The following is a 119,599-nucleotide window of genomic DNA, read 5'->3' as shown; positions in this document are numbered from 1 at the left end:
GACCAGAACCATCATCATCCGTGATGTACCAATGTTTGATCAAGGCATTGGAAAAATTGGGATCTGAGGAGGTACACGGGGGTGAGAGGGCGAGGGAGTTGCCCCCCAAAATAGGTATTTTTTTGTTTGTTTGTTTGAAGCCTCATGATTACGTTAGTATGATTCGACATGCTTCCCTGTCTTCTAGCCAGCATTGAAATTGGTTTAAAATACCTTTAGTCAGGGCAGTATATTGTTTATTCGACCAGGTGAGCACCAGGGGTATTGCCTCAAACGAAATCATTTCTACATGACGTAGGTATATTTAACCAAAACGCATTTATTAGTTCCGAAGTGTTCAACTTGAAATGCCAATTTAAGCAATTCATGGTTGACATCTGAGATGGAGCTTGTTTTTATAATTCTACATGAATTAAACCACATTTCTGTGAAGTTTGATGATTTGTTATAAATTTGAACGATTCCTCGACATTTTGAAGCTTAACCGCTGGACTATACAAGATCGACTAACTTTATTTATTATTATTATTTTTTTGTATACAAGATCGAGGCTCGTGAAAGAGCTAACATTAATCACACAAAAAGTCAAACCGACACATAAAACATAAAAAATAAGGGGAGCGGGAGACAAGATGGGGAGAGAGGGGGAAGGACACAAACACAACATTTGAGAGCAGGGACGTCGGGAGAAATGTGGGAGGGGGAGGGCTTGGGGGGAGGTGGGTGAATTATAAAACATATGAACACTGCAAGGACTTCCAGGAAAGAAGTTGGAATTTCCAAAAAAAATAAAATGGTGTAGCTGGGGTGAATTCGCGGGGGTGGAAAAGATCAAGGTTTTGGATGGGGGAAGATGGTGGTAAACAGCTGTTTTAAAGACCTGGAGGGAGGAGTGGGATTGAAGGGAGTGTGGGAGTTTGTTCCAGAGGCGGGAGAAAAGAGGAATGAAGGAGTGAAGGTGAGCAGAGAGTCTTGATTTTGGCAGTTTGACCATAAGAGGGTTGCAGGCAGATCTTGTGCGACCTGAAGGAATATTGGGGGGACAGAGCACAGAGAGAGCTGGGGGAGCAAGGCCGGAGAGGAGTCGGTGGAAGACAGAAAGACCACCAACCTGCCTGTGGTGAGAGTGAAAGGCCCTCGGAGTTAATTTCATCGCAGGAGATTCCAATGATTCTGAAAGCTTTGGTTTCAACAGCGTGAAGCCGAGCTAGGTGTGAGGCAGGAGCACCGGCCCAGAGTGGGGAACAGTATTCCATTGAGCTGCGGATGAAAGCCTTGTATGTGGTGAGGAGTTCATGTGTGCCAAGGAAGGACTTCGCACGACGGAGGATGCCCAGTCGGCGACTGGCTTTGGAGGCCAGCTTGGAAATGTGGTTTTCCCAGGAAAGATCATGGCAGATAGTGAGACCCATAAGCTTGAGTGACAGAACTTCTTGGAGAGGATTGTTGAGAAAGTACAGTAGATGGGAGGGTTTTCCAGTCGGTCCTTTCAGAGAGACATCGTGAGAGTGTGAGATTTGTCAGGATTGAAAGACATGTTCCACTTGTTTGCCCAGTCTGTGATTATGTCCAGGTCTGCAGAGAGTGAGGAGGCTGCAGACTGCCGATCTGAGGCATGAGGAATGGGGCAGCAGAGAGTGGAGTCATCAGCAAAGAGATAGGGAGGATTTTCCAGAGAGTCGGAGAGATCATTGATGAAGACCAGAAATAGCACAGGGCCCAGAACACTACCTTGGGGAACTCCAGCCAGAACAGGAAGGGGAGATGAGAGAAATCCATTCAGGGCCACACGTTGCCTACGACCAGAGAGGAAGTCCGCAAGCCATGAGTGGAGATTTCCATGGATACCATAGGAGGAGAGTTTGGTGAGCAGAGCTGGGAGCAGAACTTGATTTATCCTTATGATGTATTTTGCACAAGTATTGAATTTTTGTACACCGCTCATTTCCTATTCCATCTCCAGCCACTGCATGACGTCATCGCCGGGCACCGAAGGGGGCTGAAAGGGAGTTCTCAGTTTTCACTCTGGTTGTTTGTTTTCTTTCTTTCTTTCTTGTTTTCTTGTTTGTTTCCTTGTTTGTCCGGGCGATATCTCAGCCATCCTTTGAGTTAGGAAGCTGAAATTTCGGCACAATAGTGAGCAAGTGCTTTGGCAAAAAAGTTATTTTTGGTTTTTTGATTAATCAATTAATTGATTAATTACTTAATTATTATCGATTAATTAAGTGGGCCCTGGTGTTGGTGTTGAAACCCTGGTGTTGGGCTAGCGGCTAGGGTGCTGGCTTAGGATCGCCTAGGATCCTGGGTTAGAATCCCGGTCGATCGCTGAATTAACGCCAGGGGGGTTGACTCAGCCTGTCATCCTTCCGAGGTCGGCAAATTGAGTACCAGCTTGCTGTGATGAATGATCATGGTTTGTACCACGGCTTAGAATAGGTACACCGTATCCCTGCGCATCGTAAGAGGCGACCAAGGGTTGGCGTCAGGAAGGGCATCCGGCCATAAAACATTGCTTCAAAAAGGGGACAAAAAAACAACAACAACCACGGTTCCCGAAAAAGGCCAACCCCCGCTTTGCGGGGAAAAATGGCCTCTAAAGGTGGTTTTATAATTAAGTATTTATTTATTTCCTTTCTCTTCTGGCCATTATCTCAGGCACCTTTTGAGCTAGGAAGCTGATATTTGGACATGCCAATGACCAAGTGATTTGGCTGTAAAGAGTATTTTCGATTTATTGATTAATCAATTAATCGATTAATTATTTAATTATTTGATTGATGACTTAATTAATTTTCTAAAAGTTACAGATTCGGATGAAACGGTGGTGGTTTTGGTATGCTATTAGCCAATTGATTAAGAAATTATTTTACGATCCTTATTTATTTATTTTAATTTAGCAATTAATCAATTATTGTACACCTCTCCCTGCCTATGCCGTCTCTATGTGCTGCACAGCGGTATCGCCGGTCACCAAAGGCGCTCCAGCAATGCCGCGCTGTCGGATGTTATTTATTTATTTGGTATGGGGGCGTTGTACTCTGAATGTATCTGCATTTGTTGAAGGTTTTTATGTTCCTGCTAATAACTAAATGTTCTGAACTTGTGTCCATCACCCCCAGGATGTTCCTTTTGTCTGTGGAGTTGACAACTTTCCTGGATGTCCAGCCTTATAAGACAATTTGGATTTCTCCTTCAATCTGCCCTTTTGTACATATATGACTGTGTACAAAATTGATACACATGGAGTATTCATTGGATTGATCCCAATTGATACTGATACGAGTTTGGATCACTTTAGGATCAGAAATAAATGTGGAATCAACTTGTACGCATAAGATCCACAGTGGTATAGTTGGTGTAGTGGAATTAATCTGGCTTTGGCCTGATTGTTTCTGCAGTCGTTTTGACGGATTACTGTCGTGTCCTCGTATATTATTCCACATGTCAGCATTTTGTGGGATAAATCTCGAGTTGTGTGGGAAGCCAGCGCAACTCAGAAGAAGAGCGCGACAGCAGCACGTACGGTACCATTTATCCACAAGATGGCGGCCTAGGCCACAATTTGGATTTGAAGCAAGAGCTCAACTTTTAGGGGTCTTATAGCATTTATAGTGGTGATCCATATTGACCTACCTTCCGATCACCTGCTCATCTACCTTTGTTCTTTTGTTTTGTATATGTTCTAATCAACTACTTGTGTGTATATATGTATATATATATATATATATATATATATATATATATATGTATATATATATATATATATATATATATATATATATATATATATATATATATATGTGTGTGTGTGTGTGTGTGTTGAAAATTAATTTTGTGTAGGCCTGCAATTTTATCATAAATTATTGTGAAACCTGCACTCATTCGCTCCTCATATTTCCCACCTGTGGAGCCAACTTCCTTAGTCTCTTCCTCATTCTTCCTTCCATCTCCTTCTTCCTTCCAAGGCTTCAAGACAGCTGTTCACCACCATCTCACTGCCAGGATGGCCTAGAGGTACGCACACTAGCATCGAAGCTGTCTTGCCTGGGTGATTGGGTGATTCATCAATGTGTGTACTGTTCCTCGGATGGACATTAACCTGAGCATCCCATCTGCCAGCATTCGTTGGTGGACGTTAACGATTTCATGGTGTCCTTTGCACCATGGCCAAATTCCAAATTCCTGCCCTACCAAACAGAAGGCATTGCAGTCAATATAGCTACCCCGCAGCTTTGTGCCGAATACGCAAGAAGAAGAACCGCCATCTCATATCATCCCCCATCCATATCCATGATCTTTTTTACCCCCATTAACCCTGCTCAAGCCCACCTCTTTCCAGTTGTTTTTCTTCCACTTTTCTGATTGATACTTTGTCCATCTTGTTGATACTTTGTCTTGTCCCCTGTGCCCTACCCATGCTCTCATTCTTCCCCATGTCCTTTAGTCCTCCAAATTTCCCTCAACCCTGCTGTTGTGTTAGTGTGCTCCCCTTTCTTTATATTGTTCTGTTATGTCCCGGTCCATTCTGTGATACAGCTCCTCCACGAGCCTGGGCTCTGAATACAAAATTAAATCAATTTAAACTTGTTAAAAGCACTGAAATAGACAACTGGCTTCCCTGGATGCAATGGCTGGTGAAACCACAAACTTACCGATACAGACAGAAAAACAAACACCAATAGCAGAAATAAAAGTTGAAACAAATAAGAAGTTGAAGGAACTGCGCTCCAACGCGAGTCGAAAGAATTGACGCGACCAAAGACGGAATTCGTCCGAGTTGCTTTATTGAAACAAAACAGCTCAGGTATTCTCACAAGCCCGTTTATCGGGCAGCAATATATATACACATTTATGTCGGGAAGTTTGCCCGGCAAAAGCTATACCGGGCATGCCCGGGTGTCAAGGGCGAGCCTTGGAAAGGCGAGTCTGGACCTGCCCGGGCGTGTTTGGCTGCGGCCTGGCAAGTCGAGGCTGGGCGTGCCCGGGCGCTCTGGACGAGCACTGGAAAGGCGATAGCGGGCATGCCCGGACGCTCTGGGCGAGCCCTGGAAAGGCGATAGCGGGCATGCCCGGACGCTCTGGGCGAGCCCTGGAAAGGCGATAGCGGGCATGCCCGGACGCTCTGGGCGAGCCCTGGAAAGGCGATAGCGGGCATGCCCGGACGCTCTGGGCGAGCCCTGGAAAGGCGATAGCGGGCATGCCCGGACGCTCTGGGCGAGCCCTGGAAAGGCGAGAGCGGGCATGCCCGGGAAAGACGAGACCGGGCGTGCCCGGGAGGTTCGGGCGTGCCCGGGAACAGTGAGTCCGGGCATGCCCGGGAGAGGCGCGTCTGGCCGTGTTCTGGCTGGTGCAAGGCGATTGTGTGCATCCAGCGGTAACCGCTACACACGCCCCTCCAGAATCGACCTGCACCGGCAGGGTCAATTTAAGGGGGGTCCGGATGACCCGGCCGAAGCGACCCCTGGAGGGTCGTGGGGAGGGGTCCGACGTGGTGGTGGGTGGTCGAGCGGGGGGAACTGTGGACGGGGGGCGGCCTCGCCGCGGAGGAAGGGCCAACCGTGGTGGTCGGTCGATGTCCATGTGCGCCAGTTTGAGGCGGTCCACAGAAATCCGGTCCGGCCAGCCGCCGAAGTCGACGATGAAAGACTTGTCGCCCCGTCGCAGGACCCGGAAGGGCCCGTCGTACGGCGGCCGGAGTGGCCCCCGGTGCGCGTCATGACGCACAAAGACGTACTCCGCTGTGCGAAGCGCCGGGGGGACGTAGGACTGGGGGCCACCGTGGCGGGACGTCGGCACGGGGGCAAATCGTTGGGCGGCCTCCTGGAGGTCTGAGCGCTGGCGAGCGGCGGACCAGGGACTGGTAGCGTCGGGCACGAATTCGCCCGGGACGCGGAGTGGCTGGCCGTAGACGAGCTCGGCGGCGTACGCCTGGAGGTCTTCCTTGGGGGCCGTGCGAAGGCCCAAAAGGACCCACGGCAGCCGGTCGGCCCAACCGTCGTCCTGAAGGCCGGCCATGAGTGCGGCCTTCATGGAGCGGTGAAACCGCTCACACAACCCGTTGGCTTGGGGGTGGTAGGCCGTGGTGCGGTGCAGCGTGACCCCCAACGAACGGGCGACCGCGCCCCAAAGCTCAGACGTGAACTGTGGGCCGCGGTCGGATGAGATGTCCGCTGGTGCGCCGAAGCGCGCGACCCAGGTGGCGATGAACGCCTGCGCCACGTCGGCGGTGGTGGTGGAGGTGAGGGGCACGGCCTCCGGCCACCTGGTGGTCCTGTCCACCATGGTGAGCAGGTGGGTGAACCCCCGCGAGGGGGGCAGGGGACCCACCAGGTCCACGTGGACGTGGTCGAAACGCCGTTCAGGCACGGCGAAAGGTGCCAGCGGGGCCTGGGTGTGGCGGTGGACCTTGACCCGCTGGCAGGCCGTGCAGGCGTTGGCCCAGTCGCGGATGTTTCGTCGAAGGCCGTGCCAGACGAAACGCGCCGACACCAGCTTCTGAGAAGCTTTCCGGCCCGGGTGAGAAAGGCCGTGGATGGAGGCGAAGATGCGGCGCTGCCAGGAAACGGGCACGATGGGGCGAGGCTGGCCCTGGGAGACGTCGCAGAGCAGGACGGTGCCCGCGAAGGGAATGTCGGCCAGGCGGAGGCCCGTGTCCGCCGCACGGAGTGCCTGCACCGAGGCGTCGGTGGTCTGGTCGGCCGCCATGAGCGCGAAGTCCACGCCGAGGTGGACCGCGTTCGCGCTGGCCCGAGAAAGACAGTCGGCCACGGCGTTGTCTTTGCCGGCGACGTGCCGGATGTCCGTGGTGAACTCCGACACGGCGGAGAGGTGGCGCTGCTGGCGGGCCGACCACGGCTCCGTGACCTTAGCCATTGCGTAGACCAACGGCTTGTGGTCGACGAAAGCCGTGAACGGGCGGCCCTCCAGGAGGTGTCGGAAATGGCGAACGGCCAGGAATAGCCCGAGCAGCTCGTGGTCGAACGTGCTGTAGTTTAACTCATTCGGCCGGAGTTGCCGGCTGAAAAAAGCGAGTGGCTGCCAAACCCCGTCCACCCATTGCTCATGGATGGCGCCCACCGCGTAGTTGGAGGCGTCCGTAGTGAGGGCGATGGGTGCGTTGAGCACCGGGTGAGCCAGCAGCGTTGCGTCGGCGAGGGCCCGTTTGGCGCTGGCGAAGGCCGCGTCCATGGCCGCGGACCAAACAATGTCATGCTTGGCCGGCTTGCCCCGGAGGGCCTCGTAAAGGGGCCGCATGAGCTGAGCAGCGCGGGGCACGAATCGGTGATAAAAATTCACCATGCCGAGGAACTCTTGGAGGGCCTTGATGGAACGGGGACGCGGGAACGTGGTGATGGCCTCGACCTTGGTTGGCAGCGGCACGGCCCCGGTCTTGGTGATGCGGTGGCCCAAAAAGTCAACGGTCGTCGCGCCGAAGTGGCATTTGACCGGGTTGACAATTAAGCCATGCTCGCTGAGGCGACCGAACAGTGTTCGGAGGTGGAGGAGGTGCTCGGTGCGGGACGTGCTGGCGACGAGGATATCGTCCAGATAGACGAAAAGAAACGGCAGGTCGCGCAGCACGCCGTCCATCAAGCGCTGGAATGCCTGGGCCGCGTTCTTGAGGCCAAACGGCATCCGCAAAAATTCGAACAGGCCGAACGGCGTGATGACGGCCGTCTTCGGGACGTCGGCCGCCCGGACAGGTACCTGGTGGTAGCCCCGTATCAGGTCAATTTTCGAAAAGATGACCCGTCCCGCCAAACGGGCAGAAAAGTCCTGAATATGCGGGATCGGGTACCTGTCGGGGGTGGTAGCATCGTTGAGACGGCGGTAGTCGCCACACGGGCGCCATCCACCCCCCGGCTTTGGCACGATGTGCAGTGGCGAGGCCCACGCGCTATCGGAGCGCCGCACGATGCCGAAGTGCTCCAACGCGTCGAACTCGGCCTTCGCCACGGCGAGCTTGGCCGGGTCGAGGCGGCGGGCCCTGGCGTAGACCGGCGGGCCAGTAGTGGGTATGTGGTGCTCGATCCCGTGCCGCACCGCGACAGCCGAAAACGTCGGCCGCGTGAGGGCCGGGAATTCTGCGAGCAGGCGAGCGAACTCGTTCGCTGCTGGGAGGGCGCACGCCAGTTCGGTCGGCGCGGAGCTGCTCATTGTGCACGCCAGGGAGCTGAAGGTCTCGGCGTGGACAAGGCGACGTCGTTTGACGTCGACCAGCAGCCCGTGCGCGCAGAGGAAGTCGGCGCCCAGCAAAGCCATGGGGACGCTGGCGGTAACAAAAGTCCATTGAAAATGCTGGCTGCCGAAGCAGAGGGTGACGACGCGTGGGCCGAAAGTGCGTATGGCCGAGCCATTAGCAGCGACCAAAGAGGGGCCGCAAACGGCGTCCCGCCTGTCCTGCTCGGAGGCGGGTATGACGCTCAGTTGGGCGCCGGTATCACACAGGAAACGCCGCCCAGACGCTTTGTCCCGAATAAACAGCAAGTTGCCCGAGTGGCCGGCGCTCATGGCTGGGAATGAACGCCGGCCCGGCCGTTTCCCGACCTGCCAAAAGTGCACGGGGGCCGGCACGTCCGAGCCTTGTGTCCGAACCTGGCGTGGTAATAACACCACGCCCGGTCAGGTGGAGGCCCCGGCCATCGTGTCGGAAGCGGGCGGTGCGGCGTGGCGGCCGCCAGTTGCACCGGCAGTTCGGCCTCCAACCGCGCAGGGCGCTCGGGCGTCGTGGGCGTCGCCTCGGACGGCGGCGGGCTCCAGGTAACCGCGCCGATGTGCTGGCCCGCCGAGGAGATCTTATCGGCTTCCCTGGCGAGGGCGCGGGAATCCGTGATCAACGTGCCAGCCAGGGCGAGGCGTACCGGGTGAGGCAGCTGGCGAAGGAACAGCTCGCGGAACAGAAAATCCGGAGAGTGCTCACCGAGCAACGAGAGCATATAGTCCATGCGCTCGGACGGGCGCGTGTCGCCGAGCTCGGGCAGAGCGAGCAGGCGCCGTGCGCGTGCTGCCGGTGAGAGGGCGAAAGCGTCGAGGAGGAGTGTCTTCAGCGCATCGTATTTGTCAGCAGCCGGCGGGTGCTCGAGGAGGCTCAAGGCGCGGGCCGCGGTGGCGGAACCGAGCGCCGCCACAACATGGTGGAAGCGGGTGTCGTCCGCGGTGATGCCTCGCAGGGCGAACTGGGAGTCCGCCTGGGCGAACCAAACAGCCGCGTGAGCCTCCCAGAAGGTAGGCAGTTTAAGCGTCACTGCCGTGTCCATGTCGGTAGGTCACCAATGAAGGAACTGCGCTCCAACGCGAGTCGAAAGAATTGACGCGACCAAAGACGGAATTCGTCCGAGTTGCTTTATTGAAACAAAACAGCTCAGGTATTCTCACAAGCCCGTTTATCGGGCAGCAATATATATACACATTTATGTCGGGAAGTTTGCCCGGCAAAAGCTATACCGGGCATGCCCGGGTGTCAAGGGCGAGCCTTGGAAAGGCGAGTCTGGACCTGCCCGGGCGTGTTTGGCTGCGGCCTGGCAAGTCGAGGCTGGGCGTGCCCGGGCGCTCTGGACGAGCACTGGAAAGGCGATAGCGGGCATGCCCGGACGCTCTGGGCGAGCCCTGGAAAGGCGATAGCGGGCATGCCCGGACGCTCTGGGCGAGCCCTGGAAAGGCGAGAGCGGGCATGCCCGGGAAAGACGAGACCGGGCGTGCCCGGGAGGTTCGGGCGTGCCCGGGAACAGTGAGTCCGGGCATGCCCGGGAGAGGCGCGTCTGGCCGTGTTCTGGCCGGTGCAAGGCGATTGTGTGCATCCAGCGGTAACCGCTACAAAGTTAGCAATGTGAAGGTAGAGGACAACCAGTGTAACAAGTTAACTAATTCCATCGTTAGTCCAACGAGTAGATAACTTTCGATCGACCATTTTACTATAATTCACCAAATGTCCGTCCGTCCGTTCGAAGGTACCGCAAAAACGGCTCAACCGATCGCAACGATATTTTGGGTGGGTATTCCTGGGACCCCTGGAAGTAAAATAGGCTGTATTGTTTTTCCAAGTTTTCCAATTTTCCCAAACACGATGGAATAATATTTACCGATATGAACAGTGATGTGGCTTTTATTGAAATTCTACAAATACTGTTTATTCTACGTACCAAGAGAGAGTAGATCGACTCCTGATGAACTCTTCCTATATAAACGTGTGGTTCCGAAGTAACATGGTAGCGTGTGCAAAGTGACTGAGAAACAGGTGTAGCGACTGCTTCCGTGTTACAGATTCAGCGCGCATTCTTCACACAAATGTGCGACTGAGAAACAGGTGTAGCGACCGCTTCCGTTTTGCAGAATTCAATCTTTTTTCAAAATGGGCGCCATGTACTGTTTAGATTTTGATGATTTACGTGTGATATGAGTTAACGGATGTTTATATGAATTGTTTAAAATTAAAAAAGCCTTCCATGTCTGATATTTTGCCTTTTCATTTGGGCCTCACAATTGAAGCCCCGCCCATAGGGTGGGTACCGTTGCTACTCAAGACAATTGAAGAATTCTCGCTCAACCCAAGCCCGCCAGGTGTGTTCACGCAAATGCCAATGATGCTCCTCCACAGCCTTGTGCTGTATGAAAACAAATACGTTTGCCATGGCAACGAATGAAATGTGCAATCAGATATTTGTACCTTTCTTTCTTTCTTTCTCTCTTTCTTTCTTTCTTTCCACAAGCATTAAAAGAGACATTTTCTGGTTTCTCAAACAGGTTGTTGCAATGGTTGCTGTAGCAAAGTGTTGCTGCCTAGTCATGGGTGCAGTGATGACCAATTGGTGAAAACACTGATTTAATGCAGCTGGAGGCAGTTTTAGTTTAAGTAGTTGGATTGTCAACTTGAGTAAATTAGGGTGTTCTTAGAAGGATTGCAATGTCACTGTTTGTATGAGTGATAAAGTTGGAAATTGATAATTGTGTTTTTTTCCCCCCAGCAACAACCTCTCCAGCCAATGAGAAGACAATCGTTATTTCTCATACTTTTTTTTACCTGCGATCCCTCACAGGTCTACAAGAGCTCCACATGGTTGTTAATTATTGCTCTTGTTGTTGGGGGTCAATTTTTGAAATGTGCACACATTGGTCGGACAGCTGCCAGACTCCACCCACATTTGTCGCTTGACTCCACCCAACATGGCACCAGACTAAGTAATATGTGTGCCATCTTGGTTTTCTGGTTGGCCTAAGACATCAGGCCTGCAGGCCTCTGCTAATTATGCATGGGCCTGGTTTGTTGCGTAAGATTTTCATTGCCTTTTTGTGGATCGAGTGTTGCTGACAATGTGGTATCCCGAAAAATCGAATCAATAGAAGAAGAAGAACCACCTTTAGGGGCCATTTTTCCCCACAGAGCAAGAGTTGGCCTTTTTCGGGCACCGTGGTCCCCTTTTTGAAGCAATGTTTTACGGCCGGATGCCCTTCCTGCCGCCAACCCTGCCAGTCACCTCTTGCCACACACAGGTAATTACCAGTGAACTGGTACTCAATTATGGCGACCTCGGAAGGATGACAGGCTGAGTCAACCCCCCCTTGTGTTAATTCAGCGCTCGACCAGGATTCGAACCCAGGATCCTTGGTATTCAGAACCCAGGATCCTTGGTATTCAGAACCCAGGATCCTCGGATCCCAAGCTGCTAACCTAACTGCTAAGCCAACACAATTCAACTCAGAATCAATGTCGAATAAAAATTATTAGTAAGGTTTAATCAAGCCCGTCAGCATGCACGGTGCGCGCCTCCCTAAAAAAATAGCGTTACGTAATTTTTGAACGGCCCCATATTGGGGTTAAACAATCAGTGACTGTGTGACGAATCAGCTCGTTCTGATATAACCATGGTGGAGGCTGACGTGGATGAGAGGTGTCAAGTTTATGTTTTAATAGCGCATTAAATGTGTGTTTCGCAATCGCGCTGTTCATCTTTTGAGAGTGTTTTGAATGCGTGTTTCTGAATCGGCTCGTTACCGGATTTTGGCGCAGGTTGTGACCACAGTGCTGTCATTTTTGTTCGGTTATGAGGTCATGTTTACACTCCTGTCTATTTGTATGTGAGCAGGATATCTCAAAACGTTGTGGATGGAATCGGACGAAACTCGGTGGATGGGCTGGGTGGTTGACACGAACAAGCCGGTTACATTTTGTTTCAGGTCCAGATGCAGATCCGGTTTATCAGTGGGATACAAAACATGAACTGTTCAACCTGGTGGAGGTATGCGCTCTACCAAGTGCCTGTGTTCTAGTTATTGCCTGGAATAGGTTTTTGACAAAGCCATACTTTTCTCCTACTTTCAAAAATACTTCTGAACTTCATATTCACATCAGCTAGGAAACTCTTTTTGAAATGATATTGAAACTTCAGGACAGTCTTGTATTGCCTATAACCTGGTGGGGCCTCCTGGGTGAGGATCTTTCAGGAGCATTTCAAGCTGCATGATGAGGGTGAGTGGTGAATAGAATATAATAATATCAAACATCAAGCAAATCTATTAAAATAATAAATCAAATTCAATTCATCAAATTAAAACAATAAACATCAAACCAAAATAAACGTTAATAAACGTTCCCCCATCCAAAACCTAAAACACCCCAAATCCGCCTGTTTCAATCCCCAACTTCTTTCCTGAAATTCCTAATCGTGTTCATTTGCTTTATACTGTACCCCTCCCACCTCCCCAGCCCTCCCCCTTCCACAGATCTACCGACGTCCTTGTTCTCTACTGTTGTTGTGCTTGTGTGTTTCCCCCTCTCTCCCCATCTTGTTTGTCTCCCGCTCCCTTCGTTGTATGTTTTATTTATCTGTGCATGTTTTCATGTTCAATGTGTTAGCTCTAACACGAGCCTCGATTCTGTATACAAAAAAAAAAAAAAAAAAAAAATACTGTAAAGAGAGCATAGAGGAAAAGGAAATGAGCACGGACAAACAAACAAAAGTCAGGCTGACAAATATAGGAACACAGATGATAAACATGCAGCACATCGAGGGAGCCAATGGGACATGGATGCTCGACAAGCAAAGACACAGGACATCCATGAAATAGGTTGTTTATGAAAGTTAAATGTGTATAGAGGGTGACGAAATCAGAGAGAAGGTAAAAGGAGCTCCCGGGTGGTTTAGAGTCCGCATAGTCCGAATCTTGAGATGTCTATTCGTGTTGGGATTCCGGACCAGACTATAAACGACCTGGTTTTTCACAGATAGGGTGTTTCATGGACACATTAACCGATAGAATAATAAGCTGGGGGTTCCAATGGTTGTATTTTCAATTTTCAATCTCAAACTCTTACGATGTCTCTCCGAAAAGACCGTCTGGACAACCCTCCCAGCTACTTTCTCAACAATCCTCTCCAAGAAGTTCTGTCGCTCAAGCTATTGGGTCTCACAATCTGCCATGATCTTTCCTGGGAAAACCACATTTCCAAGCTGGCCTCCAAAGCCTGGGCATCCTCAGGTGGATTTCCTTCTTAATAAAGGGTTTGACCTTTCAACGCAGAATCTCTCCAAACGGTGGGTCCACAACCCCGGCGGTGGTTTCACATCAGCAGATTTACGGCCTCAGCTGTGTCCGGACAGAATGTAAAATACCAAAGGTAGTATGTACAGTATAGGACATAAAAGATCAAGGGTAGTATCTATAGGAAATGGCATGTGCTTGGCAGAAGTTGGCCCGACTAACGGTCTGCAGTGAAAATGAAGATTCAACAGAATCAGGGAGGATATTTAGTAGCTCATGTTTATGTGGTTGACCTGGGAAGAGAGAAATGGGCTAAAAGGGCAGAGCAGGTGTGACTAGACCAAACCATGGTGTTATGTGATTGTCTGGGACTATACAACAACAACAACAACAATAATCTTGGTGAGAGGGATCGAAGATTCCCCAAAGGTTCACCAACTACTCCATTGTCAGAAATCGAGCTTTACCTGAAGGAGTTGTTGCTTTGAATTATATTTCACGCTACCTACTTCTACCTGATCGTTCTGAGGTAGGCCTTCCTCGTTGTTAATCATCCATTACTGTAAGCCTGGGGTTTGCATAACGGTTAAGGTGGCTAGCTTAAGATCTTAGGGTCTTGAGTCGGAGCCCCCGTAAAACCGTTAAATAACATCAGGTGGGTTGATTCAGCCCGTCATCCGTCCGATGCGGGCAAACTGAGTACCAGATTACCGGCAACAGGGGGCACTGCATCAGCGGCACAGCGGCGCTTCCAGCAATGATGCGACTAGTAACGGCAGGCTGCATACGAAACAACTATCATCCATTACTGTTGGATGAAGGTCTCTGGATCTCCTCGAGGGGTAGAACATGCGTGGAGTAAAGCACGCATGGATTAGAACATGCGTGGAGTAGAACACACATGGAGTAGAACGTGCGTGGAGTAGAACACGCGTGGAGTAGAACACGCATGGAGTAGAACGTGCGTGGAGTAGAACGCGCGTGGAGTAGAACACGCGTGGAGTAGAACGCACGTGGAGTAGAACACACGTGGAGTAGAACACACGTGGAGTAGAACGCGCGTGGAGTAGAACACGCGTGGAGTAGAACACACGTGGAGTAGAACGCGCGTGGAGTAGAACACGCGTGGAGTAGAACACACGTGGAGTAGAACGCGCGTGGAATTTAACACGCGTGGAGTAGAACATGCGTGGAGTGGAACACGCATGGAGTAGAACGCGTGTGGAGTAGAACACGCGTGGAGTAGAACACACGTGGAGTAGAACGCGCGTGGAATTTAACACGCGTGGAATAAAACACGCGTGGAGTAGAACATGCGTGGAGTAGAACACGCATGGAGTAGAACGCGCGTGGAGTAGAACGCGCGTGGAGTAGAACGCGCGTGGAGTAGAACACACGTGGAGTAGAACGCGCGTGGAATTTAACACGCGTGGAATAAAACACGCGTGGAGTAGAACACGTGTGAAGTGGAACGCGCATGGAGTAGAACACGCGTGTAACAACACTGAGTCATGAAATGAACAATTGGTGGTTTCATCTTGTCCTCTACTACACGCGTTCTACTTGTTCAGCAAAGTCCTATGAGGAGCACGGAGAACGGAAGACATTTCGAAACCAACAACGAGTTCAGCAAAGTGCTGATCGTTGCTGCAGTAACATTAGACTAGTGTTGATGCAAGTAGTGCAGGAATTTTTTCCAGCAGTGGGTCCATTTTATTTCAAAATAGCAGCTTCTCCCAGGATATTTTATTTATATACAGTATTGTGTTGTTGGAATATCCATGCAAAGACAAAGCTGTTAAATGAAACCTATTTATTATTGAGAGACTTTCAATAACTTGGCATGTAAAACTTTATACACATCATTGTCACGTGGTGCAGTACAGCAAATCTGATCTGTAAACATGATGGTAATGATATGTACCGTGCTGGTGTACCCCTATAGTATGTTGTATCACACTGACGAGCGTCGGTGCACTGAGTGGTTTGCAATTGCCTTCCCAGCAGTAGTTAGGGCAGGCATTTGGAATTTGTTCAGGGTGCCGGCGATAGCTTGCCTCCTCTACGCCAAGGACACCGTGGGACCTTAACGTTCAGCAACTAATGCCAGCAGATGTGACGCCAAGATTAGCGTCCATCCGAGGGAGGGAACACACAGTGATGGATCACCCTGCCTGTGAAACACCAGGGTGGTAGTTTATAGCTTGGTCGGGATTTGAACCCAGGCTAGACAGCTTGGAGGTGAGTGTAAGCCATCCTGTAAACTGCAAGTCTCATATATTGTCACGTGACTACCCTTGGTGAATACCTTAGGGTAGCACGGAAGGCCAAGCGAGCTTTAACTCTGAAGCGTTCAGTTCAAATGGCAGAGAATATGCGTGGGGAAGCAAGAGGGAAGGGGAGGACCAGAGCCTTAAGCCCCAGTCATACCGGATTTGAGTGGCCACGAATCGCTCCGATCACCCCCGATCAAAAATAAAAATAAAATAAAAATCTGGCGATTCCCCGCACCAACACGACTTTTCGGCAAGATCGGCTGTAAATTTTCCCACAGTCATACCAAAACACCCCTGCCACGACTCCCGTACGATCGCGCCGTGACCGCCGCGCCGACAAAGCCCGATCCGCCAAGTGCGTGGCAAGATCGCCACAAGTCCTAGCCCGTGCCCACACGTCTTCGCCCCGATCCGCCCCGATCCACCCCGATCCACCCCGATCCCACTACGACTGCACTACGACGGCACTACGACCTCACTACGACCGCAGTATGCACGCGTACGTGCCCACCCGTCCGAGCCCGACTGCGCGGCGGCCGTCCTTGCCCTATATAAGAACGGCCAAAAATCACACCGACCTAACTACGATCTTAAAATTCAGACGACGCTAATTCACGTTATTTTTGTATGGCGTCTATATAAATCATCAACTCCAAGCCTTCCAATGATGCCGCCAGCCAGGAAGAGGGGGAGGGGATCCAGGAAGACGTGCACAATCACGCGGCCGCCGTGACCAGCTTGGATGTGATCGATGTGACCAGCTTGGAATCAGGAGATGAAATGATTTCGCCGCCGGGGATCGCCTATATATACCCGGTCTTGTGACAGGTCGTACTGGCGCCTACTGGTGCTTACTGCATGCTTACGGCAGTCTTGGCGGAGTCTCGTTAATTCGGGAGAGATCGGCAATGATCGTGAGTCGTCGTACTGCTGCGCGAACGTGGTCGGGACGGATCGGGGCAATTCTTGGAAGATCGTGATGGCAGTCGTACGGCGTCCATGTGAGGACGTACGGCGGTCGTATCAGTGCTTGCTGGATGCCGAGCGAATCGTGGCAGCCAAGTTTCCCGACCACCGCAAGACACTCCACGACCATTTTCCCGATGCCCACACGCGCCCGTACGACACCCTCCAGACAGCAGCAAGAGTTTGAAAAACGCCACGATTCACCACGATAATTTTGAACAGTTCAAAATTGTCGGGGCGGCTTCCCGTGTCGACCCGAACTGCCAAGTACACCCCTGATCATCCAGGAATCGCCAGAACCCCAATACGATCTGGCCAAGAATGTTGCCCCGATCTTAGGTCGTGGCGATTCGTGGCCTGAAAATGGCCGGTATGACTGGGGCTTTACCTTGTCGATCCCACCGGCAGTCTTCAAACCTTGCAATAAATATCCCCCCCCCCCCCCCCCCCCACGTGTGTGTGTGTGTGTGTGTGTGTCCCACTCCCCAGTGTGTGTGTGTGTGTGTGTGTGTGTGTGTGTGTGTGTGTGTGTGTGTGTGTGACCAATTCCCCCGTGTGTCTGTGACCCACTCCCCAGTGTGTGTGTGTGTGTGTGTATGTGTGTGTGACCCACTCCCCCATGTGTGTGTGTAACCCACTCCCTCCCCACCCCCCCCCTCATCCCCCCCCCCCTCCTCCCTCCCCCCCCCCCCCCGTGTGTGTATGTGTGTGTGTGTGACCCACTCCCCCATGTGTCTGTGACCCACTCCCCAGTGTGTGTGTGTGTGTGTGACCCACTCCCCTGTGGATGATCCACTCCCCAGTGCAGTGTGCGTGATATGGGAGGGATGGGGGCTGGGAGGGAGAGGATTTGAGCTCTTGAAGTCACATTTTACCTGAGATGTAATCTCACATTTCAAGCTGTATTTCCCATGTGCACGCACATGCATTGACATGTTATCAGAAGTAAATACATTGTGTAGATTACATCATTTGTGGATCTGATAAATTTCCAGTAACCATTTTGTAAAACTGAATGTGCAGGTGCAGCAACCAAATGAAGATGTCGAAATGTCACACACGTCCATGTCCGTGGGATTCTCACGGGTGACCCCACTTGTCTCTTATTATAATAGAGCAAACGTATATGGTTATGTCGTTATGTATGTCGTTATGTGTATATGTGCCGAAAACGTCTTCTTTTTCTTCAAATATACGTAATTACCACCCTCTTAATTAACCCTCTTAATTACGTTTAGACTGCTGAGACCCCTCAGACCTTTGACGACTCTTTAATTACCCCAAGACCCTTACGACTACCAAGACACCTGAAGATCCAAAATACCCTTAAGAACACAAAACTCCTGAAGACTCCAAAGACGTTATGTCGAAGGGTCAAAATACCCCGAAGACCGAAAAGACCAAAACACTCTGAAGACCCCAAAGACCCTGAAGACCCAACATACCCTTAAAGGCCCTGAGGCTCAAAAAGACCCTGAAGACCCAAATGGCCCCAAAGACCCAAAAGACGCCAAAGACTCAAAAGACCCCGAAGACCCAAATGACCCTGAAGACCCAAAACACCCTGAAGACTCAAAATACCCCGAAGACCTAAAACACCCCAAAGACCTAAAACACCGTGAAGACCCAAAAGACCCCGAACACCCCCAAAGACCCAAAATACCCTTAAAGGCCTAGAGGATCCAAAAGACCATGAAGACCCAAATGGCACCAAAGACCCAAAAGACCATGAAGATCCAAAATACCCTGAAGACCCAAAAGACCCCGAATACACAAAAGACCCCGAATACACAAAAGACCCCGAAGACCCAAAAGACCCTGAAGATACAAAAAGACCCAAAGACCCTCAAAGATTCCGTGGAACCAAAATACCCTTAAGACTCAAAATCCCCTGAAGACACCGAAGACCCAAAAGACCCCAAAGACCCTGAAGACCCAAAAGACACCGAATACCCAAAATATCCCAAAAACCCAAAACACCCTGAAGACCCAAAACACCCTGAAGACCCAAAACACTCTGAATACCCAAAAACACCCTGAAGACCCAAAATACCCCAAAGACCCCAAAGGCCCCAAAGACCCAAAATACCCAAAATACCCTTAAAAGCCCAGAGGTTCCAAAAGATCCTGAAGACCCAAATGGCACTGAAGACCCAAAAAGACCCTGAAGCCCCAAAAGACCTGGAAGACCCAAAAGATCCTGAAGACCCAAAATACCCCGAAGACCCAAAGACCCTTAAAGACCAAGAGGAACCAAAAGACCCTTAAGACTCAAAATCCCCTGAAGACACCAAAGACCATAAAGACCCCAAATACCCTGAAGACTCAAAAGACACCAAAGACCAAAAGACCCTGAAGTCCCAAAAGACCCCAAAGACCCAAAATACCCCAAATATCCAAAACACTCCAAAGACCCAAAACACCCCAAAGACCCAAAACACCCCGAAGACCCAAAACACCCGGAAGACCCAAAACACATGGAAGACCCAAAACACCCCAAAGACCCAATATACCCTGAAGACCCAAAAGACCCCAAAGACTCAAAACACCTTGAAAACCCAAAAGACCCAAAATACCCAAAATACCCTCAAAGGCCCAGAGGATCCAAAAGATCCTGAAGACCCAAATGGTGCTGAAGACCCAAAAGACCTTGAAGACCCAAAAGAGCCCTGGAAGACCCAAAAGATCCCGAAGACCCAAAAGACCCCAAAGACCCAAAGATCCTTAAAGACCAAGAGTAACCAAAAGACCCTTAAGACTCAAAATGCCCTGAAGACACCAAAGACCCAAAACACCCCAAAGACCCAAAACACCTGGAAGACCCAAAACACCCGGAAGACCCAAAACACCCCAAAGACCCAATATACCCCGAAGACCCAAAAGACCCCAAAGACTCAAAACACCTTGAAGACCCAAAAGACCCAGAATACCCAAAATACCCTTAAAACCTAAAACACCCTGAAGAACCAAAATACCCCAAAGACTCTTAAAGACCCAGAGGAAACAAAAGACCTTTAAGACCCAAAAGCCCCTGAAGAACCAAAGACCCAAAAGACCCCAAAGACCCAAAACACCCTTAAAGGCCAGAGTATCCAAAAGACCCTGAAGATCCAAATGGCCCTGAAGACCCAAAACACCATGACGACCCAAAAGACCCGAAAGACATTCTAGTGGGATATATATATATTCTAGTGGGATATGCCTGCGCATTGTGTGTACTAACATGACTCGGCGCACTCCTCGCACCTCACCACACGTCGTTTCAGAGGGATAGGCATCTTTGACCATTTTGGTGTCTTTCGGGTCTTTTGGGTCGTCATGGTGTTTTGGGTCTTGTTGTATATATATATATATATATATATATATGTATATATATATATATATATATATATATATATATATATATATATATATATATATATATATATATATATATATATATATATATATATATATATATATATACGTATGGTCTTGTTGTCATGGTCTTGTTGTATATATGTATATATATATATATATATACATATATATATATATATATATATATATATATATATATATATGTATATATATATATATATATATATATATATATATATATATATATATATATATATATATATAATTTTATATATATATATATATATATATATATACGTACATATATACAGACTTGGCATTTAATATGGATTATTTTTTTTGTGGGGGTGAACTTACTTTTCAAGTTGTCTTGGAACCAAAAGTTCATTGGAATTATGTTGAAATTATTCTAGATTTTGTTAATGTGACCTTTAAAAGAAAAAAAAACCACATTTGACATTTCGAAACAAAAAAATTGATCCTTGAAAGTGATGTAAACTGATATCGAACTCAATTCATGGACAGTACTGTGTTAAACTTCTGTACGTTTTCCAGAAGTATCTCTTTATTTTGCACATTAGCCAAAAAATTTTTTAACAAAAACAAAAGTTATATTACGACTGGGATTACGGACAGAAAAATTACAGTTCAGTACTTCGTGTAACCCCCACGAGCATTCAGGAGAGCACGTACACGTTGAGGCATGCTGTTAACGAGATTTGCCAAGGTTTGGAGAGGAATCGCTTGCCATGCAGTGACAATAGCCTGCTGCAATTCACGCACAGAGGTCGGCTGCTGGTCCAAGTGGTCGATTTGACGCGTTAAATCTGCCCACAAGTTCTCTATCGGATTCATATCCGGGGACATGGCAGGCCACTCCATATGCTCTACACCACGGTCAGCCAGAAAGTGTTTGATCATGCGAGCACGATGAGGCCGTGCCTAATCATCTTGGAAGACAAAGTTTCCTCGAAAGGCTGCATGAGCAAATGGAAGCAATGTTTCTTCCAGAATGGCCCTGTACTTGAACTGGTTCAGGTTTCCATTCAGAACAACCATGTCAATTTTGCCCCCTGCATGAAAATCAGCCCAAACGGTCACCCCACCACCTCCAGCTTGGACTCTTGGCACTATACAATCTTTGTTGTCGGCTTCATGCACTTGTCTGCGCACTCGGACGCGGCCATCTTGACGATAGACCAGAAATATAGACTCGTCACTGAAGATCAGGTGATTCCAGTGTCCTGGCTGCCATTGACGGTGCTCTCTGGCCCACTGAAATCGGCGCTGGCGGTGTTGTCTGGTCAGGCTTGGCTTTCTCAGGGGACGCCTGGCACAATAGCCTGCTTGAACCAGTCGTTGGTTGACTAGCCTTCTGGATACAGGCACATTTGTCAGTTGTTGCCACTCAGCCCTAAGCTGATTAGCTGACTTGGTACGGCCATTGCGGACTAACCGGTGCAGCTGGCGATCATCCCTCCTTGTGGTTCTGCGGGGACGTCCTGGCCTCGGTATTGGAGTAGGGACACCTCTCTGAGCATTTCGTTTCAGGATCTTTGACACCTGACCTTGAGTGATGCCATACTGCCGAGCAATAGCACGCTGTTTCATGCCGTTATTTCGTAAAGCCACCACTCCATGACAAACAGCATTGTCGAGTTGACGGACCATCTCCAGAGGAAGCGGCAATAACTTTTGGAGATGTGCAGCAGTTGTTTTCCACTAATACAGAACGCAACAACCCTTGTATACCCGACTGTGAGGCCAATCATCAAATGCACCTGTCCGTACATTTTGCCACGCCACCTGTGATATAATCCTATTGTTGACTTCTTGCTGCGACAGACAATCAGTGACATGGTTCTTTTAACAAATAAATCACCAAAGTGTAAAAGAAACTCACCAGATTGATATACTGAGTGAGGAAAGTAAACCCAAGTCAAGAAAAAAAAAAATCCATATTAAATGCCAAGTCTGTATATATATATATATATATATACAGTACATATATATATATATATTCTTGCTATTGGACGGAGTGCTATTGTAATAGTCACAGAAACAGAGTATATATAAGTGCTATTGGACAGAAATTGTGCAGCACAAGGTTAGACCAGCAGTGTGCGGAGCACATTACAGAGGGGATGGCACAGTATGTATATGGACTATATCCAAACAGAGCACAGAATTCAATCCGCCATGACAAGGGGCACACAGCCCAGCCTCGATCAATTAAAGGTCTGTCCAATAAACATAACCGGCGTGACCAAGGGCACACAGAGCAAGAACAACCGGAGAAAGAATCACAACTTGTCGTCCCCCCCAGGCCGGGATCTCGACGCCCAGAGAGTGATGACAAAAGCAGGAAATTCGTCGCGAGCAAGTGGAGCGAGCCAGAGACGCAGAGACACCCCGGAGTTTTGTTCCATCTGACGCAGATCATGAAACCTAGTGCAGGTGTTCGACTCCAATCGCACTTTGCCTTGCTCCTCCTGCTTCTCTCCTTCCACTCTGCTGCCCTGCGTGCTCGTGCTCAGGTAGGCAACAAGGTAAGCCGTGCCGTGCCTCGCTGAAACCTCCTGCGTGCACCACGTACTGTGTGTTTCTGTGACTATTGCTGTGACTGTGTACACGCGGTAGCAACGTAAAACCAAGGGAAGAAGAATGCAAGGTGGCGGGAGGGATTCAATAGCATAGGACGGCCTACTTGTCCTACTCGAACCAGCACGGTTCACTTAGTACGAAGAGGAGAAAAGGAGGGAAAGCAAGACAATTCGGAGCAAGGGTTGGACACCATGTAACTCCATGATGTAACTCCATGATGTAACTCCATGATGTAACTCCACGATAACACTCCATGATGACACTCCACGATGTAACTCCATGATGTAACTCCATGATGTAACTCCACGATGTAATTCCACGATGTAACTCCACGATGTAACTCCACGATGTAACTCCATGATGTAACTCCGTGATGTAACTCCACGATGTAACTCCACGATGTAACTCCACGATGTAACTCCATGATGTAACTCCGTGATGACACTCCATGATGTAACTCCATGATGACACTCCATGATGACACTCCACGATGGCACTCCATGGTGACACTCCGTGATGTAACTCCATGATGTAACTCCATGATGACACTCCATGATGTAACTCCATGATGACACTCCATGATAACACTCCATGGTGACACTCCATGGTGACACTCCATGATGACACTCCATGGTGTAACTCCATGATGTAACTCCATGATGACACTCCGTGATGTAACTCCATGATGTAACTCCATGATGACACTCCATGATGACACTCCATGATGGCACTCCATGGTGACACTCCGTGATGTAACTCCATGATGTAACTCCATGATGACACTCCGTGATGTAACTCCATGATGACACTCCATGATGGCACTCCATGGTGTAACTCCATGATGTAACTCCATGATGACACTCCGTGATGTAACTCCATGATGTAACTCCATGATGACACTCCATGATGACACTCCATGATGACACTCCATGGTGACACTCCATGGTGACACTCCATGGTGACACTCCTCGATATTATGAGGTTCTGTTTTGAAATGAAGTCGACAGTCACAACCAATGTAGCTCAATATGTAACCTGCACTATGTAGCTAAATCAGGTTAGGAGGGATCACGTGACTGCATTAAGCATATTTATGGTAAGTAAAACTGAATGTTTGTAAACTTTATAGTCTGCAGTGTGTTTGTGTCTGAGGGATTGAAACTGAGGTCTGAGGGACAAATATGCTCAGATTATCTGAGGAAGTTCACCAATAATTGTTTTTATGACAAACTTTTTTCATTTCCAACTGAGTTTCTTTCTTTCTTTGTAATCAATACAAAGAGGAGAGCACGTATTGAAACCCTGATGGTGTTATAATTCCAGTAATCTCTGTGTGTATGTGTGTGTGTCTGTGTGTGTGTGTGTGTGTGTGTGTGTGTGTGTGTGTGTGTGTGTGTGTGTGCTTGTCTGTGACCGCTGTTTCTCGACAACCACGGGTCCGATATACTTGAAACTTGCCAGGTATATTGCTGGGGACCCGAGGATGTGCCTTTTCAAGGTTTGAAATTAATCGGACAAGTGGTTCCCAAGGTATGGTCACCGTACTCGCAAGCCGTTCGCTTTGGCTTTGCGAATGGACCAAACCATTTCATGTAAATAGAGGGGGGGGGTTCTACCGTACTCGCAAGCCGTTCGCTTTGGCTTTGCGAATGGACCAAACCATTTCATGTAAATAGAGGGGGGGTTCTGTGGTCGTTACTGCCACGTGGTTTCAAAGTTTTTTTTTGTTGTTGTTGTTTGCACGCATGTTTTTTTGCACCCACATACGGGCACGCCCTAGTAAACACTAATGCTCTATATGGTGACCCTCCATCATCAGACCATGAGGATCCTCTGCTACGAAAGTCCATGAGTCTCCTTAATGAAGCCTTTAGATTATAGGAAGTGATGTCACAATATTCTCTAATCAATTGATGTGAGTTGAATTTTTTTGGAAATTCCATTTTCTTGTTGTACACCTCTCCTTTCCTATGCCATCTCCAGGCGCTGCGTAACGTCATTGCCGGGCACCGCATGGGGCTCGGCAATGACGCGCGCTGAAAGGGAGTACTCGGTTTTCACTCTGGTTGTTTGTTTTCTTGTTGGTTTTCTTGCTTTCTTGTTTGTTTGTTTGTCCGGGCGATATCTCAGCCATCCTTTGAGCTAGGAAGCTGAAATTTCGGCACAGTAGTGAGCACGTCCTTTGTCAAAATGACAAAATGTCAAAATGACAAAATGTCAAAATGTCAAAATGACAAAATGTCAAAATGTCAAAATGACAAAATGTCAAAATGACAAAATGTCAAAATGTCAAAATGACAAAATGACAAAATGTCAAAATGACAAAATGTCAAAATGTCAAAATGACAAAATGTCAAAATGACAAAATGAATCAAAATTCTGTAATGAATTTTTTTGATTAATCGATTAATTGATGAGTTATTTAATTATTAGCGATTCATTAAGTACTTATACATTTCCTTTCTCTTCTGGCCATTATCTCAGGCACCTTTTGAGTTAGGAAGCTGATATTTGGACATGCCAATGACCAGGTGATTTGGCCGCAAAGGCTATTTTTTGATTTATTAATTAATCAATTAATCGATAAATTATTTAATTATTCGATTAATGACTAAAGGATTTTTTTTTTTAAGTTACAGATTCTGATGAAATGGTGGTGGTTTATCTGTTATATTCGCGAATTCATTAATTATTTCATTTTTTAATGATTATTATTTATTTATTTTACTTATTTATTATTTATTTATTTTCTTTCTCATCTGGGCAATATATCTCAGGCACCTTTTGAGCTAGGAAGCTAATATTTGGACATGAGTGGCCAAGTGATGTGGCTATAAAGGATATTTTTGATTTATTGATAAATTATTTAATCGATTAATTATTTATTGATTAATCAATTAATTATTTAATTTTTTATTGATGACTTATTTAAATACATTTCTAAAAGATACATCTTCGGATGAAGCACGAGGGGTTTAGTTATGCTATAAGCCAATTGATTAAGAAAATATTTTATGATAATCTTTTATTGATTTTAATGATGCTCGTAATCAATCAATTATTGCACACCTCTCCCTTCCAATGCAGCCTTTATGAGCCGCGCTGTAGGATATTTATTTATTTGGCATGGGGGCGGTGTACTTTGAATGTATCTGTACTTGTTTCTTTTTTGTTTATTCATAAATAAGTGACGTTTTTTAAAAGTAATTTTATGATGTCTTATTTTCACCAGACACCTGTACCCCAACCTTGACCCTTTGCCTGTGGATGGGGATTACACTGTTGTGCGCATGACGGATGTGGAAGTGGAACATGCGTGGATGTGAAATTGGGACAAGTTTGAGAACGAAAGTGGGACGTGTTTGGTGTGAACATGTGACGTGCTTGGTGTGAATTAGCGGAAGCCACTTTATTGTAAAAGCGTGACGTGTTTGTTAGGGTGTGAACATGTGACGTGTTTGGTGTATAAATGGGAGGTGTCCGAGTGCAAAATTGTGGGATGTGTGTCGGATGAGAAAATAGAACAGGGACTGGGTTGACGGAAAGTGGAACATGTTAGAGTGTGAAAGTGGGCCATGTTTTCTTTGACAGAGGAACATGTTTGGGCGTGCGAGAGGAACACGTTTTGGTCGTGTTAATATGACAATGGTGGCACCTACGTACCCGGCCCAGCACCGGGTGTGATGGGAGGGGAAAAGCACAAAGGGGCCGGAGAGGTGGAGTTGCAACACTGCGGGGCACCATGATGGGAACGTCAGACGGCAACGGTGGGCTCACTCGGTACACCTGCGCGTCCCGATGAGTTGACCTGACCCGACTCCGCGATGCATCCTGTCGCCCCGCTCTTTTTGCGCCTCCTTGGCTACCTGTCGTGCGTCCTGGTGCTCTGCGATCTCCCCGGGGTTCAGGGCAAGAAGTCGGAGGGTTCGACGGACAAACGCGCCTCCGCCAACAGCACTGCTCGTTGCACTGTGGGACCCCAGGCCGACCCTTTCTCACAAGTACCGTGCGCAGTACTTCACCCACTGGCTCTTTAAATTCTCCCTTGGTGATCATGAAACGCTGTCTGCAGGTTTTTTATGTCTTGTCTGTTAAATGCTTTTTTTGTCCTGGTAATATGTCCATTTTGGTTTGATGTTATAATACTTGCTGAAACTTGCTCTCCGAACCCACTCTACTCGTAACATCTTTGCTCGTTATCAATAACTTCATATCCACTAACACCTGAATTACAGGATCAATCCCTTCTGGGGTGATCAGTACATGAGGCCTTAAGGTGAAGATAATTAAGTATTTTATACTTGAAGAGCACTTTACCTAGACGTTTCCATATTGCACTTTAACACAAACTTTCACCTGTTTACTGATCAATTTTTTCCTTCTTATACTTCTGTACGAGGCCATGGAGTTACTGGATAACTAATGAATCATATACCTGGTTCCACGTACGTCCCTCCCGCTTTGTCCGGTTGATGTACTCCCATCTGAACCCCTTTCTCCCCCAGCTTCTCTTGGAGAAAGACCACGTGCGTTCACACACAGAGGGCGCCAATTGTCGGTGTAAATGCGTCGTACGGCCTCTGGCGAGGAAGTCGTGCGAGCAGCAGCACGGAAAGCCCCTGTACATAGTGGAGACCATTTCGTCCGGTGGTCGACACTGTCAGTGCTCTTGTTCGGCACCCTCGGCCGCCTTGAACCCGTGTGAGGCCGAGTGGAGAACAGAGCGTCTCCAACGAAATGCACCCGAGATGGCCAAGGTGATCACGGATGATGTTTTGCTTTTGGTACACGTTCATGACAGAAAGTGGTGCAGTATTGGTACAGAGATGACAGAAAGTGGTGCAGTATTAGTACAGGGTTGACAGAAAGTGGTGCAGTATTGGTACAGAGATGACAGAAAGTGGTGCAGTATTAGTACAGGGTTGACAGAAAGTGGTGCAGTATTAGTACAGGGTTGACAGAAAGTGGTGCAGTATTAATAAGTACATAGTTGACAGAAAGTGGTGCAGTATTGGTACAGGGTTGACAGAAAGTGATACAGTATTAGTACAGGGTTGACAGAAAGTGGTGCAGTATTAGTACAGGGTTGACAGAAAGTGGTGCAGTATTGGTACAGAGATGACAGAAAGTGGTGCAGTATTAGTACAGGGTTGACAGAAAGTGGTGCAGTATTAGTACAGGGTTGACAGAAAGTGGTGCAGTATTAGTACAGGGTTGACAAAGTGGTGCAGTATTGGTACAGGGTTGACAGAAAGTGATACAGTAGTAGTACAGGGTTGACAGAAAGTGGTACAGTATTGGTAAAGGGTTGACAGAAAGTGGTGCAGTATTAGTACAGGGTTGACAGAAAGTGGTGCAGTATTGGTAAAGGGTTGACAGAAAGTGGTGCAGTATTAGTACAGGGTTGACAGAAAGTGGTGCAGTATTAGTACAGGGTTGACAAAGTGGTGCAGTATTGGTACAGAGATGACAGAAAGTGGTGCAGTATTAGTACAGGGTTGACAGAAAGTGGTGCAGTATTGGTAAAGGGTTGACAGAAAGTGGTGCAGTATTAGTACAGGGTTGACAGAAAGTGGTGCAGTATTAGTACAGGGTTGACAGAAAGTGGTGCAGTATTAGTACATGGTTGACAGAAAGTGGTACAGTATTGGTAAAGGGTTGACAGAAAGTGGTGCAGTATTAGTACAGGGTTGACAGAAAGTGGTGCAGTATTAGTACAGGGTTGACAGAAAGTGGTGCAGTATTAGTACAGGGTTGACAGAAAGTGGTGCAGTATTAGTACAGGGTTGACAGAAAGTGATGCAGTATTAGTACAGGGTTGACAGAAAGTGGTGCAGTATTAGTACAGGGTTGACAGAAAGTGGTGCAGTATTAGTACAGGGTTGACAGAAAGTGGTGCAGTATTAGTACAGGGTTGACAGAAAGTGGTGCAGTATTAGTACAGGGTTGACAGAAAGTGGTGCAGTATTAGTACAGGGTTGACAGAAAGTGGTGCAGTATTAGTACAGGGTTGACAGAAAGTGGTGCAGTATTAGTACAGGGTTGACAGAAAGTGGTGCAGTATTGGTACAGGGTTGACAGAAAGTGGTACAGTATTAGTACAGGGTTGACAGAAAGTGGTGCAGTATTAGTACAGGGTTGACAGAAAGTGGTACAGTAGTAGTACAGGGTTGACAGAAAGTGGTGCAGTATTGGTACAGGGTTGACATAAAGTGGTACAGTATTAGTACAGGGTTGACATAAAGTGGTGCAGTATTAGTACAGGGTTGACATAAAGTGGTGCAGTATTGGTACAGGGTTGACACCTGAGTCTTTGTAGACCTTTGTGCTGGAGGGGTATTGTGACATTTATTGAATATCATATTTTCTGTTTGTTTGCATTGAATATAGCACTTTGTGTGCTCCTCAACAACGAATATACAGATGTGGAATACATAGATATTATTGATTAATTTTCAGAAGAACGACAATCTTGTGGGGTGTAGGTCTATCTATTTGAAGGTGGTCGACAATTAGGGTCCCTTTTATGGGATTACTGGGAAGGTTTAGGTTACCTGTTAAGCGATTGCTAAAGCAACTGCTTTTTGGTGTAAGAGTTTCCTGTTGCTGCAGTTTAAAATATGAGCAATTATTGTTATGAAAATTATGATGTTTATTATTATTATCCCCAATTATTTTTTGAATGCGGATGTATTTTTTTTTTAATGTAATCCGCTCCTTCCGCCCATCCATCCATCACGTTATCTCCTCAATGGTTTTGTCGAAATTCACCAAATTTGGGGGTTATGATCATCACATGGCAAGAAGGTGTGAGAGCAGTATCATTTTTGGCCCCACCCCCATGGTAACCTGGGATGGGGTCAAAAGGTCAGGTACCAAAAAAATGCAATTACGGGCACATTTTTAAACATTTCTTAATGAAACTTTGTACATCCAATCAGCGTTGGGGGATGCATTAGATATTTTTTGAAATATAAATTAAATAGGATGCATGAAATATTAAGATTTTTTGGATTTGACTCCCGGTCCGGACACCATAAAGCTTGGTGTTAGGTCAAAGGTTAAGTTGGCTGGCTTCAGATCTCAGGGTCCCGAGTTCAAGCCCCTGTTCATGCCGTTGAATTAACACCAGGTAGGTTGACTCAGCCTGTCATCCTTCAGAAGTCGGCAAAATGAGTACCAGTTACTGGGAAAGATGAGCGATTTGAGTATCTGCAGCTCAATGGAATACTGCTCTCCCCTCTGGGCCGGTGCTCCTGCCTCACACCTTGCTCGGCTTCACGCTGTTGAAACCAAATCTTTCAGAATCATTGGAATCTCTCGCGATGAAGCTATCTCTGAGGGCCTTTCACTCACTCACCGCAGGCAGGTTGGTGGTCTTTCCGTCTTCTACCGACTCCTCTCCGGCCTTGCTCCCCCAGCTCTGTCTGTGCTCTGTCCCCCAAATATTCCTACAGGTCGCACAAGATCTGCCTGCAACCCTCTTATGGTTAAACTGCCAAAATCAAGACTCTCTGCTCACCTTCACTCCTTCATTCCTCCCTTTCTCCCGCCTCTAGAACAAACTCTCTCACTCTCTTCAATCCCATTCCTCCCTTCAGGTCTTTAAAACAGCTGTTCACCACCATCTTTTACCTTCCCCCATCCAAAACCTTGATCTTTTCTACCCACATTAATTCACCCCAGATCCACTTTTCTGAAATACCGACTTCTTTCCTGGAAGTCCTAGCAGTGTCCATGTGTTTTATACCTATCCCACCCCTCCCCTTCCCATGCCCTCTCCCCCCAAGCCCTCTACCTCCCACAGATCTCCCGATGTCCCTTTTCTCTACTGCTGTACTTGTGTACTTTCCCCCTCTCTCCCCATCGTCTCCCACTCCCTTTATTTCGTAATATATGTGTCCGTTTTTTTTTTGAGTGATTAATTTTAGCTCTTACACGAGCCTCGATCTTGTACACAAAAAAACAAAAAAATCCTGTGTTGGAGTGGCGACCCGTCCACAATTGTGTCCAAAAGCCTAGAGACTGCTTCAGCAGGCCTCTTTACCCACAAGGCCTTGTCAGATATCTATCTAAACTCTGTAAGCTCATTTGTTCTTTGATTTGGAATGCTGTTCATCTCTTTCACTCATCTCAACTCATAAAATGATAAACTTTTAGTATTAGTATAGTATTAGCTTACACCTTGCGCTCTATTACTTACACCTTGCACTGTGAACCTTGCACTTTCAAACTTACACATTACATTGACCATACACGTAACTCTCATTGCACCTTACATCAGTGAACCTCACAACGTAACCCTTACACCTTGCACCTTACTCAAAACAACTTTGTCACTTGTTATCTTATAACCGAACACTTTACGACCTATACCTTACAAACATGCACCGAATTTCCTACACAAACACGTTCTTGCCTTTTGTAAAAAATTAAATAAACTCCAGGTCCACTCATTTAATACCTCATTTATCTTACACTTTGATTTTTAAAAGGTAAATATAATAATCCACTGTCCATGGCGATTGAACAAGCATCAGCAGGTGAGCTAGCCTGACAAATATAGTCCATAAACTTCCTAACACTAAACTTTATTCACATTTTATTATATTACAACCTGAAATTAAAATGGATTAAAATGAGATTTTTTTGTCGATGATCTACACATAATTCCCTATCATGTCAAAGTTAATTTAAAAAAAAAGTTGAACAGTTGTTGAAAATAACATAATAAAATAAAATAATAAGAAAATAAAAAGAAAATAATAACAAAAATAAAAATAAAATAATAAAATAATAAAAATTTTAAACAAAAGTTAATGTCAAAATTAATGTCATAATGTCAAAGTGGATTTATTTTCTTTAGAAATTTATACAAAATAATCAAAAATGAAACACAAATATTTAATTTACATAAGTATTCAACCCCCTGAGTCAATACTTTGGAGAAGCAACTTTGGCAGTGATTACAGCTTCGAGTCTTCTTGGGTTTGTCTGTATCAGCATTGCCCATCTGGATTTAGGAAGTTTCTCCCATTCTTCCTTGCAAATTTGCTTAAGCTCTGTCTTTTGTATGGGGAGTGTCGGTGAACAGCAATCTTCAAGTCTTTCTACAGATAATTATCAATGAGATTCAAGTCTGGGCTTTAGCTGGGCCACTCAAGGACTTTCATGTTGTTGTTTTGAAGTCATTCCAGTGTTGCTTTGGCTGTATGCTTGGTGTCATTGTCCTGTTGGAACATAAATCTTCACCGCAGTCTAAGATCTTTTGCACTCTGAAGCAGGTTCTCCTCAAGGATTTGGATGCATTTGGCTCCATTCGTTGTTCCCTCAATCCTTAAAAGTCTTCCAGGCCCTTCTGCTGAAAAGCATCCCCATAGCATGATGCTGCCACCACCATGCTTCATGGTAGGGATGGTGTTAGATGGGTGATGAGCTGTGCTCGGTTTCCGCCAGACGTAGCACTTTGCATTCAGGCCAAAGAGTTCAATTTTCATCTCATCAGTCCACAGAATATTTTGAGTCATGCTCTCTGAGTCTTTCACGTGACTTTATGCAAATTCCAGATGTGCTGGCACGTGCCTTTTTCTCAGGAGTGGCTTCTGTTTGGCCACTCTCCCATAAAGCATACATTTTTAAAATGCTGCAGAGACTGTTGTCCTTCCAGCAGGTTCTCCCATCTCAGCCAAAGAACTCTGTGGTTCATTCAGAGTGATCATTGGGTTCTTGGTCACCTCCCTGACAAAGGTCCTTCTTGCTTGGTTTCTCAGTTTGGTCGGACGTCCAGCTCCGGGAAGAGTCTAGGTAGTTCCATATTTTTTCCCATTTCCTAATGATGGAGATCACTGTGCTCTTGGGAACTTTCAACACTCTAGAAATTGTTTTATACCCTTCCGCAGATCTTCGCCTCCTCACAATTCTATCTTGGAGTTATACGGACAGTTCCTTGGACTTCATGGTGGAGTTAGTTTCTGCTCTGACATGTACTGTCAAATGTGGGACCTTATATAGAAAGGCGTGCTTCTTTCAAAATCATGTCCAATCAATTGCATTGGCCTCAGGTGGACTCCAATCAGGTTGTCGAGACATCTCAGGATGATGAATGGAAATTGGATGCACCTGAGCTCAATTTGGAGTGCCATAACAAAGGGGTTGAATACACATTGACTCAAGACATTTCAGCTTTTTGTTTTTAGTTCTTTTGTAAAAATTTCTAAAAAAAAAAAAATCCAATTTGACATTATGGGGTATTATGTGTATATCAGTGACAAACATCTCAATCTAATGCATTTTAAATTCAGGCTGTAACAAAACAAAATGTGCAAAAAGTCAAGGGGTGCCTTTTTGCACATTTTGTGCAAAATACTTTATGAAGGCACTGTGTATAATTTTCCCTGACCAATGAATCAATTGATTGAATTCAGTTGTAGGTAGTTAATTATCATGACTGTCTACCCACAGCTGTCGTCTTTGTCGAACCTTCTGCAGAGCACACTTCACGGGATGGATCTTCTCAAACTGCATTCGTTCATTGCTGTCCTCGTGCAGCAAGTCGTTAAGCTGGAAGAGGTATGGCATTCATATTCTTATGTCATAGTTCAAGAAACCAAAATCAGGCATTGAATGTATTGATAGTCTTCACATTTAATTGCATATATATATATATATATATATATATATATATATATATATATATATATATATGTATGTATATATATATATATATATATATATGTATGTATGTATGTATATATATATATATATATATATATATATATATATATATATATATATATATATATATATATACGTATATATATGTCTCCTCCAACAACGAAAGCATCAGCAGTTCCAATAATGTGAGCAAATAAGTAAGATCGGAGTTGATCACTTTTCCTTAGTTTATGGACTTTGTATGTTGAAGTTACATTTCTTGGTTATTTCCATTATTATTCAAAATTGATATTATGGTGAAGCGTATAAAATTATACTCTAAAGCAGGAATTTTCAAGCTTTGTATGGCCACGGTCCTTTAAAGGGGCTGAATATCTCACGACCCCCAATATTTTTCAGCTATCCAAAAAAGATAAATTGAAATGCAGATGATGTCATCCAGTAGTTGTGTATTTTTGATCCAACAACAGATTTTAAGTGTGGGGATGGGGACGGGGGAAGAGGTATTAAGGAAGAAATGGTGATGAATATGGACGTTCTCTGTAATTAATTCAGTGGAACTAAAATGTGCGGTAAAACTAGTAAGTACATGGAATATATATTTATGAATAAGCAAAGACTCATACAGTCACGTGAAAAAGTAAGTACACCCCATGAAATGTTTTGACTTTTTCAACATATTTCAACATACAGCTATTTGATGTTCATTTCAACAATATTGATAGATAAAGGTGATATAATATAACAAATATCATGAAACATTTACATTTTGTGGTCCATTGTATAATTTAAATAAACATACATGCAAATTTCGCATGTGGAAAAAGTAAGTACACCCCATGAAATGTTTTTTTTAATCTTTTTAACATATGTGGACATATCAACATTTGATCTTCATTTAAACAGTATCCATCGATAAAGGTGATATAATTGAACAAAAAACAATGACTAATTGACTTTGCAATAATTTATTCAACAAAAAATTGTTGCACAGCTCGTTTCAAATCCCCCCACAACATCTCGATGGGATTCAGATCCGGGCTTTGACTTGGCCATTCCAGAACCCTCCATTTCTTTCTTTTCAGCCATTCCTTAGTGGATTTATTGGTATGTTTAGGGTCATTGTCATGTTGCAAGGTCCACCTTCGGTTGAGCTTCAACTCTCCGACAGATGGCCTCACATCATTCTCAAACACCCTCTGGTACAATGAAGAATTCATAGTGGATTCTATGATGGTGAGCTGCCCAGGCCCTGATGCAGCAAAGCTGCCCCAAACAATAGTATTTCCACCACCATGCTTTACAGTTGGTATCAGGTTCTTGTGGTCAAATGCTGTCTTTGGTTTTCGCCAAACATGTCTTCTGGTACTGTGGACAAACAGCTCTACCTTTGACTCATCTGTCCAGAGCACATTGTTCCAGAAGTGCTGGTCTTTGCCTAGGTGTTCATTGGCAAACTTTAGTCTTGCCCTGATGTTCTTTCTGGACAGCAAAGGTTTCCTCCTGGCACACCTCCCATGTAGACCAAATTTGTGCAGCCTCTTTCTAATGGTAGACTCGTGCACTTTGACACCAACAGTGGCAAGAGCTACCTGTAGGTCCCGTGATGACATTCTGGGGTTCTTAGAGACTTCTTTCAGCATCTTGCCGTCTGCTCCCGGGCTGAACTTGCTGGGGTGGCCTCGCCTGAACAAGTTGGCAGTTGTTTGGAATCTTCTCCACTTGTAGATGATCTTCTGGACAGTCGAATGATTGATTTCAAATTGTTGGGAGGTCTTTTTAAATCCCTCGCAGACTCGTAGGCATCTATAATGTTCTTTCTGAAGGCCTCAGAGAGCTCTTCCGATCTCGGCATGGTGACGCCGCACACTTCAACAACAAAGAGCAAACCAAACGAAATGTCTGAGGTTTAAATAAGATAGGTTCCTCCAAGATCCTCTCTAACGATGTTCTAATCATTTGCACCTGAGCTGGTGCACCTGATTCTAATTTTAGGTATTTGAAGTAGTGATAAATGTCGGGGTGTACTTACTTTTTCCACATGCGAAATTTGCATTTACGTTTATTTAAATTATACAATGAACGACAAAATGTAAATGTTTCATGATATTTGTTATATTATATCACCTTTATCTATCAATATTGTTGAAATGAAGATCAAATAGCTGTATGTTGAAATATGTTGAAAAAGTCAAAACTTTACATGGGGTGTACTTACTTTTTCACATGACTGTATATGCCATAAATCTATTTTTAACCCTTTGTTCTGTGTTAATTGGCCAGCATTTATAAACTATTTGTTTCATCTTCCCAACACATTCACCTCAATCCTTACAAATCTCCCAGGCATTACCGCTGAAAAGCATCCCCTTAGCATGATGCTGCCACCACTAGGGGTTGAGAAACCCTGCTCTAAAATATTCCTAAAGTTTAAAATACTACTTTCAAAAATGGTAACTGTGGTTATTTAAATTTCTTCTTAAGAAATGCAATTCCAGCTAATTTGTATGAGGAAGAAACAAATGATGGAATGAGGCCACCGTAAAGCTTTGGGGAGAATGACTAGTAATACAGAGGGCTCTGTGTTGTTGGATCTCAAAAGAGACGCTTTGTGTTGAGAATAGCTTATGACCACAATACTGTGACCTTTGGGACAAACAAAAACAGCTGTGAAGTCAGCAAACAAAAAGCTTCAGAAAAGACGAAAGGTTGGAAAATTCATTAATAATTCTCCTAAGCATTGGTTACCAGGTACATGAGTGCACATTTTACGATTACCTTCACCATTAATGTCCCACTCGATCTCTATCACACTCTTGGTGACTCTGAAATCACTTGTGATCTCCCACTGACTCTTCCTGCGCACATGAAAGGTTTGGGAAATGGACCGCACAGCACCAGCAAGGAAATTGCTCGTCCATTGTTCGGCCTCTCTCAAGAGCTATCCTATTGGCTTTTTATCAGTGAGGGACGTGACCGGCCAGCATTTTGTCCTTTTGTTGTGCGGCTTCTAAAAGAGGCAATGTAGGTCAGGCGATGGTGCGAGCAGGAGATGAAAAGCTATCAAGCAAGCATCTGAGAGCCTTTCTATCTGTACTTTCACATTCTCTCATAGCATAGACATGACGAGTTCATCAAAAATATCTTGGCACCTGGTATAAATTTTATCGAAAACATTTGTGTCATTTGTGAATGTCTTCAGGTTACTCTTTCAGTTTGCTCGGATACCCCGGCCCTTACCCCCTCCACCCCTCACAACCATAGGGCCTTCAGAAATACAGAGGAGGTCATATGTTGAGTTATCATTCTCCAGTGAGTGTTTTCTTTCCCATAGGGATATACTGTATAGTATGAGAAATGTTATCATCATGCTCAGCTCAGTACTATTGTTATACAGTATATATATATGTATATGTATATGTATGTATATGTATGTATGTGTATATGTATATGTATATGTATTTGTATTTGTATATATATATATATATATGCATATATATAATTCAGGGTTCGAAATAAGCACTGGTCTGCGTGCCAATGGCCACCAAAGACAGTTTGGCCACCATAAATTGGCCCAAGGTGGTCCGGTTGGCTACTTATCAAAATCGTCGATGTATTCGGTCGTTACTTATACCAGGACTTACTTACTTATACCAGTTGAGGGATCTCGCGAGATCACGGCGAGGTCACGTCTTTTCGAAGCTGCTCCATGCGCTCACGCTTTCGAAGCTAAGTGATCCTTCTCGATTGTGTTTTTGTCGAGACTGTATCTATCTTTCGGTGTATGTACCTATAGCGTGTCTTTTGGAAAATTTTCGGTGCTAATTTTTCGTACATGTATACACAATCGTCGGTTAATGGTATCGAGTATTCTGCGGCCTAGTACTCGTAGGCTTGGCTACCGTACCGTCTCCGACCTTGTGGTTTTGTTTTTCTCTCAGCGATTCGTCGAATGCGCTGCATTTATTTTCGTTCTCTGGTTCGTACCAGTCATTCACCCAGTACCTCCTTGTTTAATATCTCTACTCAAAAAAAAAAAACCCAAAAAAATATTTCCTTCTTAGGTGTTATTCGTTTATTGTTGTTCTTTTTTGTTCGTTCGTTCGCGATCACGCGATCACGTGATTAGAAATGTATAATCTCTCCTGTGAACAACTATTTTCTCTCATATATTATAACACAGTTTTCTTCTTTTCCTACAAAAGGATGCTTTCGTCTTGCTCACCAAATCTATTCATTCCAAAAAATATATATAATACCATCTCTTACAGTTCCTCCTTTCTACATTCCCTAAACTATCCAGAACTCCACCCCTCCTTCAGTGTCCTCAAACGTATTTTTGACTCGAAGGTCTCAAACTCATTTTGCAAAAAATGTTCGTTTCCCATGAATCGTACACTTTTCAAAATCCAATCTCACCCCTCCCCTCCAAATCCTCCCCATCACCCATCCCTTTCAAATCTCCCCTCTTGCCCCTTCCCTCCCCTCCCTCCTAAACTCCCCCCACACCCCTCCCCTCCGAGACTCTCCCTCGCTCCTCCCCTCCTAGACTCCCCTCTCACCCCTCCTCCTCAAAGCATCCTCCCTGCTTCTTCCCCCTTCCAACTTTCATCTTCATCTCCCCCAACCTTCTGCCTCGCTCTTCCTCCTCCTCAAATAACACCTCACTGTGCCTCACCCAATCTCCATCAAACCTTTTGTCCACCCCATTCTTCCCTTTCTCCAAGCTATTCTGAAATCTCTGAAATCTCTGACACACCTTCAACAGCTCTCCCTACCTCTTCCTCCTCTTCCACATCTTACCCTACCCCTCCCCCCCCCCCCCCCCTGTTCTGGACCCGATGCTCCCCCTTCCTCTTCATTAACGGTATGGACCTCAAACATCCGGGGCCTTCGCTCAAACTTGACTGATCTCTCCATACAGGTTGCTTCTGACAAACCAGATGTGATCTGCTTAACAGAAACTTTCCTCCTTCATGATGTCTCTGATGCCTTGGTATCTCTCCCAGGTTACTCCCTCTTCCGGTATGATAGACCTGAGCCTCGTCCTGGAGGTGGGGTTGCTATCTTTATAAAAAACTCTCTTCCTCACTCGCCCTCCACTGCCCTCTCTCCACCTCACCCCCAGGAATACCTTTGGCTACGGCTTCCCCTTCGCTCCCACCTTTTGTTCATATGTGTGTTGTACCGTCCACCAAACAGCGATGACTCCATCTACATCTCGCTGTCTGATGATATGGACCAACTTCTATCTACCCATCCCAACTCTCTCTTCCTCATATGTGGTGATTTCAATTGTCACCATGCCAGTTGGCTGGGTGTGGGTACCTCTCTCACCAGCCATGGCTCTTCAGCAAAGGACTTCTGCGACTCACTGGGACTGACACAATCTGTCAATTTCCCGACCCGGATCTCAGTCAACGGAGCATCTTCTCTTCTGGATTTGGTTATGACAAACTTCCCTGAAAATGTCTGCTGCTCTTCTTCTGCTCCAATCGGCTCATCTGATCATGTGCTTGTCAAAGTGGACATCTCTCTGACCATTCTCAGAGAGCCTCCTCAGCGTCGACGAGTCTGGCATTTCACTCAGGCCAACTGGCACGGTCTTCAAGCAGCCATCAATCATCTGGACTGGTCTCCCATCTCTACCGCCTCTGACATCAACTCATCCTGGGAATTCTTTCAAAGTAAATTGCTCTCTCTCATGCACAGATTTATCCCATCTCGTCTTCAGTTGTCATACCCTTTCTCCCGTCCATGGTACACGGAATCTTGTGGTGAGGCTGTTGCCCTGAAACAACTTGCTTTCGTCTCCTGGAAAGCAAATCCAATGGAAGGAAATCTCATTTCCTTTCACAAAGCCCGAAACAAGTGTGTGTCCACCCTCAGGAGAGCCAGGAAACAATATCTCACCGTTCTCAAGACCGAACTCTCTTATCTGTCTCCCTCTTCCAAATCCTGGTGGCGTCTGGTCAAATCTGTTTCTGGTGTTTGTTCCCCCTCCATCCCCTCCCTCACCTCAAACGGCTTAACGGCTGACTCCGCACGTGAAAAAGCTGAATGCCTCAACTCTGTGTTTGCCTCTAAATCTTGTGTCCCAAACCCATCCCTCTCTGTACCCACCGTACCCAGTCGTACCCAGCTGCTCCTGGACTCTGTGTCCTTTCCTCCTGACAAGGTGGAAAAGTTTCTGTCAACCCTCGACTCTGATTCTGCAACTGGTCCTGACGGCATCAGCCCACGGGTCCTAAAATCATGTGCTTCCGCTCTTTCACTCCCTCTTTCTGTTCTCTTCACCCTCTTCTTTGCTCAAGATCATCTGCCATCTGCTTGGAAATCAGCCAACATCACCGCTTTGCACAAAAAAGGTGCAAAAACAGATCCCAGCAACTACAGACCAATCAGCCTTCTCCCAATTATCAGCAAAGTCATGGATTTCCATCATTGCTTCAGATATGAAATCTTTCCTCTTCTCCAATGGCTTGATCTCTGATCATCAATTTGGTTTCAGACCTGGTCACTCTACTCTGGACATGCTGCTTCTGCTTTCTCAACAATGGATGGAGGTCCTCAACGCCAAACAGGAAATTAGAGCCGTCTCCCTTGACATTTCACGTGCCTTCGATACGGTCTGGCACCCTGCTCTGCTCACCAAACTCTCCTCCTTTGGTATCCATGGAAATCTCCACGCATGGCTGGCGGACTTCCTCTCTGGTTGTAGTCAACGTGTGGCCCTGAATGGGTTTCTCTCATCTCCTCTTCCTGTTCAGGCTGGAGTTCCCCAAGGTAGTGTTCTGGGCCCTGTGCTTTTTCTGGTCTTCATCAATGATCTCTTCGACTCTCTTGAAAATCCTCTCTATCTCTTTGCTGACGACTCTACTCTCTGTCGCTCCATTCCTCATCCCTCAGATCGGCAGTCTGCAGCCTCCTCACTCTCTACAGACCTGGACAAAATCACAGACTGGGCAAACAAATGGAACATGTCTTTCAATCCTGATAAATCTCACACTCTTACGATGTCTCTCCGAAAAGACCGACTGGAAAACCCTTCCATCCACTTTCTGAATAATCCTCTCCAAGAAGTTCTGTCACTCAAGCTTTTGGGTCTCACTATTTGCCATGATCTTTCCTGGGAAAACCACATTTCAAATCTTGGCCTCCAAAGCCAGTCGCCGACTGGGCATCCTCCGTCGTGCGAAGTCCTTCCTTGGCACACCTGAGCTCCTCACCACATACAAGGCTTTCATCCGCAGCTCTATGGAATACTGCTCTCCCCTCTGGTCTGGTGCTCCTGCCTCATACCTAGCCCGTCTTCACGCTGTTGAAACCAAAGCGTTCAGAATCATTGGAATCTCGCGCGATGAAGCTAACTCCAAGGGCCTTTCACTCACTCACCACAGGCAGGTTGGTGGTCTTTCCGTCTTCTACCGACTCCTCTCTGGCCTTGCCCCCCCAGCCCTCTCTGGGCTCTATCCCCCAAATATTCCTACAGGTCGCACAAGATCTGTCTGCAACCCTCTTATGGTTAAACTGCCAAAATCAAGACTTTCTGCTCACCTTCACTCCTTCATTGCTCTTTTCTCCCGCCTCTGGAACAAACTCCCTCACTCTCTTCAATCCCACTCCACCCTCCAGGTCTTTAAAACAGCTGTTCACCACCATCTCTTATCCTCCCCCATCCAAAACCTTGATCTTTTCTACCCCTGCTAATTTCGGTCCCCTTGTGTTTTATACTTCTCCCACCCCCCCCCCCCCCTTCCCACGCCTCCTGCCCCCAAGCCCTCTCCCTCCCACACTTCTCCCTGCTCTCAAATGTTGTGGTTGTGTGCTTCCCCTTCTCTACCCATCTTGTCTTCCGCTCCCTCTTTTTGTATATTTTGTTTGTCTGGTTGATTTGTTTGTGAAATAAATGTTAGCTCTTTCACGAGCCTCGATTCAGTATACAAAAAAATAAAAAAGGAGTTCCCACGGTCGGGCGATGTAAATTATCTTCGTGAACATTTACCGTTTATCGATCGCTGCTTCTTGCGGTGATGGTAGACGAGGGTATTACGAGTAACGCTTCAGTACCTTCAATTGTATGACGAGTAAGAGGACTCGGTGTTATTCTCACAACAGTCAATAATTCACAAATACACAAGACAGCATGTGCTTCCCTCTGCCCATCTTGTCTCCTGATCCCTTTATTATACGTTTTATGTGTCCGTTTGTTTATTTTGTGATTAATGTTAGCTCTTACACGAGCCTCGATCTTTATATATATATATATATATATATAAAGCTGTAAGAGCAGTATCATTCTTGGCCCCACCCCCTAGGGTGAGGTCAAAAGGTCAAATACCAAAAAATGAAATTACGAGCACATTTTTAGAATGAATCTTTGTACATGCAATCAGCATTGGGAGACGCATGAAACAAGTAACAATTTTAATAGATTTTTTGGGATATTTTTATGGAAGGAGTAAATCTAGTCTCAGTGAATGCTTCATTCACTCCGTGCAGCATTCCTCATGCTGAAATTTTTTTCTTTACAATTCGACCAAGCTATTTTATCGCTTTGCAGTTACGATCATCCTGTGGTCACAGCTTTATGCTCAGCAACAAACGTTCTTTTACTCCTATACAGAATATGCCCTTTATACTCTGCCAAGGAGACAGTTTGACAACCCCATCCCTTCCTCCTTCCTCCCTCCTCCCCCCACCTCCCGCCCCTCTCCCCGGTTCTACCTCCACCCATTCCTTATGTTCATCTCCCCCTCCCCTCCCCCCTCCCCTCCCCCCTCCCCTCCCCTCCCCCCCCCCCCCCGTTCCCCTCCGCTCCCCTCCCCCCTCCCGCCCTCCTCCACCTCCCATCCTCCCTCCCCCCTTCCCCCTCCCATCCCTCCTCCTCCCCCTCCCCATCCCCCCTCTTCTCCCCTCTCCCCCTCCCCCTCCCCATCCCCCCCTCTTTTCCCCTCTCCCCCTCCCTCTCCCTCTCTTCTCCCCTCCCCCTCCCCCTCTTCTCCCCTCCCCCCCCGTTCCCCTCCCCTCTCCTCCCCCGCCCGCCCGGCAATGCCGGGTACTTCTGCTAGTGCTTTATAAAGCATAAAAAGTTACTTTATCCACAAGGCAGTACAGAATGACAAGATAGCATATTTTTCGATATGCAAAGTCTGTATATATTTTGTTGAAAATTGCTTCCTGGTGCATTCTATTTTGCCATTTTGAAATGTGTTCCCTCTTTATACTCCGACCACACCTTTGCAACCACTGCCTCCTGGATGCTATCATTTTTTTTATCCACCCGAGAGGCAGAGAAAGACGTCGCCATTATTGACTCTACCTCGGCATTTGGCCGAGATGATATATCGATGCCCATGTTCTCAAATCCTGCTAGGTTTCTCTTGCTTATCCTCTGTTTGCTATCTTCAGCCCGCGGAGCAAGGGCAAGTCACCCATTGGTATTGCAAGACGGCCAATGTCACTGTATACACAAGAAGGGTGCAAAAGCCAATGCTCTCAACTGCATGCCAGTTAGAATGAACAACTCGTCTTGCTTGCGAACGCAGCTTGTGTCCATTTTCGTCACTGGACGGGAAGAAGAATGGATGGAATCAACAGGACATTTTTCTTACACCCCCTAGAAGTACTAAACCACCATATAGGGTTTTTTTTGCTTTTTCTTCCTGCACTTCCACTTTCCAAAATTTCCGAGCTGTATCTCGAAGCCGGCTGGAACTTTCAGAATGACATTTTGCATCAATAATGTGAATACAAAGTATGCGTGGTTCACATAATTTTGACCTTCACCTTTTTTTTTGGAGCTTTTTAAAATGTTTTTGATGTTTTGATATTTTTTAGATGTTTTTGAGTTTTATGGATAGATTGTAGATGGGGGACACATTTTCTAAATTTTTAAGGTCACGACCTAATTTTCGACATTTTAACATTTTTCACCATAACCCGACTAAGGTTTGTCTGATCGGAACAAAATTGCCTGTATAGATTGCCTAGAGCAAGATGCATTTACGCTTAATTCACATCATACCCCTCCGAGTTAAAGGTCAAGGTCAAATGGCAGTCTGGAAAAAAAAAAGCGTTTTTTTTTTTTTGGCCATGACTTAATTTTGCCAATGCGGAATCTTAAAGACTGATTGGCCTTCCAAGATGCTCATGCATCATAATAGTGTAACTGCACTGAAGTTGTGCATCACATATTTGCTTTGTATCCTTGACCTACTTTTGCGCATTGTGACCTAATTAACAAAAAGCATCATTACTTGAATAATTTTCGATTGATTTTTATGTTTTTGAGTTTTATGGATAGGTTGTAGATGGGGACACATTTTCTAAATTTACACTCTCTCCTTAAAAATGTTGAAGATCAAGGTCATATGGTGGTCTAAAAAAAATTATGACCATCATTGGATCGCGGGGCAAGGGCAAGTCACGGGCGATCGCCAAGGGTAAGCCTACCATGGGCAGGAGAGGTCTACCCTTGGTGATTGCTTTCTGCTCACATATATCTGGTTGTTTTTTTAAATACCAATTTTTTTTGTTTGTTTATTTACCATATGTCACATTTTCCTTCCTATTTGTTTCTCTATTATTTTTCCTTTTCTCCCAATCCCAATCCTCTTGGCAGTTAACCTCTGAACCCTGACCCTTCCTGTCGAAATGAACCGATCTCACTCTCACAGGTCCCTGACCCCCTGATAACTCTCACAACTCTGACACACGCACCTCAGCCTCGCCTGCGCTTTATATCAAACCTCGCCCATATCCCGTATCCCTATTTTGCTCTAATGAAGGGGTAACTCCCGAAACGTCAGCTTCTCTTTGCTTCCCATGGTGGCTAGCAGCCCAGCATATCTCGATCAACATTATGTTGAGTCGATGCATGTTCTCTGGTCGCATCTCTGGCTTTTAACACTGTTTACCACCCTAATCTCCTTGTCAACCTGTGAAATCCAAGGCCATCTTCTTTCCTGGAATTGTGTATTTCTAAATGAAATCCTTTCTTCTCCTCTTCTAGTACAGGCTCGAGTCATCCAATGAGTCATAGACCTAATCCTATTCCTCGTTTACGTTAATAACCTCTCCGATGCTATGGAAAACCTTTTCCTCTTTGAAGTGATTCTACATGATTCTGTACAAGTCTACATTCCACACGACAGGCAGGCAGCAATGGCTTCCGGCCCTATCTGGTGACCTAGAAAGAGTCAGATACGAGTCTAAAATAGGAATATACCTTTCAATCTAGGCAAATCTCACATTTTCTTTTGAAAGATTGTCAAACAAACCCATGAATCTATTTCCTTAATCAACTAGTGCAGTAAATAGAGTCTCTAAAACTTCTGCTACTTACCACCAGCTATATAGCTTCTCTTTGGCAGACCATATATCAAAGCTGGCCTCCCAAGCCACCCACAGATTGGGCATTCTCTGTTGTGCCCAAGTCCTTTCTTTAGTAAATACTAGGGCGTGCCCGTACGTGGGTGCAAAAAAACATGCGTGCAAACAACAACAAAAAAAAACTTTGAAACCACGTGGCAGTAACGACCACAGAACCCCCCCCCCCTCTATTTACATGAAATGGTTTGGTCCATTCGCAAAGCCAAAGCGAACGGCTTGCGAGTACGGTAGAACACCCCCTCTATTTACATGAAATGGTTTGGTCCATTCGCAAAGCCAAAGCGAACGGCTTGCGAGTACGGTGACCATACCTTGGGAACCACTTGTCCGATTAATTTCAAACCTTGAAAAGGCACATCCTCGGGTCCCCAGCAATATACCTGGCAAGTTTCAAGTATATCGGACCCGTGGTTGTCGAGAAACAGCGGTCACAGACAAACACACAGACAAACACACAGACACACACACATACACACACACATACACACAGAGATTACTGGAATTATAGAGAGATGAACATCTCACAGCCAATAAGGCCTTTCTCTACAATCTCAAAAGGAGTGCTCTCCTCAATGGGCTCGTTTACCAAATTTATACCATTCTCCAGGACTGGATTCTGTGCAAATCCAAAGTTTTCAACACCATTTGCATCTCCCACAAAGAAGCCGAAGCATCGGACCTGCGTCTCCCTCGTCTCAGGCAGGTTGGTGTCCTCTCCATTTTCCACAACCTTCCTTCAGGTCTTGCTCCCTCTGCTATCCATTCCTCTTCCGTCGCTGCACTTTGCATTTGTTCTTCCAGAAATCACCCCCTTATGAAACTCCAAAACTTCCCACTGCTCTTTTCCACTAGTGGAACCTCCGTCCTCATTCGGTCCATGCCCAGTCTTCCCTCCAGGTCTTGTAGTTGGCAGCACACCAGCACCTCAGGTTATGTGCAGGCTGTCTTGATTCCTTCCCTCTTATTTCTCCTCTTCCTGTTTTTTCATCCCCTTGTTGCATCCACATGTTGTCTCACTTCCCACAGTGAACTCTCACTCCCCTTGCTCCTCCATAAGCCTCGACCTTGTTTTTAATCAAAGCAGAACCTTTTTTCGATTCCCACATTCTCAGCAAGCACTCAAATCAGATTCCTTGGGCTAACCGTAATATCAAACTTCAGGGAGATGACAACAAAGTCTAAATTACAACTTAGATGTGGATTTAATAAGGTGAACACACCTAGACTAGAGTATTGCCATTTACAGGACTTGCGTGATGTTGAACAAGAGTTTGTCAAATGAAAATGCGTGTCGTGATGACTGCACATCTCACCACATGTGTGAGCGTGAACTGAGTGTTCAATCGCAAATCGTTCCATTTTCTTAGCATAAAGGGCAACTGGGAAAACAAAGATCCTCGGAGTACTCCCTCGCTCACTTTTGAGGTTGTCCGTTTACGGAATATGACATGATAATGAAGAGTTTTTATTCCCCTACAAACTTGCAGTGGGTTCAGCTTTTTGGACTCAGGCTTGCTTTGTGTCAAAACAAAAGGATGTAATAAAGATTTCTTTCTCAGAAGAACACTTGCTCTCCATAAATCTGCGGGTTTGTCACTTGGGCATTATATCGCCATCAAAGCACCCGAAACACCAGTAAGTTTCACAAAGGCACAAAAAAGTCCCACTCAAACCCTCCACCCCAACTATGAAGTTGACTACTAACTTTTGCCATAGTTCAGTCCACTTCTTGAGGCAGAAATCGTTTCTTCAAATGTCTGCAAAATCTATTTGGTCAACTAGCGGAGTAGCAAGATAGCCGAGAGGTATGCACATTAGCTTATGAGCTATCTCGCCTGGGTTTGAATTCCGACCCAGCTATAAACTGTCAACCTGATGTTCCACGGGCAGAGCCATTCATCAATGTGTGTGCTGTCCCGCGGATGGATGTTGTCGTCCTGTCGGACAGCATTATTTAGCGGACGTTAAAGATTCCACTCTGTCCTCCACGAAGAGTACGCTGGCTATCACTGGCACCCTGGCCAAATTCCAAAATCCCTACTTTAGCCTTCAAAAGGAAACAGCATTGATGGTACAGCCACCCACCCCCAGCAAATGGTGCAACCAGCAGCCATGTGGTGCATACAAAAGGAAGGAGGAGTGCGGTCGGTACGTTCTACATGGAACTAGGCTATGGCGCCTTAGGGAGGGTGACCACCATCTTGCGTTGCACTCTATAAGCGAGGTGCTTGTCAAATACATGATGTCAGAGCACAACGCGGTACCTGAGCGAGGCATCATGCCAGTACAAATGCAAGAGGGCTTCAGCTGTGCCATCACGAACCATTTCGACCATTTAGTGGATTATGAGCCAGATCCGCAGATTGCAAAAGTAGCGCATGCGTTTCTTCTTGTCCTTAACACTTCCTGTTTCAGAATCCCATTTTCCCTACCTTAACAACATCTGCTTTGGTGGAGAAGGTTTTCCAAAGTGTTTCGCGAAAGCTGTCCGTACTTGAGCAATTGTTTGGCCTGTATTTGGTGCATCCAAACGCAAGCAACCAACTGCTCTTCGACACTAGCAACTTATGTCCGCCATGCCGTCTAGCTTCCGACTGACTTCCGACTTACTTTTTCTGCTGCTTTGACATCATACTTTGTTCATTCGTGTTCAACATACTTGCCAACATAATAATGAAAATGTTCATCATGATTGTATTGCTGTCGGTTAAATGACGCAGCAAATCTTGCATTGATATAATGGATGTGGATTTGATTACCAATTCTACTTCCTGGTTACTTCAATACTGAGGTTACTGCACCTCTGAATGCAAGAGGGCTTCTGCACCTCTGATGTACCTGGTTCCTATGCTGCTGATATAATGTTCCCTCACCTTTTGTCAGGAATTTGAATTATGTTCAGGGTGTCGATGATAATTTCCCTACTCTTCACCAAAAAGACAAATTGTGAGATATTGAATATCTACTAGGTATTACTAGAGGACAAGTCCACTCATTACAATCACTGGTGCAAAGCTCAGTCTGCAATAGTTAGTTGGGTCAGGAATCAAATTCGGGCTAGTCAGCTCAAAGGAAAGTGGCTTCCTCTGCACCATCCAATCGGGTTGTTACCCTGCGCTCGCGAAGCGAAAAGCGGGGTAAAGCATTCAGGTACGTACGTGCGTGTGCCTTGTACCATGTGCCGTATGTGTCTGCATTTTAAAAAATCATTTTCTCGGCAACCGTTGGTCCGATTGACACGAAAATTTACCATAGAATCGCCTCCGCCTGAAGAATAATTTTATTCATAATTATGACGTCATAGATCACGTGGTACGAACGCTATCTTGGAAAAACGTTACACCTCTATATCTCCCAAACCACTCAATGGAAAAAATTGAAACATCGCTCATTGTCAAGTACTAACCATGGGGAATAAGATATGTTGATGGTGGTGTCATCGGTGCCTTAATTATGACGGCATAATTCGACAAGTACAACGTTTGATATGATCAGTATGGATAAAACAAAAATTCCTCTGCAACTGTTAGTCCGATGGACACTAAATTTTCAGAATATGTGCGGCTCCTCCTGTATACATTTTTAATGATAATTATAACGTCATAGGTCACGTGGTACAGACGCCATCTTGGAAAAAATCAGAAAAAGTTGCACCTCTATATCTCCGAAACCGCTCCATGGAAAAAATTGAAACATGGCTCATTGTCAAGTGCTCCCTCCCCTTGGGGAATAAGATATGTTAATGATGATGTCATCGGTGCCTTTGTTATGACGTCATAATTCGACAAGTATAACACTTATCTGATCATTGTGATTTTTTTTTTCAGCAACTGTTGGTCTGATGGGTACGACATTTTCACCATAGGAGCGCCTCCTCATGTAGAATAGTTTAATAATAATCATGACGTCATATGTCATGTGGTACAGGCGCCATCTTGGAAAAACCGCAAAATGTTGCACCTCTATATCTCCAAAACCGCTGCTTGGAAATAATTGAAACATGGCTCATTGTAAAGAACTCCATATGGGTAATAGGTGTTGTTAATGATGATGTCATTGGTGCTATAATTATGACGTCATAATTCGACAGGGACAACGTCTAGTCTGATCAGTTTGAAATGTATTGAGCCTGATCTATGCAACAATTATATTAGATAATATAAAGTTATGATGTCATCGCTCACGTGGTCTGGCAGCCATATTGGATCAAAGAAAAAAAAATGTTCAAAAACAGAAGAGTTAGCTCGCAACAAGTTGACTGCGCAGGGTAAGTATTCTATGAATACCATCTAGTTGTTGTAGTTATCGTATTATGTGAGACTGCAGCCCAATTAACACGAGGCGGGCAGCGTCTACTACTCTGAATGGTGAATGGGTTGAGAATCTCTGCTCTAAATGTTGCCTGACCTTTAACCTCCGATCCACAACCCTTACAGGCAATGAGTGCAAACTTTTCAAGAGAGAGTGAGTACATGAGGAGCGGCCTAGCTCGCATGGCCGACCACATGGAGCAGCACGCCAATGACAGTGAGCTCATTGCTGCCATCAGAAAGGATCTTGCCAATCTTTCACTTACTCTGCAGCAAAGGACCTTCCACGCAGAGGAGAAGGTCTGAATCAGTTATTACGGGCAAAATCGAAGATTTGTCAAGAATTGTATATTGGTTGGTCTTGTGCATTACTCTGTCTGTTTGTATGACAATCACCTACAGGTCACAATTTTAAACCAATCTTTATGAAACTTCACCAAATTATAGAGTTGATCATTAGGAAGAAACCTATTGATTTTGAGGTCAAAAGGTCAGCATAGTCCAAAGGTCAACAACTTTTCCAAATTTCTAAAATCCTCAATTTTCATCTGATTGACTTAAAATTTTAAGAGGATTTGCATATCAGGTCACTGAATTTAACTACCAATTGTTTTTGAGTTCAATTTGGCCAAAAGGTCAACATATGCCAAAGATCAACAACTTCGGTGAAGTTTATAAAATCCTCAATTTTCATCCCATTGACTTGAAATTTGAACAGGATTTGCATATTCGGTCACTGAATTCAACCACCAATTATTTTTGAGGTCTAAAGGTGAAAAGGTCAACATAGGCCAAATTTCCACTAAAATCATCAGTTTTTATCTGATTGACTTGAAATTTGAAAAGGATTTGCACACTTCATCATTGAATTCAACCACCAATTATTTTTGAGGTCAACATAGGTCAAAAGATCAATATAGGCCAAAGGTCAACAACTTATTTTATGGATTTCACAAGTATCATGCTATGCTCGACATACTGTATTTCTTGTTTATTTATTGTTAGGGCTGTTAAGCTCTTTACTGCTTTGTTTTAAAAACCAAAAGCCCCCCACGTGGTCTCGGTAATGTACACATTTTTTGTAGTTCAATTCAGTCTGGGTATATGATGTATTTTATAAAACTCATACATTGTATTCCTTAAAAGTAACTCCACATGACTTCACCAGTTCACCAATGACTCACTCGTGGCATCCACTAAAGACCGCACCTCTTGATGAACCAAAACGCTTTGTGAGGAATAAAAATTGTTTAACCACCCACCATGACAGGTGATACTTTTAGTGTGAGGCTACACTGGAAAAGCAATCTATGAATTTTACATTCTCTATTCCTCCCGTCATTTCTCTCCTCATTTGTCTGTATTGACACTTTCCACTTACTGATGCCTGATTTTTTGCTTATTTATTATTCTACAATTAATTTTTCACCTCGTCAGTTATGCCTCAATCTGCTGTTATCCTCTCTTGGGTGTAGACCTGGCTGAGGGCTTGCATTTTTGGTGTGGTCAGTCTCTGCGTCCATCCAGAGCCTCAACTCAAAGTACTAACACATTTTGTTCATATTTGGTACATGTATGTTACAATAACTGGGCATGAGGCACGTCAAATTATTTTGGGGTGGGAGCCAAATGTGATGCGACAATTTTATTTCCGAATTTGGGGGATTTAAACATTATTTTGTTATGGGAGGGAATGTATAGCACCATATTTTTCGGCGCAAGTCGATAATTTTGTTCAAAAATCCCCTCCCGCCCCCTCCCGGGAGTCCCCGTGGTCTGAAATCTAAAAATCGAAGCCCGGGCTATTGTGCGGGCTATTGTCTTGTATTGATGCGTCAAGTTTCAGATCGATCAGCCGGGTGATAAGGGAGGAGTAGCAAAAAATAGCACAAAGTTAAGGGATAAATAATAATAATGATAATGATGGATAATAATAATAATAATGATAATGATAATGATAATGATGGATAATAATAATTAGATAATGGTGGATGGATGGACGGATACAATGACAGGAAAACATGCATGACCAAGTTATATTTCACAAACAGGATATTCTACATTCCTTGTTCGACAAATACAACCTCCACCACCCGATGTTGCACCGCCATTTTGCGGTGGGCGGTTAAGAAGCTTATTAAAGCTTTGTCTGAGTGAAACCAAGAGTGCAACACAATTAACCTTTTTAAAGTCCTTGAAAATTTTTTAAATTCATACATTAACTTGAACTTTTCCCATCACTGGGAACGGATGCTTTTCCTAGTTGTATAATACATTACAAAAGCTTAAATATGCACCCAGCACCCCAGGTTTCAGATTTCCCATTATAGCTCCACAAAGATAAATCTGATGATCTTCAACTTTACAGTGAAGACCTTTATATTAAAGACTGAAAAAATGTGACTATACTATAAGAGAGATAGATGTTTGTCTGTCTGTCAGTACGTCACCATTTTTCTCAGAAATGGCCTAATAGATCTTCGTCAAACTTTCAGAGATTCATCAGTGAGTGCCGAGAAGTGTTTCAGGCAAAAATAATAATAATAATAATAATAATAATAATAATAATAATTATAACTGAAAATTTTGAAGATAAAGAAGTTTGATTTTTCTGGATTTTTCTTCGATTTCTCTTGCGCCTTACTTAGCCTTCGTAGCGATGTGTAAAGTAATATTAAGTTATCCCCGACCCTACTCCTTAGTGGGTGTAGCCTGTGGGGAAGTATTTTAGGCTCCTACAACAAATAGGAAAAAAACTAAATTTGATTTCTTCAAAATTGGATTGGAACAGCACCGGGCATCACCGGGTACCCCTGCGAGTACTAGGTAAACGTCATTGAAGAAGTGACATACCAACTTGTTTTGTGCCCTATATCTCAGGAATATAAAGTCCTGTTGGAATATCGCTCCATCTATGTCAGGAATATAAATATGCACAAAATTGACTTTGCAAAAAACACATAAATAAACGATGTTATTTCCCATCTATTTAGTACCTATGCAAATACTGTACGATGAAAATGTTGGCCTTCCATCTGCAGTCGGTGCGCACTCTGCACTCTCTGATCCAAACCTATCCACCACACCTCCCTCCCCTCCACAACCCCATTCCACCCATTCCCTGTGCAAAGTGCAGGTTGGAACTTTATCTCTGCAATTTTAAACCATACAGCAGGTGTACCTAATGCAATTATTAAAGCTTGGGACAGACAGAAAGCATTTGTTTTCAACGACAGAGGAAAGTACAATATAGATTGGGAATTCTCTGTATATTGTAAATTATGAAAGAAGCTACAAATTTTTAAATACATCACAAAGCAGTGCATGGTTACCATGATTTTGGAATATTTTGTAGGCCTGTTTTGTAGGCCTCTGCCCCTTCAGAAAAGGATTTGATATATCTGAACATGCAGGGCCTGCATAGTCCTTGGATTGGGGCATTCTGTGGCCGAAACTTTGGACTTTTTGAGCCTTTATTACCCTCGCCAGAGGAGGGCGGGGCTATTGCGTGTGGGTCCGTTTGTTAGTGTGTCTGTCTGTCTGTTTGTCCACACAGAACGTGAGTATGCTTTTCAATTGCAACCCTTGGTCCGATTGTCAAGAAATTTTCACAATAGGAGCGCCTCCTCCTGCAGAATTTTTAATGAGAAACATGACGTCGTAGGTCACGTGGTACAGGCGCCATCTTGGAAAAACCGAAAAACTTTGCACCTCTATATCTCGGAAACTGCTCGAAGGTAAAAAAAAAAAAATTGCAACATGGCTCATTGTCAAGCACTCCCCAAGATGAACAACATATATTTATGATGATGTCATCAGTGCCTTCATTATGACATCATAATTAGACAAGTAGAACGCTTCATCCGATCAGTTTGCAATTTCTTGAGCATGATCTACACAAAAAGTGTATGGGAGAATTAAATTGATGACGTCATCTGTCTGGTGGTTCGGCAGCCATATTGCATTGAACATAAATCTACGTCATGAATAAACCACACAAATCCAGCAGCTAATAAACACCACACAAAATACACCACACAAACACATACAGGTGAGGCTCTTTCTTGTTTATATTGTTGACAAAACGTTAAGTTTATTGTGCTTGGGCCTTTTTGACAATGTGGGTCTCACTTTTCTGGATACGCTTATGTACAACTACAAGCTGTTCATCGATGTTTACTCATACGATTTTTAATGCATTCATTTATATTACTCTCCCCCAATGCCACACTGCATCTGCAATATATAGATTGTATAAACTCAAACTGTCTGCACCTGTCCGATATACATCAGTTAGACACAGCCGCTATCTGACACAAAATCATTTGATTCAGCATTCCTTTTAAAAAAAAAGTTATGTTTAATAACAGTTCCACCAAACCTGTTCAACTACCTTGCATGACCCAAGTATACTAACCGTGGAAATGAAGGAGAAGATGACGTTTAGGACGTTAACCCTTTCATTGTTTGCTCCGCCGAAGGGTTAACGCCCGAAACATCAGCTTCTCCATCCTTACGTTGGCGATTATCACACATGGATCAATGTTTACAAAATCCAAGTTTTGGATCAACTTTAGAAGAGCGTGAACCTGACTCTCCGTTAAGTAAACACTTTTTGTATTTCATTCAGCGTTACACCCGGACACGATTGTTTCAAATCCCCATAGAGATTACTGAATGATGACCTAATGTTGGAACAAAGGTCAATTTGCACAATGTGATGTGTTCCCTTTTCCTTCTCAGGAAAATCGTGGAGCAGACGTCAAACCTGTGAAAAAAGGGAAAAGTGAAAAAAAGATGAAGAAATTCAACATTTCTCAACAAAGGCCGCAGGCAAAATCCAGCAATCATTCCTGGCATTCACCGGTTGGCCACAACAGGGCAAGGCCCATTCTACTTCGTGAGGTCACGTACTACACTGGCAAGAAGAAAGATGGTCAGCTCGTACATCATAAAAAAAGTAAGTCTTGGCTGACACTTATTACCATGACATACCATGATCTTCATACTGCACCACGTTAGCGCAATGCTGCCACTGTTTTCATTCTCACCTTAACTTCACTTTCTCTCGTAGTCATGTCGTGCAGACATTATGTTGTGCAGACATTATGTTTCCCAGACATTATGTTGTGCAGACATTATGTTTCCCAGACATTATGTTGTGCAGACATTCTGTTTCCCAGACATTATGTTGTGCAGACATTATGTTGTGCACACATTATGTTGTGCAGACATTATGTTGTGCAGATATTATGTTGTGCAGACATTATGTTGTGCAGACATTATGTTGTCCAGACATTATGTTGTGCACACATTATGTTGTCCAGACATTATGTTGTCCAGACATTATGTTGTGCACACATTATGTTGTGCAGATATGTTGTGCACACATTATGTTGTGCACACATTATGTTGTGCACACATTATGTTGTGCAGACATTATGTTGTACAGATATTATGTTGTGCAGACATTATGTTGTGCAGACATTATGTTGTGCAGACATTATGTTGTGCAGACATTATGTTGTGCAGACATTATGTTGTGCAGACATTATGTTGTGCAGACATTATGTTGTGCAGACATTATGTTGTGCACACATTATGTTGTGCAGACATTATGTTGTGCAGATATTATGTTGTGCAGACATTATGTTGTCCAGACATTATGTTGTGCAGACATTATGTTGTCCAGACATTATGTTGTGCAGGCATTATGTTGTACAGATATTATGTTGTGCAGACATTATGTTGTGCAGACATTATGTTGTGCAGACATTATGCTGTGCAGACATCATGTTGTGCAGACATTATGTTGTGCAGATGTTTTATTTTCTCTCCTTTAGTATTTCTTGCGGTTGTCAGTCAAAATGCAAAGCTTGAATTTTTTTTTTTTTTTTTTTTTTTTTTTTGTGTACTGAATCGAGGCTCGTGAAAGAGCGAACATTTACTTCACAAACAAATCAACCAGACAAACAAAATATATAAAAAGAAGGAGTGGAAAAACAAGATGGGGAGAGAAGGGGAAGCACACAAACACAACATTTGAGAGCAGGGAGATGTGTGGAAGGGAGAGGGCTTGGGGGGAGGAGGCGTGGGAAGGGGTGGGGGGAGAAGTATACAACACAAGGACACCAAGGACTTCCAGGACAGAAGTTGGTATTTCAAAAAAGTGGATTTGGGGTGAAATTAGCGAGGGTAGAAAAGATCAAGGTTTTGGATTGGGGAAGATAAGAGATGGTGGTGAACAGCTGTTTTAAAGACCTGGAGGGTGGAGTGGGATTGAGGAGAGTGAGGGAGTTTGTTCCAGAGGCGGGAGAAAAGAGGAATGAAGGAGTGAAGGTGAGCAGAGAGTCTTGATTTTGGCAGTTTGACCATAAGAGGGTTGCAGGCAGATCTTGTGCGACCTGTAGGAATATTTGCGGGACAGAGCCCAGAGAGAGCTGGGGGAGCTAGCCTGGAGAGGAGTCGGTAGAAGACAGAAAGACCACCAACCTGCCTGCAGTAAGTGAAAGGCCCTCGGAGGTAGCTTCATCGCGGGAGATTCCAATGATTCTGAATGCTTTGGTTTCAACAACGTGAAGACGAGCTAGGTGTGAGGCAGGAGCACCAGCCCAGAGGGGAGAGCAGTATTCCATTGAGCTGCGGATCAAAGCCTTGTATGTGGTGAGGAGCTCAGGTGGCCAAGGAAGGACTTCGCATGACGGAGGATGCCCAGGCGGCGACTGGCTTTGGAGGCCAGATTTGAAATGTGGTTTTCCCAGGAAAGATCATGGCAGATAGTGAGACCCAAAGGCTTGAGTGACAGAACTTCTTGGAGAGGATTGTTCAGAAAGTGGATGGGAGGGTTGTCCAGTCGGTCTTTTCGGAGAGACATCGTGAGAGTGTGAGATTTGTCAGGATTGAAAGACATAAACAGAATCCCAAACAGTTGAATGTTAAAGTACAATCACATTAAGGAAAAGGATCACCGTGAAACAGAATCCCACCTCCCCTTCCTTACCCCCACTACATATCCTTACAGGTAGCACGTCTAGACTCACGCCTTTGCACTCGAGGACATTTTGAGGTAATTTGAGTTGAATGGTTGTTTCTGTTATATGTTCACTTGTTTCTCGTTATTAGTAGAAGATATTCATTTCATTTCATGCTGATTTGTATCATCGCTGGACTGTGCCGCTGATGCAGTGCAAAAAAAAAGGTTAGGACAAGAATTTGTGATATATTCAGGGTGCCGGTGATAGTTCACCAACTCTTCGTGAAGGACACTGTGGGATCGGTCCAACGACTAATGCTGGCAGATGGGTTGCCCAGTTTGGGTCATCACATCCATCATGGGTCACATCCATCCAAAGGGACAGGACACACATTGATGCCTCACCCTGGCTGCAAAACACCAGGGTGACAGTTTATGTCTGGGTCGAAATTCAAACCCAGGTTAGACAGCTTATCGGCGAGTGTGCATGCATCAAGAAGGCCATCCTGCCAGCCCACAGTAAGATAGAATTAAATCATTCAAATGTACCATTACATTGACCGGGTTTGGTGCTGCCGAAGCAGTTCCTGGGCAAGACCTATGGTGGGTAGTTTGCCATTGCCTTCACAGCAGTCAGGGCAGAGTTTTTTAATTTGGCCAGGGTGCCAGTGATAATTCACCTGCTCTTTGCGAAAAGCACAATTACTGTCCTGCCAATGGATGGCACACACATTGATGCATTGCCCTGCATGCAAAACACCAGAGTGACAGTTTGTAGCTGGGCTGTGATTTGAATCCATGATAGACAGTTCAGAGGCAAATATGCATGCCTCCAAGTCATGCAGCTCGTCCAATAAATATGACTTGTGAAAAAAAATTCTATTTCATACTGATCACATTAACATAACCGTGTATACTGTGTATACTGTATATATGCAAAAAGGCACCTCCTGGCTTTAACGGTGAGCACCAGCCATGGATTACATCTCACAGCAGAAACCGCATAATCCGCAAACTACGAACAACTAGTCAGGTTCCCTGTTAACAAAGATAATTTCATTCAAAATTTTGGGAGATTAGCAAACCTGTACATTTTTGGAATCTTCAGAGCATGAAGAATCCGAAAATCCATGTTGGCATTTGCACAGACACCTGCATGGCCGCCATTTTGGATTTTGAAAATGGCCGCCATAAAATACATATTTTGTGCGATCTCGGCTTCTAGTCAACCTAGAAACTTAATTAAATATGCTAATCCTATGTTTTCTGGGTCAAGGAATCCAATAAAGGCCTCAAAATAGAGCTCAGGATTATAGAAAAGCAACAAACAAAGGTAATTGAAAACCATTGTCTTTATATTTGTGATATAACTGTATTACATAATACATGATATTGCAAGTCCTTTGAAGTTATAGGTATGGGTTTATAAAGCAAGAAAGCAGCCTTGTTAGTATCAGATTGAACTATAAGTCCTATACACATGATCTACTAGGTCTATACCGTTCAGGAATATGCTTTTACAGATCTTCATCACTGTCCTGAGTGTCATTTTCGCAAAGGTGTCTACGCAAATGTAAACATTAATTTTTGGATTCCTCGTGCTCTGAATATTCCAAAAATGTATAGTTTTGCTAATCTTCAAAATTTTTGAACGAAAAAACATGGTGAACCTGACTAAACCTGTTTTCCACCCAGACCATCGTTCCCGCCATTGCAAACCAAACCAGCGGGTCGCTGCGATAACAGTCAATGCCATACAGTCAATGTCAAAGTCAAAGTCAATGCCCTTGATCTTTTCTACCCCTGCTAATTTCACCCCAAATCCTCTTTTTTGAAATACCAACTTCTTTCCTGGAAGTCTTTGGTGTCCTTGTGTTTATACTTCTCCCACCCACCCCCCCCCCCCCCCACCCCCTTCCCACACCGCCTCCCCCCAAGCCCTCTCCCTCCCACACATTCCTGATGTCCCTGCTCTCAAATGTTGTGTTTGTGTCCTTCCCACTCTCTCCCCATCTTGTCTATCGCTCCCCTTTTTATATACTTTGTTTGTTTGTCTGTTTGATTTGTTTGTGTGATAAATGTTAGCTCTTTCACGAGCCTCGATTATGTATACAAAAAAAGAAAGAAAAAAAAAGTGTGACAAGCGCTGTCGCGATCTCGTATGGACTGAAGTCCTAGTGACCTAGACTAAACCATCACCTCTATCTTTAAGGCTTCAGCCCGGCCACTCTGTCAACAGATAGAGATTTGATTATTTGGTTTTAGGAGTCGCGGAAGCACAACCAAAAGCCCCACAGGCCCGTGCACGTGGATTATGACCAAACATAAGGTAACCGCGACATGTGAATAAGTTAACCGCAACATGTGAATAAGGTAACCGCTACATGCGCCCGCCCAGAATGCACTCCCACGGGCATGTACGTAGTTCGCAGGCACGCTCGGCAGTGCCGAGAAGGCTCGAGCAGTGCTCGGCCTCGGTACGCGCGAAAAAAACGCTGCCGTGGGGTTGAGCCGACCGAGGGGCTGGTCAAGGCCTCGGGGGAGGCTGCCGAGGTTCCTCGCGGGCCTCCCGAGGATGCAGAGTAGGAGTAGTAGTTGCGCGAGTTGCAGCTTTCGACACGCGAGCAGTAGCTGTAGAGTTTTCGCGAGTTGCGAGCAGCAGTGCGCGCGAAGGTAACGAAGCAGCCGTGCCGCCAACGTCAGTGCGCGTGCAAGAGATGAGCAGCAGTGCCACCCACATCTCGTAACTGCGTTCCTTCGGAGGGTCCTGGAGCAGGCTCGCCCCTCTGGTCATAGAGGAGGAGCCGAGCGCGGTGCGCGAACCACATGGCCGCTCGTCGTTTCCAAAACTCCGGCAGTTCGACTGAAACTGCGTTCGAAACCGCGCCCGCATCCGTTCGGGAGAAGCCGGGGTCACCAGTTTAGGTGGCTTCCCTGGCCAGGGCGCGCTTGCCGTGTTCGTTTGCAGCCCCCGAATCCGTTCGGGGGCAGCCGGGGTCACCAGTTTAGGAGTCGCGGTAGGCGAGAGAACGAGGCCATTTCGTAGGGTTCGAAGCTCGTTTATTCGTACAGAAATCTCCAGCACACTAAAAGCGAACGGAAGTGGTACAGCTTTTATAAAGCCAAAACCCTCTTTGGAGGGCGTGGCTCCACAACCGCGCGTGCGTCACTTCCACACAACCAAAAGCCCCACAGGCCCGTGCACGTGGATTATGACCAAACATAAGGTAACCGTCACATGCGAATAAGTTAACCGCGACATGCGAATAAGTTAACCGCGACATGCGAATAAGGTAACCGCTACATGGTCATCATTGGTTAAACATAAAACAGAGCAGCCGATCTGGATTTCGGGCTTATTTCCCCTCCGCAAATAAGCCTGAAATGAGCATGAAATCCGGATCAGCGGCTTTGTGTCAAAAAAATTCAGTGACAAAAACATCTAAATTCAATCCATTTTACATTGAGGCTGTAACGCAACAAAATGTGAAAAAAGTCAAGGGGTGTGAATACTTTCTGAAGACTGTATATGCGTAAACTTTATGAATGTCATTTGAGTCTGGGAAACTGCCAAACCTGAAAGCTAAGCCGCTGAGTCATGTCTGCGGGCCACAAGGCCCAATGTGTGCAGATAACGGGATAATTGGCCTTTTTATTATCATTATCAATTATATATGTTTTATACACCTGGCTATGGTGAAGCATGGCAAAGGGGGAATCTTACAAAAATGCAAACTGCCCTCGGGGCACAAGACAAACGAAGCCACAATGGGCCACCGATCAATAATGGACCTGAGAGCACTAATTATATATCATTCCTCCCTGGTGGTCGATTCTGGGTACAGTCCCGCACAGGTCTGTCATTTATTATAAGAAATTAAGAAAGTTATTGCCTATGCTTTTGAAATTGATCAACGACCCTTTGAAAAAAAATATGTGAGTAAACACTGAGGTGCTAAAGAAAATGTGGGTAAATTCCGTTTATGTGCATCTATGGAGGACTTCAGCAAAGGAAGAGATGGAAGATGAATAATAAAAGCGTTGAATCACCTTATTAGTTCAATCCACCATTGATTAACACTTAGTTACTTCGGAAAACGACAAATGCCACAGGTGTGACTCTCTGATTGGTGATTTATTTATTTATTTATTTATTTTGTATACAAGATCGAGGCTCGTGAAAGAGCTAACATTAATCACACAAGAATCAAACAGACACATAAAACATATAATAAGGGGAGCGGGAGACAAGATGGGGAGAGAGGGGGAAGGACACAAACACAACATTTGAGAGCAGGTACATCGGGAGATCTGTGGGAGTGAGAGGGCTTGGGGGGAGGAGGCGTGGGAAGGGGGGGGGGGGAGGTGGGAGAAGTATAAAACACATGGACACTGCTAGGACTTCCAGGAAAGAAGTCGGTATTTCACAAAAGTGGCTCTGGGGTGAATTAACAGGGGTAGAAAAGATCAAGGTTTTGGATGGGGGAAGATAAGAGATGGTGGTGAACACCAGTTTTAAAGACCTGGAGGGAGGAGTGGGATTGAAGAGAGTGAGGGAGTTTGTTCCAGAGGTGGGAGAAAAGAGGAATGAAGGAGTGAAGGTGAGCAGAGAGCCTTGATTTTGGCAGTTTCACCAGAAGAGGGTTTCAGGCAGATCTTGTGCGACCTGTAGGAATATTTTGGGGACAGAGCACAGAGAGAGCTGGGGGAGCTAGGCCGGATATGAGTCGGTAGAAGACAGAAAGACCACCAACCTGCTTGCGGTGAGTAAGTGAAAGGCCCTCGGAGTTAGCTTCATCGCGGGAGATTCCAATGATTCTAAAAGCTTTGGTTTTTAACAGCGTGAAGCCAAGCTAGGTGTGAGGCAGGAGCACCAGCCCAGAGTGGAGAGCATTATTCCATTGAGCTACGGATGAAAGCGTTGAGCTGTGGATGAAAGATTACAATCTGGAATGAAACACTGCACCGTCTTTAAACCTATCGCAGCTATATTATACAGGTGTAAAACCAGGACATGCGTTGTCATGCCAACGTCACGTCATCAACTGGTCGGTGTACTTTTGTAGGGTATTAATTTTTATATCTGATAAAAACAAGACCGATAGCTTCACATTGGGTAGCCGGTCTTTGATCTACTGAGTGGAGGATCTGCTGTCTCCCTGTCATGTGACCAGATCGTCAACTCTGATTGGTGGACGTTTGTGAGGGAGATACAACATACACCAGACGGACAGACAAACGTTGTTCCAGATGGCATTGCCCTACGGGCTATGCCATATTAATGTTATGGTATGGGTGCAATACCCAAGAGGGAATGACGCTTTCTTCAGTTGGAATCATTGTAATTGCTTCAGCCGTTATTGTGCTCTGCACGATGACATTTATCAACATTTTGACGATGAACAAAACCGCCATTTTGCGATCTATCGATCTGGTACTTTAGCAATGTACTTTGGTGTATTTTTCATTCTTGTTAGTTATGAATACGTTCGACAATAAAATGTGTGCCTATGCAATGCTTACAATTTCACTCTATAGTTGTTTTTAAGCATATCGTTTCGTACACATTTGAATGGGCAGCCACTTTTTCCCCCGTGCCATGCCTACACACAGTCGTGGCTAAAAATATTGGCACCCTTGCACTTTTAAAAAAGAATTCATCATTTATTCCAGAAAAATGTTGAAATTTAAAAATATTTTGGTATCAACATTTGTATTTCTTTGGTTTGCAGTGGAACAAAATAAAAAAGCTGAAAAAAGTACTAAATCTTAGGTTATTCCACACAGAAATCCTAAAATGGCTCGGACAATACTATTGACACCTTTTTGAAGTTGTTAGAAATAATTAGATTTCAATCAGGAGATTCTCCTTTACTTTGGAATTGAACTCCCCAAGGTGAGTTGCAGGTGCGTGTGATATAAAAATCACTCATTCAACCAGTTAAAATAGAGAAAAGGAGTCATTCTGCTGTTTTGTGTCACTGTGTGTACAACAATGAGTATGGAGAAAAGAAAGAAAACCAGAGAATTGTCTGAGGAGGTCAGACATAAGATTGTAGCCAAGCATGGACAACTCAAGGTGGCAAGTCCATCTCCAGAGACCTTGATGTTCATGTGTCCACTGTACGCAATGTTATCTGGAAGTTTAAGGCCCATGGCACTGCAGTCAACCTCCCTGGATGTGGCCGCAAGAGAAAACTTGATCAAAGATTGCAGCGAAGGATTGTTTGAATGGTGGAGAAAGCATCTCCATCAACTGCCAAACAGATTCAAGCTGACCTTCAGTCACAAGGTGCAACAGTTTCAACTCGCACCATCCATCGCCAACACAATGAAAGGGGGTTCTATGCTAGAAGACCCAGGAGGACCCCACTGCTGAGAAAGCCCGACTGAAGTTTGCCAAAACACACCTAAACAAGCCAAAATCCTTCTGGGAGAATGTCCTGTGGACAGATGAGACCAAATTAGAGCTTTAGGTAAAGCACATCATCTATGTTTACAGAAAACAAAATGAAGCCTTCAAACAAAAGAACAGCTTCCCTACAGTCAAACATGGAGGAGGTTCAGTAATGTTTTGGGGTTGCTGTGCTGCCTCTGGCACTGGGTACCTTGAATGTGTGCATGGCATCATGAAATCAGGAGATTACCAAGGCATTTTGGAGCGCAATGTTCAACCCAGTGTCAGAAAGCTGGGTCTCCGTCGAAGGTCATGGGTCTTGCAGCAGGACAATGACCCCAAACACACTTCAAAAAGCACCCAGGAATGGTGCAAGACAAAACGCTGGACTGTTCTGAAGTGGCCAGCAATGAGTCCAGATCTAAATCCCATTGAACATCTGTGGGGAGATCTGAAAGCAGCAGTCGGGAGAAGGCACCCTTCAACTCTGGGAGAACTGGAGCAGGTTGCACAAGAAGAGTGGATCAAACTGCCAGTAGAGAGGTGAAGGAAGCTCATTCATGACTATAGGAAGCGCTTGGGTACAAAATTATTTATTGGCTTAGTTAATTTGTAGTTATTGTTATTTGCTGCAGTAACTGCAGTTATTTTGTCCAAAGTCTGTGATACCAAATATTAAGTCCGGGGTGTCAATAATTTTGTCAAGGCCATTTCTTTTTAATTTCTGATTTAAAAGAATATATTAAGTTCTGAATCAAAAACAAAGGTTCTGTAATATTAACAGTGAAATAAAGAATTGTGGAGACCAAATACTTTTGTCAATTTCAACTTATTTTTAGAGAAAATTGTGAGTTATTTGGAAAAAGCGCAAAGGTGCCAATATTTTTGGCCACGACCGTATGGAGTTCGACCATACTCCATGATACATGTGGAGTTCGACCATACTCCACGATACATGTGGAGTACGACCATACTCCATGATACATGTGGAGTACGACCATACTCCATGATACATGTGGAGTTCGACCATACTCCATGATACATGTGGAGTTCGACCATACTCCATGATACATGTGGAGTACGACCATACTCCATGATACATGTGGAGTTCGACCATACTCCATGATACATGTGGAGTACGACCATACTCCATGATACATGTGGAGTACGACCATACTCCACGATACATGTGGAGTACGACCATACTTCATGATACATGTGGAGTACGACCATACTCCATGATACATGTGGAGTACGACCATACTCCATGATACATGTGGAGTGCGACCATACTCCACGATACATGTGGAGTACGACCATACTTCATGATACATGTGGAGTACGACCATACTCCATGATACATGTGGAGTACGACCATACTCCATGATACATGTGGAGTACGACCATACTCCACGATACATGTGGAGTACGACCATACTCCATGATACATGTGGAGTACGACCATACTCCATGATACATGTGGAGTACGACCATACTCCATGATACATGTGGAGTACGACCATACTCCATGATAACAGAAAACATTGGAGTGCCTCGGACTATTGTGAGCATCTCATTTGTAAAACTGTTCGAACACCCCAAGCATATTACGTCATAAAGCGCAGCATTTGCCGATTGTGTACTTTATATTTGCCTCTTGTTTGCTTGTATATGTTTGCTGAATGTGTGTGTAATATAGTTTATTTAAATGCCATTAGTCAGGTGGAATGTTCTCACCACATGTCCTCACTGCTCGGGCAATCATTCTCTAAAAGCAAGTGGCTGAAGAATCGAAAGAATAAATAAGAGCAGAACCCTCCCGGCCTGTATCCTCCAAACAATTATCTTGTGCAACCCACTGTAAATGCAGACAAGAACGTGCTCGTGGAGAAAAGGCCTTAATGATGAAACTTCAAACTCAAAAACTTCAGGGTGTCGGTTACAGATCCAAAGCAGACGTATGGACAACATGATCATGATGACGTCACACAGCACACAGCATCATCATGCCTTGTGGATTTTCCAGCCAGCTTCGGACATCCACTTGTGTATTCCTCGCGAATAGGATTGAAAATGCTTTTGCAGAAGCATAGTTTTGGTTTTGCATCGTTATGTGATAATCCCTTGTCGTGGCACGACTTGCACGCGATTATATCGTCGGATATGTCTTAAATATGACTGAGTGTTGCTGATTTGTCATCTTCGTAATGAGAGGGGTATTAGTCAAGAGAGGTGGACATGCAGCAACACGGTTTGCAATGGTTGTTGTTGTTGTTGTTGTTGTTGTTGTTGTTGTGCAGCCCCGGACAGTTCCCTCGAGCAAGCCAGTTGATGGATCTCGTAGGAGCGACCCAGAGATTCCCCACATACAGGATTGTGTACCCCCGACTTCACAAAGTCAGGGCCACGACAGAGTTAGAGAGAGAGAGAGAGACAAGATGGAGAGGACCAATCGGCACCCTGACCGTGACCACGCTGCTACCTTGACGAATCCAGGCAGCAGGGATGAATAGCGAAGATTTGGCCCCCGACTTGCATTGGGGGGGTCCAACCACCGTGAAGAGGCGTCCTCGATAGTTGTGGTTTTGCAATGGTTGAAATATCCGGTGGCACGACGTTTCAGGTTCTCTCAGGTGGCCTCTTCAATGAAAGATGTTGAGAGCATCCATTCAGACAAGTTCTGGCAGAAAAATATGCAAACCTGTGTTTACCTTGTGAATCTGGATAATCTTCTAATCTGTGGTTACCTGCTTTTCATCGATGCTGCTCCAAGCATAACCAGTCTTTGTTCTGCTTCTGGCAGCATTGTTGCTTGGATTACAATATCCCCATCGCTGCTCTTCCTAACTTACCCTTATTTACAAGTGATATTGTCTGTAGTCGCAGCTACACTTACTTACCTTCACTATTGATTGGCCATGATGGATCCTTCTGTTTGTGAAAAAAATCTAATTGGAATTGGTTCCCCCACATTTTTTATTTATTATCATCAATTATATAATATGTTTAATATATCCAGGCCTCCGGGTAATTAAAATAGATATTTTTCTTGTATACAAGGACGAGGCTCGTGGAAGAGCTAACATTGATCACAACAAAGACAAACTGACACATAAAATATATGATAAAGGGAGTGGGAGAACAAGATGGAGAGCAGGGACATCGGGAGATCTGTGGGAGGGAGAGGGCTTGGGAGGAGGGTGGGAGAGGTAAAAAAAAAAAAACACATGGACACTGCTCGGACTTCCAGGAAAGAAGTCGGTATTTCAGAAAAGTGGATCTGGGGTGAATTAACGGGGGTAGAAAGGATGAAGGTTTTGGATTGGGGAAGATAAGAGATGGTGGTGAACAGGTGTTTTAAAGACCTGGAGGGTGGAGTGGGATTGAAGAGAGTGAGGGAGTTTGTTCCAGAGGCGGGAGAAAAGAGGAGTGAAGGTGAGCAGAGAGTCTTGATTTTGGCAGTTTCACCATAAGAGGGTTGCCGGCAGATCTTGTGCGACATGTAGGAATATTTGGAATATTTTTAAAATTCCTGTAGGAATATTTTTAAACATTTTCAAATATTTAAAATATTTGAAAATGGAATTCTGTACGTCTTGATAAGTAGGTACTTTTAGTGTTGCAAATGAAGCTCGCAGACTGCGGATGGATCATTCCTACACCCTATCCATGGTGTCGGGGACTGCCCAAGCAGTTTCCTAGGCAAGGGAACACACCGACTGGTTTGTGATTGCCTTCCCAGCGGTAGACGTTGGGATAGGAATTTGGCATTTGGCCAGGGTACTGGCAACATTCGCTTCCTCGTTGTAAAAGACACTGCAGGATCTTTAATTCCACCAGGAGCAAACAATACTGGGAAATGGGTCTCCAGCATTCAACAGGTGGCACGCTCGCTGATGCGACGACGCCCTGCCTGTGAAATTCCAGGGTGGCATTTTATGGTCAGGATGGGATTTGTAGTCGGACTATAGAGAGATGTAAAGTGAGTGCACTCTATCTATCGAGCTAATCCTGCAGGTTGCCAATTTATACTCTAAATATTACTCATTAATATTACATTTTGTAACGAGATCATTGTTCATCTAGATTCTAGAACAACAGATTTTTTTATTGCTTATCTAGAACAGGCTTTTTTATTGCTTATCTAGAACAACAGATCTTTTTGTTGTTTATCTAGAACAACATGTTTTTTTATTGCTTATCTAGAACAACAGGCTTTTAAAAATTGTTTATCTAGAACAACAGGCTTTTTTTTTTGGCTTGTCTAGAACAACAGATTTTTTTTATTGTTTATCGAGAACAACCAGTTTTTTTTTGTTTATCTAGAACAACATGTTTTTTTTGTTGTTCATCTAGAACAGGTTTTTTAAATTGTTTATCTAGAACAACAGGTTTTTTTTATTGTTTATCTAGAACAACAGATTTTTTTAAAATCTAGAACAACAGATTTTTTTTGTTTGTTTATCTAGAACGACAAATTTTTTCCTTGTTTATCTAGAACAACAGGCTTTTTTGTTGCTTATCTAGAACAACAGATTTTTTTGGTTTATCTAGAACAACAGATTTTTTTTTGTTTATCTAGAACAACAGATTTTTTTTGTTTATCTAGAACAACAGATTTTTTTTTTGTTTATCTAGAACAACAGATTTTTTTTTGTTTATCTAGAGCAACAGATTTTTTTTTGGTTTATCTAGAACAACATTTTTTTTTTTAATCTAGAACAACAGATTTTTTTTGTTTGTTTATCTAGAACGACAAATTTTTTCCTTGTTTATCTAGAACAACAGGCTTTTTTTGTTTATCTAGAACAACAGATTTTTTTTGTTTATCTAGAACAACAGATTTTTTTTTTGTTTATCTAGAACAACAGATTTTTTTTTTTTGTCTAGAACAACATATTTTTTATTGTTTATCTAGAACAACATGTTTTTTATTGGCTTATCTAGAACACCAGGCTTTTTAAAATTGTTTATCTAGAACAACAGGCTTTTTTTTGGGGGCTTGTCTAGAACAACAGATTTTTTTTATTGTTTATCTAGAACACCCAGTTGTTTTTTTTGTTTATCTAGAACAGCATGTTTTTTTTATTGTTTATCTAGAACAACAGGTTTTTAAAATTGTTTATCTAGAACAACAGGTTTTTAAAATTGTTTATCTAGAACAACAGATATTTTTTTATTGTTTATCTAGAACAACAGATTTTTTTTTGCTGCAGTTTTATCTACTTCTGTACAGTATGATAAACAAAGCAATAAAATTAGACTTTAGCTTTATTACATGGAAGGCCATTCATTGCAATAATGTAATAGATAAAGAAGAAAGTTTGTTTGTTACCCTCGCCAGAGGACAGGGTATTGCATTTGAGTCCGTTTGTTTGTTTGTCTGTCTGTTTGTCCGCACAGAATAAATATGATTTTCTCTGATTGAGAGTGGGAGTTTATATAAAGTGTGTCCATTCGGTGCGCGATCGGGTGGCATACTATAACCTAGCACCGTAGACTACTGAGATTAACAGGTGCGTAATTGCTTGCTTGCAAGGAACGAGAAAGATATGTATGCTTTGATTGCCTTTTATGAAACTAACAATCTGTATTGTTGTGTTGTACGAATGGTTTGAGAAATAGTTCAATAAAGCCTCATTTCTTGCGAGAGATCTGAGTTTGATTCCACAACACCCTGCCTGGGATTTTCCTGGGAGTGATCGAGTAATATGTTTTGTGATTGTCATGCAAGAAATATTTAAATACATACTTCAGCTAGTGACAAATATAATTGCACCATCGGTCTATAGGAGTGGTGCTTCAGATATAAACTCGAGTGGCCCAGCCAGATGGTCATGATCTGCATGGTGTGTGGCTACCCCACTAACTTGCCATTATTGGCCCATTATCCGCTATGAAGCCACTTTTAAGGCACCATTGTCAGCCCTCAGGACAATGGGAACCTAGTCTTTATAAACACTGGAGCCAGTCTGCGTTGGGGCTGGCAGAATGACCTAGAGGTATGCGCACACGCCTTTAACCTGCCTTGCTGGGTTTGAATGTGGACCCAGTTATAAACAGGCACGCTGGTGTTTTACACGCAGTGCGAGGCATCAATGTGTGTGTGTCGTCCATCGGAGAGATGTTCAGATGGAGGACCCATCTGCTATCACTGGTCACGAATTTTGCGCCAGCACATCAGTGATTTCGACAATGGGGTTAAGCATGTAATGGACCACGGCATGTTGTTAACCAATGTTAACTACAACACTTAAGACTAATTCAAATAAATAAATAAACAAACTTCCATTACAGACACACAAGTGACTTGTTTATTTTAACAAACTTTGCCAGGATGTTCTTGATGTGTCATAAATTATCTGTACATGTTTCCATGGCGATTTATGTTTATTTACGAGTTATAACCAACTACCAACTACAATATGATTACGGCACCACATATAAATGTACACGTATGGGACTACAACTTACCTGGCACAGAAACTACTCAAGTTTGTTTTCCATCTCAGACGAATAACTTTACTTTCCCAAATATTTTTCCTTCTGGCATCTGCAGGGAATCTGTACATTTTGAAACCCTTTTCTGCTTGATTTGTGCATCCAATGGCAGAGCATCCTGTCATTTAAAAAATGATAAGTTATCGTGTTCTCATTCAATGAGCAAATTGCTAATTAGGTAGAGCTAGAAATGAGATGGATACGAAATGGTGCAAATGACCCGAGTGACCAGAAATTTCCGGGGCACACCATGTAGCTGCTGCTAGTATATAGGGACTGCAACAACTAGGCACGGGCACAAAATAAATCCCCCCCCCCCCCCACCCCCTTCCTGCCTTCTGCCCCGCCTTCCAAGATGCTCCTGGAGGGAGCAGGTGTGTCTCTTGTCCTTAAACTCTTAAAGTTCGCTTTATTGTTCACGGCGTTCAAGGAATGAAAGACAGGTGCGTGCATGTGTTTGGGTACAGGACATTGCATTGCTTTCCATGTTAACAATGCACAAATATCTTGTTTTCATAGTTGGCAGGTCAAGGCAATGCCTAATGGATTCCGGTTATTTTGGAAAGGAACTCCTCAATACCAGGAGGAACATTTGCTTCCACAAATACCCTTCTACAAAATATTATTCCTCAATCTATAGATTAAATTCTTACACTTATCCATCAAGGCAAGCACAGAGAATTTCTAATTCTAACTTTGCTGACCTTGTTAGATTTTCTCCATTGCTTCTGCAATCCCTTTAACTCCACACACACACACACACACACACACACACACACACACACACACACACACACACACACACACACACACACACACACACACACACACACACACACACACATATTATATATATATATATATATATATATATATATATATATATATATATATATATATAGTTACGTTTGTGACAGGGTAGGCAATGAAATACCTTTGGGCCAGGTAGGATTGTATAAGGTAGTGTGCTCCGTTTGTCGTGTAGCCACCTTGATGTACATAAGCCACGCCGGATGTCACGTAAAGTTGTATATTTGGCTTCATGGTGAGGGGTTTTAGCTATGTTAATTAGTTAGGGGTTACAGGTAAATCCACCGTGTGTAAAATGCCTCTGTGATTTTTCCTTTGTTCCTTATGACACACACCACACCAGCCATGCAATCTGCACCTATACTAATAACCCCACATAAAGTAACCGGAACCAGGACATTCAACTACCGCTGATGCCACCAGCCGAGTCATCACTGCAGACAGCGGGAGGGGCAATGGGGCCCCGCCCTGAGGGGTGGTGATTGGTCCGGCCGATGGAGCGATGAAATGGACTCTGATTGGAGCACGCGCGGACGTCATTGGATGACGTCGGAGACCGGGGAACAAAAAGACTGTGTCCCGGCAATTTATTTCTCTTGGTGTCCCGAGCTGATGAAAAGCGGTCACAGTTCATGCTCTTGGCTCTCTGGCTTCGTGGATGTGATCGTGAGCAGACGCATTCTTTCTTTTGGTCCGGATGATTGTTGTGAGTGGACGGATCCTTTCCCTGGCTCGTTGGTGCTGACTTTGTGGCGGCTGTGTGCGCCTGAGAGACCTTCGTGCCTTGTGGGGCGTGGGCCGAGGTCGGAACGAGGCCCTGCTCGCTTCACGTTCGGTGGTTGGCGGGTGAACGAACTTCGCGCCAAGGTATGTCTTTTCTCACGCACGGACCAGGGACCCATTCGAGGACCGACGGGGTTCAAGAGCCGCTTAAAGCTGAGTACTGGGCAAACGCACCACACAAACACATTTTTAGTTTAGTTCTTTTTTATCCCCTTGTGTTGTTTTACGAGTCCGTGTGGGGGCGCTCCATTTAGGATTTTAGTTTTACCATGCATTTCTTGTTACCTGGCATTATTTTTATTCAACCCTTTTATTGTTGCATTTTAATTCCATGTCCGTTTGATTTGATTATCCGGTTTGAGGAGATTCCAGTAGAATCCATGCAGGTAAGAGCTTCGCTACCCTCCACTACTCCTCGCGCATATAAAGAGGATCCGCCATAGTTGACTGAACGCCTCGGAGGTAAGCTCGATCGGCTACTCGTCCCCAGGGGATATTAATCATGGAGATCAGTATTTAGGTTGTTTTTTTTTATGATACAGGAACAGGTATCTACACCACAAAGCTCCTCAAAGAAGGCGGACAGGATAGCACGTTTCTTTGGCCTTTCTAATCTGACTATAAACTGTCATCCTGGTGCTTCACCAGCAGTCGTTACATCATTTTGTGTTCCACCATCGGAAAAACCCTCAATCCATATGTCCATCTGCTCCTATTTGCTGATAGACATTAGATATCCCACGGTGCCTTTCAAAATGTGTAACATTATATCATTGTGTAACAAATTCCAAAATGGACCTGAGACTTATTCATCTTTATCATCTTCATTCTCAAACAACCCTCATTCCTGACTTTGCACCTGGGATACAACCATTCTCTCCAGGATTCTGTGTAGTCCTTCTCCTCCTTTTCATTTCCTATCCGTACACTGACTCTTTACATCGCTGGACTTGTTGAATCCTGAAAGCCATTTTATTTGAGGGCGCCATTTTTACACTGCAATCGTGCGTTATTCTCCCCGCAGGTTCGGTCTCTTCCAACACGCGACACGTCGCCAGAAACTCGCATCGGCTACGGCCCACAGTCGTAAGCACCACTACAGGTCCATACCCGACCCCCAGCAGGAGAATCTACAGCTTCAAGGTGTACACCACCCTCACAACGACCACATCAGCAACCGTAACGAAGCCGTACAGCATCAGCAGAACCTTAAGCAAAGAAGTGAAAGAGGCACCAACAGGTAGGTCTCACAATTGTTAAGGACTGTGAGTGAGTGAGTTTTTTTTGTTTTTTTTTGTATACAAGATCGAGGCTCGTGTAAGAGCTAACATTAATGACAAAAAAAACAAAAAAAAACGGACATATAAGACGAAATAAAGGGAGCGGGAGACAATATGGGGAGAGAGGGTACAACATTTGAGAGCAGGGACATCGGGAGATCTGTGGGAGATAGAGGGCTTGGGGGGAGAGGGCATGGGAATGGGGGGAGGGAGTGGGAGAGGTAAAAAAAACAAAAAAAACACGTGGACACTGCTAGGACTTCCAGGAAAGAAGTCGGTATTTCAGAAAAGTCGATCTGAGGTGAATTAACAGGGGTAGAAAAGATCAAGATTTTGGATGGGGGAAGATAAGAGATGGTGGGGAACAGCTGTTTTAAAGACCTGGAGGGAGGAGTGGGATTGAAGAGAGTAAGGGAGATTGTTCCAGAGGCGGGAGAAAATGGGAGTGAAGGTGAGCAGAGAGTCTTGATTTTGGCAATTTCACCATAAGAGGGTTGCAGGCAGATCTTGTGCGACCTGTAGGAATATTTGGGGTTGTAGACGCTTGGGGTTGTATACTGTAGGAGTACTAGTTGTGATGAATTTGTAAAAATCAAAACTGAATCACTGCTTTTCTTTTTCTTTTTCTTTTTGTATACAGAATCGCAAAAAGACAAACTGACACATAAAACATGTGATAAAGGGAGCGGGGGACAAGATGGGGAGAGAGAGGGAAGCACACAAGTACAACATTTGAGAGCAGGGACATCGGGAGATCTGTGGGAGGGAGAAGGCTTGGGGGGAGGAGGCATGGGAAGGGGGGGGGGGGAGAGGTATAAAACACAAGGACAATGCGAGGATTTTCAGGAAAGAAGTCGGTATTTCAACATCTTCATGGACCCCGTTATTGTACTGTGACCTATTTTCATCCTTGAGATATATTTTCTGCTGAATGACAAATCGGAACATTACCATTCTTTGCCATTCGTGATGAATTACCTAAGCAGGAAATTATGTCGCACTGATTTGAAGGTTCCCCAAAGTTGTCATTTGACCTTTGGGTTGCCAATGAATATATTTTGGCAGCTCTTGACAACGCATGCAACTTCCTTCGTAATAATTGTGTTTATGCGACTCATCTATATAATAATAGCGTAAGGACTCGACTTTGTTATCCCTTTTACGCCGCACCCAGTGACCCGATGCCCACGGCACTAATGGATTTCCGATCTACGAACCGCGCACTTTGTTTATCACGTACAACCATACTCGAAAAATCTGAATTAGCCGACGTTGGGGCCCAAAAGCATCCGATTAACTGCCGATACGACGCCATCTTATGACGCCATCGTATTGGCGTCTGCTGGGCGAAGGCGAAGCAAGCCGTCCGCTGATTGGACTGGCGAAGGCGAAAGCAAGCCGTCCACTGAGTGGACAATCCAGAGCATGCATTTGTGCCGGTGTCGGCGATCGTTGTTCATATACGCACTCTTCATTCTCATCTTTCTTCCTAACTCTTACTCGGACAAGCAAATCCCCTATGCCATCCATAATGGTACACTCTATCCATACACCACATCCTCCCTCCCGTGGATGTTCCACGGGTTTCGGCTAGTAATTATTATCACAGTACAACAATCTCCTAAATAAGAGAGATGTTGGTCTGTGTGTCGCCATTTTTCTCAGAGTTGGCTGAACGGATCTTCGTCAAACTTTCAGAGGTTCATCAGTGAGTGCCTGGGAGTGTTTTAGGCAGAAAAAAACAACCCCCCCAAATTTGTTTTTTTAAGATCGTTTTTTTGGAGTTAAAAAAAAAAAGAAATCGCTCGATTGTGTCTAAGCATTTTTAAATTAATGACAGTTATATACAAGTACACATTCACATAAATAAATATAAAACAATCACCAGACATTTGAATACAAATAAATCAAAAAATTCCGTAAGTGTACGAAGTTGTTAGTACAGCTTCTTCTTCTTCCTGATCGGCATCACAGTTAACTCAGAAACGTGGTGAACACCACATTCATTCACCAGCATATATATGAACCGCCTTCCTCTCATGCCTCCCCTCCCCCTCCCCTCCCCTTCCCCCCTCCACCCCCTCCTTCGCCTCCCCTTCCCTCCCCCCTCCCGCCTTTCCCCCCTTTTCCCCTCTCCCACCCCCTCCCTGGACAAACTGGAAAATTGGAAAAATTGGAAAATTGGAAAAACAATATAGCCTATTTTACTCCAGGGGATCCCAGGATTACCCACACAAAATTTTGTTGTGATCAGTTCAGCCGTTTTTGCAGTACCTGGGAACAGACAGACAGATGGACATTTGGTGAATTATAGTAAGATGATAATAGCAATGAGTCACATTAGTGTCCTGCTCCCCACAACCCACCCCAGGTATTTATCTGGTCTGTGTTTATTTTCCCCCACTACCCCTCATCTAAATACTGATGGATGCAGAAAAGGGCCCGACATGCGTGCGGACACTGTTGTCCATCCACATGCCTGTGAGCTTTAACAAATACGGGCGCAACGAGGGTGCCTGGATGAAGGACCCAATGGCCTCTGATGGCAGAATCTTCATCACCAACTACTATTATGGAAACAATCTTGTGGAGTTCAAAAACTTGGAGAATTTTAAACAAGGTAAGCACATCACATTGCATTGCGATGATGGATAAGTAACGCTACGTCTGTAATTTGACCTTCGCTCGGCCAAACAATATTGTTGAAGTGAATTAGGTTTACCATACCCTGAAATTTTCTATAAAATCCTTGCATGATGAACTTCTCCAAATATGTTGTTTCCCTCGCCTGAGGAGAGGGTATTACATTTGAGTCCGTTTGTCTGTTTGTCCGCACAGAATAAATATGATTTTCTCTGCAACCGTTGGTCTGATTGACAGGAAATTTTCACCATAGGTGCATCTCAACGTGTAGAAAATTTTAATGATAATTATGACGTCATAGGTCACGTGTTTCGGCCGCCATCTTGGAAAAACCGAAAAACTTTGCACCTCTATATCTCCGAAAGTGCTGAATAGAAAAAATTGAGACATATAGCTCATTGTAAAGAACTCTCCATGGGGAATAAAATATGTTAATGATGTCATAGGTCCCTCCATTATGATGTCATAATTCGACAAGTACAAAACTTCATTCTATCAAGATGAAATTTATTGAGCGTCATGTCGGCATAAATTGGTGGAGACAGAAAATAATGATTATGTCATTGGTCACGTGGTTCGGCCGCCATCTTGGAAAAACCGAAAAAATTTGCACCCCTATATCTCCGAAAGCGCTGAATAGAAAAAAAAATTGAGACATGGCTCATTGTAAAGAACTCTCCATGTGGAATAACATCTGTGAATGATGATGTCATAGGAGCCTCCAATATGACATCATAATTAGACAAGTAGAACGCTTCATCCGATCAGTTTGAAATTTCTGGAGCATAATCTAGGAATAAATTAGTGGAGAAAAAATAATAATGCTGACGTCATCGATCACTTGGTTCGGCCGCCATATTTGTTTTAACAAAAAAGCTGTAAAAAACACTGAAAATACATCCTGGCGAGGGTTTGCAATCTGGTTGCTCTTTTTCTTGTTTTATATTGTTAATAGTGTTAAAGGCTAAAAAGAATGACAACAGGAAATAATTTACCAAACAGGTCGCTGGAGCAGCATTCACAAACTACCATACAATTGGATCGGGACGGGTCACGTGGTGTACAATGGTTCTTTCTATTACAATCGGGCCTTCTCTCGACACATCATCAAGTACAACATGGCAGGAAGACACATGGTCGCATGGGCACTCCTCCCAGATGCTGTGTATGAGGAAACGACTCCATGGCGCTGGAGGGGTCACTCAGACATCGACTTCGCTGTGGACGAAAATGGACTCTGGGTGATATATCCTTCCCTGAAAGAGGGAACCTCAAGGGTATGTTGTTGCTATTCAATGATTGGCTTATAATTTTTAACGTAAAAAAACAAATATTTCATCAAATTAGGTGAGCTGTCCATTTCATTTTTAAGTCTTTCTGTCTTCTACCGACTCCGCTCCGGCCTTGCTCCCCCAGCTATCTCTGTGCTCTGTCCCCCAAATATTCCTACAGGTCGCACAAGATCTGCCTGCAACCCTCTTATGGTTAAACTGCCAAAATCAAGACTCTCTGCTCACCTTCACTCTTTCATTCCTCTTTTCACCACCTCTGGAACAAACTCCCTCACTCTCTTCAATCCCACTCCTCCCTCCAGGTCTTTAAAACAGCTGTTCACCACCATCTCTTATCTTCCCCAATCCAAAACCTTGATCTTTTCTACCCCCGCTAATTTCACCCCAAATCCACTTTTTTGAAATACCAACTTCTTTCCTGGAAGTCCTCGCAGTGTCCATGTGTTTTATACCTCTCCCACTCCCCTTCACCTTCCCACGCCTCCTCCCCCCAAGCCCTGTCCCTCCCACATATCTCCTGATGTCCCTGTTCTCTTCTGTTGTACTTGTGTGCTTCCCTCTCTCTCCCCATCTTGTCTCCCGCTCCCTTTATTTATATGTTTTATGTCCGTTTTTTTTGTTTTTTTTTGTGATTAATGTGTAAAAAAAAGTGGAGAGATTGCGACAAGTTTGTGACGAGGTCAAAATGTCTCGGTTTCATGAAAGTTTCTTCTCTTGTGTCACTCAGGGTGAAATGATCACGTTGAGCCGATTAGACCCGAAGGACCTCTCCATCCACGATGATGCAACATGGAGAACTACTCTGCGTAAGGGTGCATACGGAAACTGCTTTGTGGTTTGCGGAGTGCTGTATGCGCTGGACACGTACACTCTCCGCAACAGCACCGTGTTCTACGCCTACGACACGTACACGAGCACGCAGGCCTCTCTTCGTGTCCCGCTGATCAACATACATGGCTACGTGACCCAGATCGACTATAACCCACGCGAGCAAGCGCTGTACGCATGGGATCGTGGCCACCAAGTTGTCTACAACCTGACCATGCTCAGCTGATGGTGGTTTGTAACTTTAAAACTCCATCAAACACATCGGCAAAGTGCAAATCCCCTTTCAATGAGTGACTCGTCAAGAAAGCAAAATGGCGAATTCTTCGCCAAAATGGCATCAATTAATGAGTCGGTTGAATTACAGTTGTGGGTTACAACATAACTCTGCAACACCAAATAAACGTGCAGATAAACGTCATGCAGACCCTTTTGCGTCTTTGAGTCGCTGCGGTAAACGATAAACCCAAACTGAAGCTTAAACGTAAACTAACAAGTGAATACACACAAGACCACTTTTTGAAATCTCTGAAAGTAGTTTCCTAATCCACAGACTTAAATAACACCGTTTAGTCTTCATTTACCTGTGCTGTTCATGTCGTTTTGCAATCCTTTGGCCTGGTGCTGGAATGAGACGCAACACTTGGACTATACTTATTTGACACTTTTCTTTGTTTTATTCGCGTTTTGCTTTAATAAAGATTTTAAACTGAGAAAAGAGAATGACAACGTTTTGAAAGTGTGATTGTTGCAGTTGTGATTTGAAGAAGAAAAAAAGGTGTTTAGTCTGGGCTTTAAACTTTGAAACACCCACTTGAAACTTTGAAACACCCACTTGAAACTTTGAAACACCCACTTGAAACTTTGAAACCCCACTTTAAACTTTGAAACCCCACTTTAAACTTTGAAACGCCCACTTTAAACTTTGAAACACCCACTTTAAACTTTGAAACACCCACTTTAAACTTTGAAACACCCACTTTAAACTTTAAAACCCCACTTTAAACTTTGAAACACCCACTTTAAACTTTGAAACGCCCACTTTAAACTTTGAAACACCCACTTTAAACTTTGAAACACCCACTTTAAACTTTGAAACACCCACTTTAAACTTTGAAACACCCACTTTAAACTTTGAAACATCCACTTTAAACTCTGAAACACCCACTTTAAACTTTGAAACAACCACTTTAAACTTTGAAACACTCACTTTCAACTTTGAAAGAACCACTTTAAACTTTGAAACACCTACTTTAAACTTTCAAACACCCACTTTCAACTTTGAAACACCCACTTTAAACTTTGAAACACCCACTTTAAACTTTAAAACCCCACTTTAAACTTTGAAGCACCCACTTTAAACTTTGAAACGCCCACTTTAAACTTTGAAACACCCACTTTAAACTTTGAAACACCCACTTTAAACTTTGAAACACCCACTTTAAACTTTGAAACACCCACTTGAAACTTTGAAACACCCACTTGAAACTTTGAAACACCCACTTTAAACTTTAAAACCCCACTTTAAACTTTGAAGCACCCACTTTAAACTTTGAAACGCCCACTTTAAACTTTGAAACACCCACTTTAAACTTTGAAACACCCACTTTAAACTTTGAAACACCCACTTTAAACTTTGAAACACCCACTTTAAACTTTGAAACACCCACTTTAAACTTTGAAACACCCACTTTAAACTTTGAAACATCCACTTTAAACTCTGAAACACCCACTTTAAACTTTTAAACAACCACTTTAAACTTTGAAACACCCACTTTCAACTTTGAAAGAACCACTTTAAACTTTGAAACACCCACTTTAAACTTTGAAACACCCACTTTAAACTTTGAAACACCCACTTTAAACTCTGAAACACCCACTTTAAACTTTTAAACAACCACTTTAAACTTTGAAACACCCACTTTAAACTTTGAAACACCCACTTTCAACTTTGAAAGAACCACTTTAAACTTTGAAACACCTACTTTAAACTTTCAAACACCCACTTTCAACTTTGAAACATCCACTTTAAACTTTGAAACACCCACTTTAAACTTTGAAACACCCACTTTAAACTTTGAAACACCCACTTTAAACTTTGAAACACCCACTTTAAACTTTGTAAACCCCACTTTAAACTTTGAAACACCCACTTTAAACTTTGAAACACCTACTTTAAACTTTGAAACACCCACATTAAACTTTGAAAAACCCACTTTAAACTTTGAAACACCCACTTTAAACTTTGAAACACCCACTTTAAACGTTGAAACACCCACTTTAAACTTTGAAACACCCACTTTAAACTTTGAAACAGCCACTTAAAATTTGAAACACCCACTTTAAACTTTGAAACACTCTTTAAACTTTGAAACACCCACTTTAAACTTTGAAACACTCTTTAAACTTTGAAACACCCACTTTAAACTTTGAAACACCCACTTTAAACTTTGAAACATCCACTTTAAACTTTGAAACACCCACTTTAAACTTTGAAACACCCACTTTAAACTTTGAAACACCCACTTTAAACTTTGAAACACCCACTTTAAACTTTGAAACACCCACTTTAAACTTTGAAACGCCCATATGTATTCAAAACGTGTTAGACATCGTTTTTGGTCCCATCTTTCAATAGTGAAGAATCACTTAAATTATAGGATGCGATTTTCACCAAAATCGAATCAATTCGTCCTTCTCACACACCCAACATGTCCACCAAGTTTTGTCCAAATCGTCCAAAACTTTTTGAGATATCCTGCTCACAAATTCAGAAAAGTGGGTGAATGCATAATGTGGCAGAGGTCATTCAAGGTCACCTGAGAGCAAAAAGACAGATACATAGAACTGAGACAACATTCGTTTCTTCGAACTCGAATTATGGGTCTGGAAAACGATTTCCAATAGGCACTTGACCTTTGACTTGTTGAATCTAAAATTGAATCAGTTTATCTTTGTATTACAGTCCATACTTTTGCCAAGCTGGTTGAAGTCCCTTCAGTAGTTCACAGGCAATTGCGGTAACTAAAATTTGCTACTTACAGTTCAAGGTTACATGACCTTATACCTGTGACCATTTGACCCCAAAATGAAATCAGTTCTTCTTCGCATCAAAGAACATACTTCTACCAAGTTTGGTCACAATCCCTTTGGTGGTTCACAAATTCTCGCTGTAATGAAAATCTGCGACGCATGCACAGCCAGACAACACGAAAACACAATGCCTCTGACTGGGGAGGCATAAAAAACAAGTGTAAATTCCTCCGACCGGGGAGGCATAAAAACAAGTGTAAATTCCTCCGGCTGGGGAGGCATAAAAAACAAGTGTAAATTCTTCTGACTGGGGAGGCATAAAAAACAAGTGTAAATTCCTCCGACTGGGGAGGCATAAAAAACAAGTGTAAATCCCTCCGACTGCGGAGGGATAAAAAGCAAGTGTAAATTCCTCCGAATGGGGAGGCATAAAAAACAAGTGTAAATTCCTCTGACTGGGGAGGCATAAAAAACAAGTGTAAATTCCTCCGACTGGGGAGGCACAAAAAACAAGTGTAAATGCCTCCGACTGGGGAGGCATAAAAAACACATGTAAATTCCTCTGACTGAGGAGGCATAAAAAACAAGTGTAAATTCCTCCAACTTGGGAGGCAGAAAAAACAAGTGTAAATTCCTCCAACTGGGGAGGCATAAAAAGCAAGTGTAAATACCTCGACCATGGAGGCATAAAGAACAAGTGTAAATACCTCGACTGTGGAGGCATAAAAAACAAGTGTAAATTCCTCTGACTGAGGAGGCATAAAAAACAAGTGTAAATTCCTCCAACTTGGGAGGCAGAAAAAACAAGTGTAAATTCCTCCAACTGGGGAGGCATAAAAAGTAAGTGTAAATACCTCGACCATGGAGGAATAAAGAACAAGTGTAAATACCTCGACTGTGGAGGCATAAAAAACAAGTGTAAATTCCTCCAACTGGGGAGGCATAAAACAAGTGTAAATTCCTCCGACTCAGGAGGCATGAAAAACAAGTGTAAATCCCTCAAAGTTTCATCAAAAACGGCAAAAGGTGAGAAAGTTACGGCCACAAAGTTACCTTCTTCAGGGATTGTGCAGGCCAGGCCTAGTGTGCTCTCCCGGAAAGCGACACAAGAGTACAGTAGACCTTTAGACTTGAACAAATTTTCCTATTATTGCTTTTATTGTTTATGGGATGAGAAGAGAGAAAGGATAGGTTCATTTGGTGCAGGAGAGGGAGAACGGAGGAAAATAAATGACCAAATGAGGAGCTGAGGTTGAAGGGTGTGGTGAGATTGCAACTACATCATGTTCAGGCAGTCCGTGAGGCCTCTGCCAGATTTTCACAATGAAAATATAAGAGTGGACAGAAAACAACACAAACTCATTTTGGTGGCCACTTCCAAAATTATCAGGAGTGCTCCTCACACTGCAGCCACGAAACTTCTTGCAACTTACCATTGAGAAGAAGAAGCATCTAGAAGTAATTTTATTCTAGAAGCATCTAGAAGTAATTTTATTCTAGAAACATCTAGAAGTAATTTTATTCTAGAAGCATGTAGAAGTAATTTTATTCTAGAAGCATGTAGAAGTAATTTTGTTCTAGAAGCATCTAGAAGTAATCTTATTCTAGAAGCATCCAGAAATAATTTTTCCCTAGAAGTAATTTTATTCTAGAAGCATCTAGAAGTAATTTATTCTAGAAGCATCTATAGTAAGGGCATTTTATGAGATATTTCACAAATCTGTTAACTAAATTGTTACCAAAAAATTTCTTCACCAATATGTTTGTAAAGGTGTGTAATAACATGTGTTAAAATGTTGAAGTTCAACTCCCGTGGGAAACCCAGAAAAAAAGCTGTTGAATTCGGGTACCAAAAAATTATTTTCGAGAATTTTTATTTTTTTTAATCGGCCCTTAAGTAACTTATGAGGGGTCAAATAAGGGTTTTTCATGATTCTGAGTTGATTGTTAACATTTATATTTTCACTTTTACATTTACACACAAAGTAGCTTTTATTTCACATACATATATAATACTCAAGAGTTATTTCTCATTCATAATGTCAGAAGTTGCAACAGTCATTGTCTATGTCTTCTTCAGACTCAACAACATCATGACTGCAGTTTCTGCATGTAATGCCATTACAGACTCCACAGGCCGAGATGCACGTGACCCCATTCTTCTTGCAGCTGCATCGCCGGTTGCTGCAATCTCCATGACAATTACAGCTCGTGAACTGCAATAGCTCCTCAGGAGCCGTGGGGTCCAGTGTTGGAACTGGCTCATACCCATGCACACCTATTGTCCATCCATAGTCACTGGGGTTCAGAGACATGCTCTGTAGAAGGATCCAGTCCCGGGTCTGCAGGTAGGCACGGAGTGAATGTTGTGCAGCTGCACCCTCTGTTGGAGGTAGAGTCTCTGGTTTGATCACTCCTGCCGCTGCCTTCCTTGAGAACATGTTGTACCGAATTTCACCCAATGTAGTATCTCGTCCATGGTAAATGTACTTGAAAATCGCAGTACCAGCCTGAATCACTGTTTCCTTGGTGGCTTCTGTGTCAAGGAAGATGTCGATGTACTCAGCCGCGTCCACTTTCAGAGTGGTGAAGATGGTGTTGAGGTCATTAGGGTCTCCTTCAATAACTGGGAGGAACTCGATCTGTGTGCTCTGCTTTGCATCATTAGCATGGATTCTCTTCATCCAGCCATTCCAGTTGGAGTGTGGGAACTCAGGATCGTTGGCTTTGATCACCCACCCCGCTGCCCAGAGTGTGTCACCTGGAGTGAGGAGTGGCTGATCATGAGCCAGGGAGGAGGAAAGCTCAGCGAGGGGGAGAAACATGATCGCGTTCGTTCCTATCTGTTTCCTGTTCGTAAATGGAATAATCTTTACTTCAGTTCCTCTCAGGATCCTAGCTTTGTCGAGTGCCTTCAACTTCACCCGGGGGAAAGCTGCTGTTGTCTGTGGATCTGGCAAAGGTGGTGCCGGAGAGGTGACTTCGATCCAACCCATTGAGTGAAAGGGAGTGTTTCCGTGAATAGAGACAATGTTTAAATCTATATTGTCTCCAACAAACTGAGTGACTGCATTGTTTGTTTCCCCAACCTCCATAAAGACCACCTGATCATTACTTGACAATTCACTTTCACTGGCTGGCACTTTGGCTGTCATCACTGATTGATCCTCAAGCGCAGCATCCACCGCAACCTCATCATTGATCTGTTCATCGGTTTCCTCCACAATGGTGTCAAGAGTGCCAGAAGTATCTGGAACATCATCTCCACTCCTACTATTAAGGAAGCAGTATTTGTAGTTTTGTGTCTCCGTGTAAGACTCAGTGTATCCCAGCCGGTGGAACTTGTTGAGCATCCATTTTGACCCAAATCTATGATCAAGTTGTATGGCAACCATTTGGTGTGGCAATACTCCAGACCGAGGTCGACAGGCCTTAATAAAATTCTGCCCCCAAACGGCAACTCTTTCGTCTGTCTTGACAATCGGTCTCAAGAACATCTGAAGGCTTGCAGGAACAAGTGTCAGCTGACTATCGATGTCAGTCATACTGTGTGTGGTGGGGTATGACTTTGGACCTAAATCAATCAAGGCAATATCATTGGATATGAACTTGAGTGCGTCTTTATGATCTGAGTCTTCTCATCTCCATGGTCAAGATTAGCATGATGCTCTCGCAGAATATTGTCGGTGCCATCTTTGAGACAGAGTACATCTGCCCTTCTTTCCTGTGTTGTGAAATACAAGGTGTCTTCGTATTTCTCTAGAAGTTTTATCTTTAGCCAATGCTTTGAATAAGAAAGGCTCTTCTCTGGTGACTGATCAAACCCCTGCAGCTTTTCATGGACTTGGTCCATGTTCATTACCCCATGCTCTAATTCTGAGTCTAACCATTCGCAGAATTCAATAAAAACTGCCTCTCGCTCCTCATCAATACTCCTCTGTCCTCTCTTCCTTTTTCCTTCCTCATCAGTCTTGGACAAACTGTCACCTCTCGCAAACATAAGTTTGCATCGCAAATGGTACAGTGTTTCTTCTGCTACCAAGTCGTTGATCCCTTCCAGGCGTCCAGTGACTTCAGTGCCCCAGTCATCCCCGCGACTCCGTGCTGTCTTCAGCAAGCTTGCCTTCAGTGTATCTGCAGTCAAATTATCTGGCACTGTATTTCTTTCTAGCTTGTGCTGGATTATTTTTGTAGAGCTGGGCTGGTTGGTTGCAAAGAATGCATACATCCTTATACAGGAGGTCAACTGACTGTGATCTTCTAGAACTGCAGCCAGTTGATGAACTGAACTCACAAGTAGTGCGTCTTCTCTTCAACTTTGATGACTCTTTCTCTGCCTTTGATGCTTGAGCTGACTTCTTGGTGGTTGCAGCAAAGTTGTTGTACAGATCATTTTTACACTTCTGGTGGTACCTCGGTTTTCCTACCTTTTGAGCCTCCTTCATACGTTCCACAACAGTAACATTTTCGACAGTTTCTGCTTGTTTCAATAAAGTTGAGTATCCCTTTGGAGTTGCCTGTATGAGCCTTTCAGCTGGTGTATCCGAGCGTGCACAGATGAAGCAATTGAGCACAGGTGGAGTAGCGTCTTCATCCATATTGCTAGACTCCATGTCCTGCAAAGTAGAAAATGAGATATATTTAGAAATTATTTTTCCACAAAGGAGTGTCTGTGGTGAAATATAAATGTTAACAATCAACTCAGAATCATGAAAAACCCTTATTTGACCCCTCATAAGTTACTTAAGGGCCGATTTAAAAAAATAAAAATTCTCGAAAGTAATTTTTCGGTACCCGAATTCAACAGCTTTTTTCTGGGTTTCCCACGGGAGTTGACCTTCAACATTTTAACACATCTTATTACACACCTTTACAAACATATTGGTGAAGAAATTTTTTGGTAACAATTTAGTTAACAGATTTTCATATGTTTCCCTTACTACTAGAAGTAATTTTATTCTAGAATCATCTCGAAGGAATTTTATTCTAGAAGCATCTAGAAGTAATTTTATTCTAGAAGCATCGAGAAGTAATTTTATTCTAGAAGCATGTAGAAGTAATTTTATTCTAGAAGCATCTGGAAGTAATTTTATTCCAGAAGCATCGAGAAGTAATTTTATTCCAGAAACATCGAGAAGTAATTTTATTCCAGAAACATCGAGAAGTAATTTTATTCTAGAAGCATCCAGAAGTCTTACTAGCAGGATCTTGCGACCTATTACAGGGCTCACCTCTTGCTTCGCTTCTTTCTATACAGGTATAGTTTATCAATAATTCATATCTGAGTACACCTGGCCTCCGTACTCCTTAGCGAAGGCCACTCAGTGGCCGAAATGTTGGGTTTTCTGAATTTTTGGGTTTTTGTACAAAAGTTTGAGTTCGTTTTGCTTTTGTGTGTTTTTCTGCACTGCGGTTCTCCCAAGAAATGCGGAGGACTTAGCAATTGTCCTGTTCACTTTTCTGTGTAGGCCGAGATGTACCAGGCAAACAAAAACTCATTCCTGGGAATACCAACTCACTCCGGATTTTGCTGGAGCACAGCTGTTCCTAAATGCCAACAGGCTTGTTTGGAGTTCTGCCCGGAGTTAAGGTTTCTCATTTAAACTTCACAAAGTGAAACGTAGTCTCCATCTTCCCTAAAGCCTCGAGTGCAGCTGTGCGGGATAGACGCACAAACCATCATATTCCGTCACGAGCAAGGAATGCCTAAAATACTTAAAGGCCATCCGTTTGGATATCATTCTCAGTGTGTTGTCTACAAATCCAGTAAATCTGTGTGACAGCATCATTTTTTGTCCGTAGTATTGTTTATTTATTTATTGTTTTTGTTTCAATGTATGCTTTTTATTTTGGTCTCATCCATGAATTCTACTATTGGGTGTCCCAAAGGTTTCTCCTGAGGAACAGTATCCCATGACTAAGTCTCTGAGTGTAACGGATGGCATCGGCGGAACATTCATCGAAGTACTCTAACCGCCGTGGGAAGCAAGGAGAAGTTTGGTTACCTTCCGAGGAAGGGTTAACACCTGAAACGTCAACTTCTTGCTTCCTACAGCAGTTAGCATACCTAACCTACCTACCTATTATACCTAGACCTAGGTTAGCATGCCTAACCTACCTACCTATTATACCTAGACCGAGGTTAGCATACCTAACCTACTTACCTATTATACCTAGACCTACACCTGGAACATACATAGACCTAGACCGAGGTTAGCATACCTAACCTTCCTACCTATCATACCTAGATCTAGACCTAAGTTAGCATACCTAACCTACCTACCTATTATACCTAGACCTAGGTTAGCATGCCTAACCTACCTACCTATTATACCTAGACCGAGGTTAGCATACCTAACCTACTTACCTATTATACCTAGACCTACACCTGGAACATACATAGACCTAGACCGAGGTTAGCATACCTAACCTTCCTACCTATCATACCTAGATCTAGACCTAAGTTAGCATACCTAACCTACCTACCTATTATACCTAGACCTAGACCTAGAGCATACATAGACCTAGACCTAGGTTAGCATACCCAGACATCAAATTTCTATTGATTCAATCTATAATTCAACCTGTCTACCTGCAGATCGCCACGTAGCCTCTACGATCAAGACTACTTTCCCAATCTTCTCCAATCATAATCCAAGGTACTTGGATTCCGTGATGTCCGCCTTTGATTCCATAGTGAGGTTACCCTCAAAATCGCCTTGTGTCGGAAACCAGATTGCAAATTCCCCGACTTGGCTTCTATCGAACCATTTCCACAGGGATTTCCATTTCATGAGATATTCCTCAGCCAATTGAGGTAGATGAAAAGTTCTATAAAATAAATACTGAATTGCAAAACATGACGTGGATTTAGAGCCACGTCCAAGAATTTCTCCACAATCTCTGGAGAACGTCAGAAAAAGAAAATCACCTTCCATGGCCGACTCAGTGATACAACTATTGAACGAACACCTCTGCCCTATCTTGATCTTAATAGTACCAACTGTATTTTTACAGATTCCAGAAACCGCCATTCACCAACTGAACTGGAGATGAACTGTGGGGTGTGGATCTGTGGGATCATGCCCCCAATGTTTACTCCAATATGAACACCATTGTGGAAGTGAAAACGTTCACCACCACTGGTTACCTGTTGCAATTTCTCTGAATCATCTGAGGTTCTGTCAGTATTGTGACCTGTTCCTTCGCCCCAGGTAGAATATGGCTGCTGTTCAACTGTTACGGCTTGCCAGTGCTGGAGCACGTTATTACGTCAGCCTCGATCAGCCCAACACCATGATAGCTTCACTGTGTGTGCTCCTCATATCAGTTACACCTTTCGCAAATAAATATTCCCAGATTTTTTTAACTTTCTGTGAATTTCTGTGATTTTTAAACTTAAATGAATCTAAGATCAGGACAAAATATCACATACAAAAAAATAGGGGCAATACCCCTGTTGCCCACCTGGTAGAATAAACAGTATATTACACTGACTAAAGGTATTTAAAACCAATTTAAATGGTTTCTAGAAGACAGGGCAGCATGTACAATCATACTAACATAATCATGACCTTAAACAAACAAACAAACAAAAAAAAACGATTTTGGGGTCCCCTCTCCCCCACCCCATAGACCTCCTTAGACCCCGATTTTCTTAGTGCAGTGAACAATTTTTTGTACATCATGGGTGATGAAGGTTGCGGTCGAGTTTCATCGAAATAGTGTGTGTAGTTTGAGGAAAAAATCAAATTCCTATTTTGGGGGGTCAAACCTGGATCCACTTTGACCCCCGGTAGACCCCCTTAAACCATAATTTTCTTAATGCCGTGAACAAACTTCAGTTGTAACATACCAAATATAATTGGTGCCAAATTTGGTCCCAATACCAACGGCGGTTTCGGAGAAGACGTTGCAATACAGACTTACGATGCGCCACCGCCTAAGCTCCCCGGAACTACTTTCCAGGTGAGCTAACAAGAGGGGGAATTGCTTTGCAATACATGTCCCCTACCAAGTTTCAGTTCAACGTTAAAGGGTAAGGAGGAAAATTCTGGAAAACTGACCCATGTATAATATGTGATCTTTTCTAAGTTAAATAAATAGCACCGCAAGCGGGCGTAACCCCTCAGCCCATGCATTGTGGAAACCAATTTAAAGATGGCTGCCGTGGCGGCGATATTGAAACTCGCAGCGCGCCCATTTTCAAAAGGAACCTTCCTCTACTCAACCCCAACACACATTGCAAAAATGGATTTAATCGGACAAGCCGTTCTGCTTGAAATTGACGGAAACCAATTTCAAGATGGCTGCCGTGGCGGCCATATTGAAAATCGCAGCGCACCCATGAACCTTCCTCTACTCAACCCCAACACACACTGCAAAAATGAATTTAATCGGACAAGCCGTTCTCCTTGAAATTGACGGAAACCAATTCCAGACGGCTGCCGTAGCGGCCATATTGAAAATCGCAGCGCACCCATGAACCTTCCTCTAGTCAACCCCAACACACACTGCAAAAATGGATTTAATCGGACAAGCCGTTCTCCTTGAAATTGACAGAAACCAAAAATTGACGGGCGCCCGGACGGCCGGACGGCCGGACGCCCAGACGCCCGGACGACGCCCGTGACGACAATACCCCTTAGCCCAATTTGGGCTGAGGGGTGAAAAGGCCATAAATCCATGAAAAATTGATGGAACGCCCTGAAACTCAAACGTGTTCTGGAACTTATCATAATAAAGCCATGTACCAAATTTCAGTTGAATATTTTAAAGGGTGAGGGGAGAAGGTGCAGAAAACCACAGGTGGGATGGACGGATGGACAGACGGATGGTGCACAAACCTGTACTCCCTCCCCTCCAGGTAGGGGGCTCATAAAATACACAACAGCATCTTCAAAAACTTTTCTTGCATTGTTACTACTATGAATGGCTCAATCGTCATCATCCAGATCATCATCATCATCCAGATCATCATCATCACAATCCAGATCATCATCATCATCAGATCATCATCATCATCCAGATAATCATCATCATCCAGATCCTCAGCATCATCAGCATCATCATCCAGATCATCGTCCAGATCATCATCATCATCCAGATCATCATCATCATCCAGATAATCACCATCAGCATCATCCAGATCATCATCATCATCATCATCCAGTTCATCATCATCATCATCCAGATCATCATCATCATCATCATTATACAGATCATCATCGTCATCCAGATCATCATCCAGATAATCACCATCATCATCATCCAGATCATCATCATCATCATCATCATCCAGATCATCGTCATCTAGAATTCTAGATCATCATCATCATCATACCGATCATCATCATCATCTACAACTACAATTACTACTACTACTACTAATACTAGTAGTACTATTACTACTACTACTACTACTACTACTACTACTACTACTACTACTACTACTACTACGCCTACCACTACTGTTAATCCGCATGCCCAGTTGTGAAGGGGTGGACATACCCCCTTGGGAGCTTGACCCTTTTGCACTTCATTCTGAGGTTATGGCAAGAATATGGAATTTTTTGTTCAGGATGCCAGGGATAGTTCACCTACTCTGCGTAAAGGACACAGTGGGATCTTTAACATCCACCAACCCCGATAGTTGTCTTTTCCTGTTCGTTTATTCCCTTGCTGGTTTTACCCAGTTGTATCCCTGTGACCCCCACCGTCAATGTACCCTTGCTCTTCCATATGCCTCGCTCTTGTATAGACAATAACTAGTCTCATTATAGAAAGTAATTACATAACTCATAACGTTGCAAAGTTTTTTGTGCAATGTCGGGTCATTTGCAGCAACATACTAATTGATGTTCAACTTCATTAAATACCATGAAAAATGTTCAATCTGTCAATATTCTGTTAGACAAGAGCAGACAGTAACAATTAGTCCACTCTCACTTGTACGACACCAGTATCGGAACAAAGTTGGTGTTGTTGCTCTGACGACTCGTCCACGGCGGAACCCAAACAGGGGCATCTGAGACAACAGGATGTGGATCGCACAGGTCGGGGTGAGGAAGCTTTTTCACTGCGTCCATCACGCACTGTTTTCACAAATAACAACACCATTGCTAGCCCAAGAGGTCCTCTTTAGAGAGGACATGTACCCACAATCATGTGTGGGAACACTTTGGCTAAAGCAGAAAATGTTTTCATTTGCTGATTGGCAAGGCAGGGGGTGAGGGGGACCATGGTGGGGGGCAGTGGTGGTGGCTGGTGTCTCATCCACCTCACCTTTTTAATCCACAAGATTTCATCGATTTCTAAATTTGGATTCCAAAACCTCATCTTCCTTCTCTTACACAGAAAAAAAAACTCCATGGTATGTTATAAGTATATGAAATCGGTATTTATTTAACTGTAGTTACTTCAAAGTAAAGGCAATTACTCTGTCTACCTCTTCTGAACTGGATCACATCATCAACACAGGACATTCGAATCAGTGAGCAGCACCATGAGCACACTCGGAGCACGAATGTCCCTTTCCATACAAAAAGGAAAGGGTTGGAACTTCCAAGGGATGACGACGATCAGGAATGTATACACATGTAGACATATACACACACACCCACACATACCCACACTCCGACCTACCGACTCACTCAACCCCCTGTTTCCATCTATTCTCACGACCTTGACGTGTTTATTACCTCCGTCACTAAAGGTGCACGGACAAGGTACACGTTTTCACCCAGTCTGTTTTTCTGTCTGTGAGCAGTTTCCCGTATCACAAAACGTCATGGACGGATTCAAACGAAACGAAGGTTAGGTGTGCGACAAGGAAGAATTGATTCGATTTTGGTGAAGATCTGGATCCACATCTGACCTATCAGTAGGTACAAAATGTAAACTGTTCAACCTGGTGGAGGTATGCTCTCTACCGAGTGCCACATTCTAGTCGATTTTATTTTCAACGGATTGATCGCGACCATGTGAGTCCCACTCTTAATCCTGACAGGGAGGCAGGTGCGGCCTTGATTAAAGCTTACTCATAATTCAACACTCGACCCAAACAAAGCCAATGGAAATCTGATGCAACAAAGCCGGGCCTTGTATAATTCACCGGAGGCCTACGGGCCTCGTGTGTTAGGCCCACCAGAAAAACAAGATGGCAGCCATATCATTTCATATCGTACCTATAGTGGGTGGAGTCAAGCGACTGATGTGGGACCAGAGGCCTACAGGCCTCATGTGTCAGGCCCACTAGAAAAACAAGATGGCAGCCATATCATTTCATCTCGTACCTATAGTGGGTGGAGTCAAGCGACTGATGTGGGACCAGAGGCCTACAGGCCTCATGTGTCAGGCCCACTAGAAAACAAGATGGCAGCCATATAATTTCATCTCGTACCTATAGTGGGTGGAGTCAAGCGACTGATGTGGGACCGGAGGCCTACAGGCCTCGTGTGTCAGGCCCACTAGAAAAACAAGATGGCAGCCATATCATTTCATCTCGTACCTATAGTGGGTGGAGTCAAGCGACTGATGTGGGACCAGAGGCCTACAGGCCTCGTGCGTCAGGCCCACTAGAAAAACAAGATGGTAGCCATATCATTTCATCTCGTACCTATAGTGGGTGGAGTCAAGCGACTGATGTGGGTGTGGTCTATCAGCTGTCTGACCAATGGGTGCACATTTCAAAAATCGACCCTCAACAAGACCCCCAACAACAACAGTAACGCAAAGCTCTTGGAAACCTGCGACAGTGGTGTGTTCCGTTAGCAAGCCGCTTGCTATCGTTTTGTAAGCCAGTCGTTCCGTATTAACCACTTTGCAAGCCGCTCACCTAGCTGCTCGGCAGTCTTGACCCAGATATAAACTGTCATCCGGATGATTACCAATTTTTGCCATTTTCGGTGGAGTATCCCAGGATGGTCGACTTGTGAATGCCCCAAAGCTCTGTTGCAGGTGTCGGCTTAATACCTTTTGAAAATATTTTAATCAGTTACAGATTAATCCCACCCATTCTCTGAATGACACTGCGAGTTCAAAGGTCAAGGTCACTGCACCATCCATGTATTTTCTGTTTATTATCCCATTCGCCTTTTTAGCCGGAGATGGGGTTTGGGTCTCTGTCTGTCTGTCCAGGCCACAACCTTTGTACCATTTGAACTTTTGTCATCAAAATTATCAACAAACATTACAATGAAAATATGAAAAAGACTAAATCATAATTGGGTCAAAAGTCACATAAATCGGTTAATTTACATTCAATCGACTTGAAATTTGAATATAATTTGCATAGTGGGTCACTGACTTGGTTCATCAATCAATAGCAGAAGCCTATTGTTTTTGAGGTTCATAGGTCAACATCACCGCGACTGATTTCAATCAACAAGTACCAAACCAACAAAAAGCAACAACAAGTACCAATCAATGACCGCATGTTTGTCTGTCTGTCTGTCTGTCTGTCCAGGCCATAACCTTTTTTGAGCTTGTCTTTTTTGACCACCCACGTCTTTTTTTGCACCTCCACCACCCAAGGTAGATGAAGGTGATGTTTACACCCCAATCTGTTTGTTACTTGGCTAAAAAAAAAATTGGTCAAAGGTCAACAAAGGCCGAAGGTCAACCACATTTTTTTCAAATTTCTTATATCCTCAATTTTAATCCGATTGACTTGAAATTTGAAAAGGATTTACATATCGGTTAACTGAATTCAACCACTAACTATTTTGGAGACCAGCGTAGGCCAAAAAGTCAACATAGGCCAAAGGTCAACCACTTTTTTTTCAAATTTCTAAAATCCTCAATTTTAATCCGATTGACTTGAAATATGAAAAGGATTTACATATCGGCTAACTGAATTCAACCACTAACTATTTTGGAGATCAGCGTAGGCCAAAAGGTCAACATAGGCCAAAGGTCAACCACTTTTGTTCACATTTCTAAAATCCTCAATTTTCATCCGATTGACTTGAAATTTGAATAGGATTTACATATCGGCGAACTGAATTCAACCACCAACTATTTTTGAGGTCAACATAGGCCAAAAGGTCAACATAGGCCAAAGGTCAACCACTTTTTTCGAATTTCTAAAATCCTCAATTTTCATCCGATTAACTTGAAATCTGAATAGGATTTTCATATCAGCTTACTGAAACCAACCGCCAACCATTTTTGAGGTCAACATAGGCCAAAAGGTCAACATAGGCCAAATTTCTAAAATCGTCAATTTTCTCAGATTAACTTAAACTTTGAAGACGATTTTCATGTCAGGTCACTGAATTCTACCACAAATTATTTGTGAGGTCAAAAGGATGCTCCACTGAGTGCCATGCTACTTTGTTCTGTTTTGGCAAGTGTCGCTCTATGAGTGATTTTTCATTTGTTTGTTTGTGCCTGTTCGTTTGTCTGTAAACATGATATCTCAAAAAGTTGTGAATGGATTCGAACGAAATTTGGTGGAGAGGTTGGGTTTATGACAAGGAGGAAATGATTCGAGTTTGGTGAAAATCCGGATCTGAATCTGAGAATTTTTTATGTGATTCTTTACCATTGAGAGATAGGTTGAAAAACGATATGTTGCACGATATCTCAAAAAGTTATGAACGGATTCGGACAAAACTAGGTGGACGAGTTGGTTAGGCGACAAGAACAGGCCCATTCGATTTTGGTTTAGGTACGAATCCAGATCCGACCCGTCAGTGAATAGAAAACGTAAACTGGCGAAGGTACACCTGTCGTACCTTCGAAATCACCTGTCCAAGGTACGCTCTCTACCGAGTGACGTTCTATAGTTTTTACCTGTTGTTTCCGTCAAGTTTACTTTGAGTACAAAGAGGATGCGGACGGAGTTTTGCATTTTCGGATTTTTTCTAGCTTCCATTTGGGACAATCGTCTCCTTTATTGAATATGTGTATGAGGACATTGTATGTGTATTAATCAATAAAAAGTTTCCTTGCGTTCGTTTTCTCCTTTTTTTTCCCCCTTCCTCGTGGCCCAAGCTGTAATGGCACTTGAATGAAGGCAGCTGCACTCATTGAGAAAGGCAGGTGCGTGGAGAGGCCGTCATTTTGGAATACTCAGAGAAGCTAAATAGGATGAGAGGGAATGCCGGGTTTGGGGGTTGGGGGTCTGGGATGATAAAATCCCACCAAATGAGGAGCAAACATACCAAAGTGCACATGACAACCCACGTCTCTCTGTTGGCCTTTCGGTTAACGCATCTCATCATTTTTGCTCTCCTCCGATACGTCACTCCTAAGGTGCAGTAACTTGGCTCTCAAAAAGATCAGGAATCTTCCATCATGTTATAAGCGTGTCACGTGATCCATAACATCCTCCACTCATCCTCCAACCTCAATTTTCATCACAAGGCCTCGCAAAGCTTTCCTTGCAGCTGTTTCACTAAATGGTGCTCGACTTGCCAGCTGTGAGGCCTGTTCGGCATAGAGCGCATCAAGTGCTTAGAGACCGGTGTGCCGACAGAAGGAAGTAAAAAAAGAAACAGTAAGGAGTGCGGGGGCTGAGCGTGAGAATTTTAAAGACCTATCCAAGTGTGGGAACGTCACAGGATTCACAAGCAAACAAACCGTGCCACTTTATGTTTTCCACTAGTACTTCCTGAGCTAGGCCCAGTCGTTGCTACTTGTTATATGACATCAACACGTGTCTTGGACAACGCTGTACTGAATCAGTGTTGATATATGGGGCAACGCTGTACCAAATCAGTGCTGATATATGGGGACAACGCTGTACTGAATCAATGTTGATATATGGGGCAATGCTGTACCGAATCAGTGTTGATATATGGGACAACGCTGTACCGAATCAGTGTTGATATATGGGGCAACGGTGTATCGAATCAGTGTTCATATATGGGACAACGCTGTACAAAATCAGTGTTGATATATGGGACAATGATGTACTGAATCAGTGTTGATATATGGGGCAACGCTGTACCAAATCAGTGTTGATAACTGGGAAAACGCTGTACCAAATCAGTGTTGATATCTGGGACAACGCTGTACCGAATCAGCGTTGATATATGGGGCAACGCTGTACCAAATCAGTGTTGATAACTGGGAAAACGCTGTACCAAATCAGTGTTGATATCTGGGACAACGCTGTACCGAATCAGTGTTGATATATGGGACAATTCTGTACTGAATCAGTGTTGATATATGGGGCAACGCTGTACCAAATCAGTGTTGATAACTGGGAAAACGCTGTACCAAATCAGTGTTGATATCTGGGACAACGCTGTACCGAATCAGCGTTGATTATATGGGGCAACGCTGTACCAAATCAGTGTTGATATCTGGGCCAATGCTGTACCGAATCAGCGTTGATATATGGGACAATGCTGTCACCGAATCAGTGTTGATATATGGGGCAACGCTGTACCAAATCAGTGTTGATATCTGGGACAACGCTGTACCAAATCAGTGTTGATATCTGGGGCAACGCTGTACCAAATCAGTGTTGATAACTGGGACAATGCTGTACCAAATCAGTGTTGATACATGGGCCAATGCTGTACCGAATCAGTGTTGATATAAACGTAAAAAGGAAATCCATTTGGCCATCACACTCCGTCCATTTTGGGTGGTGGTCCTTGGCAACACCCCTATGAAGATCCCTCCCTGAATTGACAGTTCATTGTGCTTGGGATTAATCAGTCATTCTGCGAATGATGTGCACGATTTGAGAACCACACCTTTTCTCCTTTTTTATTTCTCCTTGATATATTAGTCCATCCACCCATATGACCGGTGTGTGTGTGTGTGTGTGTGTGTGTGTGTGTGTGTGTGTGTGTGTGTGTGTGTGTGTGTGTGTGTGTGTGTGTGTGTGTGTGTGTGTGTGTGTGTGTGTGTGTGTGTGTGTGTGTGTGTGTCATTGGTTGTTATCTCCATTTGCGGGTTTCCGGAGGTAGAACAGAGTCCTCACAGGACCCAAAGTATCCACATCCTCTTCAGTAAGGGATCACGTTTCATGGATCAAACTGTTCAAGTTTTTCAGAGTTTTGTTCCAAGTTCTCTTTTCAGGATCGTCACCGAACCCCGGATTGCCTCCAGTTGTAGTTCATTTGTGGTAATATTCCCGGGGATGGTTTACCGAAACAGTGCTGATAAATCTCAGTGAGGTTCTTCTTCATCATTCCTGTTGTTCCAATTATCACTGGTACAATTTCGATGCTCTTCAGCTTCCATTATCTCTAGACCTTTTTTGAGGGCCTTTTCTTAAATTTTGCATTGTTTAGGCCAAAATTGCTGGGTACCAATTCTCATTCATCTCTGCCGTCTTGAATGGGTGCAATGTCCGAATGCAATGCTTTGTTTTCCATGTTCATGCTCGATGGAATCATTAGGTCGTACGTGAGCATGACATCCTCAATTTCAAGGATTGACCTTGGTTCGTGTTTCCATGAGTTTTCTGGAACTGGGATGTTTAAATTTTTGCAGATTTGCCAATGAATCACTTTGCATTCTTTGTTGTGCCGTTGTGTGTAAAGTTGTTCTGATAATAGTTTTTTGCATCCCAAGAGCAGGTGACTCGTACTTTCTGTTTCTGGCTTGCAGAATCTACACTTGTCCGTCTGGCTCAGTCCCGCCATCTTTTTTAATTTATTGTAGTGTCCTTGATCTTGGACATTCATTGTGATTCGTTCGTCATCTCAGTTGTTCTACTTAGCCATTCCATTGAGCCTTATTTGTCTATCCCCACTCTGTCCAATTCTTTTTTTGTATTTCCCTGCTCTTTTGTCATTACCCCAGTTGTTGGTGTACATTTCTTGAAAATTATGTTTTATACATTCCTTTTGTATTTTTTGCAATTGTTGGGGCTGTATTTGTTGCCGTTTCATTTTCCTGGGTGGCATCTTATATTCACACCTGTTTTTGGAAATTCTTTGCAAGGTGGGTTTGGTAAACCTTTTCAGGTTTGTTGTGTTCATGTTTGTTTATACATTGCATCCGGTAGTCTATTGAGCATTTCACATACTCAGCTAGTCCGACATTCGTCACTATGTGCACCTGGTTGAGTTCCAACAGGCCGCCCCCTTCCTCTCGTCTCGACAGGTACATTCTCTGGATGCACTGGTTTTTGTAAAACATTTTGTGGTTGGTAAGGAGTTTTCTTGTTTTGATGTCTAACTTGTTGATTTATGATTGGGGCGAGTTTAGTATTCTGCAGCTATATTGGAACACTCATACTGCGAGCTGGCTTATGGCTTTGATTTTGTTTCTTGGGGAGAGATATGTTTTCAGGTGTCTGTGTATATGTGAATGAATGTGTGTTCTATAATTTTGTGTGAATGTGTGAGTGTGTGTGTGAGAATGTCTGTGTATGTGTGAATGTGTGTATGTGCATATGAGTGTTTGAGTGTATGTGGGTCTGTGTGTTTGTGCCAATGTGTGCGTAAATGTGTGTGTGAAGAGCAGGGCCCTTGCTTGAGACGGACGAAGTGACGGGCAAGACACAAACTCGGCCGAGAAGATGTTTATTGCAAAAACCAACTCGGGAACTCTAAAAAGCCCGTTTATCGGGCTGCATATATATCACAACCAGAAAGCACAACCGAAACCGAAAGCCCCGCCTCTCAGGCGAGGCGCGCTTTGGTGGTCACGTGACCGACAGGTGCAAAGGATTATAACCGCACGCGCGGCACGCTTTGGTGGTCACGTGACCGGCCACCCCGGCGCCGTGGTTTGCCCGCCGGTTACGTCACCGGCTGGAGCAAGGAGATTCTGTTGCTGGTCTCGCTTGGGGGACCCATGGGTCACTACACACGCCCCCCCAGAATGGACTTGATCCAGGAAGGTCAACCTGAGGGGGGTCCGGATGACCCGACCGAAACGACCCCTGGCCAGTCGCGGGGGGGGGGGGGTCCGGTGTGGTGGCGGGTGGTCGGACGGGGGGTGCAGTGGACGGGGGGCGGCCGCGCCGTGGTGGGAGAGCCAGCCGTGGCGGCTGGCCGACGTCCATGTGGGCCAGCTTGAGGCGGTCCAGCGAAATCCGGTCCACCCGGCCGCCGATGTTGACGATGAATGACTTGTTGTCCCGTCGTAGGACCCGGAAGGGTCCGTCATATGGTGGCCGGAGTGGCCCCCGGTGCGCGTCGTGGCGCACGAAGACGTACTCTGCCATGCGGAGTGCTGGGGGGATGTAGGATTGGGGGTCGCCGTGGCGGGACGTGGGCACCGGGGCGAAACGTCGGGCGGCCTCCTGGAAGTCCGTGCGCTGGTACGCGGCGGACCAGGGGCTGGTGGCGTCGGGAATGAACTCGCCCGGTACGCGGAGGGCCTGGCCATACACCAGCTCGGCGGTGGACGCCTGGAGGTCCTCTTTGGGAGCCGTGCGGAGGCCCAAAAGGACCCACGGGAGCCGGTCGGCCCAGCCGTCGTCCTGGAGGCCGGCCATGAGTGCGGCCTTCATGGAGCGGTGGAACCGCTCGCACAACCCGTTGGCTTGGGGGTGGTAGGCCGTGGTGCGGTGCAGGGTAACGCCCAACGTGCGGGCGACCGCGCCCCATAGTTCGGACGTGAACTGTGGGCCGCGGTCCGACGAGATGTCCGCTGGTGCGCCGAAACGCGCGACCCAGGTGGCGATGAATGCCTGGGCCACGTCGGCGGTGGTGGTGGAGGCGAGGGGCACGGCCTCCGGCCACCTGGTGGTCCTGTCCACCATGGTAAGCAGGTGGGTGAACCCCTGCGATTGGGGAAGGGGCCCCACCAGGTCCACGTGGACGTGGTCGAACCGTCGCTCGGGCACGGTGAAGGGAGCCAGCGGAGCCTGGGTATGACGGTGGACCTTGGCCAGCTGGCAGGGTGTGCAGGCGTTGGCCCAGTCGCGGACGTCCCGTCGCAGCCCATGCCAGATGAAACGTGCCGCCACCAGCCTCTGGGACGCCTTCCGGCCTGGGTGAGAGAGGCCGTGGAGCGAAGCAAATATGCGACGCCGCCAGGTGACCGGCACAACGGGGCGAGGTCGGCCTTGGGAGATGTCGCACAGCAGGACCGTGTCCGCGAAGGGGACGTCAGCCAAGCGGAGGCCCGTGTCCACCACCCGGAGCGCCTGCACCGTGCCGTCGGTGGCCTGGTCCGTTGCCATCAGGGCGAAATCGACGCCGAGGTGGACGGCGTTGGCGCCGGCTCGAGAAAGGCAGTCGGCCACGGCGTTGTCCTTCCCAGTGACGTGCCGGATGTCCGTGGTGTACTCCGACACGGTGGAGAGGTGGCGCTGCTGGCGGGCCGACCACGGCTCCATGACCTTAGCCATGGCCAACGGCTTGTGGTCGACAAAAGCCGTGAACGGGTGGCCCTTCAGGAGGTGGCAAAAATGGCGGACGGCCAGGTACAGCCCGAGGAGCTTGCGGTCGAAGGTGCTGTACTTCAACTCGTTGGGCAGGAGTTGCCGGCTGAAGAACGCGAGTGGCTGCCAGGCCCCGTTTACCCATTGTTCATGGACCGCGCCCATGGCGTAGTCGGAGGCGTCCGTGGTGAGGGCGATGGGAGCCTGGGGTACCGGGTGGGCCAGCAGCGTGGCGTTGGCGAGGGCCCGTTTTGCACCGGTAAAAGTAGCGTCCATGTCCGTGGACCAGACAACGTCGCGTTTCGCCGGCTGGCCGCAGAGGGCGGCGTACAAGGGCCGCATGAGTTGCGCAGCTCGGGGCACGAAGCGGTGATAAAAGTTCACCATCCCGAGGAACTCCTGCAGCGCCTTGACAGAGCGGGGGCGCAGGAAAGCGGCGATGGCCTCGACTTTGGCCGGTAGCGGCACGGCGCCGGTCCGGGTGATGCGGTGGCCCAAAACGTCGATCGTCGCCGCACCAAAGTGACATTTGGCCGGGTTGACGATCAATCCGTGCTCGCTGAGGCGGCCGAACAGCGTCCGGAGGTGGAGGAGGTGCTCGGCTCTGGACGTGCTGGCGACGAGGATGTCGTCCAGGTAGGTGTAGAGGAACGGCAAGTCGCGCAGCACGCCGTCCATCAGGCGCTGGAACGCCTGTGCCGCGTTTTTGAGGCCGAAGGGCATCCGGAGGAATTCAAAGAGCCCGAAAGGTGTAATAACGGCCGTCTTCGGGATGTCGGCCGGGCGGACGGGCACCTGGTGGTATCCCCGAATCAGGTCCACTTTTGAAAAAATGGTCCGCCCCGCCAACCGGGCGGAAAAATCCTGGATGTGCGGGACGGGGTACCTGTCGGGGGTAGTGGCGTCGTTAAGGCGGCGGTAGTCGCCGCATGGCCGCCATCCGCCCCCCGGCTTCAGGACGATGTGCAGCGGCGAGGCCCAGGCGCTGTTGGAGCGCCGCACGATGCCGAGACGCTCCAGCGCGGCGAACTCGGCCTTGGCGATGGCGAGTTTGGCGGGATCGAGACGGCGAGCCCGGGTGTACACCGGCGGGCCCGTAGTGGGGATGTGATGCTCGATGCCGTGACGCACCGCGATGGCCGAAAACGTCGGTCGCGTGAGGGCCGGGAACTCCGCGAGGAGACGTGCGAAGTCGTCTGCCAATGGGAGGACGCAGGAAAACTCGGTGGGCGCGGAACGGCTCAAGGCGCATGCCAGGGAGCTGAAAGTTTCGGCGTTGACGAGACGCCGGCGTTTCACGTCGACCAGCAGCCCGTGGGCGCACAGAAAATCGGCCCCGAGCAAAGCCATGGGGACGTCCGCCGTCACGAACTCCCAGTGAAAGAGCTGGCTGCCGAAGCGGAGGGCGACGGTGCGTGGGCCGAAGGTGCGGATGGCGGAGCCGTTGGCCGCGATTAAGGAGGGGCCGCAAACGGCGGCCCGCCTGTCCTCCACCGAAGCGGGAATGACGCTCAGCTGGGCGCCGGTGTCGCAGAGAAAGCGCCGCCCCGACGCTTGGTCCGCGATGAATAGCAGGTTTCCGGAACGGCCGGCGTTCATTGCTGGTAGGGAACGCCGGCCCGCCCGTTTCCCGACTTGCCGAACGTGCACGGGGGTCGACATGATCAGGCCTGCCGCCCAAACCTGGCGTGGAAATAACACCAGGCCGGGTCCGGCGGGGGCTCCGGTCGACGCGTCGGGACCGGGCGACGCGGCGTCGCCGCTGCCAGTCGCGCCGGCCCGGCGGCCTCCGGGAAGGAAACTGCGTCGCGGGCGCCGGGCGGGTGGGCGGGAAGGCTCCCGGCCGCCACCCCGACGAGCTGGCTCGCCGCTCCGGCGAGCTGGCTTGCCAAATCGATCTTGTCGGCCTCCTTGGCGAGGTCACGGGGGTTCACGATGGTCGTGCCTGCCAGGGCGACCCGTACCTGGGCCGGGAGCTGGCGAAGAAAAAGCTCCCGAAACAGGAAATCCGAGGGGTGCTCGCCAAGCAACGCGAGCATGTAGTCCATGCATTCGGATGGGCGCGTATCGCCGAGCTCAGGGAAGGTCGAGCAGGCGTCGTGCGCGCTCAGCCGGGGAGAGGGCGAAAGTGCCCAGAAGAAGTGCCTTGATGGCGTCGTACTTGCCGTCAGCGGGCGGGTTCTGGAGGAAGCTCAGGCAGCGGGTCGGCGGTCGCGGAGCCAAGCGCGGCGACCACGTAATGGTATCGCATGGCGACCTCCGTTATGCTACGCAGGGCGAACTGGGAGTCCGCCTGCGCGAACCAGACGGCGGCATGTGCTTCCCAGAGGGTGGGCAATTTGAGGGACACTGCGGTGTCCATCGCGTGTCGTAAATTCGGGGTCACCAGTGAAGAGCAGGGCCCTTGCTTGAGACGGAGGAAGTGACGGGCAAGACACAAACTCGTCCGAGAAGATGTTTATTGTAAAAACCAACTCGGGAACTCTAAAAAGCCTGTTTATCGGGCTGCATATATATGACAACCAGAAAGCACAACCGAAACCGAAAGCCCCGCCTCTCAGGCGAGGCGCGCTTTGGTGGTCACGTGACCGACAGGTGCAAAGGATTATAACCGCACGCGCAGCACGCTTTGGTGGTCACGTGACCGGCCACCCCGGCGCCGTGGTTTGCCCGCCGGTTACGTCACCGGCTGGAGCAAGGAGATTCTGTTGCTGGTCTCGCTTGGGGGACCCATGGGTCGCTACATGTGCATGTTTGTGTATGTATGTGTGTGCGTCTGTATGTGTGTGTGTGTGTGTGTGTGTGTGTGTGTGTGTGTGTGTGTGTGTGTGTGTGTGTGTGTCTGTGTGTATGTGTCAATGTGTGTGTGAATGTGTATATGTGTGTGTATGTATGTGTGGGTGTGCATGTGTTTGTCTCTGTGTGTCGATGTGTGTGCTTATTTTTTAAATGTCTGTCTGTGTATGTGTGGGTGTGTATGTGTGTGTCTATGTGTGTCTATGTGTGTGTTTGTTTGTTTATGTCTGTCTGTGTATGTGTGTGCGTGTGTGTTGTCTCAATAATCGGATTTCACAAGGTGATTAATCAGAGTGGAGGGAGAACCCAAATTTTCTCTATGTGAATGTATATCATACTGTGCCGCTCAAGGTGGGAGGAGGGACTACAAGTCATACTAAAATGTGCCAATTCTTGGAGAATTAACCCATCCCTAATAGTGGTGGTATCATAAATTGCAAGTGGTGTAAATTAATTAACCAATCTTTCGTATGAACAAGGTTCCGATGGAAATCATTCAATGCAGTTGGAACAACATTGCATATTGGACTGACCATATGATATTGTTACATAGCTGGAGGGGGGTGGGGAAATACCAAAACATTACATCATCAAATAATGTATTACATCATAGCAAACATTACATCATCAAATAATGTATTACATCATAGCAAACATTACATCATCAAATAATGTATTACATCATAGCAAACATTACATCATCAAATAATATATTACATCATAGCAAACATTACAACATCAAATAATATATTACATCATAGCAAACATTACATCATCAAATAATGTATTACATCATAGCAAACATTACATCAAATAATATATTACAGCATAGCAAACATTACATCATCAAATAATATATTACATCATAGCAAACATTACATCATCAAATAATGTATTACATCATAGCAAATTATGACCTAATTATGGGACGCCCTTTGACCTTTATACATAACTGGAGTAAGGAGGGTCCAGAATAAAGCACTAATAATAAAAAAACACAATAAAAAAAACACAATCCTCATATCCATAACAATATATTACATTATAGCAAACATTACATCATCAAATAATGTATTACATCATAGCAAACATTACATCATCAAATAATGTATTACATCATAGCAAACATTACATCAAATAATATATTACAGCATAGCAAACATTACATCATCAAATAATATATTACATCATAGCAAACATTACATCATCAAATAATGTATTACATCATAGCAAATTATGACCTAATTATGGGACGCCCTTTGACCTTTATACATAACTGGAGTAAGGAGGGTCCAGAATAAAGCACTAATAATAAAAAAACACAATAAAAAAAACACAATCCTCATATCCATAACACTGCACCCTCCTCCTCTTAGGCACAGCCCGGGCCTATAACTTTAACTTAGTGTGACACGTAGGTGTAGTTCCCTCTACTTTTAACCTGACCCTGAGTGCAACAGTTTTAAAACATAAATAAATATGTCCCGCTGCTCCATTGCACCCTACATAACAGACTCACGCCCACAGCTAACCGAATTGCGGAATTGAATGGTCTTTTTTTTCTTCTTTTTTTCTTTTTTTTCTATACTGAATCGAGGCTCGTGAAAGAGCTGACAACCGCGAGGGAAAGACAGCACATGGGGACCACGAGGGAAAGACAAAGACAGCACAGGGGGACCACGAGGGAAAGACAAAGACAGTACAGTGGAACCACGAGGGAAAGACAAAGACAGCACATGGGGACCACGAGGGAAAGACAAAGACAGCACATGGGGACCACGAGGGAAAGACAAAGACAGCACATGGGGGCCGTGAGGGAAAGACAAAGACAGTACAGGGGGACCGCGAGGGAAAGACAAAGACAGTACATGGGGACCGCGAGGGAAAGACAAAATCAGCACATGGGGACCGCGAGGGAAAGACAAAGACAGTACAGGGGGACCGCGAGGGAAAGACAAAAACAGCACATGGGGACCACGAGGGAAAGACAAAGACAGTACATGGGGACCGCGAGGGAAAGACAAAAACAGCACATGGGGACCGCGAGGGAAAGACAAAGACAGCACATGGGGACCGCGAGGGAAAGACAAAAACAGCACATGGGGACCGCAAGGGAAAGACAAAAACATAACACGGGGACCACGAGGGAAAGACAAAGACAGCACATGGGGACCACGAGGGAAAGACAAAGACAGTACAGGGGGACCACGAGGGAAAGACAAAGACAGTACAGGGGGACCACGAGGGAAAGACAAAGACAGTACAGGGGGACCACGAGGGAAAGACAAAGACAGCACATGGGGACCGCGAGGGAAAGACAAAAACAGCACATGGGGACCGTGAGGGAAAGACAAAGACAGCACATGGGGACCACGAGGGAAAGACAAAGACAGCACATGGGGACCGCGAGGGAAAGACAGCACATGGGGACCGCGAGGGAAAGACAAAAACAGCACATGGGGACCACGAGGGAAAGACAAAAACAGCACATGGGGACCGCGAGGGAAAGACAAAAACAGCACATGGGGACCGCGAGGGAAAGACCAAAGACCAGACAAAGACCAAAGAAAGTCTTCAAACTATACACTGATGGTGGGGAGCATTATTTACAATGACGTTACTTTATTTACAAAAACTAACCCAGGACCTGTGATCGTTCTTTTGGGGGGGAGAGACAGTCTGCCCTGCATCGATGCACCATGAAAGCACCCAAAAACGCACCAAAGCACCCTCAAGCACCAATCGGTGCACAGTCACTGCAGTTCAATAATAAAAATAACCAAACAACCCCTAACCCTGCGGTGGTCTCTTGCTCTTCGGCTCCCTCTGCTGGCTATTACTATTTTCCTGATGTTGTCATCTTCTTTGCTGGCGGCCTATTTGCACTATTAAAATGCACCCAACGTGTCCATTTTTATTTTCTTTATTTATGGCCCACAGGGCCGACTACGTGTGGTTCACCTGTGGTGCATCGGTGCCCTGTGGCCAAGGTCCGCCAGCAAGATCTCGGGCCTTCATGGCCGGTGCCAGCAGAGGGGCCATGCCCCAACCCATGGGGTCCATCAGTGGTGCTCAGCCACAGACATGTGGTCCATAATGTGGTGCATCGATGCAGACAGCTGGTTCTGGGAGTTCCGGGCGCACAATGGCGGACACACGCACGCTCCCCTCGGCGCCCAGGTCCTCATGTGGGAGACAAAAGGGGGAAAAGACAGATGAGCGAGGGGTAAGGTCACAAGGGGACACATCAATCAAGGCAATGCAAGGCGAAGTGCGTACGGAGAGCGAAGCGAGAAAGCTCATCCCTACCGTACGTCACCCCCCCTGTCACCTACTCTACCCTTGCCCTTACCCCATATTTACAACAATCTACACATTTACAAATTCGTCGCTAATGTCACGTCTTCCACCATATTTCCCCTACACCAAATTCGTCTTCACAATCCCTCTAACCAAAATTTGCCATCACCCAATTCATCATCAATCCTCATAAGGGGGAAGAGATGGAACAACAAAGCACAATGTCACACCCACGTCATGATGTGTCTCACATTCCAAACATTTGCATCATAAAAATAATAAAACATGGCATGGTGTGGAGTTACGTCACCTCAGGTGAGTGGATGTAGATGGTGCGAGGAGATTTTCATCCTAACTACTTTCTAAATGACATTAACACACTTTACACTACCCGGGGTCTTTCCCTGCCAATCCATTGGCCAACTTACACTATGGGTTCTAAAAACCAATTCCCATTGACCAAACTGTGGTGCTTCTCAATTTGGGGTCTCACTCCCCCGATGCAAGTCCCTGTGCCCTTGCACAATTTCCAGGCTGGGTCGTGCAGCTCTCCCAGCAGGTCTACCCACCTGCACACCTCCACCACTGTAGTTGCCACCCGAGCTTACCTAGCTCCTCACCCTAACCTAACTAACTGGGGAAGGCCCCTCCTGGCTCTGTCACCCCTTGGTGCCCTCTGGCACTGGGCTACCCGGGTCCGTCCTCCGGATCCTCGGGCCCCATCCACAACAACACTACCGGCTCCCAGAGCCCACCTGCGGCCTCACCTGGCCGACATCCTCACAGTGGTGGAGTGCCCAAACCAACTACACACACTAACAGGCTACACACCCAGCCATTTCCACAACACTAATGCACCCCTCCAAATACCATTCCTTCACCCGCACCACAGATGCCAATATCCAACCACAATTTACCTATACCCTCTACCTAACACTTACACTACCCTCCCCGGGTATTCGTGATGGGGGTCCATCCTTCCCCCATTCACACCTTCGCACCATCCACTCCACTCCATAGTTTCCACCATAATCACTCCACGACCATCCATTCCAATACTCCATATACTCCGTACTCCAGGTATTCCACACAACCATTCTCCATTCACCTGCAGTTGCACACCTGTGCAATCTTACATGGTGCCACCTGCACCCTCCTTCCTTCCTGGACCATTTGGTCAACACAATACTCATCACCATCACTCACTCAAACACTGCTCCATACACCTGTTCAGTTCATACACACGGCATCATCTAATCTACCTGTTGCCCTGCTAACTTAGTGCTCCCCGTCTTCCCTTTAAACTAAGCACATACCACGTCATTATCATCCACTCTAATCTACCTGTGTCCCCACTACAGGTATCATTGTCACTACCTAATCTTAACGTTACCTATTGTCATCTTCTAAGTCCCTACACATTATCCAAACCCCCCCCCCCCCCCCCCCCCCGGGCTAGTTTTCACTGCCATAAACCCCATAAACTAGTGCTCCTTTGCCCCCGCTGTGAGGGGTGGCAAAGTTGCCATCCCATCACATCGGGTATCTTTCATTATGAATTTTGCTCGTCCAAATTCAACAAATCAAAAATTTGCCAATGACTACCCATCATCTGCCAATCATCTCTTTGCCAATCCTCAAATTTTGTTTTTCTAATTTCGGGGCCAAAACACTATCCTCATCATCACAGACTACTCACTAGTGCCTGTCGGTGCACCAATTCACTTCTACAGCCCGGCTTCGCACGGCCGAGCAATGAATGCGGGTTGTTTGGTGCCGGCGGCTGGATACGTCCGGCATTCGGTGCAGGGAAGGACGCTTACCCGGGCCTAGATCCCACGCACCATCTCGGCACAGAGCCGTCCAATGGCCCGATCTCGACCTGCCGGAACGCCTCAACAAAAAGGGGTCGCCATGACGACCCTTCCTATTGGGCTGCCCGCTCCGCCTAGTGGAGCACTGACGCGGCCGTTCCGAGCGAGGCCCAGCGTGGATCGCGTACGGCGGTTCTTTCGAAACCGCCGTGGTTCGGATCCCCGCTGGTCCTCGCGGCACGCAAAGCTGCCCGGCGCGCACCGAGGGCCCGATTCGGCTATACGTCACTCTAACCGCTAACCCGGTTACCGTCGATGCTTCACCTGCATGCTTACACCCCGCAGCTCGTTCCTTGCTCACACATCCAGCCGTCTCCATGCTACTTGTCATTGCACCTTCTCTTACACACCCAGGTACACTCATTCTGCTCACAGACTTGGTCACACACTTGACCACCGCACACCTTTGCACACACTCGTCGTTCGCACACCTCACCAACACACCTCTTCACGCCCCCTCCTCGGTCACCTCCTCTGTGACAATCACAGGTGTGCTCTCACTTGCACACCCAACCACGTGCCTCACCACCAACTCCAGCGTGCATTCCCATACGCGCTCTACCATTCCAGGTGTGCATCCTTCCATTCCAGGTGTACATCCTCGCTCCCCTGCCACAACCAACTCCCGCTCCGTGTCACTCTTACTACTCTCACCTCCACACTTGACAGCGCACTCACCCTTACTTTCGACAGCGCACTCTTTCCTCATGCACCTGTCCGTTACACACCGTTCTCGCGCATCCTCTTGCGCACACTCTCCCGTTATTTCCTTCGTAACTCTCACCACAGGTGTACACTCTTTCGTTACATCCTCTGTAACACTCCCCACTACGCGCTTCCATGTGCTCCCTCGCACACGCGCTACGACCGACTCACTCTCGACAGCACACTCACTCCTCGGCACGCACTTTTTCCTCACACACCCCAGCGTCGGACATTCTCGCACACCTCCTCTTTCGCACACCGTACCCATCACACACTTCACCAACGGCCTCTCACGAACACCCGGATCCAAATCAACCCCCGAGCCGACTGAAGCTCCCCTCACATCATATACATTTCCACGTATATCGCCACTCACCTTGGCACCTCGTCTCCGCACCTCCTTCGCCACCTGCAAACTCTTTATTTGGTTAGCGAGCACATCATCACGATTTGAGCACCGACCTTGCACATATTCCATCACCTCCTCCTGTATTTCTCTTTTAGTTTCCGTCCGTCTCTTCTTAATTTCACACACCCCCTCTTCCACCTTCTCTAATTTTTGCTTCACCTCTTTTATTTCCCGGTGCGTCTCCTCAATTTCGTCCTCTAAGGCTACCTTAACCGTTTCTATGTGCGTCCTCACCTCCCGGTCCTTCGTCTCCATTACTTCTGTCACCTCCTCCAATCTCGTTGTCAGTCCCTCACGTACCATCTGACATTCCTTCTGTGTCGCTATTAATTCGTTCTTAATGTCTTTTTGTGTCGCTTTTAACCCTCCTAGTACCGCAGTGTTCTTTTGAACCTGCTCCACTAACTCCGTCTGTCCCACCGTCAGCTGTTCCACCTCCTGCGTCAGGTCTTCTATGCCCCCTTGTAACCTAGCCGTATTATTCCTCACCTCTTTCTCCATATGCTTTTAACCTCGCTTTACCTCCTCGCATACCCCCAAGACCTCCTCGCTTACACCTCGTCGTATCTCCTCTTTCATCTCCTCCATCTCTTTTGTAGATGCCACCCTCATCTGTCCCAATTCATCCCTCTGAGCATCCAATTTACTTTCTAACCCGATTTTCACCTCCTCTATCTGGTTCCCCATCCGTTTGATTTCCCGGGCGGATTGCTCCCCTACTTCCCGCAATTTGTCGTCCATTGTGTGTTCTAACCCCATTAACCCCTTCTTTACCTCCTCTATCTGATTCTCCTGGGCAGCCATTCTATTTTCCACCCCTGTTAACCCATTTTTCACCCCTTCTATCCCATTGTCTAACCCCTCAAATTTCTTGTCTAACCCCTCAAATTTCTTGTCTAACTCCTCAAATTTATTTCCCATATTGTTTAACCCGTCTCTCAATTGGCCACCCATTTCTCTTCGCTCTCGGGTGGACTTATCACTTTGGGCATCCATTTTTGCCATCATTTGAATCATAAAGACTCGCATGTACTCTGGCATCTCTGGCTCGGCTGCCGCGACCACGGGCGCGACTAAATTTGGCGCTGCAATAACCATGTGCTCGAGGGCGCCATTTTGTTCGCCTGATACCTCCTCAACCACCTCCTCATTGTTCTCCTCCACCATTTCTTCCCTCCGGTCCTGAGTTACCCCTAACCCCTCTTCTAGCTCACCCACCTGCATCCGATCGCCTTGACTATCCATGGCGCAATTTCAAAATTCGGGTTTTTAAAAAACAAAACAAATTTCGGCAGCTTGTAATTTTGAGCGCGTTAAGCGCGCTTCGGGTCCGACCCCGCTCCCGACACCAATTGTTACGGACCGCGGATAAGGATGTTGGTTTGCCGAGCAGATGGCACCGCGGCTGAACAGTTACCCCGACTAACCTGATTCCCGAACGTTGGCCGGATCGCGCCACAGATATTCAATAGGGAAAAGACAAAGGCGACACGGATGTGAAGAAGAAGAAGAAGACAAAAAGGTTGGCAATACTACTAAATTTATTCCTATTATATACACGCTCAAAGTAACCAAGGAAGAAGGAAAGATAAGAAAATAATTTACAGAAGAATTCAGAGACACAGTGCAACGCTAGCTTACCTACAGTCTTAATTAACCCAGGGACAAGACACACAGAACAAACTCACGTACACAAAAGGATGGAAAGGCAGGAGGTGGATGGCTGGAGGGAGAGGAAGGTCCAACGGGTCCTGCAGCACGATCGGCGCGTTTCGCAGCCACAGTTCCTTCGCGGCCCTGCTCAAAACTGCCGTCCAGGCCCCAAGCTGCTGTTGTTGCTGCTGTGGCTGCTGCTGCTCCGGCTGTGTGGACGTCACGTGCTCTTTTCAGGACTCGTCTCTCTCATCTTGTCAAAGCTCACCTGCTTCTGTAAAAGCTCATCTGGTCCAACCACTTCTGTAAAAGCTCATCTGGTCCAACCACTCAACTCAACAACAACTCAACAACAACTCAACCACTCAACTCCACAACAACTCAACAACTTGCACGTCTCCCTGTCCAACAACTACTCGGTTTTTGCGCGCGCGCTTTTATAGCGCCTCAGGCGATCAAGCCGCCGGCCTTTAGGACACGCCCATCGGTCAGCTCGCCTCGGCCCTGATTGGTCAGCACGGCCCTCTGGCTCCGCCCTTGATGACCATGGGCGGGCACGCCCTTCTTCCCCGAGCTGAGCACATGCTTAATGGCGGCTTTGGGGCGAAATCAGCAACCCACCACTGTAACAAACCTGGCAAACTGCCCAGTGCGGTTGGCAATGGAGACTTGGAGGGGATGTAGCTGGAAATGGAGATTTTGGGAATGGGAATGAAAGGGGATCTATCTTGTTTCACTTGGTGCAATGGAGTGTCATCTTAATGGAAGACAAGGCCTTACCTTAATACACATAATAAAGATATAACTACCAACAAGGGGGAAATCTATGATTGGCTGACGTGATTGTTTATGACCTAATTATGGGACGCCCTTTGACCTTTATACATAACTGGAGTAAGGAGGGTCCAGAATAAAGCACTAATAATAAAAAAACACAATAAAAAAAACACAATCCTCATATCCATAACAATATATTACATTATAGCAAACATTACATCATCAAATAATGTATTACATCATAGCAAACATTACATCATCAAATAATGTATTACATCATAGCAAACATTACATCATTAAATAATGTTTTACATCACAGCAAACATAAGATCAAATAATATATTACATCATAGCAAACATTACATCATCAAATAATGTATTACATCATAGCAAACATTACATCAAATAATATACTACAGCATAGCAAACATTACATCATCAAATAATATATTACATCATAGCAAACATTACATCAAATAATGTTTTACATCACAGCAAACATTAGATCAAATAATATATTACATCATAGCAAACATTACATCATCAAATAATGTATGACATCATAGCAAACATTACATCATCAAATAATATATTACATCATAGCAAATATTACATCATCAAATAAAGTTTTACATCATAGCAAATATTACATCATCAAATAATGTATTACATCATAGCAAACATTACATCAATTAATATATTACATCATAGCAAACATTACATCATCAAATAATGCATTACATCATAGCAAACATTACATCATCAAATAATATATTACATCATAGCAAACATTACATCATCAAATAATGCATTACATCATAGCAAACATTACATCATCAAATAATATATTACATCATAGCAAACATTACATCATCAAATAATGTATGACATCATAGCAAACATTACATCATCAAATAATATATTACATCATAGCAAATATTACATCATCAAATAAAGTTTAACATCATAGCAAATATTACATCATCAAATAATGTATTACATCATAGCAAACATTACATCAATTAATATATTACATCATAGCAAACATTACATCATCAAATAATATATTACATCATAGCAAACATTACATCATCAAAGAATGTATTACATCATAGCAAACATTACATCAAATAATGTATTACATCATAGCAAATATTGCATCATCAAATAATGTTTTACATCACAGCAAACATTACATCATCAAATAATATATTACATCATAGCAAATATTACATCATCAAATAATATATTACATCATAGCAAACATTACATCAAATAATGTATTACATCATAGCAAATATTACATCATCAAATAATGTATTACATCATAGCAAACATTACATCATCAAATAATATATTACATCATAGCAAACATTACATCATCAAATAATATATTACATCATAGCAAATATTACATCAAATAATGTATTACATCATAGCAAATATTACATCATCAAATAATGTATTACATCATAGCAAACATTACATCAAATAATGTATTACATCATAGCAAACATTACATCATCAAATAATATATTACATCATAGCAAATATTACATCATCAAATAATGTATTACATCATAGCAAATATTACATCATCAAATAATGTTTTACATCACAGCAAACATTAGATCAAATAATATATTGCATCATAGCAAATATTACATCATCAAATAATGCATTACATCATAGCAAACATTACATCATCAAATAATATATTACATCATAGCAAACATTACATCATCAAATAATGTTTTACATCATAGCAAACATTAGATCAAATAATATATTACATCATAGCAAATATTACATCATCAAATAATGCATTACATCATAGCAAACATTACATCATCAAATAATATATTACATCATAGCAAACATTACATCATCAAATAATGTATGACATCATAGCAAACATTACATCAATTAATATATTACATCAGAGCAAATATTACATCATCAAATAATGCATTACATCATAGCAAACATTACATCATCAAATAATATATTACATCATAGCAAACATTACATCATCAAATAATGTATGACATCATAGCAAACATTACATCAATTAATATATTACATCAGAGCAAATATTACATCATCAAATAATGCATTACATCATAGCAAACATTACATCATCAAATAATATATTACATCATAGCAAACATTACATCATCAAATAATGTATGACATCATAGCAAACATTACATCATCAAATAATATATTACATCATAGCAAATATTACATCATCAAATAAAGTTTTATATCATAGCAAATATTACATCATCAAATAATGTATTACATCATAGCAAACATTACATCAATTAATATATTACATCATAGCAAACATTACATCATCAAATAATGCATTACATCATAGCAAACATTACATCATCAAATAATATATTACATCATAGCAAACATTACATCATCAAATAATGTATTACATCATAGCAAATATTGCATCATCAAATAATGTTTTACATCACAGCAAACATTACATCAAATAATGTATTACATCATAGCAAACATTACATCATAGCAAACATTACATCATCAAATAATGTATTACATCATAGCAAACATTACATCATCAAATAATGTATTACATCATAGCAAATATTGCATCATCAAATAATGTTTTACATCATAGCAAACATTACATCAAATAATGTATTACATCACAGCAAACATTACATCATCAAATAATATATTACATCATAGCAAACATTACATCATCAAATAATATATTACATCATAGCAAACATTACATCAAATAATGTATTACATCATAGCAAATATTACATCATCAAATAATGTATTACATCATAGCAAACATTACATCATCAAATAATATATTACATCATAGCAAACATTACATCATCAAATAATATATTACATCATAGCAAACATTACATCAAATAATGTATTACATCATAGCAAACATTACATCATCAAATAATGTATTACATCATAGCAAATATTACATCATCAAATAATGTATTACATCATAGCAAATATTAGATCATCAAATAATATATTGCATCATAGCAAATATTACATCATCAAATAATATTTTACATCATAGCAAACATTACATCATCAAATAATATATTACATCATAGCAAATATTACATAATCAAATAATATATTACATCATAGCAAATATTACATCATCAAATAATGTTTTACATCACAGCAAACATTAGATCAAATAATATATTACATCATAGCAAACATTACAACATTAAATAATATATTACATCATAGCAAAGTATATAATTGCTAATCGCAGTTTGACACGGCAGAGGAAGAGTCACGTGGATAAACCCTGGAATCCGAGTCATGAAATGATCAGTTTTACAACCTGGGAGCTTCGGACCAGCTGTGTCAGCTAGAAAACGCTGACGGCCATGTCAGATACCTGGGATGGCTAGACAAGAAAATCAAACAATGGTGATGGTGCGAATGGTCAAACACAAGGAAGGAAAAGGGAATGGTACAAGCACAAGAAGCCAAGTCTCCACGGATATGAGCAACAATGCGCCGCAGCCAAAGTAAGACGCTAGGAAGTGAATTGTGAACTTTCTCGCCCGGGCCAAGTGCCCTCTTCCGGCTTTTCAGCTCCAACACAGCGACAAGTTGTTTTAGCAGACGTGAGGCCTGTCTGATAGATCTAAAATCCACACAAATAAATCAGGAAAGCTTCATTGGATATAACTAAGGAATCTCTGATGCTCAGGCCTGCTTCCTCATGCTTGCAGCTGGCAGCACATCTTACCTTCCAAGGAAGCACAAGGTAGCACTTGAAATCCACACTTGATGATATCCTCGCTCCTGTCCGATCCTGAAAGATGCCATCAGACAGTAAATGTCTATCTCCTTGGGTAACCTTGTTTACCATTTCACACATGAGGCCCTATTGTGCCAAAATGGCGACACTATGCAACAACTGTCTTCCTGGTTTAGCATTTCGCAGATGAACCCTGTTTTTCGCAACTACGTGTTTTTCCTGCTAAATCTGAGCAAATGTAAGAAAGTTGTTAATTTCTCTACCATGCCAATCAATCTTGGAGGTTTCTGCACATTCTGAGTTGTTGGAGGTGGGTGGACGAGGTGGGGGACTGGAAAATAATTTTCTCTTTCTTTTCAATCAATCTCCAGCAAAGACTTAGTTCCATTAACTTCTTAGCATCAACATGAATCAGGAGATTAACTTTAGCTTAGAACATCTCTGCATTCTGGTCTACAAAGGCGAAATTAGTCCAATGGGAGTGAAATCCTCTTTCACACCTCACCACCTCTCTGCAACCTGAACTCACCTCCTGAAGCTGTTCGAATCAGGTAGGATTATAAAACAATTGTAGAAATGGTTAAAGGAGGCAAATTAAAGCTCACTTTCTGATCTTTAATTTGAAGCCAGAAATACTCACTGAAACTCGAATGGCATTCAGTAGAGAACATTACTCCGCCAGGTTGAACAGTTTATGTATTATATCTCATTGATAGGACGGATCTGGATTCGGACCTGAAACAAAATCTAATCGGCTTGTTCTTCTCACCTCACCAACGCATTCACCATGTTTTGACATAAGTCGTCCACAACTTTTTGAAATGTCATGCTACATGTCATTATTGGCCCTATCACTCAGTGGTGAAGAATCACTAAAAAAATTAAATAATTATAGTATCCGGATCCGGATGCGGATCATCACCAAAATCGAATCGATTAGTCCTTGTCACACACACACACATCATGCTATAATATCGTTATTGGCCAAATCACTCAATGGTGACGAATCACTTTAAAAATTAAATAAATATAGTATCTGGATCCGGATGCGGATGCGGGTCATCACCAAAATCGAATCGATTAGTTCTGGTCACACACACACATCATGCTATAATATCGTTATTGGCCAAATCACTCAATGGTGACGAATCACTGAAAAAATATATATATTCTAGTATCTGGATCCGGATCCGGATGTGGATCATCACCAAAATCGAATCGATTAGTTCTTGTCACACACACACATCATGCTATAATATCGTTATTGGCCAAATCACTCAATGGTGACGAATTACTTAAAAAATTAAATAATTCTAGTATCTGGATCCGGATGCGGATCATCACCAAAATCGAATCGATTAGTTCTTGTTACACACATACATCATGCTATAATATCGTTATTCGCCAAATCACTCAATTTTTTTTTCTTTTTTTCTTTTTTGTATACTGAATCGAGCCTCGTGAAAGAGCTAACATTTACTTTACAAACAAATCAACCAGACAAACAAAATATATAAAAAGAGGGAGCGGAAAACAAGATGGGGAGAGAAGGGGAAGCACACAAACACAACATTTGAGAGCAGGGAGATGTGTGGAAGGGAGAGGGCTTGGGGGGAGGAGGCATGGGAAGGGGGGGGAGGGAGAAGTATAAAACACAAGGACACCAAGGACTTCCAGGACAGAAGTTGGTATTTCAAAAAAGTGCAATTGGGGTGAAATTAGCGGGGGTAGAAAAGATCAAGGTTTTGGATGGGGGAAGATAAGAGATGGTGGTGAACAGCTGTTTTAAAGACCTGGAGGGTGGAGTGGGATTGAAGAGAGTGAGGGAGTTTGTTCCAGAGGCGGGAGAAAAGAGGAATGAAGGAGTGAAGGTGAGCAGAGAGTCTTGATTTTGGCAGTTTGACCATAAGAGGGTTGCAGGCAGATCTTGTGCAACCTGTAGGAATACTTGTGGGACAGAGCCCAGAGAGAGCTGGGGGGGGCAAGGCCAGAGAGGAGTCGGTCGAAGACGGAAAGACCACCAACCTGCCTGCGGTGAGTGAGTGAGAGGCCCTTGGAGTTAGCTTCATCGCGGGAGATTCCAATGATTCTGAATGCTTTGGTTTCAACAGCGTGAAGACGAGCTAGGTGTGAGGCAGGAGCACCAGCCCAGAGGGGAGAGCAGTATTCCATTGAGCTGCGGATGAAAGCCTTGTATGTGGTGAGGAGCTCAGGTGTGCCAAGGAAGGACTTCGCACGACGGAGGATGCCCAGTCGGCGACTGGCTTTGGAGGCCAGATTTGAAATGTGGTTTCCCAGGAAAGATGATGGCAGATAGTGAGACCCAAAAGCTTGAGTGACAGAACTTATTGGAGAGGATTATTCAGAAAGTGGATGGGAGGGTTGTCCAGTCGGTCTTTTCGGAGAGACATCGTAAGAGTGTGAGATTTGTCAGGATTGAAAGACATGTTTCACTTGTTTGCCCAGTCTGTGATTTTGTCCAGGTCTGCAGAGAGTGAGGAGGCTGCAGACTGCCGATCTGAGGGATGAAGAATGGAGCGACAGAGAGTAGAGTCATCAGCAAAGAGATACAGAGGATTTTCAAGAGAGTCAGAGAGATCATTGATGAAGACCAGAAAAAGCATAGGGCCCAGAACACTGACTTGTGGAACTCCAGCCTGAACAGGAAGAGGAGATGAGAGAAACCCATTCAGGGCCACACGTTGACTACGTTGACTACGACTACGATGGTTGACTACAATGGTGACGAATCACTTAAAAAAATTAATAATTCTAGTATCTGGATCCGGATGCGGATCATCACCAAAATCGAATCGATAAGTTCTTGTTACACACATAAATCATGCGATAATATCGTTATTGGCCAAATCATTCAATGGTGACGAATCACTTGAAAAATTAAATAATTATAGTATCTGGATCCAGATGTGGATGCGGATCATCACCAAAAATCGAATCGATTAGTTATTGTCACACACACACACGTCATGCGATAATATCGTTATTGGCCAAATCACTCAATGGTGACAAATCACGTAAAAAATTAAATAATTCTAGTATCTGCATCCGGATGCGGATCATCACCAAAATCAAATCGATTAGTCCTTGTCACACCTTCGGTGGCGGAAGTAGTAAATTGAAGCATATATGATGAATCCGACGTGCCGCGAAGAAGCTTCGAAGAATGTAGGACCTGGGGTCATGCTGGTCATGGTTTGCCATCCCTCTCCCAGCAGGAGTTGGGGCAGGAATTTGTAATTTGTTCAGGATGATGGCTCACATACTCTTCGTGAAGTACACCGTGGAGTCTTTAATGTCCACCAACTAATGTCGGCAGACGGGATGCCAGGTTGAATGTCCATCCGAGGGACAACACAGACATTGATGGATCACCTTGCCTGTGAACACACCAGGTCTGGATTTGAACCCAGGCTAGCGAGCTTAGAGGCGAGTGTGCGTACGTACCTCTCGGACTGATAATATGGTTACATGATGCTCAGTGGGACAAGTTATAAACGATATGTCACGCAAGTCGAGATAGAAAGCTCGCTTTGTCGCACAGATAAACAAAACCAGAAGCATTCCTGACGTTTCCTGGAACTTCAGAATGGCAATCAGGGATGGAGATTCTGAAAATAGCTGGTGCGACATTCTTGGAGTGATGCCGAGATGAGTGACCACGTGTGCGACGAGTGAAGACTCAGCCGAACAAATGAATCAAGAATGAAAATGGACTAAATGAGTCGTGAGAAGGAACGAAGGGAACATAGGAGCACAAGAAGGAAACAACCCTTGTCGATTTGCAGCAAGCAAAAATATATTTTCCCCTATTTTTTGGCTATTTTAATTCTATTTTTGGTATTTCAGTTCTATTTTAAAACTATTTTTCTCCAAAAATTGCAATAAAACGGGTTATCCTTTCCTGTTTCTTTAATATTGTTATGTTTGTAGGGGGTAGGCAGTGATTACTTTAGTCCATGTAGATTTGTATAGGTAGGTGCTCCGAATGTCGTGTAGAAACCTTGATGTAATAAGTACTTGTTTAGACCATGTGTTCGGATCAAGCTTGTATATTCGTCCCCATCACGGGGGGTGGGGAGGGGGGGGGATTTTATTTAGCTCAGGGATTATGTTAATTAATTTAGCCCCCGTTCCCGGAGCGATCGAGCCAGGAAACAGACCTGATGGATTTCCAGGGGATTCATGTTATTTAGCTCAGGGATTATGTTAATTAATTCCTTGTATGTTGTTCCCTCTGTAATTTATCCCTATGTCCATTATGGCACCACATTAGACACTAGTTAAAATCGCCCATTAACAAAACTAATTAATAATAAAACCACCGGAAGCCAGGCATGAACAATACTGCTGGCGCTGCAGCCACAGCATCACCGCAAGGACAAGCAGGCCGAAGGCCACGCCCTAGAGAGCCGTGATTGGTCAGGGAATTGAGTGACAGAGAGGATTGAAAAGATGGGACTGGCTGATTGGTGAAGAGGATGGATGACGTCAGAGAGGCGCGGACAAAATACTGGTGCGGCAGACATTTTGACACTTGGGTCCGGACTTTGGTGGAGACAGTTGTGCGCCGACAATTCTCCCCCTTTCTTCACATTCTGCACCTCGGTATGGGCGACAGTGTGCCGAGACCTTGCTGGAGATTGTGAGGAGGCCGAGTTACGAACCAAGAGCTGGGAACGAGGAGCTGCGTGACAACTCCTGTTCGCTTCACGCTCGACGAGGCCAGGAGTGAGAGGACGCTCTGTGAGGCCTAGCAGCGCGCAAACGAGCAAACTGTGGCCTTCTTCCCGCCAAGAACAAAGCAGGGTCCCGACTGCGCACTTTTTGTGTCACACATGACATGTTTTATTTTGTACCGGCATTTCGTTGAATAAACCTGATCAGTTTTCGTACATTTTAAATCAGTTTTCGTTTGAGTTATTTTTTTGCAGGTTTTTGGACTGCCGGTGGGATCCGTGCAAGTAAGTGCTCTTCACCATCCTCCTCCTCCTCCTCCTCATCCTCCTCCCCTTCCCCCCTCTCTCCCCCGTGTGTATTAACTCCGCCACATTTTGAACCGAGTGCCTCGGAGTAAAGCTCGTTTGGCTATTCGTGCTACCCTAAGGTGATCACCAAGGGTAGTCACGTGACAACTGATGTCAGGAGTGGGATTCGAACCTAGCGGTCATTTTGTGTTCCAGGGTTGCAAGTTCGACACCGGCTGAGGGCAAATTGCGCTCAGCTTTCGGAATCGAATTTTTTAAACAATTGTCTTTCTCTCGTCGAGGGGGAGGTCATTGTTGTACCGAGATCCAAAATTTGTAGTTAATTGGGGTGTACGAAGGGCAACATCGCGTTTTTCAGAAAATTTGAATTGATTTTTTTT

The 119,599-nt window shown here is 44.7% G+C and overlaps 1 protein-coding gene across 6 annotated transcripts; it reads left to right on the top strand.

Annotated features, from left to right (window-relative positions):
- The first annotated feature begins 22,265 nt into the window (after window positions 1-22,265).
- OLFML2A (olfactomedin like 2A) lies at window positions 22,266-77,293 on the top strand. 6 transcript variants are annotated; one of them, XM_078767080.1, is made up of 10 exons: window positions 22,266-22,316; window positions 22,405-22,615; window positions 27,188-27,439; window positions 33,144-33,251; window positions 49,187-49,360; window positions 53,804-54,020; window positions 71,549-71,764; window positions 74,239-74,424; window positions 75,450-75,724; window positions 76,467-77,293. In XM_078767080.1, exons 2-10 carry the CDS (start codon window positions 22,520-22,522, stop codon window positions 76,791-76,793), a joined length of 1,851 nt encoding a protein of 616 aa, XP_078623206.1. In that variant the 5' UTR covers window positions 22,266-22,316; window positions 22,405-22,519; the 3' UTR covers window positions 76,794-77,293. The 6 variants fall into 6 exon arrangements, with proteins under 6 accessions (XP_078623206.1, XP_067989888.2, XP_067989889.2 ...); XM_068133787.2 differs by having other exon boundaries at window positions 22,269-22,316; window positions 22,405-22,627; XM_068133788.2 differs by lacking the exon at window positions 22,266-22,316 and having other exon boundaries at window positions 22,344-22,615.
- The last annotated feature ends 42,306 nt before the right edge of the window (window positions 77,294-119,599 follow it).

Source organism: Myxine glutinosa, chromosome 13, assembly GCF_964187855.1.
Source record: "Myxine glutinosa chromosome 13, kmMyxGlut1.1, whole genome shotgun sequence".
In the NCBI taxonomy this organism is placed as follows: Eukaryota; Metazoa; Chordata; class Myxini; order Myxiniformes; family Myxinidae; genus Myxine; species Myxine glutinosa.
This window is presented reverse-complemented; position numbering and strand designations above follow the sequence as displayed.

What these genes read in the sequence shown, in the direction of transcription:
- OLFML2A (XM_068133786.2), top strand. Translation starts at nt 26,507, where the DNA reads ATGCATCCTGTCGCCCCGCTCTTTTTGCGCCTCCTTGGCTACCTGTCG. An exon ending in GCTCGTACATCATAAAAAAA is followed by an intron (nt 54,021 to 71,548) that starts GTAAGTCTTGGC and finishes TTCTCCCCGCAG; the next exon opens with GTTCGGTCTCTTCCAACACG. An exon ending in CTTGGAGAATTTTAAACAAG is followed by an intron (nt 74,425 to 75,449) that starts GTAAGCACATCA and finishes TTTACCAAACAG; the next exon opens with GTCGCTGGAGCAGCATTCAC.